Here is a 144,179-nt window from a genome sequence, read left to right on the forward strand (position 1 = left end):
TGTTTAATGGACTGTACCAGGGATGGGGACATCGGCGAACCTATGAGGCTGCAGGAGACCTCCTCTATTAGTGAGACAGCCAGATACTCCGTGTCCTCCAGGACTCATTCCAGTAAGGCCGTGTTCCCATTTGCATCAATATATTCTCTATAGTGCTGTATGCAAACCAACAGACCGTACTGTATGTCACTGGGATCAGATAGGTGGTGTCCATCAGCCAACAGATCCAGCATGGTTGTGGTTTCTGTTTACAATGGTAACCATCATGTACATATGAGCATAGCCCAATAATACACTCCCTTTGGTAAATACCGGTAATCCCTGTCATCGTCTCCTTGTGAGGATCTTGCCCCAAGAAACTGGCTTGACTTTGGACTAAGGCTTTAATTTTTTAAAATAGATAAATTTTAGATAAAATTTCAGCAGTGTTCGCAAAGGTCCCCAATGTGCTGCTCTTACGCCCTCAGCTTCCTTGTTATATATACTTAGCACTATAACAGATAGCAAAGGGCGCAATATGATATAATGCAGGTTGGGGCGTGATGTCATCGTGATGTCATTTTGAACAGGATCATGTGATCTTCTGCACTCTTCTCTATTAAAGGAGTTTTCCGGGCCATCATGTGATTGGTGGGGTTGGGGCCTGACACCTACATCTTGCACCAGACACTACAGAAACAAGAGTACATCTGTGCCTACACCCCAGCACCATTGCTATACACTGGACAGAGCCTGCAGCTCTGGTCCTATTACTAAAATAGGAGTAGCATTGCTTCCAATGCCTGGTGGCAGCCAGATCAGCTGATCAGTGTGGGGTCCAGGAGCCAGATCTTCACCAATTGGATACTAATCGATAAGAAAAAGCTGGGGCGTGTCAAAAATACCTTTAATTTGCAGCCCTTGTCCTGCTACAGGTTGACATAAAACATGGAAAAAAAACAAATGTATAGGCTACTATGGTCACATCTGTGTCAAGGCAGCCTGTGCCTGATCCATCATATGACAGACGGTGCCTGACCGAACGTTTTGTGTTGCACAAGGGTCCCATCGAGATCTGTTATTTCAATGGCATGAATGGCGACAAAGTTCTGAATGTGACCCCTGATGCAGATGTGAACAGAACCAATAGCCAACTTTACAAAAATCCCTACAATTCTTACACCAGTGCAAAGACCTACCTTTATTGTGTGTTTTCTTTGGTGACACTTGTTCCAAAATAGTCTGGAGCGGGAGTCCCCCCCTCCCCCCCACCAAGGAGGACAAGTCTCCTTGTACATGTCCATCTTAGGGCCCACACTTCATAGCAGGGGTGAGCCCGCGTACTCCACAGATAAAGTTTTGTAGTGTAAAAGTCAAGGACTCACAGTGTTGGCTTATATAAATAAAAATAGAGATAAGCATGAGTAAATGAAAATAGAATAAAAAGTTAAATCTTTAAAAAACCATTGTCCATTGAGGTAGTAATTGTGTGACGTCACTGTCTCTCGGCAGTCTTTACTAAACAGAACTCTCATCCAACTTTTCCACCAGTTGCGTGTGTTTCCTCTTCTCCAGGATCTTGCTGAGCTCCTCTGTGAAGGAGTTATACAGCGGAGAACTTGCCTCATCGTTTTGTCTTAAGAGCATGTAACTGTTCCCGTTCATTTTCCTTAGCATGTTGGGCAGGGTGCTGATCCCATTGGTGAACTCCGAGGGCAGAGGCGGTGGCGGCGGAGGAGGAGGAGGGTTCACTTTGCTCTGAGGACTAGTTGGCGCTTCACCGGGAATAATCTGAAGACAACCGTCCGAGTAATTGTTCATCTCCTCCGACTTGTCCTTGAAGTTGGATGAGACGGTCTGCAGTTCTACGGCATTCATCCTGGAGTTGGTGGTGCTGTATTTACCTTTTCTTTTCTGCTGGCAAGATACAGACACTAAGACAATCGACAGAACGAGGCAAAGTCCTCCGAGGATAGTAATGATGGAAATGTACACAAACTCCAACTTGGAATCGGCTTGTGGCGCCGCTGTTGGCAGCTGGACGATGGGAGTCGGTTCGGAGTAGATCTTCCCTTTTGGTAGCTCCAATAAAACACTGACATTATATGAAGTCACGATGGCTTGGAGGCCGCTTTCTTCAGAGTAACAACTGTAGTCAGCGCTGTCTTCTAGTAGAGCGTTGGTGATGAGGAGTCCATCGATACCCACTCGGAGATGAACATCGTCGCTATCCAGTGGGTCGGAGCCATTTACAAACCACTGCGGCTTAGCCAGATTAGAGCGCAGGTCACACTGCAGAAGAACGTCGTCTCCTTTTAATACCGTCCGCATTTTCTTCATAGGAGGAGCTGAAAAATAAAGGGTATGTATAATTACAGCCAAGGCCGCGATATAAGAGACACAAAATGTCATGATGTATTAATAGGCTTGGGATGGAAAAGAATCAATAAGAGGTCTGGCGAGCCTATATATATTTACTGCTCAATGGAGCACAGAGAATGTGTTTGGATTCTCCCTTCTGCTCTTATCCTCCCTTCTCCTCGGCCTAATATTGATTTGTCAGATTTGATTCAGAAAATCACAGTTGATAAATTCTGGGCGCCAGCTTTGTGCCATGAATACCAATACACAACACTTATACTGAAAGCATAATAAGCGAAGATGAATGCTCAATATAGCGGGGATCTCTGTGCCAAAGTAACCTAGAAGTCCCTGTTCTCAGAGGGATTTTAAGGTCTTAAGACAGCTTAGCTATTGCTTCTGACTGTCCTGTACACATGCACGATGTATACAAGGGATTGTCAGACAGATATCTCTCTGGGGAACAACAGATCAGATTGTGATACATGAGCCCAATCTTTGCCCAACACAATCTCTTTAGTATTGGGAAGCCCCATATTAGATAGTTGTCCAGTCCTGCCAAAATAGGTAGGCTTGTACCACTATCTTGTTATGTACATAGGGACACACATATACTATATATATATATATATATATATATATATATATCAGTCAGACAGTATGGAACATGTTTTTATATCATGTAGCTCCTTGAGCACAATGTAGCATTTGTTAGTCAGAACACCCCTATAATTGTGTCTTCCTATGAACTTGGGTTATCTGCATCCATTTTACATACTTTTTTTTTTTTAAAGAGGTTGTGGGATCTTAAAAGGGGGTTGCCCAGGATCTGATGGTAATTGATACTGATGACTTCTCCACAGGATAGGTCACCGGTATCAGATGGGTCCAGGGGTCTGGGTATCGAACCATCCTGATCATCTGTTTCACCCCCAGAAGTCATAATCTATGTATAAAGCTAAATGTAGCTCTGTATCTATTCAAGTAATTGGTAACAGAACTGCAGTTCCATGGAGCTCTGTACACTGTATACAGTGTCTGGTCCACACATTGTGGTGTTGGTCATTAGAACCGCAGTCCCACTCCCATTTACTTGAGTGACCTGGACTGCTTCTGGCCCTATACTTAGTATATGGCTTCCGGCATACACCCTGTACCTTTGTGCTGTGCCTAGATCTGTTAAATAACTATACATGGATGGCAGTGCCATGTTCATCATCATACAGTTAGGGACTTGGGCGCCATTAAAGAGGACCTTTCATCACTAACTCCGTCCTTCAACAGGTGTCCTGATTCTAGCACAGCTGGGATTTTTTCCCCTAGCCCCACTGTATGCTACGGCTTGGGACCACCAACCTGATAATAAGGAGCCTACTACATACTGGGTGCTGAAACTAACACCATTAGTGCTAGTGCAGGGGTAGGGAACCTTGGCTCTCCAGCTGCTGTGAAACTACAACTCCCAACATGCTCCATTCATTTCCATGGGAGTTCCCAGAACAGCAGAGCAAGTATGCATGCTGGGAGTTGTAGTTTTGCAACAGCTGAAGAGCCGTACGTTCCCTACCCCTGTGCTAGAGAAACAAAAAAACTCTGTGGGAATGAAAAAGATGAAAGCTGCAAAAATTGCAATTGGTGAAAGATCCTGTAAGTCTTCCTGAGACATAGCGTGTGTGACTGTCTTATACTTGATCTTCTAATGGATGGGTTACTTTAATAGTGAATGCAGAAATATAACAATGCTAAAAATATCTGAGATTTACTGCTCCTTTATACAATAAGCTGTAACTCCTACAGCCCTGTCTCTGCGGCTTAGTGGCGGGCTCATTACATCTCATTTTCTTGCTAGCATGCAATCCTGATGTTGTAAAATAAACAGAGCGTTTACCCTGGTCTGTGGCGTTTATACATCCTCTGTTACCATTCTGCATATCCTGCGTCATCTGTACCCTGCAAGCAGCCAAGAACAACAAGTCATACAGTGAAGTGTGATGACAATCGCAGGCCTAGAGTCAATGGGAGGCACAAAACGTAAGAAAATGAAGAGGAAAAAGCCAGAGAGGACAGAAGACTTGATGACATCAGGAGAGAGGAGAAGAATCGCTGCCGCAGGAGTTGTAGAGGGTTTTCTGCTCTACATGCCTCATTGCATTAGTTGCCTTTTATACTAGTTTCTACCTCCAGTGCAAACTGCAATTTCACTTTCTCTTTTAAAGCCCAGTCATTTCTGCTGCAGACTTATCGGGTACTCCCATTTGGGCATTTCTGGTTCTGGTTCCCACCTCTTGAGGATGGGGGACCTTTGACCCCTCATCTAACAAATAAGGGTATGTTCACATGGTGGAATTTGCATTCCATGTGTGAATATTCCGCGTGGCTAGCCGCGACAGGATGCCGATGCCGTGCACCAGAACCCCGTCGTAGCATTCTGCTCCGGATTAGGCCCGAACGAATGGGCCTAATCGGGAGGGAGCCTTGTACTGAGTATGCGGAATCAACGGCAAGATAGGGCAGCTCGCTTCTTTTTCCGCTACTAGCTAACAGAACAGAGAAGTGAGTGGCTCCCACTGAAGTCAATGGGAGCTGTTTTTGACAGTGGATTTTGAGGCAGAACAGACCCTAACCCATCTCTAGGTGTATCCATACTTATGGCCCACCTTGTACTTTACAGACAATTAAAGTTCCAATTCAGTTTTTCTCACTTTTTTAGTTTTTACATTTTATTCTGGTTTTTACTTATGATCCTTCTTTTTGTACTTTTGATCGTATTCCATGTAGATCTGAGGAAGGGGTGCATCCGTTTTGAACACTACCATACCCCGAAACACATTATCCGTTTATTAATAAATCCCGGTCTATCATATGCCAAGGCGTGTACATCGTGTTCTTGAAGAGGAGCGCATCATTCCTGGTGTAGGAGCTATATGCTCCAGTCTGTGCTTCAATAAAACTGTGTCCCTTTTTTCCATATTCCGACCAGCTTGCCACTTTTGAGAAAACAAGGCAGGGCAGGAGACTGGCGCTTTATATGGCAAGTCAAAACTTGCAAACTAAAGAGTTTTCTGGGCCGAAGATCTAGTGAACGGGAAATGATGTTTGGCAATGAATATATTATCTCTAACCACCAACAGAAGACATTAGGATAAAGCCAAATGAAGACATCAACTCTTGGAAAATCTAAAAATCCTTACCGATCTTGAGATGTAAGAGGTTGGCGACACGCGTTACCATCCCAACCACAATATGGATTCCTGGCCAGGATGCAGTCATAGCATGAAGCGTATCGATTACATCCAGACAGTGGGATCTGAAGGACTCCGCTCTGAGCGCCAATGTACAAACTATCCTGGAAAAAAAGAAAATCACCAAGTCTAAGCGATATGTTGTTTGGATCAACGTCTTATGAGATATAGATTAGAAGATAATTAGCCCTCACTCATCTTGAATGCGTATTGCATTGCAGAGATATACGGTGGACGTCTTAAGAATGGCTGCTCTAGTTTGAGAAGAGTTCACTTAGTTCAGACTACAATTCAATTAAAAGGATGCAGAGGTAGAAGAAAGAACTGTGTCCTGCCCAAAAACAGCTTGTTAGAGTGAATTATATGTGCGGTAAACAAGCCAAAGAGATTCTCAGAAATGAAGGCTTGATCCGAACCCAAAATAATGATGTAACCGGTAACCAGTTCTATGAATACATTAAAAGGGAAAACCGTAAGCAATACTGATACCTTAAAGCGCACCTCCAGTGTCAACCAGTGTCTCAAAAATGCATAGTGTAGGTGAATGGGAAAAATGCATTGTAATATATCTTAAGAAAAATGCTTCTTTCTCCATTTATCAGACCAATTTCCGCCCCCTCTTCATTCAGTCTATTATCACTTATGTAACCCATATCCCAAGAGGGGATAGAGAAGAGTTACTTCTAAGGCGAGGTTCACGCCTGCGCTTCTTCTATTAGTAATCTATTTGCATCTGTATCTAAAATAGAGGGCACAATTCTATTTTTTTATGTTTTTCTTTGGAAGCGCAATATGACTTGTACAAGCACAGCCAAGTGATAAGTAATGGCGTCTGACAACTGCCAAAGCTCTGCATTTGCAAATGAGGAGGAGATGCAAGGAACCATCAATATGTACAGCCCAAGAGCCAAGTTCTTGGTATAAACACATTTCTCATTTCAGAAGAGTTACACAACTCTGGTATCCTAAGATGCACTGCACTTTTTTTTTTTTTTTTTTTAATAGGATAGCATCCACTTTCAATGGAGAAATGACACAGGACTTTGGCATGGTGTAAGATATATACCGCTAGTCCTGTGTACAAAATCTATGGCGGAGGAAAAGTAAATCAAACTGTTGCAGCGGGACAGATGCTGTAAAGTAAGACTTGTAAACTTCACGCGAATCTCTCCTCTACTGCTGAGTGTGTTGCCTGTACACTGACTTACTGCAAGACCTTGAGTGTGAAGACAGAAGGACACGGAGTTATTTCTCTCTTTTACAACCCTTGCGCTTCATTCATTGCTTACAGTTACATTGCTTGCATTTTTCTTTAAAGGCTTGTCTGAAGTTGCCCATACACATTAGGTATATTATTGCTTATCCAACATGTTTGTATGGAACTCCCGACCGTCCCCAACAATAGTAGTCAAGAGAGATAAGGATCAGCCATGTTGGATCTGAACGCAACTAATGTTTGTACTGCAAGAAATGTTGCATAGTCCTGTCTCTGGCTATGTGGGGCCATGTTTATTGGGAGATTTGGGGGAACTTCTTAGGACTGGAATGTCCTTAATAAGGTCTCCAACTGGCAAAGGCGCTGGTGTTGAAATCTACACCAGTCAGGAAATGGCTATCTGACTTCAGTTATAATAAATTTGTCAGGTCGGGGAGGGGATGTTAAATTTTGCAAAAAGTGGTGGGCGAGGCACAGAAGAAAGTGGCTCATCCTTAATGCAAGGAAGAATCATGTGCCAAAGATGTGCCATATCTATGCCAAAATACTATGCCAGCATTGAGTGAGATCCATTATGTCACTTAGAGTCACACATCAGTAGGGGAGGCAGAGGAACAAGGCTTCTAGCCCACCATGGCGCTCTTCAAACTAATAATCGGGGTGCCAGAGGACCCTCATCTATACAGTAAGGGTGTTTGCTCGGTGCCATGTCATGTGAAAAGTTCTCCCCCCACTTAACCCCTTTAAATATTATAGAATGAACATGAACAAAACAAGGCATACTATAGAAAAATGATAATATCCTACCTGTTTTTTGGATAGAACTACATTTTCCACCGCTTCCTGCGTCTTGAGAACCTGTATTTCTTCTATGATGTGAACTTTGCTGTTGATCACTACGGCCTTGTGAATCCAGCCATTGTCTGCAGAGGTAAAACCAAGAGGCAGATTACAAGTCTGATTAAGATGGTATTTTTGTCGGCATCTGTAGAAGATATGGAAACTATGGCAATATGGTGTAAGCACTGGGGAGGAAAACTAAGAAGCCAGAAATAGCTGTACGCAGGTTGGAATAAATTGTCCTGTAATTTTATGATGTGTCTGTGCCAGGCTACAGCGGCTCCGGGGGCAGCCACGGGGAATCATTTGCATGGTTTTCCCAACTACTGAATGATAAATACACCCATTGTATTGGGGACTTGTAGTTCTATGGAAATATCTTCTGTTTGTAAAGTCAATGCTGTATCCATAGAAATATTTCCCGAGGTCTCATCACTTAAGTCCGGCACATCTGTAGTCATCAGTATGAAAATTTCTGCTGGCAATAGAGGGCACTGCAGCATCTAGAAGTTTGGTTTGCTCAAATATTCTTCCTTTCAGTGAATGGGCATCAATGTAATAGATAGACCAGGAGCTGCTGTCACTCCATGGCCCACTGGGAATGCTAAGCTTTCTTTTTGGTTGTCCACATTCCCAACTAAAATATATGGCCTGTGGTTCTCTTTCTGAGAAATCCCATTGTTACTAATTCATATACAATAATACACTACACACTTAGGGACCTAACCATATATTTGGGGCATTTGGGAGGAAATTGAACCAATAGGAGCAAAACTCATGGATGTTCTCCTAGAGAGATTGTCACGGAGCAAAGGTATACGTCTTCCTCCGGATGGTCTTTTGAATCAACACGGACGCAAGAGGTCGGGAGACAACAGCAATTTATTGTAATCCACAAAGTTAGTAGCCGGCGGCGGTCACATCAACCGTAATAACAATAAGTCCACAGAAGTCACAATCCAATGATAGCTTTGGTTCCTTGGTCCTGTAACTAAATTCTGGCTCTCTGCAGAGCTGTGCACAGGCCGGCTAACACATACTAACTGCTAGCTATATACTATATACTAAACTGTTACACCTATACCTGGGGGTGGGAAGGGCTGAGCCACAGATCCTTCCCCCCTCACCTATGCCAAGGAGAGCAGACTCCCTGTCTACTATGGACAATGCACCATCCAACATCTTCTTGGAGACACTGATCAGATTATCTCCACCCATTGTCCTCACTAGTTAGAGGTATTTGCATACAATGTGCTAACACACTAGACCCTAATCAGCCAACTACACACTGATGTTTACAACAGGTTAGAGAATACATTCCACATGAAATATATATTACACATTGCCTATAGTATAGACTCTAACCATCCCGTGACAACCCCTCCCCCTCTCAAAACATGTGCATGACACAATTGGCCTACACAGGTAAATTGGGGAATGCACATCAGTCTCTATAGCTCATATGTCCTCCTGCCGGGATAACCCATCCGCGTTCTGGTGTTGGTTCCCTCGGCGGTACTGAATGGTAAAGTTGTAGGGTTGAAGGGCTGGCATCTGTCAGAAAATCCGGTCGATCCATGTTGGCTTCTCCCTGAGCTTGGCTTCGGGTCACTGCTCCCACAAAGTGGCACTGTAGATTTCCAACATCGTTGCCTAACAGAACATCGGCCGGCAGCCCGCTCATCACACCAATTGTGCATCGTTTTGGTCCATAACCATAGTCGAGTTCCACGGTAGCTTTAGGAATACGTCTTTGAGTACCCCCTGCCAACTTGATAGAAATGCCAGGACCCTCCTCTAGGGCCTCGGGTCGCACAACTCGGGGGTCCGCTACCGTTAGGAAAGCTCCCGAGTCCCGGAATCCAACAACTGTTCGGCCATCCAGTAGGACCTCCTGCAAGTGCTTCCTCTGAAGGTTTGCGGGATGTGTGGCGGAAGGCTGAATCCCATAGACCCCTGGAGGTGGAACAGATGTGTCATTCATGGAGTCATCTGGAAATGGGGCCAAACTTTCTGTCCTAGGAGTGGTTCCCAGGTAGTGAATAGGCCGGGATGCCACGGTGGCCCGTGCCCCCATGTTAACAGGGCAACTAGCTTGCAAATGTCCAGGCCGCCCGCACCCAAAACATCTGCGCTCTAGCATTCTTCCAGTAGGTCGTTGTCTAGGGACAGGGTTGTTCATAGCTGGAGGCCGATGGGCTGGGGCAGGGGTAGAGGGGGAATTGTAATCCTGAGGCCGGGCACGAAAGGTGGTTGGCTGGCTGAAGGGTGTCTGGCGGACTGTGGTAGTTTTCCGCTCCTCTGCAAACAACCTCTTCCACTGCGGCTTGATGGTCAGGCCCTCATCTGCAAGAGAAGCAGCTTGCTCAACTGTGGCTGGGTTCCGTTCCAGCACCCACTCACGGATCTCAGCGGGGCACTGGGAAAAGAACTGTTCCTTAAGTATGACTTGGAGGATCTTATCGACTGTGACAGCCTCCTCTCCTTCTAGCCAGCGCTTGCATGCTTGCTTCAACTTGCGGGCGAACATGTGGAAGGAGCTTCCCCCATTGTAAGACAAAGAGCGGAACTGAACTCGGTAGGTCTCTGGAGTGACTGCATAATACTTCTGCACCGCTCTTTTAATGGCCTCATAGTCCCGCTGATCACTAGGGTCCATGGCTCTGAGAGCTTCCGCAGCCCCATCTCGTAGGTGCCCCACCAGATACCGGACCCAATCCTTCTCTGGGACTTCCATCAGGTGGCACTGGTGTTCGAAGTCCTGAAAATATCCATCAACATCCCCAGCCGCTTCCTCAAAGGTCTTGAAGTGTTTATGGGAGACATATGGTGGTTCTCTCACTGTTGGGCTGGGGGTCGACGTTTGATTATAATTCCTCATAGTTATCTCAGCCATTCGCATTTCATGCGCCATTCTTTCCTTTTCATGCGCCATTCTCTGTTCCTCCTTCTCCGTTTCCTGAGCCCTCTGTAATGCTCTACTCCTTTGCTCTGCAGTTGCTCCTAGCCCCAGCACTGCCAATTCCTCCTCATACAAAACAACCCATCTGCTCTTTTGGGTCTGTACCTGCCACTCCTGTATCTCTACTGTCTCCTGGGGGCAGCCCTCCTCATGGTCGCTTTGCAGGGTCATCTCCTCCAGTGCCTCGATCAGTTGCTCTTTCGTTCTTCCCTGGTAACTCAGGTTTAGTTCCCGGGCCCTTACTTGTAGACTTGCCATAGTCCAGTTCCTGTATTCTGAGGTTGTGGCTCCATTAATCGCTGGGCTGCTGTAGTCCATCTCGCTGTCCGCTGTTGATCCCACCGCTGCCAACCAGTTGTCACAGAGCAAAAGGTATACGTCTTCCTCCGGATGGTCTTTTGAATCAACACGGACGCAAGAGGTCGGGAGACAACAGCAATTTATTGTAATCCACAAAGTTAGTAGCCGGCGGCGGTCACATCAACCGTAATAACAATAAGTCCACAGAAGTCACAATCCAATGATAGCTTTGGTTCCTTGGTCCTGTAACTAAATTCTGGCTCTCTGCAGAGCTGTGCACAGGCCGGCTAACACATACTAACTGCTAGCTATATACTATATACTAAACTGTTACACCTATACCTGGGGGTGGGAAGGGCTGAGCCACAGATCCTTCCCCCCTCACCTATACCAAGGAGAGCAGACTCCCTGTCTACTATGGACAATGCACCATCCAACATCTTCTTGGAGACACTGATCAGATTATCTCCACCCATTGTCCTCACTAGTTAGAGGTATTTGCATACAATGTGCTAACACACTAGACCCGAATCAGCCAACTACACACTGATGTTTACAACAGGTTAGAGAATACATTCCACATGAAATATATATTACACATTGCCTATAGTATAGACTCTAACCATCCCGTGACAGAGATGATATAGCAAAGTTCACTGTATACAAATCTATATGTCCATCTGAATGGGTACATAATGGATCTATATACACAGCATTTCATAAATGTATGATCTAGCATCTCGTTGTACAGACCTGTCCCTAGAAACAGCACATCATACTGTTCTCTATCCAGGGCAGTGACTCTGTCTACAGCGATACGGGTATATACAATATTCTTCTTGGACAGAAGCTGTTGGTCTCCAATTGGCTTTACCACATCTGACACCAGAGGATGGAGTTTCACAAAGTCAAGGACATTATTTGGGAGATCCTGTGAAGAGTTGTAGCCACCGCTCCGAAAGTCATTTGTAATACACTGTCAGAAGAAGAAAATCCAGTTAGGCAATCTACCAAAATGCTCATATCAAGATTCCTGTAAGACATACTAATGTGGGCACTTGAAATAACACTGACCGAATACCATCCTACCCAATGTCCAGGCAGATTCTACCCAAACCTCCCACTGAAGGGAATGGGAGTAGGAAAGGTTTCTGTGGGAGATTTGTAATGGGGGGGGTCCTGTCCGAGAAACCAGTGGACATGTTTAGACCCCCCCCAAAACCTGGGTGAAAAAATATTAAATCACTGGTGATTAACTTATTTGCGGCAGGATCAGCAGAGTGGCTAGCACAGGGCACCAGGATGTCTTGTGTCATGTGATTTTAATATTTTCCAAACCCTATTTATATTACACTTTATTAGGAAGGTTGGCTTCCTATTATTAGTCTCTTACCGAGAAGAGTCTGTTCTGTACACACAGCCTATAGTGTTTACTATACACACTCGCCCAGATTTACTAATTGTCTGAACACGAGCCAGATTTATCACAGTGACAGATGTTCCACGATAAATGTGGTGGACCTATAGACAGTCTACTCTACGTTTATACCATCTAGTAGATGGATTACTGGTAGCCAGAGGTTTGGCACAGGGGCACACACTTTTGTATCCTAAGCCACATCCCCTCGTGTAGCTATTCAGAAAAACGGTGTCTGAGATGGACCTATACTAAGCCAGGGCTGTAGAGTCTGACTCAGGACCGATTTTGGGTGTAGTCCGAGTTGGAAAAAAGTTACCTAGTCTTCCTTCAAAGTAAAGGGATTAATTATTTTTAATGATATTATATAATTAATAATGGATGCCTAGCTCGTTACATATTTACTTTAATAGGAATTCAGTCACAGGCTTTTTATGGAATTAGACCAGTGGTTCTTAACCGAGGTTCGATCGAACCCTAGGCCCTATGCACGGTTCATTTTCTGTACCAGTAAAAAAAAAACATATACCTATGTCTTGAATTAGGAAAAAAATCATATTTGATTTATCACTAAAGGAGGATTCGGTGAATGTGCAAATGAGACTGGTGGGTTCGGTACCTCAAACAAGGTTAAGAACCACTGAATTAGAGGATCTTCACTGCTTCTGCCTGTCCATGGCCGTCAGCCATTTATGAAGGAGTTGGAATGGTTCTGTTGAAAATATAGTCAGGTATTTGGCCGACCAACTCCACAGCCCTGGCAGCCACTATAGTAGCTTTCCCCTGTTGTATATGGCCAGCACACAGGCAGGCTCCGCGGACTGCCTCTAGTGTCCTGCTATAAATATGGGGTGATAATTTATATTCTACCCATCTAGTGACTTATATCCCTCTCCTATACTGACACACTGCTGCCAGGGCAGAGCAATTATACCCCTGAGCAGTGCCAACGCTGTTCTTCCTTCCCAGTGCCGCTCACTATCTAGCCACTGGTGGGAAAGGAGATTGACGCAGGGGTGGTTCAGAGCGCTATACTGCAGCGATTCCGAGTAGGAGAGGTTACATGTGGCCATAAACAGTGGTTATAAAAAGGAAAAAATTGAATATGTATGTAAAGCAGTTTGGATGATATAACATAATACCACTAATATTGCAGTACAAGATCTACAAATGTTTTTGATTTCATAATTTCTCAGTTAATTTATTGAATTCAGCTCTCAATCACCAGTCAAAATTGACTTAGATCACATTGAACAGAAGAATGGGAATAAAGCGATTAACCTGGAAAGAGTGGCCCATTGTGAATCGCCAGTCTTTGCAGACAAGAAAGGGATCCTTCCACTCTTCAGCGAGTTTATAACCATTATCAAACCGTCTGTACCCAACAAAAGTCTACTGTAGCTATAACTCCTTACCGAGCCAGGCCTTGGTTTTGGAACCTCTCCATTATATTTGGTCCATTTTCTCGATGAATCTTGATATTCCATATACGATCCTTCAAATACTTTCTGAATATCAGGAAGACTATATCGACAGACGGCGGAGATCTTCATGTTCCCCCTAGGCACAAGAATGGGGACCAGATAACTAAAACCGTCCACTAGTGGGCGACACAAAGCTCTGAAATCGCTGAACAATAACGATGACAGCAGGACGCAAACAGACCGTGAAGAATTCACAGACGTAAACAGAGCAGAAAACACTCATTATGGGTTAAAAATAAAAGATCTGGTGCGGATACGCTGAAGGAGTTCTCGGCATTATATGGACGAGTGGTAACGTAACGGCAGGGTTAAAACCGAAATGTATCAGAAGCATGAGCGAGCAATAATTCTTTATTTCATTGCCAGAATTGGGCTGAAATGAAGTAATGTACATGAATTTGTCCTGATTAACCGAGAATGAAGCAAACAAGCAAATTATCTGGGGTGATTTCTGGGCGCTCCATCTCTAATTCCCATTTTATACAATTTCTGCAACGTGCGAGCAAGCAAGTGCCTGTACTGGGAGAGGAATGACAGAAAGAATTACAAAGGAAGGCTTGAAATTCTGAATCATTGTGTGACACTGCATGGACCAATAGCTCCTTGACAGACTAGAAAATTATTCTTATTATTTCGGACAGCTAGAGATTATTAACCCTCGCTCTATCCCAAAGCTGGCAGTCAGCCTTCATTTGGAAAAGGAATTGCAAAAATCAGTGTACCACGCGTGCTGGGTACCAATGTACGTGGTGGGACATGAGGAGTAATATTAGGAGATTACCATGGGGAGCGCTCTCCCGGAACAGCGGTCTGGGGGAAGTCTTGCCAGACTGATAAATCTATTACAAAGGTGCCATATAAGCACAGTTAAAGTCGTATGCCATTACTTTATGTTCGGTAAGGGTCCAACCTCCCACCAATAAAGGGGTGCCACAATGCAGGGGAAAAAATGGAGCATTCATCAGGAACAAACCATTATTTTACAAGATGGGCAGATCTCTTTCATTTGACCGGTAAGACCAATAACTAGAATAGCAATAATCTATAAGCTACCTGGAGAACGGAGGCCAAGGCCAGTTTGGCCGCAGAACTTATTTCAATAGGTAGCAAGAATCTGTCAAAGTCCTACAAGCAATACTGGGGCATGGGAAAACTGATATTTACCACCTGATAGCCAATACATTTCGGACCACTAGGGGGTAACTCTGGGAACCTACAGATAAATGGAATGGGGGTCCTTAGGCCATTCCCCCTCATTGTAGTCATGTTCTAATACAGTGGGGATGCCTTGCTCCATTCATTGTCTATGGAGCTAGCAGGAATAGTCGGGAGCTCTGCTCAGATATCTGTTAGTCCATGCCAACGATCCTGTAACATCCAGGAAACTTTTGAGAAAAGTGAGGACCTCCCAAACTCCTGTAGAGGGGCTAAATCTGCTGAGCTCGGAGCAATGTTCCCCCATCCAACAGGCTCTCTGTCATTGTACAGGTGACAAGGGAGGGAATGTCAGAAAAAGGGGCGTATTGTGCCACAAAAGTGGTGCGGTCATGACTATGGGTATGGCTCCACCCAAAAAAATGTTTACAATGTACTTCATGTGATGTTTTGCCAAGACCCTTCTACCAAATTTTGTCAAATAGGAGTTAGTCCAATTGACTTTAACTGGAGCAGCAGGACTCGGGCTCAACCGCTACTTGTGAAAACAGGAGAGGAGAGAAGGCAGAGCAATCCGGGGCTGGGGGCTGGTTCCAATCATGTACCCAAGGTCCGAAATAGCTCAGAACCCCCTGGTGCAGCTTAAAAAATTCCCTAGACAAACCCTTTAACATGGAAGAAAACAAGCACCAAGTAATGCCCCATATTATAGGTATGATCATGTTCACCACCACCAGAAGGGGGCAGCATTTTCACCTCTACCATGGAGCTACTCTCATCTAGACACCGCTAACAATACATAAAACACAACTTTTTTTTTTTTACAGCTTTGTGAACAGAGGCAGATGGATGATGCCAACCAAGAAGCAGAAACAGATTTCTATCAAGCTGGGCGTGGGTGGTAAAGAAGTCTACTCCATCAATATTTAGTTGATAATTCACAAGATATTAGCAAACAAACCCCCGTCTGGTTGGGTATTATTCTCTATAATCTTGGCTATATTTCACATCGCTTTCTTTTGGTGTAATTATGGGCATCTGTTACCAGAAAAAGCTTCTACTCCATCAATAGCCCCCTCTCTCCTCACTGTCACCACATGAAGGGCTGTCGTATGTAGTCAGTGCCAAGCGGCTCCAAACATAACAGGTGCTACGCTGGCATCCATCCAGATAAATGGGACCATTAGGATAAAAATAACTTGTCATTTGCTAATGATGGCTGATTATTCCACTTGTGTCATCACTCATGAGAGCTCATTGGTTTCAGTGGATGAACTAGACTTGACTTGGTGGCTAAAAATATGTTGAATTAATTTGTATAAGACAATGTGTCCCACACAATGCTGTGAATATGGTTACAGGGGTTGTCCCATAACTTATCTAACTTATTAGGTAACTCTCCCGTTTGGATATAGCAATGGCTGGGCATGTGCCACTTCAGTCTCAATGGCATAGTACAAAGCACAGGTATCTTTCACCAGTCCTACAGATGGTGTATAGCACAGCATTGGCCATGTATGACCATCATCTCATGTAAAGATTGAGAGTCCTCAGTATTTCTAGCCCACATCATCTCATGTGATGGTCATACTCTCCCAGCTATGCGATCCCCATGATTTACAACTTACGACTCATTATTTGGATTGGTGATAACTTGCGATTGTGGGATAACCTCTTTACTTTCTATAGTCAACACACAGGACCCCTCATTGACCAAATCTTTGGTCAGCGTAAACACATCCCAAGCAGACAACAAATGAGCAAATGCTTCTTTGTTGGCCAATCCAATCATTTATCCAATTGGCAACCTATCTGGAACTGTGTGATCTAGACCAAAATTCTCAAGTTCTCCTGAATGCTAAGCTTACATGATGTAAGACTAGAACATCTAAGCCACCTTGCAGACGACCGTGTGACTGGTCAGTGTTCTACCCAGGATAGCACACTGACTCATTCAGTACTATGGGCCCGTACACGACCATGAACGACAAGATCACGTGTGCGGGCCCAACAGTCCGGGCCGCAAAATATGGAACAGGTCCTATTCCTGTCCGATTTTGCAGCCCTATGCAATGAATAAAAGGGGCCGCAGAAGCAGGGCCGATGCATGGGCGGCATCCTCGAGTCCCCCATGTATCGTCCATTCACAGCCACCGATTAGCAAATGGTCGTGTGTAACCGGTTAAGGGTCTGACGGCTAAACAAGTGTTTGGCCGTCACCTATCGGACGTGTACGACAAGGCCTTTATGAACCTTTACTAATACGGTCTGGGATTTCTTTTCTCTCCGACACAAGCGTATAAAAATTACCATAATCCTCTTATGATTTTTTTCTTACACTATTAATTTTGTTGACCCCAAACAATTTACAATTCAATAGATTATTTTCTAGAGCGTCCGTGTGGATAGTACAGAGTGTAAAATAAAATAAATAAATAAAAAAATCCTTTTTCTTGGTTACAACCCTGAAAAGTAGATTTAAAGAGGACCTTTCACCATATCTGGGCACAGGCAGTTCTATATACTGCCAGAAAGCTGACAGTGCGCTGAATTCAGCGCACTGTCGGCTTTCCCGATCCGTGCCCGGTACCGTAGCGCTTTACAGTCAGAAGGGCGTTTCTGACCATTAGCCAGAGACGTCCTTCTGCCTCGCGGCGCCAATCGCGCTGTGCTGTGGAGCCGGGAGGAACTCCCCCCTCCCGCTCCTGATAATGCTCGTCTACGGACAAGCTGTGTGAGCAGAGGGAGGGGGCGTTCCTCCCCGCTCCACAGCACAGCGCGATTGGCGCCGCGAGGCAGAAGGACGTCTCTGGCTAATGGTCAGAAACGCCCTTCTGATCATAGAAGAGCTACGGTACCGGGCCGTAAGCTCTTCACACCGGGCACAGATCGGGAAAGCCGACAGTGTGCTGAATTCAGCGCACTGTCAGCTTTCTGGCAGTATATAGAACTGCCTGTGCCCGGACATGGTGAAAGGTCCTCTTTAAGAGTCACCATGAAAGAAACCTTCCGCAAGTCCTAGAAGAGAGCTAGGGGCAATCTATCTTGTAGCCCTCTTCTGCACTCGGCTCCATGGAGTTTGCCTAGTGTGAGGATGAGCATTTCTAGCCTCTGTCCCAGAACGTATTCTCTGTATGACAGGTCGCACATCTGGAATACTGAAAACTGGAAGCCAAGTATGGAGATTCACACAGAGAGAAGAACAGCATGCAAAAAACAATGCCTTCATAGTCAGGACCCGGTCACGGCCCACTGATTAGAGGAATATTTAGGACCCGCAGGCATTTAACCATTTCTGCAATTTGTTGACTAAATGTTACGGCATGTCATAAATTCCTGCAGAGACTTGGCGCATTACACAGCATCAGAATGAGGGGCGGCTCAGGCCTTATCAGTAACAATGTGCAGTCTACTAAACGCAGTGTTTGTGCTCCGACTTTTGGGACAGTCCAGACCACCGATTCCTCCTAACGCTATGGTGAATGGGGTCATGTAAATAATAGAGACCCCACAGACAGGAGAGCAACTATTTATAGCCTTAAAAGCACTGAAAAAGCCATTTAATGGACGTTAATGTACCAATCAGTTTGGTATTTTGATTAAATCTGGCACAAGGGCACTGAGACAGGACCAGGATCTACAAAGCCTTCTTTAAAAACAAAGTGTGCCACCTTGTGTATAATGGTTATGATTATACTGATACTTAGGTTTAATTCCCCGCAACACCAGAAACTCCTCCAACACAGATCCCATCAAACAGTTCTGCAACACTATTAATTCTGCCAAAATGGTACAACACCTTTGTGGCACCAATAGACTCTATTACAAGACAATGTCAATAATGAGAGAGTCAAAGTAATTGTTGAAAATGCCATGTGGTACAAGTAACATGTGCCCCAAAATCTCTTGGCTGCAGAGATCTCCACAATGGGTTACATGTGTCCCCTCCTCCTCTGCCAGTGCGTCATTGACACCTGGTTACAGTACCCAAAATAGGAATTGGCTGCAAGTTCCGAAAAGCCTTCTCGTGTGGCTCAGGATTTGGGGTTACCACGAAATCTCATTGGTGTACACAGTATACATGTGTATGAAATATACAACGGGGAGTCATTCATGGATCTGAAACTGAAGATGTATAATACGTACCATTGGAATAAGAAGGCTGCATAGAAGATTGTTGCGTCCCAGTCGCCCACATCCAAGGTGTAAGCGCTCTTTAAGGTTTCGTAGTAAGGACTGGAGCAGAATAATCTTGCTTTCAGGAACGTCGTCCATTTCCGTTGTAAAATCTTCTTGCCTCCTATATCACTCTGGAATTGTAAGGAAACTGAATCAATGTTGTGCAACAAAATAGTAAACAAGCAGGAGGTAAACCAGATTAAGATTATTTGGTAAATTTACCATAAGGAAGACGATAAATGATTCAGGTACCAAACAGAGGTCATCACAAAGAGGTGACAAATCTGTTGTTGGTGGGGACCCAAATTCTCTTGACAGGTTCCCGGATTTTTTATCATGGCCTATGACGTTCAACTGTCTTAAGGCCCCGCAATGGTTCTGGCAGCACTGCATCCCTCGGTATAATAGCGGCTGTGTAAGATATGGCAGCTTTAATGTAGACCCTACTCACTGGGTGGCGTCTTAGACGCCAGACAATATGTGTCTATAGGCTCCTGTAAATGCAGTGATATTCACATATATTTATACCATAAGGCTAATATATGTCATCTATTTATCATCAGTGGGGATCTGGCCTCTGTTACCTATTTTTCATTGCAAAGTCATATTTAAAGGGCTTTTTCCACCCCCTTAAGGGATGGTATATTGCTAGGATATACCAACACTTTGATTGGTAAGGGTCCAGTTTTTGGGATTCCCTCCCATCCTGAGAATGGAGGAAATGCATTGGATAGTGCGGTATCCCAACACTACACATAGGCCTCAGACCAGCCGGAAATGAATCCAATGACCAGGAGGGAATTACAAAGGTATAGAGAGTCACACCCAGGCTGTGTATACTCCATTCTTAGGATCTGGAGGGGGAGTTTCAAAGAAAGGACTGAAGTTTACAAATGTCAGGGACAAACATTACAATTTTTCAGAAGGATGCATCAAAGTGACAATATGGCATTCAGTGGTACATGGGAAATCCACCAAAAGCTGTAATGGAAGTGGTTGTGCTCCAGCTAACAGGTGAGGAGCCTACTAGAGACCCCTCTATTCCGGAAATAACCTTAAAGGAATATTTGTGTAAAATCAAGTTAAAAGAATTATAATGTGTTTCACGGGCTACGCCAGGGTTGTGTTGGTACATGCTTATCTGGAGGTCCTCTGCCCTTATCCATAGTGAGGATGGAGGCCATTCCAGTGACTCACTGACTATAACACCTACATTCCTGGGAAGGTAAACAGACTGTTATCTGGGAACCTTAAGACAAACTAGAAATAAAATTGTGAAATACCTCCTAAGTAGTGACTAGTATCTCTGCCTTGTCTGAGCCCGGCCATCTCCCCATACTGAAATATTTGCCTAAGTCAATGGCAAGATTAATAAGTAATAGCCAGGGAGCAGTTTTATCAATGTTTATCAGGCCGGGCTGCAATCTACATTCTTTACATGAAAACTCATGGGTACGTGCTCATGACCTGCCGTGCATTGTCGCACAATCACTATAGTGTGAACTGGACTTTATTCATTATTATTTTACAATTGTCTACTCTTTACGTGGTCAATAGAAAGCTATATCGAACCACAAATATCTTCACAGCCGTGTTTTTCTTTATCTCACCTATAATAAAAGATACCTTTCCATCGTTTTCATGTCCACAGCTCTTCCGTAGACTTACACATGAACACATTAAAAGACCTTGCTTTAAAACAATTACAAAATAAAATGAGAAGCACGAAAAGGCAGCCCGTAAACTAGTACTCACAACCAATACAACAGAACGCTGTAATTGTCTCCATTAAACTAATCTAATACCAAGATTCCAATGTGTAATCTGTTTGTTTGTACTGAAGGAATAATAAGACCCTTCAGAGCTCTCCAGGAGACAATAGCTAGTATTTGGGTTTCCTATCTTATCACAGGCTTCCTTTCCACAATAGTATTTGCACAGGTTTAGACATTGGAATTCATGTGATGGATTCTGACACTATGGCCATGTTGGATTGTTTTCCCCATTTAGCTTCCAGTTCATTTGTTTCAAGCCATGGAGTAAGAGTGACGGAGGTGATTGTCGCCACCTCTCTATAGATTTCTGCCTATGTGAAGAGTTAATTTGGGAAAATACAGACTCCATTAATAATGTGATGGACAGAAATAACTGAACATTGACTAGGCCCAAATAGGTCTATACACACTCGACATCTACCAGCTTATAGTGTATATATATATATATATATATATATATATATATATATATATATATATATATATAAAACGAAAGAACTCCCGTGCTACCACTTAAAGGGTTCATCCAGGACCTGAAGACATATCCACAGGGCAAGAGCACTACAGTGTACAGAGCCTCATACACTGTGTAAAGCTTCTTGTACATACAGTGTATTGGTGGTACTTGGAACTGCACCCCACATATACCTAAGTGTGTGGCTTCCAGTGGTCAAAACAGCGGATCAGCATGGGGTTCGCAATTAATGTTATATAGACTGAAACGAGTCACTACAGCTTAGCTCCCATTCCAGTAAATGGGAGCTGACTTGCAGTACTGGGTCTGGCCACTATACAGAACGGAGCTGTCTGCTTCCTCCTCCATTCTCTGTGTATCAGCTTGAGAATAGCTGACTAGTGGGGGTGCCAGGTGTTGGACTCCTACCCTTTTGATATTGATGCCCTATCTATCTATCTATCTATCTATCTAATTTTCTCAAAAAGCAAAAGGTTTGTATAAAATAAGAAAAACGTATGTTTTGTTCTAGAAACAGCACCAATCTTCTCCCTAGGCCATCTTTGGTACTGCAGCTCAACTGGGGCTGAGCTGTACTACCAAACACAGAAACGAGTGGACACGAGTGGTGCCATGTTTTCTCATCTCATACACCCCTTTAAGCTTTGATCTACAGTCACTGCTGTTCTCAGTCCTGCACAAACAAGACTATAATTCGGTACCGGCTCGGTCATTTGACAGTCACAGCAAAAGTTCAACATACAGATACACGTCCTAAATGCCTGTGCATTGTGAAATCTATTCCCAGCAAGAGGAAATGTTTTACAAATTGATAAGAAATAAAGCTATTTACCATCTGTCTGCGTTTTATCTGATGGCGTGGAACAAAACAGAGCTGAGATCACTGGGAAAACATGCTCCATACTGACTTTTTTTTCACAAACCACTTTATACATTCATGGCTTGCTTTTAAATTGGACAAACGAGAGCGATTTTGTGATGTTTTGGAGCAGCCGGGAAAAATACGTGTTTATTGCCTTCTGTTAACACGAGAAACATGCTTGATAAAGTGATCTGCGGAGACCGTTTGGCTTCATAGGCGAGACTGTGCCAGGAACGCAAATTGAAACAAATCACTGGTTTTCACTGGTGGGGCTGGAAGGATTATAGGACGCGGTTTCATGGCGTACAATGTATGTTCTTCCCAAAGGAATACTGTTAATGGTCACCCACGATGGTGGGCACCAAAGGCTGAGATTTATTATTAGCGCTCACTGGCTTGTGGGGATTGTATGATTAGAAGTCCATATTGTAGAAAAGAAAAAACATAACGGGTCAATTCCGTAGAGAAATCAAGGCTGATGCCATACAGACTGGTCCAGATGGATGAGGCTAAAATCTACATGGCCTTCCAAGGCATGTCAAAAAACATCCAAGCATTGCCTCGATTTATTTGGCCATTATCTGCCACCTTCACATACCCTTGGCAACTAGACTGACAGGAGAAACTTGGTAGTCAGTAATACTATACTACAGTCGATCTCAGAAGACGTTGTGTCTGAGGAGAATATTATGGGTTATTCTAGGTAAAGTTTTGTCAGAACCCATGGTGCACTTCCATCTTGTACCGTCTTGTCACCATCTGACACCTCATAACTAGAACAATATAAATCTATAATGGTATGGCCCACCGGCATGTTTGTGCCTGCATCGTGTATAATCCATTTTATACACTTACAAGGTAATGCGCTGTATTTTCTGGTTCAGCTATCACTAGCTATATACTTCAGATCAAAGTTTGCCATTCCCACCAATTTGGCTCCCAATTCTCCCCAAATGGCGAATGTTGGGGAGAAATGAAACGGGCAACTGGATTTCACCATGCCTAATCCTTTTGTTCAAGTCCTGAGGACTCCTAGTGATCACTTATTCTTCTCTTCCCATTCAATACATATGCACATATGCTCGGCGGAGAGTATTTGTGTTGGGGGGATCAAAGTATATGGACAGCTTTAGACCATGGAAACAAATATCGGAAAGCGTGATACGGGTAACGCCAGAAATCCTAAACACTCACAAACAGGTGCTGTTTACAGAGACCTGGCAGCTGGAACATCTCCGGATGAAACCAGGCTGAAATAATGAAGCAAATAGCAATTTTTGATTGACAAGAACATTTCTGCATTTGAGAAGGAAAAAAAAAATTCCTGCAGCTGCGGTAAGATAAATCAGGACTCATCGCCTCGTACATAGGTGTGTAACTATAAAACTACCTACACAAAGTCAGACAATGTCTAAAGCCTACACATATCCTTGCAGATATGGAGCTACTCCCACTCTTCATATACCGTGGTGCCAATAAAGATCTAAAAGTAATAAATGGAATCTATAGCCCAACAAGGACATCAGTGATATAAATACAAGCACAATATAACAGGTCGCGGAGATGGCGCTACGCCAGTTTGTCTTACCTTGCACACACGAGCCACTCTTGCTACTTTAGTCTTGTCTAGAAACTCAGAGGTTTCTTCCATGATGTTCTCATTGAAGAAGTAGTAGATTTTATCATCATCTCCTACGGCAGTGGTAAGACTTTCTCGAATTAATGTAGAGGTCACAAACTCGGCATCTAAAACAAGACGAGGCCTTGTGTTAATAATTTAACAGACTGTGAAACAAGTCATTGTCTACACTGGTTAACAAGTTAGGTCTTATCTAAGTAGGTCTAAATCATGGCCACCATTGGGTCAGTACATCTTTGGAGCTCGGTTTCAGAATTCTGAATCTTCTGCATCATAAGAAATAAATTATACTATGTCCTGGCTTTACGCCATCATTATCTGATGGGTGAGGTCTATGCGAGGATGGCGGTCAACCAGAAGGCGGATAGATACAATTACAGATATCATGAAAGTCTAGGATATAAGGATGTCACCTCTGGTTAGAAATGATGTCACAGCAAATAAAGAAATATCAGAGCTGGACTTGGAATCCAGTCACCATTACACAAAAGTCAATTACAAGCTGCTTGCCATCTTGTAAAATATCACACTGTCCCCGAATCCCCATGTTTACCAAATGTCATAACACAGAATGTCAGAGAATGAGCAGAAGCTTCCTCATATGTTCGACCATAAATTATTTACAGTTCTTACCCAAAATGTCACTGGAGCACAAATTCAGAAAACAGAAGAAAAAAAACAATTTACAAAAACAACCGAGGCAAGTTTAGATATACCGTACGCCCATGTCAGGTTTCTGCTGCCTAAGACAAGACTAATAACAGAATCATCCAAACACGAGATGAGACCAATGTTATTCAAGGTCAAAGGTGGCTGTATACACTCGGTGGATATAATACAAAGACTTTGCAGCTTCAGTCTGGTATACAGTACGATATAAACTGTGCCATAAGGAGGAACTTTATATATACATTGGAGACAACCAATACTTGATGGGCCAGTATGTTGTTATAACAAAAAGTGAGCTGGGATTACTAGGCCCGGCAGAGAGCCCACACTAAAACTTAGAACTTTCGGAACATTTACTATAAACTTTATACATGCAAACCGGATCATCAAAGTTATTTAGTTATTTAGGGCTTGAACCCTCAGAAATAGACGCTGGTGGCTTGAGAGTCTCCAAACTCAGATCCATATAAGACTGGCTTCTGCCAAGGTTTCAGGACTGCATCAAAGCCTGAGCCTACTAGAGGACCAAAGCCGAAATGGCATACTAAAGTATGGGGATCCTACAGAAGCCCAGGATCTAACACAATAAAGGTCCAGCAGAAGACACCTAAGTTTGAAGGGTATTTTGGTCTATTTCCCAGGGAATGCTGGAAGGTCGGCTCAGTCATACACTATGGAGGACCCTCTAGTCCGATATACCTTCGATAGCGGCTGGCCAAGTGCTTGTTTGGCTGACGTTATGCTTGTTCCCCATATACATATATGTGTTCAGAATAAGAAGAGTGGGGAAACCTATGCTAGAAACCTCTCATGGCAGCTTATCTAATCTCTATTCAACTAGCCATTATTCTTCTTTCCCCATCATCATCTATCGGGGATTGGTGGGAGGGCACCCATACACAAAAGATAGTTCGCCATTCCCATAAAAAAAATCAGTGGGTTTGGCCAACTTTGCATTGGTGTGTATGGGGGTCTATGGCTAATAAAAAGGGGTTATAGTGAGCAAGACAACAAAAATGTCATTAGCACTGGTGTCCTGGGTTCTAATCCAGCCAAGGACATCATCTGCGTGGAGTTAGTATGTTCTCGGCGTGTTTCCTCGAGGTGCTGTAGTATCCTCCCAAATGTCAGACATACTATACTGATAGGGAACTTAGATTGTGATCCCTACTTGGGGACAGTGAGTGATGAGAATACCTTTATGCTGGTGCTATGTAAGCAAGCACAATCACTAAATCTCTACTCTGATCATCAACCTAAAGATAACTACAAGAACATACGCAGGTGCCATATTCAGACTAAAGACAATGCAGTCGGCTATTGCGTCAACTGTGAGTTACAGAAAAACCCTTGCAATATCCTAAGGGAAAAAATTCAAGCTTGCAAATTCATCTATTTTTGCAAGGTCACGTAGACTCAATACTTTGCATAAATCACAGACAATCCCAGGGAGCCATAGCATGACATGACCACATGAGGAGTATTCTTGGTCAGATACCATCATACATAAAAAGCCAAACATCCCAACAACAAAAAAAAGCCTCTGGTGGTGCAGACTTATTTTTTATACACATGTAGCATTCAATACTTTATTATATCTTACCCATAAGCCAGTGTAGGGGGGACGCCTCAGTTTTTAGAGCATGTGGAACGATATTTCTTCTGATGTCTGGCACACTGTGGAAGCCATATCGAGAAGCAGTGTAGAGGCCGCCGTCTGCAATGGATAAGAAATTCACAAAGTATTAAGCAAAATGGGAAGAAGCCGCGGAACTGAATGTGTCATCTACTCGAGAGAGCAGAGCTGGGTCATCCATACCATAGCAGCTCTGCTACATTAGATCGGGTATGGAGCTACATCTACAGACTTCCCCAATCTCAATAAATGCCACATTATAGGGGGAGGTGATGTTTATTTTACAGTGAACTCTTAGTTGAATTCTTAATTCTTAGTCCTCATTACGGATCATTCGTGTGCCGGCTTCCTAATACGTACAAGATCTTACCTATTATAAGACCCGTGTAACCTATGACGGGATCATAAGGACACTTCTCTTTTCCGTCTTCAAAGACAGCAGGTAAAACGAAATTCTTCACATCCTAAACAAACAAGCAAATAAATAAGATTAAAGACACAGCTGGACGGCTGATCCTAGCAGATAAAAGCGCCCCGCTGAACTCAAGAGCCATAACCGGCTGGGCTAATGGATGACAAGAGTGCGCTTCCATCAATGAGCTCAGCCGCAACGCACAAGACTTCCCTTATTCTGCTCATTAAGGAGAACATTTTACAACACTACAAATTCCAATCTGTAAAGAAGGCTTAGGGGAAAGTCTTTGTTTCCTGCCAATACCAAAACATAAACTTTCCATCTTCATGGAAAAGGCTCTTTACAATAAGACTTCCAGGTAAAGGCCTATTCACACCCTACAATTGTAGGTATTCTGATGTGAGATCTGCAAACATTACCCCATTAGAAGCTAGAACATACATGTCTAGATGGTGAACAGGCGGGATGTTATAGAGTAGGAGGAGCGGAGTAACTTGATCAAGTTTTGTGGGGAAAAATTCAGTATAATCTTATTCATTTAAACACCTACTCATTCTGAGCTTAGGAGTCAAGTGGGCGGGTCTATTCCTTCATTGACAGACTTGCTTGTATAAGGGGAGACAGTCAGTGAGTAGGACCGCTCACTGGACCCACTGAAAACAATACAATTAGAGTATATCAATCTGAAAGACCCAAGAGGTTAAAAAAAGTGATGGGCTCCCATCACAGGATCCATAGAATTAGGACATATTATTGGCACATTCTACATTAGGAATATTCCTCAACTTTTTCTCAACCGCTTTCAGTTATAAAACAGTGGACGCTGTTAATGGTGTCAGTCGGTTTCAGAGTTTAACCATTGTTGTAGCAGCACCCTCAGGGAACCCGAACAATGGAGAGCACAGGCGCTAGTGTGACCCCAGCTCTTATTAATGTCCGTTACTGTCATCAGGCATAGGAGGACAGCAACAGACATTAACAGTAGTATAGTAACAGACAGACCTGTTCCCTTTAACTTGAACTTTGAAATATCTTTCATTTTCCATTAGAGAAGTAAAGGGAGAGGAGATCCATCTGCATCAGTCACTTAATGTCTGTTGCTCTCATCCTGTGATGGATGAGAGCAACAGACATTAACAAAGGTAGTCTGAATGTAGCCTATGATCCTGTTCACACAATATAATTTGTACAGGAATTTGAGTCTTCAGCCTTCAGCCTGGTGTAACCTATGGTGGAAAGCCAATTTACACCATGGTTTTACTTGCGGATTAGCCTCAGAAATAATGAGACCCATCAGCAGCACCATGGAAGTGTCTGCCACTGCAAACAATGCCTCAAAATCAGCTCCAAATTCCTGTGTGTGAACAGCCCCTAAGTATACCATGCTGTATAGCATCACAGAATTGGTTGTTAGTCCCTGGGCCAAAGTATAGTACATGTACCAGTTTCCTGGAAGTTGACGCTATCCCTCTGCTCCATCTATGGTTCTAATAGTGACTGGGTCGCCCTCGGTAAGCGTTCCTTATTATAATACATTACACCAAATCACCAGCTGTGATCAGTAAATTGAATTGCGAAGACACTTCCAGAAGTGTTAAAGACGTGTCGCTAAATACATCGCAGCTCAAAGAAGGGAAAAAAAAATAAATCACACAAAGACGATTTCCTCATGAGAAAATTAATAAGTCAGAACATATTCTTGGATTACGCTAATTGCGGGTTTTTATACAAATGATTTCCCAATCCCCCATGGGCCGACGCTTACAAGCAGGCGCAAGAATTCCAGGAATTTTTTTTTATTTTATTTTTAGAGCCGATGAAATGTTTTGCTCTTTGACCAGTTGACACATTAAGCAATGCTGGCAGGAATAATGGAGTTTGGAGGGTCTCAACAGGCTGGATGCTGCTGACATAGAGCAGAGCACGGGAGATGTTCTGTAGGGGTGTTACACAGGGACACACAAAACATTTTAGAAACCAAAGAATGAATGTAGAATCTCAACATCCCAAAGACTACGCAACTGGCAAAGATCTAATTATCCAGGCCAAACATGGTTTTCCTCAAAGTGACATCCTCCTTTAGGTTTCATACACTTTAGTGATTTATATCAACCGTAGATGTGTCTGATCATTGACTTAGCTGGCTGTACAGTGCGGGGTTAGTCACATATTACAAGGCGCAGAGGTACAAGGAATATTTTCGATGGGGTAAGTTTGGCATTCAAGTCCCGCACCTAGAAACAACCCAACTTGCCCATTAATGCCAACTTTTTGGGGCCAGGACAAGTCATATTTGCAGGGATTGTTTTATTAAATTCTGGACAATACTGGCAAAGGTGGGACTATTAGGAAGCATGGCGCCAAAGGGATCCACATGGTCCAAGCAGTAGGGATGCCTTGCCACCCCACTGGAATAGAGGCAGACACACCACGGCTCCATTCATGTCTATGGGCCTGCCAGAGATATACAAGCAGAATCTATACAGATGTTACCCCAGCAGTGCAAGGCAATGTGTTGACCATATGGTCCTCATGTGCGTGCAGACAAATATTTTGCATACGTTTAGATTATGGTTGGGCCTGGGTATTGCTTAATTGGTTACATTGTCATATAGAAACTAATGTCTGTATTTACTTCTGCAATTCCTGGCGTGAATGAGATCAGTGGGTCACAATACTCGCACAAGAATATTCACTGAGAATAAAAAAAGTCTAGTAAGTAACTCAGTCAAGACAAAAAAATCAAATAGAATACATTATTATGCCCTGTTAGTAGCCATTTAAGGATGTCGAGATGCCAAATAAAATTGAAGACCAAAGATTCAAGCTATCTGCTGCCTCCTGACCACTAAACAGATCACCAGATCTAAGATGCCCAATATGAATATAAGTAGTAGGGAAAGGACCAGAGATGGATCCGCCGGGAAACCAAGTCTCAGGAATTGCGCTTCCACCACAATGAAATTTGAATTTGCTTTATTTAGCAAAACACTACACGTTTCGGGCTTTGCACAGCCCTTTACCAGGTCAACGCAGCCTTGTGACCATCCGCGTGCTGGTCATGTGACATGGTGACGTCGTAAAGTGGCAGCTGAGGATCCGGTTCTACAAATGTGGGTTTCCAGTTATTAGACAACATAAAGAAACCCTATTAGAATGAGTACAAGTATAAAAGAGCGTGCAAATATACAAAAAACATCAGAACCTCTGGTACAATTGCAAAAGTAGTCCACCTATGGAGGCAAGTTTGCCAATGCACAAGGCTATGTACTGTACATGGAGTCAGTATGGGGGCACACAGGCTCTAGGGAAAACCCTCAGAATTCTGCAACTAAAATTAACATGCCGAAATTTTCTAATATAAGCAGCTTTTCTTCAAAGTGAGGATGAGATGAATGAAATCTCCTTCTACTGTAAGAGCCGGTGTCTCTTTCCGCTGCGTTTCCGCTATATGAGAAGTCATCCTGCAGGACGCCTAAACATCACTAGAAAGATCCATCCATAAACAGCGGGTCAGAAAAATCATTCTCAGATAAATACAATCAATCACTATAGGGTCAATGATCAATAATCTTCTGGTAATCAACTGCAAGCCATAAGAAAGATATGGTTATTTCTTGGTATACGCAACTATGGCACAACCAGCTATGGATTAAAGGGTTTTTGGTATACTAGAATTTTTGCATCATTCGGCAGTGTAATGCAGGTTGGGTGCTGGGTGTAAGACTGCCAGGATCTAAGGATAATGGGGTCCGGTCAGGAGAGGTCATCAATGTCCTAACTGTGGTAATCACCTAGCTACCTCCATGCTAGGACATAACCAGCAAAAAGCTAATATTTAAGTAACAGAGGCGCGATCAGGAATGTGTCACAGTCACACAAATCCTGACTACCCGACTGTGTTTATAGCTGAACAGGGACTATTCTTGAATGGGACTGAGCTGCAAACAGGCCACGGGACCAATGAACATGACGTCACATTGCCTGTGACGTGCAGGCCGCTTTCACAGTGTGGCGCTGTTGCTTCAAACAGTTGATGAGGGGTCAGACCATTATCAATCATGCAAGTTCCCTTTAAATGACATGAGGGAACCCCAAGGCAATGATAATGATATTAATAGTACGGCTTGAGTACGGACCTAGAGAACGGAAAAGTATACCTGAGGTACATGGTCAGTAGGTTCTAGACCCTCTGCAGAATATGTTAAGGAACGCAGACGAGAAATTCATCAATAGTGACGACCTATAAGGAAGGAACTCGGAGTTCCATAACACGTCAGTGTTTTTTTAGGGGGTTATTTTTGCATTTTTCTTTGTTTTATTATTATTTTTTACGTGTTGAATTAAAAGTTAAATTTTACTTTGGTGAGTTTTTGGTTAGTGAGTACCTGCAGGACGTGACGGTATACTATACAATGTGGACTCCCACGTGAAAATGAATTCCAACACAAGCGGGCGATTTCGCTCATCCTCTAGAAAGCAGATAGTATTTCAGGAGAAAAACCTGTTCAGGAGCAGGAACTTAAGCTTGTTTTATGGTCGGGGCTCATGAACACAGTCCGCCTTTCTACCTTTGAAGTGCTGAGCGAGCGGCAGATCAAATGTGGAAACCAGCAGAAGTTATGGATCTAAACTCTATTCCTCACTGGCGGGGTCCTGGCCGGGATGTTTCATCCTATGCACAGATCTGCTCTATTCGTGTTTACATACATGAGGGACACGTCTCCCATCATCCCGAGCTGTTTCCTGCTTTATACATGACAAATCACAGAAATCCCAGACATGAAACAAAAAAGGGAAGCAACAGACGCTACATCATCAAGAAACCGAGGGGTTAATGCGCCTTGTTATAAATACAAGATCTGCAATAAACCCCAAGCACACGGGAATTTCATTAAAGATGTAGCATTCTCTGTAAGGAGGCCATAGTGCGCACTTGTTTGGGCGCTATAGGACATCTGGTCGGAGTTTACTATGTGAAGCAAACAGGTCCGAAATGTAAACTCTTACATTTACAAAGTAGAACATCATCCTAAACATTTACTCTAGTTTACCTTTGACGCCTTGGAGCTATAGTGGTGAGGGGCTGCTGACCCACCCAGGAAGCCATAAAACCTCCCAGAAACACCAAGACATGGTAATTCTTCTCTACCATCAAGTATTCAGTTATTTGTAAGTCAAAAATGTCTCAAGAAAAGCTAAGGGGCAACCAATATGGCGGCCTTTGTATGTGCCAGAGGGGATGAATCATTTACAGCTGACCCTATAGCTTGTTGGGACAGCAGTTTCCCCCAAATCCCTTTCTGACTATCCCATATACACGCACACTAGGATAAGGGCACATCCATGTGTTTTTATTGGGAATAGGAGGATAACCCGCGGTCTGAGTATTTCAGAAACTGCTGATCTACTGGGATTTTCACGCACAACCATCTCTAGGGTTTACAGAGAATGGTCCGAAAAAGAAAAAACATCCAGTGAGTGGCAGTTCTGTGGGCGGAAATGCGTTGTTGATGCCAGAGGTCAGAGGAGAATGGCCAGACTGGTTCGAGCTGATAGAAAGGCAACAGTGACTCAAATAGCCACCCGTTACAACCAAGGTAGCCAGAAGAGCATCTCTGAACGCCGCACAGTACGTCAGAGGCAGATGGGCTACAGCAGCAGAAGACCACACCGGGTGCCACTCCTTTCAGCTAAGAACAGGAAACTGAGGCTACAATTTGCACAAGCTCATCGAAATTGGACAATTGAAGATTGGAAAAACGTTGCCTGGTCTGATGAGTCTCGATTTCTGCTGCGACATTCGGATGGTAGGGTCAGAATTTGGCGTCAACAACATGAAAGCATGGATCCATCCTGCCTTGTATCAACGGTTCAGGCTGGTGGTGGTGGTGTCATGGTGTGGGGAATATTTTCTTGGCACTCTTTGGGCCCCTTGGTACCAATTGAGCATCGTTGCAACGCCAAAGCCTACCTGAGTATTGTTGCTGACCATGTCCATCCCTTTATGACCACAATGTACCCAACATCTGATGGCTACTTTCAGCAGGATAATGCAATGCCATGTCATAAAGCTGGAATCATCTCAGACTGGTTTCTTGAACATGACAATGAGTTCACTGTTCTCCAATGGCCTCCACAGTCACCAGATCTCAATCCAATAGAGCATCTTTGGGATGTGGTGGAACGGGAGATTCGCATCATGGATGTGCAGCCGACAAATCTGCGGCAACTGTGTGATGCCATCATGTCAATATGGACCAAAATCTCTGAGGAATGCTTCCAGCACCTTGTTGTATCTATGCCACGAAGAATTGAGGCAGTTCTGAAGGCAAAAGGGGGTCCAACCCGTTACTAGCATGGTGTACCTAATAAAGTGGCCGGTGAGTGTAGTATATACACATATATATATATATATATATATATATATATATATATATATATATATACACACATACACACAGCTTTTGAAGACCACAGCCCCGACTGTCCACCACTTAACCAGTTATTCCGCATTCTTGACCTTTGCCATTATTCAAACGCCTGCTATCACAGACAATAGGCTTGGACTGCAATGAAAGGGTTAATGCGGTTAGCTACCCTACACAGCTATGAGCTGTACAAGACGCATTACATCATGGACGTACCTGTAGATCCTTCTCACTGACCCTTAGGCTCTTCCATTAAGCAGACACAACAAATATTTGGCAGAGTCTACAAGGTGCAGCGAGGTCGCCAGAGGGATTTTTAACACTTGTTAAGAAAACACGTTGAGATTCATCTCTTTCAATATTAGTAATAGCAAAAGGTTTTTTTTGTTTTGTTTTTTTAAGCCCTGCTTAAATTTTCTTCCTTTTACTATAAATCAGAATTTGGTGATATGGCAGGTCTGGGCCTCTTCTCTGTTTCCGTGCCATTTCAAGGGGTTATCTAGGACAGAGTATTTCCTGCACTGCATGAGCTTTATTTCTATAATATAACCAGGTCCACCCCCCCTCCCCCCCCCAGACGTCTAGCAGTGGCTTACTCTTCTTTCCCCATAGAGAAGGTCTACAGTAACACTGCATGTGTATGAGATGGTGTTAGGCATAGCTGTTGGCTAGACGAGTATGGCCAGCTTTAGTCGGCGTCCACATATTAGACAACAGTCCTTCAGAATAATATTGCCACCACATTAGCCCCTTACCATAATTATATCTGACTACATTGTCTCCAACTCTACTGGACTCCCTTTATAATAAAGTTGTTCGAGGGGTTGTCCACACAGTCACACTTTTCATACTGATGAGATGTAAGGACCAGAAGATATGAAGCAGACAGAGCCAATAGGAGAACAGAATAGAAGTAGAGTTGCAGTACTCCGTGCCACCATTACACAAAGGGTGGTGTCTTTTGCCTCCAGCTATCTATCTTCCACCACTAAAGGCAGACCAGTACAGCAGATCGGTGCGTGGACTGATGTGATATAGACCTATCCTGTCACAGAATCTCGACGATCATCGAGAGAGGTTGCCCATCTTTGCCAATAACTTTTTTTGTTAAATGGGAACCCTAACGGTAATCTGATAATCGGGTACACGGCTGTTGTGATCCCCAGCGATCAGCTCTAATGGGAGAACTGAACAGCAAGTGCTGTAACTACCTGCAGAACCACCGCAAGGGATACAAAGTATTATACAGTTCTCATTGACATTGTTAAACAAGCCTGGTCTAGGTTATCTTACTAACTGCAACTCTAAAACATAGCGCAATATGGAAAGAGATGATACGGCGAAAGCGACATTTTCTGCAAATCAGTGGAGAAGGACATTATAACGTTACTGCAAAAGGAAAGCCATTCTATTTCCAACCTGCTGTAGAAATCTGACTGGTTGATACTGCAATGCCAAGATCTTTCTTATATTCCATGCACCAGTCTGTATATACATAGGAGACTCCATGCTATTATATAGACACATCAGGCAACTTTACATCGTCTATATACCCGCACAATAGCTACAGTGATAAATGCAGTATCTGGTGCAGTATGGCAATATGTGGCCATGTTCTCTGGCGATCCTATAACAATTACTTACACAGTCCATTTATTTTCACATATAAACGTCACTTATAAGCTTTTATCTTAATAGAAGTTTACATGGCCGCGAAATTGGTTATTTTTAGCACAGTCGTATGCGATACTCAAGTTACAGAAATAAAAATAGTAAACTGAACTGCCGAGATATATCCTGTGAACTAACAGACTATCCTTGGGCTACGTTCACATGACATGTGAACTGGCCATGTGAAAGGAGTATATTTTGTGCTCCCCCCCCCCCCCCCCCGCTAGTTGTTATAAATGTACTCTATTCTACACCCGTTTCCCTACTAGATATAGTTGGACTTTAACAAGGGTATATTGGTCTTTGCTCTGCCCCCTAGTGATCATACCAGTCTCCCCAGTGGTCATTGTAGTCCTTAGCGGGGGGGTCATAGCAATGGCTGAACACCATCTAGTGCGGGCAGGAAACTACATGTGAACAGATACTAAATCCCCCAGGGATCAGCCGCTATTTCTCTAAAGGTTCTAGGTCAAGGGAACCTGTCAAGGGAATTTAGGACACTAAACCACGCATAGGTCCTTATAGCCCTGAGGTTTAGTGCCCCAAATGGTCATGTTCTAAAGCAATCCAAAACCCCACTAACAATAAAAAAACCTTTATACTTACCTAGAGATGAGTCTCATCGGACTCTTCTCTGGTGTTCCCCGTGCCAGTGAAGCCATAGCTGTACACCCCGGCTTTACTGAAGGTTCTGCACATGAGCACTGAAGCGGAGGTATACTGCCCTGGCGTGCGCAGTACAGCCCATAGGTGTGCATTGTGTTATAACAAGATGATTTGGGACACTAAACCCCTGATCCTTAAGAACCTATGGGTGATTTAGTGTCCCAAATCTTCCTGACAGGTTCCCTTTAACAGAACAAGGCTCAAATAAGATAAATGGAAAGGTTTATCCCGGTGCGACGTCCCCTTCAAATGTAATACAATCAATAGTCATCATATCAATTACTTTACTAGATCAATGAGAATTCAGGTCTTAAAGGAAACAGGATGGCAGATAACATAGAGAGTGCGAGTACTTACAATGTAGCAGCACTGGGGGGAGAAGGCGTGCGTCCCGCAGACATACAGGTGGGTTTCATTAAACCTCTGTAACAGCCTTATATGGTTGAAACACTCAGTCTGCAGGCAAAGGGGAAAAAAAGGAAATTATTGTATTGTAGCACCAGAGCACTAAATTCTGCTGGTAAGGAGACAGTAATCTTACATTACACAGGAACCGCTTCATAGAGCGACAGAATGGGAGCGCCTGGGATATATATTACACATGCAGAGACCAGAAAGAACTGGGGCAGACAATGCTTGTCATATGGATATTTAGTCGTACCCTGTATACAACTCCCTTATTCTAGAACAAACTCGGTGCCCATTACAACAACCTATTACTGAAATGCAAAGATTGCAATAGAAAAACATAGTTACATAGTAGATGACGTTGGATGAAGACATCAGTCCACCAAGTCCAACCTTTAACCCTACAATCCCTACAGTGCTGATCCAGGGGAAGGCAAAAACCCCCATGAGGCTCCATTCCCAGGCTACCATATACCACTGGGGCTTTGTCTACATTAGCATATATCCCAAAGGTACAGATTATGGACCACAAAGAGGAGGGGTATGCACAGTCTTACGGTGTTTTATGGGGTCTTACAGGTGTAAAATAGGCAGGTCTTAAAATATGCCTCAATTTGGGATTATAATGTCAGGGGTAAACAATAGGTCTAAATAACATTACACTCTTAGTGACATAACGTAGAATGTATGCAAGCCCCAAATCCTGCCATGGGATGTGGAGTCACTATGGGGGTTGTGTAGCTATGGGCATGTCACTGTATGTACTAAGGTCAAATGAGGACGGAGGTGCAGGGATGTTAAATATTAAAGGGAACCTACTATGATAGAAGTAGGAGGTAATAGATTGCTATATCATTTAGAGGATTGATGGCTGCCCCTGTGCTTTCAGGGCTTTGGTCTCACACAATGATCGGTAGCCTTTCCTGTATGATCATGCCTACAGTGAAGGCTACCAGTCACCAACATGGAAGCCGTATTATGACCAATAACCAGTCCCATTACTTTCACAAAGTCCATTTACCTGGTTGTTTCGGCCTTTGTCCTGGCACGCCTTGGTGTCATCAGCTTTAACTTCCCAGTGGATCTAGAATAAATATAGATATTACATAATGTTATCATGGCTAGTGGTAAATATTGGCACATGCCCCATCTTATAGACTAGTTACAGATATCACAGGCATCGCATAATCATGGTAAATCTGATGGACACAAATCAATAAGCGACTTCTGCTCTGACTAGAATCTAAAAATAAGTGGAGAGCCTTCCTAATATCCTGGCACCTACAGGACAGCCATGATCTGGTCAGGGGGCGCTGCCAGCTGTATGACAGTGGAGTAGAGTCCAGCTCTCGGTCTTTAGACTCCATTACTGGTCCTATGATCAGCGTCGCCCCTATTGCCCTATAAAGCTTTAGGTGTTGACCTGGGCACTCGCTGCCATCTCATACATCTAGAAGCACCATTTTCACAATTCCAAAAAAGCCGTTTTGGCAGAAGGAACATTGAAGGTCTGTTAGTAACCTCTACTCGCAGCTAATGGAGAGCAGATGAGTAAAGGGGTCATACAGATTATAATGAAATCGCTCCCCAAGGGATATAATCTGCACTCTTCCGGGATGTTTAACTATTTAATGGCAAGACACGTTTTAACATTTTTGCATACGTAACGGTTTAAATAGCCCGAACTTTATTAGTCTCGTAACACAAAGTGCTGCGCATTAACACCCTTTAAGGCCGAGGCCCCACATTGCGAAAAAACGCAAGGGAGCATTTCCTAAAGCATGGCAGGCAGGTACCAGACACTCCAGAAATGCATGGTGTTTCCAATAAGCCATTGCCAGACACATCTAGCAGAAGCTTATTCCCCTTGAGTTCATAGGATCGGGGATATTGAAACTCAACACTCCCGATCCCTTCATTCCCCAAGACATTTGTTAAAGGAAAGTCAGCCGAACATTGTTGGGAGTAGATGATCATCCAGTCCTGCCAAAATCAGCAGGATGACTGACGTGGTTGCAAATCTCGTTCGGTCACATTAACAAGGTTATTAAAGTCATTTTTAAAAGTGGCTGCTGTCTGGTCATAAATATCCACTCTTATAAGACAGCCGGCTCCTGAGATCCCCAGCATAGGGAGTCTGTGGCCATCCAAGATGGCGTAGAATAAAAATGAAGTACAACACGACGGACCCTCGAAAGAAAAAAAGAGAAATAAAAGCAGTTTTTCCCGTAGTGCTCATCACAGAAAGCCTGCAGAGCTTCCATAGGTATAACTTCACATGCTGCCATCTCTGTGGCGTTTCCACTGTGCGTAGTTTTCCGCAACGTGTGGATGGGTTTCGCTATAATCCCGTCCACTTTGCAGGGACTATAAAACGCTGCAGTTTTTTTTTTTTGCCGCGGTGTGTACACCACATGGTGCCGTGGCCTTCAAGGGGTTGTAATTCACCCTAATTCAAGTGACTAGAGCTCAACTACAATACCGCATGGATTAGAGTCACGCTCTTTTTCGAATTGTTCCTAATCCTTGCCAACCCCTTTAAATGCTCCATACCATAACGGATTCTATCTAAATTGAAATCGTTGCATTCTCGTGTTCCTACCTACAAGGAAACAACCCAGAGGCAAGTTCATAAGAAAACAAATGTCTCCCCTTTCGCCATTGCTTGTAGTAGTAAGTGACTAGATTACACAGCGCTCTACCCTGAGTCACACTGTATACAATTTGTAATGTTTATTTTCCCATCGCGGTTAGTAATGTGAAGGTCTATGGGCTTTCTAATACACGGAGGTAGAATAAATGGCTGCAATGCTACATATACAGGGGATGAGCCCGACTAATACTGTGACTCATCCAACTTGTGTAACTTGGCACAAGAAAATCAAAAGCTGTTTTACATCTGCCCTTGGGATACAAGGAGTGCCCTACTATCATCTGCTTAGTCACAAAGCTGTCGGCGGTCAGGGATCACATATGTCACCGTTCTTGCTGACAACAGCACTCATACCTGTTTACGTGTAGTCCTGACTCACGGACCTGCTGGAGGCTTCTACTCGCACAGGACCCAACCCACAATCTACAAGCAACTGCCTTAAATATAGCTGGAAGGAATTTAAAGGGGTTTCCTAAGAACAGAACCAGATTTAAAATCGTAGGTAAAAAAAATAATATTTTTACCCGTCCATTGCTTTAACCAGGAGTAATACATGTATGAAAGGAAAAGTTCCTTATATGAAATGTAGCCTAACATGGCGCCCACTGAAATAAACGGGAACTGTAGTGAAGAATAGAAAGCGTACTGTTCTCCGGGTCCTCTGAGAAATGTCACTGGAGTTGAGAGAGAAGATGGCGCCTCTTGCCCCAACGTACAGGATCCCATTTTCATCCTCCAGGAGTAAAGTGCTGTAATTCTTCACATTATTGCTGAACCATTTTGCATCGGTAAGTTCTGTGGAATAAAAATGGAACATATCAGGAACAGAGATCAAATGATAGATAGATAGATAGATAGATAGATAGATAGATAGATAGATAGATAGATAGAACATGAACAAGTTTCCATCAGATGTGTATGACCGATAAGGCCAACTCATTGTTAAAATACATAAGGAAATTACTGTATTACCAAAAGGAAAAAAGCAAACTAATAATAATAATAATAATAATAATAATAATAATAATAATAATAATAATAATAATGATGATGATATTTCATATATAGATATATTACATCATGTCAAAATTTTTGCGCAAAGGAAACTCCAACTTGCGACTTGAAGCCTCCGGCCACCCCGCATATACGTAACCACTGGTATTTCCAAGCTGGATGAACTTGTGTTACCAGTTCTTGGCCCTTTACGATGTGTCACGTTCCAGACTGAGATAACAAAGCTCTTTTCTCAAGGTGCCTTGTAATTGAAACTTTAGAAGTCTTTGTCCAGCCTTAAACCTGCAATTCGGGTCTCTAGGCTTTTCTCATTTACGCTCCGTTCACATGGCTGCGCCAATTCTCGGCTGTGTGGCATCTGGTTTATTTTTTATTGACCAATTCAGTTCCCTTTAAGGGGTGACCAGGTCAGTGAAACAGTCTAGATAGGAAGTGACATGAAATCCAATAAACGTGCGGCATGTAAATCTAACCTTAAAGGGATTGTTCAAGTCGGTTTTGTAACATTGGTGATAGGTGCAGACTCGGACAACCCCTTTAAGCCTACAGTCAGATGACCAATGGCCATAAAATACTTCCATTACTCATGGCCATTTTGCCCATTTTCATAGATCCCTCCTCCATTGCAGTGTATGGAGGGATCCGGATAAAACAGACAAAGTAGAGCATGAAGAATATTTTGACAGTCTGTCAAAATATCGGTCACGCCAATAGCCGCCATTCACATACGGTGAAAAAAATGCCTTGTGACGGCCATTAAAAACTAAAGTTTGTCCATCACAGGACCAGTGTTCACTACTGTGTGAATATTGGGTAAATGTTGCAGGAGCCACTTCGCAAAGAAGTTTGTCAGATGACTTTTGACCCCGAGAATGGAAAAAAAATAAAGTAAAACATTATCAATGGGCGCCATCACCGTGTAATATGTAATTTTTCCCATATGGTGGCGCTGCAGGTGATCACGGGAGGTGCGATCATTAGTTTACTCTTACTAAAAAGTGATTGTAAAAAGTATAGAAATAAGCAAGAAAGGTGATAAAGTGATGCAGATGACAACGTTACGACTGCAGCGCACCATGGCCGACACTGGAGAATAAAGGTAGCCGTATTATGGAATTAAAGGGGAGGTTTTCGCTTCATCGCTACGGCCTAAAGCTTGGCACAATAATGGCTGCTAAGCAAAGCCTTTATTGACAAGTAGCCAGAGGGGAATGAGCGCCGCGCTGTCTATGGCCTGCCAGTCACCATGGTGTGGCCTCAGGATACGAGGCGGCTCGTACACTCTGCTGACTCAGTACTGCAATCCTCAGGAGGGAATACAAGAATAGCTGGAGGCGGCTTCTCCACAGCGCAAGTAGCGGCCCCAAGAGACACGGCCTCAGCGTATAGCAAGAAAATACATCAGCACCGCAATGTGCAAAAGTATCTGCTCAGAGCCATAGGACAGACTGGAGATTCCTTTAATCTGGTATCCAATGGTTTGCAAATTGCAAGACCAGAATTCAATTATTGAGTAAGGGGAGGCCGCGTGGAGTAAGGGGAGGCCGCGTGGAGTGAGGGGAGGCCGCGTGGAGTGAGGGGAGGCCGCGTGGAGTGAGGGGAGGCCGCGGCGAGTGAGGGGAGGCCGCGGCGAGTGAGGGGAGGCCGCGGCGAGTGAGGGGAGGCCGCGGCGAGTGAGGGGAGGCCGCGGCGAGTGAGGGGACGCCGCGGCGAGTGAGGGGACGCCGCGGCGAGTGAGGGGAGGCCGCGGCGAGTGAGGGGAGGCCGCGTCGAGTGAGGGGAGGCCGCGTCGAGTGAGGGGAGGCCGCGTCGAGTGAGGGGACGCCGCGTCGAGTGAGGGGACGCCGCGTCGAGTGAGGGGACGCCGCGTCGAGTGAGGGGACGCCGCGTCGAGTGAGGGGACGCCGCGTCGAGTGAGGGGACGCCGCGTCGAGTGAGGGGACGCCGCGTCGAGTGAGGGGACGCCGCGTCGAGTGAGGGGACGCCGCGTCGAGTGAGGGGACGCCGCGTCGAGTGAGGGGACGCCGCGTCGAGTGAGGGGACGCCGCGTCGAGTGAGGGGACGCCGCGTCGAGTGAGGGGACGCCGCGTCGAGTGAGGGGACGCCGCGTCGAGTGAGGGGACGCCGCGTCGAGTGAGGGGACGCCGCGTCGAGTGAGGGGACGCCGCGTCGAGTGAGGGGACGCCGCGTCGAGTGAGGGGACGCCGCGTCGAGTGAGGGGACGCCGCGTCGAGTGAGGGGACGCCGCGTCGAGTGAGGGGACGCCGCGTCGAGTGAGGGGACGCCGCGTCGAGTGAGGGGACGCCGCGTCGAGTGAGGGGACGCCGCGTCGAGTGAGGGGACGCCGCGTCGAGTGAGGGGACGCCGCGTCCAGTGAGGGGACGCCGCGTCCAGTGAGGGGACGCCGCGTCCAGTGAGGGGACGCCGCGTCCAGTGAGGGGACGCCGCGTCCAGTGAGGGGACGCCGCGTCCAGTGAGGGGACGCCGCGTCGAGTGAGGGGACGCCGCGTCGAGTGAGGGGACGCCGCGTCCAGTGAGGGGACGCCGCGTCCAGTGAGGGGACGCCGCGTCCAGTGAGGGGACGCCGCGTCCAGTGAGGGGACGCCGCGTCCAGTGAGGGGACGCCGCGTCCAGTGAGGGGACGCCGCGTCCAGTGAGGGGACGCCGCGTCCAGTGAGGGGACGCCGCGTCCAGTGAGGGGACGCCGCGTCCAGTGAGGGGACGCCGCGTCCAGTGAGGGGACGCCGCGTCCAGTGAGGGGACGCCGCGTCCAGTGAGGGGACGCCGCGTCCAGTGAGGGGACGCCGCGTCCAGTGAGGGGACGCCGCGTCCAGTGAGGGGACGCCGCGTCCAGTGAGGGGACGCCGCGTCCAGTGAGGGGACGCCGCGTCCAGTGAGGGGACGCCGCGTCCAGTGAGGGGACGCCGCGTCCAGTGAGGGGACGCCGCGTCCAGTGAGGGGACGCCGCGTCCAGTGAGGGGACGCCGCGTCCAGTGAGGGGACGCCGCGTCCAGGGAGGGGACGCCACGTCGAGGAAGGGGACGCCACGTCGAGGAAGGGGACGCCACGTCGAGGAAGGGGACGCCACGTCGAGGAAGGGGGACGCCACGTCGAGGAAGGGGACGCCACGTCGAGGAAGGGGACGCCACGTCGAGGAAGGGGACGCCACGTCGAGAAGGGCGAGTAAGGCGATGCTACGTCAAGTGAGATGGACTTGTCTGATATTGCAGCTCAGTTCCATTACAGTAAAAGGGGCTGAGCTGTAGTACCACACACAACCTGCGGATACGTGTGGCGCTCCTTTTGAGATCACGCAGCCTTAACATTTAGTCAATTCCACTGAAGGTACCAGTGAAGCAATATTCGAAAGTCTGTAGAGAACTCTGCAGATCACTCTGATTTACGGCATTAGGACGAAACAATTATGATAATGTAAACACTTCCAAAGAGGGCGAATTATAGATTCATGAGGACTTTATTTCTCATTACCTCTGTAATCCACTAGAGTGTACTTGGATAAGAAGGAAATAAGCGGAGACTTCTGGAGCAACCATTCCAATTTATAACCGAGGATTCTTATTAGAGGAAACACAGCAGCGGGTTATTGACAAATGCCCCCGGAATCACTTAACTAATTGTCACAACGTGCCAGCGGGTTATTCTCCAATGTTATAGAAGAGGTGCCGGATATAGAAGCCTGGCGTCACTAGGTGACAGAACAAGAACATGAAGACTTATAGAATATCATAAAAACACAGAAAGAACCATATTCCCCTCAAATCCTAGGCTGCCCATACACAACACAAAGATGGAGGCGAAACACTTATTTGGCAGCCATTTCCCCAGAATCTCACAGACACATGCACCCTCAGTGAGGTATTATCAGTGGGGGGGAGGGGAAATTGTTCACGCCAGACACCTCCCTATGGCAGCAGCTCATCTTCCCTCAGGATCGGGCATATTGAAATCCTACTGCCCGATCTTTACTTCCTTCAGACATTTGATGTTTTTGGCCAGTGGCGTAACTAAAGTCTTGTGGCCCCCAACCAATCTTGTGGTCCAAAGTCTTGCGGTCGCAAAATTACGGGTGCAAAATAACGCGGCGTATACGCTCGTAACTCCCATTGAAATCAATGGGATCTTTTTGAGCGCGCAAAATGCTGACACGCGTATACGTGCCAGCTTGCGCTCCATTTTACATCGTGTGAACGCACCCTTAGACCTATTTACTTAAGTGGAGATGATCTACAATACCACAAGCAACCCAAGGACATGAATTGCGTCATACTTTGGAAGAAAGCAGCAATATTCTATGTTCATATCCGCATCTGAGCCTCCATTACAAGCGTCACTCAGTCTATAATTGAGAATAGAATAGTCCTGCATGCGTCACCCTGCAAAATAATGGACACCAAAACGGATACCCAATGTACCCCATAGTTGCTAAAGGTTTCCCCCAGAATCCATGGGTGTCATTACATGGATCCATTCCCATGACGGAGCAGAAGAATTTCAACACCAATCCTATACAACTCCTTTAAGATTGGCCTGCGTGCTTGCATCTACCAGAATTAAGCTGGTCATAATGTGGTACCATAGGGGAGACCGCACGGCCACAACCCCAAACTCCCACATTAAAATGGAATGGACATTTTATTTATGGAGGAAGGGAGATAAGAGACTGCCAGATACATCAGATGCCACTTATCTCAGAGGAAACAGAGCATTGGACGGGCACAAGACCAACCAGTCTAATCATTGTTTGCCCAGACATGAGACATTGGGGGACAATTGTGCTGGAATTTGGGTAACACTATATGGCAGTGTTGATATTCCATCTGATGTTTGCTTCCTCTGGGTATTAGAAGAATGTACTGCTAGGTAGTAGGCCATTTATATGAAGCTGGCACTTGACTGAACACAGAGATCAGATTGCGAGCTCCAAGGTATAGTGATGACGAGAGGTTCAGCAACGCAACGGGAACTGAATAATGGGCAGATATCGCATAGATAAGACAACCTCTCGGTGTGAGGATTTCACGCCCTGATGTCAAGGACTGGGCAGACAGAATAACTCACAGGGCAACATTAAACTTTCATTTGTGTCATCGCTCACCTTAATCTGCAATTCATGGATCAAAGACCCCGGAATAACAAGCACATAACTGCGTTCATGCATGTGACCTATTCCCTGACATTAGTAAGACAATAAGCACATTAGTAACAGATCTTCATCCACAGCTTGGGCCGGACTCGCTTCCTCAAGAGCCAAAAGTGACTGACGACCACAATGGTGAGGCCTCAAATCAAAGTTTTGTTGCACCCGTTTCCTTTAGTCTATCACCCGTGTATAACATACCCATCATCTTTATAGAACCCACATATACGCTATACAGAGAGTGGAGTCAAATGGTGACACCAAGTTATGAAGTGAGATTCAGTCCCGTAATCTAGTGTGACATCACAAGTAAATGTTGTGACATCATAACTAGCGAAGGTTTCATCCTGAAAGCATCATCGTGCGTTTCATTCAAGTAATCTACTATGACATCACAGTAATAACAGCAATAACTTAATGTATGATGGTAATGCTTTCATCACCTAAGCGGTGGTGACATCACAGCAGCTCTAACTAGTCACGTTGTTGTGACATCACAAGTGGTTTTTAGTAACTAAGCTGCTGTGACATCACTGATATGTTTCCATCCTGACACCATCACAGTTTGTTACATTCAAGTAAGCTGTGATATCACACATGCTACTGTGACATCACAGGTGGGTTTCCAACAGGTAAGCTTCTGTGACATCACAGCAGAAAAGCCGTTGTGACATCACAAATGGGCAGTTAAGCTACACTATGACATCACCAGCAGGTTTCCTATAGGCAACTTGCTGTAACGTCACAATAGTGTTTCCATTACACAAGTGACATCACAAAGATTACCTGCTGGGACATCACAAGAGTGTTTCTGTTAAATGAGCTATAGTGACATCATAGTAAGCCACAATGACATCACAAGTGGATATTAGTAAGCAAATTTCTATTATACCATAAGCCGTTTCAAAAGAAGACAAACCATACATACCATCAAATTGTGACCTGGAAATAAAACTGGGTGTCCCGTTTTTTCACACGGACGACCCCAGGAAAGGTCAAGATAGGATATCAGATTGGTGGAGGTCCAACATGGTCTACATGACGGTTATGTCATGACTATACAGACCAGGCCTGTAATACAGCAATGGTGGAACCCCTTAACATCCTTTCCTTCCGTTTCGAGAACAATACATTTATAGCCGTGACTTCTGTGCCGAAAACCACAAGAGAACAATGAAGATAAGGATCTGGAGACCAGTGTGGGGTCAGCGCTTGTCCCTACTAATCACCAGGGAGGAACCTTCTGCGAAAAGACTCCCCTACACGGAGGAGCTGGCCGCGCGCCTGCCAGATATTCCCTCAGAGCATATCAAAAAATTAGGTCAACTACTAGGTCAGAACAATGAAGCGCTCTTAGAAACCGTTTAGATTATTAAGATCATTTTAGCATAATAGCTTCTTTTTTTTTCCCGAGATTAAGAAAAAGTGCGCTCCCATTTTCTGTCCTCAATCATATTGGAGTTAACACTATCGGATTATACAAACCGCCCCATAAAACACATAAATACTAATCTGAATGAGACTTCTGCTTGTGGAACATTACATCTGGTCAAAAGGGACGTCTTGAAGGGGGTTATAAAGAAACATATTGTATAGTACGATAACATATCGAAGCTCTAACGTTCATAGGGTTGTCCTAAAGTGTATACATGTCTGACAGTTGAGGGATACAAGATTGGGACTATATTGGGAGAATAGGGGTCCCAGTGTTTAGGCATTCTCTATGCCACTCCGGTAAAGTCCATGAGACTGATGAACTTGGCCGACCACTGTACTCCATTATCGTCATCACTCCCATAGACTCTGAATGGAGCTGTTGTGCCCCAAACAGGGAACACGGTACCCCTATTATCAGTCAGGGCCCAAGGGACTGTGGATAGGTCAGCACTTGGGACAACCCCTTTAGGTAATGAAAGGATAGCACAACAACAAATACTCAGGTTATTTAGAAGTCTAAGCTTTACCAAGTCCCAAGGTGGAGTCTTTTCATGGACAACCCTTGTCCATATATCCTACCATGGCCATTATAAGAGGGGGGACCTGTGAAGACCCCCAGTATGAGCCAGAAAGGAAGGCTGCAAACATGCAAAAACTCATTGACCGACATGATCATCCACATATTAAATGGGTGACAACAAAGCCAAATAGCTGCCACAATCTCCTGGCAAAACCAACTATTTGCCTGGGGTTGTGAAAGCCGGATCCACATTGATCAGTTTAATGGCGGCACGTCAAATATTAGAAGGATGAGACACCCCCTTTAAAACCAACACAGCAAAAATTCATCTTTCAATACCCAATTTATGAAATTCATCTTTAAAATACCATTGCCACAATGGGGATAAATGAATATCTTGTAACTTGAGAATTTCCTTCTTAAAGCTTCATTACTCCTTAGCCTCTCCAAGTGTCCAGTAAGCGCAATAGGGAAATGCGTTAGTATTTGCTGATGTGTTCCCCAGCGCCGATCTCCTAGCAGCAGCCCAGATCGGAGCAGAGTAACCTTCGCTATTTATTACCATTAGCCAGAAGTCTCCTATTTTTATTCTTCCCCAGGAAACGTTTGACCTTGTCTGACATTGTATTTATTCTTCTATTAAAACACGTGCATATAAGACAAAGATGGATGACAAGTGTAGGGCACCGGAGTCTGTCGCTTTACAATTAGCTTTATATAGGATTCAACGGAAATGAGAGAAACGCTCAAGAGATTTACTGATCCTGTCCAAATGACGGTGTAAATTTATGAATTAAAAAAAAAAAAAAAAAAAATCTAAAATGTTATCACAGTGGCCGTTGCTGTATAATAAATCTGGTGCACTGTTAGACACAAGTCTAATTTTTTTTTTCCCTTCAATTTTTGGTGATACAGAGAGCAATCTAGGACAGAGTCTTGTATTCCCTCTGACAGCTAAGGCTAGGCTCACATCTGCGTTCAGGTTTCCATTTGGGGGGTCCGCAGCAAAATCTGCAACAACAAAAAAAGCTGTGTTTCCGCAACGTGGGGCTTCAGCCTTAAGGTAACTATCTGCAGCAGGAGTCTCTAGTTATTATTTCATTCATTGTAATAGTTATGTAGGTGTCTGTTGTAAGCCTGAATGTCTAATGTGCATAGTCATTACAATTCCCTACCACAGGTCAGGATGTAGGTCATTCATTAAATCAGGATGTTAATTCCGTGTACACAGCATACTAATTACCAAGTCTCTGTATGTTTGACTTGTAGACCAGACAACACAACTGCTTAGGCCAAAATTGTGATACTGAACAAAGGGACAAATATGACATCAAAGGCATGGGTGTCATAATCCATGTTTCATAACTATCTGGATATAGAGATATGGATGAGGAACCCAGGTGAATCTCTGGTATCAAGAATGGGGAGTGGTAACAGGTTTGTAGCCTAATGTGATAGGGGAGCGTGAAAGCGGGGCCCTCCTTTATGATCACACATGATTGTGGGGTGTTTGGAGCTCTTACAACCTCTATCCTGCCCTTGTATTCCACTGTCTTATACAAATCCCCTCACTTATACACAACACTTCTAGCTCTGTACTATGGCCTCTGACTTCCATAGGTGCTATTTTTACTACTGTACAATTCTGGGCTTCAATTTATTACAAGTACATTTGTAAACCCCAAGTCTGATAGAAATGTCACAAAGGAATTACACAAAGTAAAGCTGTGGATATATCGGGAGGGATTTTTTTTATAATACTCCTTTGTCACAATCCCAAATGAAGGACACTTTTGCCTCCTTGTTGCCAATAATGGATAACAATAGGCAGGATTCAGCAACCTTGCAAATGATATGCTATGGCAAGACAATGGAAAAAAAAAACCACTGCGGCAATATAGACAATGGTGCAGTTTTGCAGAGTTTTCATCATAGAGACTTGAGACTGTGATCAAGATAAAACTGAAGGACATGTTTCCAGGGGGAAGGGGGAGGCATACTTATTTCAGGAGGGTGACGAGACAAAATATCACGAGTGCTGAGTTTATTTCATACAAGGTTTGTGGAAAAGTATAATAGTCTAAACTCTAAGTAGAGGTCATCTATCTCCAATACTATGGGCAACACATTAGATGATCGGGAAATGGATCCAACAAAGGGCCGTCCAAAGACATGGTTAGAAATTAAGCGCTATGTGATTACAATACAATGGACCTGATCTGCAAGACATATGTTAGGGTGTAAATTATGACCCTAGCGGATAATAATGTAGAGAATATTCCCACATCCCATAGAAAAATCGTGTGCAAGTGCTCACCTTTAGATTTCCTTCATTAGATTTTTGGTGAATTATAGACTCGTTACTGCTTCTGTCTGACAATGGCCATCAGCCATTTAAGAAGTCGAAGTAGGGGTAAGATTATGGGAAATATAAGAGACTAAGTCAGTCGCCTTTAAGGATTGAGGGTAAAACCTTCATCAGGTATATTAGACAAAAAAAAAAAGGTATAAAAATTACTCATTGTGCAATAACTATATTGACAGGGATAAGACAGGGATCTGAAAATATATTCCTTGATTCGCCACTTTCACAAGGCAGCTTCCCGAATCACAACTTGTATGGCCTTACCTCTGGACCCATTGCCTAGTTTACAGTCAAGCAAGGCAATGGACTCAGATGGCATCTACCCCCAAATATTTAAAGAACTTTGATCTGTGGTTGTTGCTCTTATCACTGATTTGCTTACAAGTCTCCCTCCTAACAGGCGATGTTCTTGAAGACTTGAGAATGGCCAATGTTGTATCCATCCAGAAGTGCAGCTGAGAAGAAGCTGGAAACTACAGACCAGTGAGCCTGACCTCTGTAGCAATAAATATTGGAAACTCTCCTGAAAAACGATCATTGACCCCCTAAAAACAAACAACTTATTGGACCCAAAATGACATGACTTTACCGAGGCAGATCATGTCAAACTAACCTTTAACTGTCACAAAAGTGCTGTATGAAGGTGGTGCCATGACTATCACCTGTATTTCAGATGAACCTTGGACACAGTGCCACATAAAGAGCCAATATATAAGTGAGAAGGGGCAGAGCGAGCGAGAGTGAGTGAGAAGGGGCAGAGCGAGCGAGAGTGAGTGAGAAGGGGCAGAGCGAGCGAGAGTGAGTGAGAAGGGGCAGAGCGAGCGAGAGTGAGTGAGAAGGGGCAGAGCGAGCGAGAGTGAGTGAGAAGGGGCAGAGCGAGCGAGAGTGAGTGAGAAGGGCAGAGCGAGTGAGAGTGAGTGAGAAGGGGCAGAGCGCGAGTGAGTGAGAAGGGGCAGAGCGAGCGAGAGTGAGAAGGGGCAGAGCGAGCGAGAGTGAGAAAGGGCAGAGCGGGAGTGAGTGAGAAGGGGCAGAGCGAGCGAGAGTGAGAAGGGGCAGAGCGAGCGAGAGTGAGAAGGGGCAGAGCGAGCGAGAGTGAGAAGGGGCAGAGCGAGCGAGAGTGAGAAGGGGCAGAGCGAGCGAGAGTGAGAAGGGGCAGAGCGAGCGAGAGTGAGTGAGTGAGAAGGGGCAGAGCGATCGAGAGTGAGTGAGAAGGGCCAGAGCGGGAGTGAGTGAGAAGGGGCAGAGCGAGCGAGAGTGAGTGAGAAGGGCAGAGCGAGTGAGAGTGAGTGAGAAGGGGCAGAGCGGGAGTGAGTGAGAAGGGGCAGAGCGAGCGAGAGTGAGAAAGGGCAGAGCGGGAGTGAGTGAGAAGGGGCAGAGCGAGCGAGAGTGAGAAAGGGCAGAGCGGGAGTGAGTGAGAAGGGGCAGAGCGGGAGTGAGTGAGAAGGGGCAGAGCGAGCGAGAGTGAGAAGGGGCAGAGCGAGCGAGAGTGAGAAAGGGCAGAGCGAGCGAGAGTGAGTGAGAAGGGGCAGAGCGAGCGAGAGTGAGAAGGGGCAGAGCGAGCGAGAGTGAGAAGGGGCAGAGCGAGCGAGAGTGAGTGAGTGAGAAGGGGCAGAGCGATCGAGAGTGAGTGAGAAGGGCCAGAGCGAGCAAAAAAGTAAGAGAACAGACAAATGCAGACGTTAAATTCTTCCTTAAGCAAAACTCGATTCAGCTACATTATGCCGCCTCTTCTTAATATACCACTGTCAAGGACACATCCTACATTTACACAGACACCAGCAATATGCTGTATACTTCAGGGACCGCTCTATTGTCTATTGCATAATACCGGATAAGCGATTCCTGCATTCTCCTATATTAAATTGCCATTGGTAAGAATAAAGCTGATAAAAAGCGAGATATAAATAATGCATATCCCTCAGGGCCACACTAAATACTACACCTACAAGGACTGCCATACAGATGGCACAGTGATATTAGATGCCAAGCGACATGTACTTTCACTCACTTAATGCCATTTAAAAATGTATCATGTCTATTATCCCATCAGAGCGTTACTACAAGGAGCCGCTTGGGGACACGTTCTGGTTGTTGTAGTAGGAGACACATGAAGGTCAGGCATGAATAACCTGCAGTACAATACAGGCAGCTCTCCGACATCCGAGGCAAGGTGACATCTCCCATCAACAGCTGTATCCTCCTTACTCACAGAAAAGTCACCGTCCATAGCAGGCTGGGGATCGCTGAACCCATCAGAGGAAACAAATCTGAAAGACCCGACTTCTAGTTCATTGTAACGTTTGTCATCACTGCTCCAACCATACAAGGTCCTAAAGACGGCCCCACAAGCTTTACTTAAATGTCGACTGATCTCACCAATATCGGCAGTACTCTACCTAGAAGACTGATGGCAAGTAAATGAAGGATCAATGAGTTGGATTTCAACATGCCCAATTCTCATCTTCCCTAAATACTGTCCAAATTCTTAGCCCCCAACTGATTAGGAGGAAAGGGAACTTTGGTCCCCATTCTGAGTGAAGAGGCAGCGCCCATCCATTCATTCATTCATTCATTCCAATGGGAGCGCTGGAGATGGGCCAGTCTCCTGATCCTATACATACTGTACTTTCATGGGAAAACTCCTTAAATTGAATACTAGTATATTGTATGTTTATAACAGTCACCTAGCGTGCCCTTCCTTATTCACATGACTACTTTACTAGGGAGACAGCGGATTGTCTTGCTAGTATATTCTTTGTCTCTTTATAGTGTTGCGCTGTTACACCTTGGGTTTTATGTCCATGTAACCAGTGATGTTGACAGAGGTTTATTATCCCAGTTTCAGGCTGAAGTGTTGATCTCCATAGAGCACCACACCTTCTAGACACTCTTACAATGTTGACTTTTCCCACATCCTTAGCATGTCATCTGTATAACGATCCTACACGGATGACACGCTTTATATACCTCTTATGGAACCAGCAGCAACCACAGAGATTTCTTTATATTCTTGCCATTGGTACTTAAGGTCATATTTCTAGGAATCCCAGTCCAGCCAATAACACATCGGCCTCCATAGCTAAACTTTCCAAAAACTTGTGATTTTCCGGCAGGATTTATAACATTTATAAATCCATATTGTTTCCCATTTCTCTTTTGCTAACCAAGGCTGGATTCACACAAGCATTTTACTCTCCATATGAGACTCTACCTAAAATAGGAGGAGAGAAAAGTCCTGCAAGGAGGAAACCTGGAGACAAAAAATAGAGATATTGCAGCAATGGCGGCAAGGATTCACATGGGGGAAGTAATGTTTGATTTGGATGACCTGAATCTGGCTTAGGGTGCTATGCCGAGGGTGGCCGGCTCCCTTTAGGGGGCATTCACACGGAGTAAAGTGGCACCGACTCTGACACGATAACTCGCCGCACAATCAGCGCTGATAAAAAGACTCCCATTGACTTCAATGGGTTCCGTTTTCCACGCTGAACACATTGAAATCAATGGGAGGCTTTTTAACCAATTGATTTTTTTTTTAAATGTAGATTGTGAACCCCATATAGGGATCACAATGTACAATTTTTTTTCCTATCACAAACATGGAGAGAACATACAAACTCCTCGCAGATGTTGTTCCTGGCTGGATTCGAACCCAGGACTGCAACACTGCAAGGCTGCTGTGCTAACCACTGAGCCACCATATTGCCCCAAACCCATTAATTTCAAAGTGTTCCGTGCGGAAAATGGAACCCATTAAACTCAACGTGAGTCTTTTTATCAGCGCTGATTCTGCCGAGAGAATGGGGGCGCAGGGGGTGCAGTGGAGGTGTGGCCGGGGCAATGGGAAAGAGAGGGGGGGCCAGGGGCGTCGGGGCTGGAAGGGGCATGAGCGCAGGGAATAAGGGTGGCTGTGGGGAGCCAGGAGCAGCCGGTAGGTAAAGAGCCCGGGGGGACAGGCGAGGAGCAAATGGGACAGGGGCGCGCAGGAGTGGACGTGGTAGCACATGGCGGATCATAACCAACTGCGAATGCCAAAATATCAACGGCTCAGGGCCAACTCCAACCCGCAGATAAAGTCGCGGGCAGATGCTAGTATTCTATAAATATTTATAAGGGGAATTTTTATTTATTGCAACCTTCTAATATTTTTTTTTTTATTAGATCACCGCTTGCTGCCAGTGTGCAATGGGCAGGGCAGACGCGTGCCCCACCTTAGGTCCCAGATTTTCTGCAACACTGGCAGCCATCAACCCTGATTCACCACTAACTAGCACACACGGTTCTGCTGAGTATGCATGTTCTGTCCGCAGGCTTTATGATTCATTCATACAGCTGACTTGCAATTTTTTTTTTTTTAATTCAAAACTCTCACCCTCTTAATGGCGCGCTAGTCAATTGCCCACTCTACGTACCCCTTGAACCTGCTCTGATGTTGCAAACGGGTCTCCTGCCTTGACCACAATGCTTGATATTTGGGTTAATGTTCTTTTAACCATACCGATCACACGGTCTCTACACTGCAGCGTGAAATATCATGCGAGAAAAGCCCAGAGCGTAAGTGTAAGGCAAACATAAAACTTTTCTATTATCACTGTGAATGTCTAATCTGAAGCCAGAAGGCAACCGAAATGGCAGCTAAGCCCCTCCACCCATTGTAGAGCCGTCTAATCAGGCAGAATAAGCTACATTATTAAAATGAATTTACAGCTCCCCTTATAAGCTGCGAGGGGTGATGGAGCAGTAAAGCCTCGCAGCTGCTGATATCCTTCCATAACTAGGGAGGACTGAAGAATCACTCTCATTCCCTCTTCCCTACCAGCCCGAAATTGTCATTTATTACATCTCGATTAGGTTCTCGAAAACTGTTGGAAACGTTGACGTTCTGTTCCACAAAGCCAATCTCTAAGCAAATGACGAGGTCCTCATCGTCTCCTCCTGCCTTGGCTGGTGGCCAGGAGAACATTACTCCACATCGTGTTGGATGGTTGGTCTTCTAGGAGATGCTGACCATTCTCGATTTTACTAAAATGATAAGTCATCTCCCTCTAGCCCCCTCCTATAATGTAATGAGAAGTAGAATAGAAGATCACTTATCGCAGCAAGGAATAGATTTGTGTCTTTAATTACTAGAGAAGATGAATAGGACGGCGGCCACCTTTATGCCAGATACACAATATCCTTTTATTCCTTTTGTTCTTTAACTGCGGCAATTAAAATATTCTTTACAACTTAATTCATTTCTGTATTATCAGAGCAATTACTCATCGGGTATTAAAACCTTATAAAGGGGAAGCATTCTACCCGGGAACTAGAGAATTGCAGCAGCACATTCATCCCTAGTCCTTCACACATTGTTCATGGATGCGGAGATGTCTCCAGCGATGACGTTAGTTTCACAGAAGTAAACAGTAGTGGCCATGGATTTCACGACGGCTACCTTCATAAGGGGCCTATGTTGTCATGACCACTTGGGGTCAAAATTGATGGGGCTCAAGTGATTCCGTATTATCCTATGGATACAGGACAAGTGTTAGTACACACCGTGCAAGTCTTAATAATTTTGGCTCGGACCTTGTAATTCTGGTGCACAGCAGGAGGTCCAATGTGCCATGATTGAAAACTATAACAGGGAGAGATTGCTGTAGATTTTTTGGTGATTATTGGTGTGAATTATACCAAACCAGTTGGACCAAAGTGTTGCTGCCCAGGCTTGCTTTAATCCCTGCTCACTTTTCGGAAAAATGGTGAGCAAGTTGGAAAATAAATGATTGAGCACATGGCCTAGTGCCAATAAACTACATGGTAAATTTAATAAATTCCACTGGGTTTTACCTTGTGGAGGACTTAAGGGGGTGGAGTATATTGTAGAGATCAAAGAACATCCATGTCATACTATAGATCATTTGACCACCATGAACATGCACTCTCGACTAAACCACCACACTTATTTCAACTGGATGAGAGGAATACGCCATTACCAGACTCCTAGGATATGCATATATCTACCAAGTAAGAGCCTTCAAGAATGATTTAGGACATAACCACACACAGATAGTTGGTCAGTCCCAGTAAAACCAGGTTCAGACAACTTTCATTGAGTCCACCAATAACTATGCCGGGGAATACTACTCACTCATCTCTATGTAGCACCTTAACGCAACGCAGCAGATTTTTCCCAGATCGTTCCCTTAAGTTACTAAGTGACTCCGGGGATGTTCTCAGCTCCAGAACACAGCCGTTGAGTACAGTGATCCCGATACAATGACTACATCAGTTAGAAAGACTCCTTTCCACAGCGTTTTCTTGACGATTCAAGCATTCATGGATAATTAGAACAAAATCTTCTCGCTCGCTGGACAAAGCAGAATCATCATCAAATATCGCCGGGAAACTCATTAGGCAAGGATAAGACGACAAGAGTCATTAAAGGCATCGGCAAAGAAAATCTATTTATTTCTCTTTAGAATTGAAACGTTACATTCATTAGTCACTGAATTAATTTTGCTAAGGATGTGGAAATAAAGAATGAAATTTACACGTATGTATGTATATATGTATGTATGTTATGCATGTATGTATGGAAACACACAGACAGGCACACGTCGGCAGATATACAAAAACTTACACCCATATATAATTGCCTACAGTACATCACCGTGCGGTGTCTGGGAAAGCTGGATATGCTTGGGTTTAGGGATATGTAGGCTCGGAGATCACTTGGAGCCTCAATGTAGCAGTCAATAATAAAATAACATTAAATCAAACCTTTCACAATTAATATTATTCTACAAATACTTATAAAAAAGGATCCCTGTTTCAATCTTAAATATTTTTTTAATGTTTAACCTATAACCTTTGAAAATTGTTGTCCTATCTTATTAGGCCTAAGTCGTCCTACTCCCTGCAAGATATTCTGTATTGTTTCCTTCCTACAGGCAAGTGGAAAATTCCAGTCCGCCTCCATAATAATTAAAATGACACGGTGTAGATGAGGGAACAGGGCAAAAATGTCTCCCAATTATATAGAATTCTTCTAAGCAAGGACAGCTCCTTCAGTCACAGAGATGGAGGGAGGCTGCGGGAAACTCTAGAGACACAAGGTCATGAAGGACTAAACCTAAACACTTAGTAATGGGCATTTATAAGAACATCCGAGATCTCACAAATACAGTGTATGGGTATAGATGTATCCGGAGGTTCTCACAGATGTGGGCGATAAAGTCGTGGTCACTGAGGGTTTTATCTTGACAGCCTGTCAGTAACTCCCTTTAGAAGTAATATAGAGAACCTCTTCTCAGCCTAAAAATGGCTGCCTACAGGAAAGACCAGTACTCAACGGTATATAGCATGTACAGATATAGCCAAGCCGCATTCACATGGCGGCTTCTTTAAAGGGAATTTATCAACCAGTGGAGAACACAGAACTTTCTGGGGATGGGGGGGGACAGTGGAGCTACCAACACAGTATAATACTCCGTGCCCTAACAGTATATTGTGCCTACACATTATAATGACCCCCTCATATCCTCTGCCACACATAAGTATACTCACCGCTCACTGCACCCCATCAGAAATGATAAAAGCGCTCACTGGTTACCAGTAGGGTTTGGTAACCAATGAGCCATGGGATTGACAATGGCAACACAATCTGTGACCATTATCTTATATATACAAAACATTCCATTTTTTCTGGAGTGTGCCTTGGGCTTTGCAATACGGTCAATAAGGGTGAAAACATTACAAAACCATCTATAATCAGAATGATTACAAAAAAAAAAGAAGCAAAAAACATAGCAAAATTGTACAAAGCACCAGGCCAATGCAGGCAAAATACTGCAGAGGTAACACTGCTGCAAAGCCGCAGTCTGAAGAATCAATACGAGGAGGACTTATCTCCAGGACTTGCGGAGGCTAATGATTCTGACCCTAATCTAATGTGGGAAGAAAGCGCTACTCATTTTTGCAGATCTAGGAAATATTCCTGTCATGTGCCAAGCGGGTCTATAGACGGATATAAATTACATTTAACTACAGCAGGACACAGAAGCATTTGGCTCACCAATCCAAGACTCAAGAACTTTCAAGGTCATTCAACTGGAGGCCTATTTCTCCACGATTTCCATTGAATTCTGCTGTCTCCATTGGGGTTACAGGGTCTGATGGACTTCCTATTTGATCTTATGTCAGCAGCATCTACAAAGCAAAGCCTACTGTATACTTGTAGGGCCCGTGTATGGTGGGTTTAGAAGGTTTCAACACTGTAGGATCAAGACTGTTCAAGATGTTCCCAACAAAATTGTTTTTCTGATGACACTACAGCTAGTAACGTTGTAGGATATGGCCATCAACCCGATGGGTCAAATCTTATAGTTGGTTTAAAATGATCCTTAAAGTGGTATTTCCATTTTAGAAATGTATGGAATATCTGAAGGATAGGATTTTGCTATAATTATCTGATATTTCCAGAACAAGGTTCCCCCGATTCTCATCTCGCCTGGTAAAGCAGTTGCCACTATAAAGCAACTAATTCACCATTGCAAAGAAGTACAACTCTGATTTTCATCAGAATTTGAGAATTGGGAAATCATTTTTTTCCTTGTTTAGGTAAGCCCATGCAAACAAGAGACAACAAAAACTTCATGCATGTAAAGTTGGAATCAAAAGCCAGAACCCTAAAGATCCAAGGCAACAAAACTAACCACCAGACCCCATTTTTCCTTTTTCTTCTTTTACAGGAGACTAGAATTTACGCCACATCTATAAGATTATTTCCAGCTATTCATTTTAATCAAACAGGAAGTTGAACGACCTCTAGAGCCAATTATCAATGCTTTGGAGTAAGTCAGGGGTCAGTAACCTTCTCATACCAGCTGCTGTGAAACGACAACATTCAGCATTCTCCATTCACTTCAATGCAAGTTCCAAAATCGCATGCTGGGAGTTGTCAATTCACAACAGCTGAAGTGCCAAAAGTTGCTGACCCATGTGGTAGGGTCTCCCATCCCAGTAAATTGCATTAAAGAGAGTCCTCTAATGACCTCCATCAAGTCCAGGTCTTTACATGATTTAATAGTTGCTTCTCCACTGATTCTGGCACAGATGCAAATTTTTCTCTAGCCCCCACCATTCCCCAGCAATCAAGGCTGTTAACTTTAGAGCCTGATATGCTATTTAGACTATGTACTGTCAGGTGGACAGTGTCAAACAGGAGCAGGTAAGGGGCGGGGTACTGTTTGCTCTGAATGGAGCTCAGAACCACACCCCATGCTGCCTGACACCGCCCATCTGACAGTAAAGAGTCTAAGTAGCAAATCGGGCACCAAAAATAATTGCAGCGATTGCTCAGGAAAGGTGGGAGCTAGAGGAAAAAATTCCGACTGTGCCAGAATCAGATGCTAAGAACTGTAGTCAGTGGAGGTGGTGAAGCCCTATAAGCTACATTCAGACAAGGGAGGTGCGTTTTCTGCAAATTAAAAAAAAAATGCAAAATAGATCTACACACTACCCCTAATAGACTAGAATACACTTTGGATCATCCTTACAGAGAAACATCCCTTTCATAAATTGCTTGAATCAGAAGAAACATTGCGGTACTTTATCAATTACAGGGTTAAAGCGGAGTCATGTGACCGTGCTTTGTACTTGTGTAAACCCTGACGTGTGGCTTTGAGGTTGTGTTGCCCTTGCTCATCAATGACATTTTGTTAAGCTTCTTGCATATCAGGAAGAACAAGTTAAAGCTTGTGGTTGTCACGTCTCTGCGGTTCTCGGTACTACACGGATATACATAATTGTCATCTATTTGCTCCAATTATATGGACTGATAAATGTTAGGTCTTACTTACTGTAAGGCTCCTTTTACACCTGCCGACCCAGGGGGCAATGATCATTCCTAGGAACGCTCATTCCTGATCACTGTCCTGCCTGTTGTCTCTCTACACGCAACGATTACTGCAAGGCTATAACTCCCAGCATACCACAATGGCTACCGGGCCAGCTTTGCATTAGTTGGAAAGCAACTTGTTGGCGAACACAGCTTAGTCCTAAATATAGTATTTGGTGGGGCCATTGGTAACTCTCCGGCCAATGTCTGCAACTGTAGGCCTACAAGGTGGGGCCAACATAGGCCAAAAAGGGCACATGACCTGGCTATGAACTCCTTACAAGAAACGCAATTACGGGAGAAGCTCCGATTATTTGCACAAGTTTATAACAAGTTATGCTCACGCATTTCTACAGATATTATACAAAGTTATACACATTCCAGCTTTGTATTGCATGTGACATTGTATTGCAGCAAGACACTACGCCCACATTACACACTACAATCACCACTTGTTAAATACAAAAAAAACCTAAAAAATAAAACACACGGTTCTGTAACACAGTAAGAAATTTTTTTCACAACATGAGGGCTGACTAGTATTAACTGGTATATTTGTATACAATAGAGTGTAAGACTTTGTGCAGCAAACATTGTCTGCAAAAACAGACCTTTGTATTAGTTTATTAATAAATTGAAGTCTGTCTTGGAATACATGAAGAGGCAGAAGGATTGGAGCAAGCCTAAATCTACAGAAGATCTGGGCTTAGTCCTCCAAGATGGAGGGAACAACCTCCCTGCCGAGATCCTACAAAAACTGTCTGCAAGGGTTGGAGAATATAGGATGGAAGGCAAAGGGCAAAGGTCACACCAAATCACTGAATTTTGATTCTCTAGGTTCAAACCCAAGCAGGGATAGCATGTGCACGGAGTATGTATGTTCATCCTGTGTTTGCTTTCACGTCATACAAGAGTAATATACTGTATAAAGTGAAATAAACTATTGTCCCATTGACTATCATGAGGTCCCCATTTATGTCCCCTGATTTTTGGAGGTTTCTGACATCATGTCTCTCGCTAACTAAGCCCCGGTTCACATCTGCATTCAGGGAGTCCATTTGGGGACCCCTGGAACGGATACCTAATCCGCATAAAAAAGTGGTTAACTAAGGAAACCCATAGACTATAATGGAGTCCGTGGGGTTTTCACTCTGTTTCTGCACAAAAAAATGCGGAGAGTAAAGTGCTGCTTGCAGGACTTTTCTCTCCTCACTTTTCACGCGGAGAGGGGAACAGAATGGCCCGAACGCAGATGTGAACCGGTGCTAACATGACCTGTTCAAGTCAATTCACAATGTACACGCGAGTCATGGCAGCTCCATGCTCCCCTTATCTCCTATAGGCTGAGGCCCCACATTGCGGAAACGCAGCTTTTTTTGTTGCAGATTTTGTTGCGTTTTTTTTGAGCCAAAGCCGAGAATGGCTACAAAAGGAATGGGAAATGTATTAGAAGATCTTATACTTCTACCTTCTGCTCAATCCACTCCTGGCTTTGGCTCAAAAAACTGCAACAAAAAAAGTTTCCGCACCATGGGGCCTGAGCCATAGACCGCGAAATAAGCCAAAACTAGACATGCAAATAATATATGTAATAGAAGATGGTTCCCAATTCACAGAGGGTGATGAAATGGGTGAAACTGACATTCATATATCCCTTTGGGGCCATTGGACAGGAATAGTTTCCATCCCCCCCACTAACCACTTATGGCACCTTTACCCTGAAAAAAGAACAAACTCCCCTAAGCATGGAAGACGGAGTTGGATGTGACTAGCTGTATAATAATGTTCTCCTATATCCGCGCAGTATTTCTGGCCTCCCCGGGCCGCTCTGATTAGAAAGCATTTCCTATAACTGGCGTTACAGTGAAACAAGTCATTGTATTACACGGGGTCCGGGCTTTCCAGCTCTAATCACAGTACACCTTCTTCTTCCTTCCTTGCACAATTCTGGAAGCCGTGGTGTTTTACTTAATATCCCCCATTGTTTGGGTTAAGAAATTGGCACTTTTCGTCTGGCACTCATATAATACCTGTTTATACAGTCATCTGGAAACTTCTCAAAAAGTGAAATTGCCAATCCATCTTAAGACCGACAGACCTCGTATTTCTATTGTAAGATCTAATACAGTGTTCCTAGGCAACTTATTAGGGAATGGATTGTGAGGAAAACCGAAAAAGGGGCTCTACGCCCATCCATACCAATCCATGAACTGAAAAGGGGGACTGGGCTGAATTAAGAGAAGTCTGGGGGACAAGGGGACATATAGTCATCTACGCCCGCTCCTCTGTTCAGGACCCTGTACCCTCTGGTCCACAGACTGGTGTCAAAGAGTCAGGTGACTGCTGTGGCCAATCAGTGGACTCAGTTGTATACTGGATAGTGGTGACATCATCAGTACCCAACATATAATCATTTAGGTCTGACATACTGAACTTGAAACCCCAGCAGTTTTTGGGCTGGAGGAAATTGGGGACACACTGGCTGAGCAGAGGAGCGGGGGTAGCGTACAGCAGGCCAACAATAACCCGAGCCTCTTCCACCAGTCTTTCCCTTTGATGGCCGCAGCTAGTTATTAATGTTAATGGAGCGGCCTACCCACTGTTTATAGACGGAGCGCCTGATGTCAGACTGGAGAGCCCTTGGCTTTGATCTTGGTATGACTAGTGACACACGTTCCATTCATTATTTCTTTCCTTGCTTTTGCTTATTCACTGAGTCATAACCCACTGTACAGCTAAAAGGGGATTCATACAGGTTATTAGCTTGGGATTCTGCCTTAAGACAGGCTATACGGTCAGGGGTCGTCCCCCCCCCCCCTATTGTATACTGCATTGAGCATACAATGGTGAAAGGTCCTTTTTAAAGAGTTTCCTTTTTTTTGGGGGGGGGGGGGGGTAACAACATAAAAAGTTAAAAAGTCTCCAATTGTTTCTTTTTCTTGTATTCATGAGTTCACTTTGCTGTAAAAAGGCTTATTGGTTTGGCGGGTATTTTGGACCTAACAAATGCCCTTTAAATGAAGTTTTTATGCTAATGGTGTGGGCTGAAATCAGATATGGATTACCTATCCTTAGGACAGGTTATCAATGTGAGATTGCTGGGGGTCCAACACCCAGCACCTTCATGATAACTGCTACATTTAGTACCAAGGACAAAAATCTCCATTCTCATGATGAGTGGGGGGTCTCTAGATTATGGATAACTCAATAAGATTTACCTAAGTGAATGGGAGTAGGAAATCTTCGTGCCAATAGCAGAAAAATTTCCACTGCCAATTATACATGACAGGTCCAGCCTGAAAACTCACCATGTAAACGTAACTGGCTTTGTAGGATAGCGATCCATATAGACATGTAGGTGTCTGGGACAGGAAAACTAGATAAGGAGTCCCAATGGGAACAGGGACTGAACAGCACTGCAGAATATGATGGTGAAATAAGAAGCTGGGAAATAAGTTTATTCTTTTTGGAGTTGATATAGAACCAACAATATAACGTACAAAGGTATGTGACACCGTACACCAGAGATACCAAACTATTGTTAAAAAACTAAAATTATTTTGCAAAATTTTCTAACACTTAGAGATAAACACCTTATTTTGGATTTAGACTTTCCAAGTCCCTGCCGGCTCCAAGGACAGAATGAATTGTTGCCTTTCTCTGTTCCAAATGAGCTCAGTTTCTCCCCCCCCCCCTCCCCCCGCCTTGTTTAACAGCCTAATTTTGTAGAAACAACACAGTAAGTGTTATGCCCAGAGAGACAGCAAGTCGACAATGTCTTACAAGTATATACTGGTGGCCAGGCCACTTAGGCGATAAAAAACGACAAGATGTACGTTTGGCAAGCCCGAGGTGCCGGGGTCTGTGCCGCAATAACCACAGTACAAGAGGCGATGATGCAGCTGCTGTAGGTCTACCATCTGTATATCTTCAGGACTAGGAAGTATATGGATTTTTCATTCATAGATGCAGCAACTATAAAACCAGCAGTTCCCGTTCAAAGGCAAAACAGCTACAAAGGATATAAATACAGAATACTGCGTACGGCCTACGCTCGGCTTTATTCGTAAGAAGCCAGACAGTAAACAGACAAAATGGTTAAACAGACGTCAGATTTGTCGGACTCTGGCAAAAAGCTCCGATGTTCTCACTACAATGTACTTAAAATATAGAGAAATATTAGCATGTCAATGAAAGAAGAACAAAACAAAAAAACCAAACATCTGGGCTTTGAGGATTAGTGAATATGATCTATTGTTCTCAGTTATCAGTCATTTAAGGCTAGTTGGATAGTTGGAGGACTCCGCGAGGAATGTCTTGTAAGACTGTGGAGGAAAAAGTCGCGTCCGGAGGATTTTTATCTCTGTTAGTTTTAGTTTAAAAACAACGGACACCTGGTGCACCCCATTATAGACAACGGGGTCGGCCAGGTTGTGTGTGTTACTACCATTTTAGTGATGTGCCTCTCCATTCTTCATGTTCCCCATGTGCTCACGATTCCTCACTATGCACTTCTACAGTCAATGAAGCAGGTTCTCAGGGCTGTTGACTGATCAAGAGAGCTAGACGAGAGGCATGGTACTTTACCGTATCCTTATGTGGATAAATAATAATATAATATACACACATTAATATAGCCACTTCACAGTATCCCAGTGTAGCAGCCTGGTACCGATATACCTTTGTGCCTGCTGCTATGCTGACTCAGCACATCGAATTGGTCTCCGCAGTGTCAGAGTGTTCACCCGTCCCGTCCCCTCACCATTAAAATCAATGTATCTTTGTACTCTGCTCCGAGACACAACCGGCTGCTGATTGCATTTAGGATTCTAAGAACTGGAGGGTACAGAGACGTGCGGCATGCGCAGTCCTAAAAAATTATTAACTCTCCCAGTGAAAAGTCAATGAACTAAAAGTCTCAAGTCTAGAACAAGCCAATGTGATTAGGCCGAATGGGGGCTATTTAGGCAGGATTGGAGGCTTGTAAATGATTTTTAATTAGATTATATAATTATTGATATTGTATAATTAGATACAGTTTGTTACCTATTTACATGTATAGGAATAGAATCATTGGCTTTCTTATGAATTAGAGGATTTTTTACTGCTTCTGACCATTGATGAAGGAGCCGGACTGAGAAAAACGAGAGGAGTTGGACCGCTCGACAGTCTTGACTCCCTACTTCCCAATCCCCACCTTTTCCATCACCCCCGCCATCTCTCGGCTGCTTTGCTTGCAGTAACCCTATAAATATAGATCACCCCCCTTATTGATGCTAATATAATACTGGAAGATAGATTAGACGTCACCGAATATATGAAAGGACCATAAAAGCACCTGAATGGTATATATTAGAAACGTCTTCCATCCACAATAACCTTGGACACGACCTTCACACATTCTACCAGGGAAACTAATGATATTCCCCATACATACATACATGCCTTTGGCGGTTTTCCTCCCTGAAATATAATTTTCCAGTGCGCGGAGGACTCCGGTATATTTGTGCAATGCTCTGCTTGGTTATATTTAGTTTGTTGTTGAGACGTTATATTACAGCTATTGGGAGATCTGGGGGCTTTGTAACCCCCGACCATATACACAGTATGGAATAGAGAGCAGGACACTGGATATATCTAGTAAGAGTATCTGCGGCATCAATTCACCCTCATAAAATCAACGCGAGTCCGATAATTGACTCTTCATTAGACGTCTCAAGGAGGAGCAGATTAGGCGATTGACAGCAAAAATCACTGCCCTCATTAGCGCCCTCATTAATTGTCCCATCTGCTCCATCTCCGCTACCCTTACGTTCTCTGTCAAGGTGTTTGGATAGGCTTATTATATTCTTCATACACTATTTGGGTAACTTACAGCATGGCTCGCATGGAGATAAGGAATGGTAAGAAGGTCAAAACCGGATATGGAGACTACACTACAGCATCAGTAAGGGCTAGTTCACACTGAGGCAAATGGGCTGGATTTTGACGCGGAATACTTGTCAAAATCCGGCTCAAGAAAACTGCCTTCCATTGAAATCAATGGGAGCCGGTCATTTCCTTTTTTCCGCAAGCGGTTTGCTCCCACTTGCGGAAAAAAGAAGCGAGCTGTCATTTCTTCAGGCTGATTCTGTGGCTGATTCAGCTGCAGACATCCGCCTCGCGACACCTCCCTCCCGACCAGGCCCATTCATTCGGGCCTAATCCGGAGCAGAAATCCGTGACAGTTGCGGCTAGCCATGGCAGGTGCATTTTGGTCCGGATTCTGACGTGGCTTCCTGTGTCAAAATCCGGACCATTTTACTCTGTGTGAACTAGCCCTAATACAACCACTATAACACAGACTTTAGTTATGGAGGAGCCCTCAAATGACATGTCTGTTTTAGCAAGGATTTATATTACCCACATGACAGCAAGGATCCCCTTTTCTAACGAGTGTGTTGTGCCTTTCCTCTGTTACCCTGCCTGGAAATTTGCAAACATACTGAGAACTGGGTGTTAAGTTCAAGTACAATACTAAGGCCCAGTTCACATGTGTGTTCAGGTTTCCGTTTAGAACAGAAACCTAAACACATTAAAAACCGGTTACCTAAAAGAACCTGTGGACCCCATAGACTATTAAGGGGTCCGTGTGGTTTCCGCGCAAAACATGCGGAGAGAAGAATGCTGCTTGCAGGACTTTTTCATGCAGAAACCACATGGACCCCATTACAGGCTATGGGATCCGCGGGTTTCCTTCCCAGAACGGAAACCCAAATGCAGATGTGAACCAGGCTGAACAGTGGAATAGGAAACCATTTCCATACGGACACTTGCATGAGCTGCGCTTGCAGAAATTACTTGATTGCATATATAAAACTTTAATGGAAACATTTCCTCTTTTGGGAACATTTCTCGATCCTAGAGGGACTGATTATTAATATATTGCCCCCTCCCTCCCATTACATGGTCCTCCATTATAATTACACTTGAAAGGTCCAACCACTCATTGGTATTGAGCTGTCTGGATTCAGGCCAAACACCACATCCCGATGTACCCAAATATGCAAATCATTCCTTCGCTTTAGAGGGGCCCAGTCCATAATCGGTTTGTGTTACCTCCCTCGGAATAGCTGGAATTTACCGTCCGCTTCCCCCGTTCCCAGATTTTTTTCAGAACAAGCCCTACTTCTAATTTTCCACGTTTTCTGTAGTTTATTAACCTTCTGTACCAAGATAAAACGGCTTCTAAAATGGTTCATAAAGCTCCGTATTGAAAAAGAACAGGAACAAACATATTTTATGAGATCAAACAAGCAGCTGATCAAGCAGTTCGTCCTGTCATACCGGCATCTGACGGAGGAAAATTCCATCTACTAGCAGCGCTCATCTTCCCATTCCACGTGATAACCTGGACGGTGACTGAGCGCTTGGTGCCGGCCTCTGCCAACAACTTTCAGGTTCCAGCAGGTAGTGAAAAAACTTCTGCATAGGATGATTTATTTAAAGGAAAAAAACACTAGACAAAGACATAATAACTATGACATTATATGGGTATGATATGCACCATGTTGCAATACACATTATTACACTGTATTACTGATTGGTGGTTACGGTCAAGGCTCACTTATAACAAGCCTCCTCCCCTATAAAAACGGGAAGATACAAAAAGTTCCATAAAATTATAATGTCATTATTTTGAATGTCATCTTCCATTATTTGCCAAGACAGAAAGCTGCTATATTATTGGATGAAAAATTTATATATATATATATGGGACGTCATATAAAGGAGCGTGTTTTTGATGATCTGCCTACTCCGGCATTTCGGCTGCTCTAAGAGCCACTTGACGCCTAGCTTGCTCAATCCTCCTCAGCTCCGCTTGAGGAGAACTCTGTGACTTCTGGCTTCCTTCATAGCTCTCGTTGTTTTAGAATTTTGCCACAAATTAGATTTTCTGTTTTCCCGGCATGTTTAAAATTGGAAAACTGCCCATTTGGATTAAAGGTAGTTTTCCCATGTCAGTGTCTCAGCACTGGAGCAGATCAGATAATATGTAAATGCTTGTACACAATGGACTCAGTGTTATCTATGTGTTTACATAGAGAGATACCAGACCAGGCTTTTATCAGAAAACTCCAATTAGCTGATTCTCCTGCTGGCAAGAGCAGTTTAATATAGGACATGAACATAAGTTCATAACAGTCGTGAAGCCATATCATTTACCGGGATAAAAAGTATCCTATGTGTTAATCCAAGTTACAAACTATCTACTGTATGTGTCAAATTTCATCCAAATCCGTTCAGCCCTTTTTGCGGGATTGAGTAAAAAACATACAAACTTTCACATTTATAATATTAGTACGATACGATACAATTAGTACGATACGATAATATTAGTACGATACGATACGATACGATAAGATAGGATAGGATAGGATAATCCAAAATTGCCTGTGTATTCCAACTTCCCAGCAATGCACACAGATAAAAATAAGTCTCCCATTGGTACAGGTTGTTCTACTTGCCACAAACCTCACAATGCTAAGGATATAGGTTACAACGTACTATATACTCCCTTTACTTAAAATAGGAGCACCGCTACTCGTAATGCCCGTCCACCATCGGCTTCCAGCAACCAGATGCTGCTAAAACAGATGATCTGAGCAGGGTCTGAGTGTCAGACCAGACAGGTTCACATCTGCGCTAGAGAGTCCACCACAAAAAATGCTAAAAATTAAGCAGAGAGAACAGTTCGGTCTCTGTCGTTCGTGTCCCCCAGCGGACTCAAAACAATAGAAAGACCGGGGCAGATGTGAACTTTGCCGCAAACGGAGTCTGTCAGCAGGAAAAGCAGTATCAGACAAATGACAATATCTTGTAGGGCGGCTTCTACACTTTCCAAAGATGTTTTCCTTATTCTGCATTGTAGATCCGTTTTCATGAGCATTTTATGGGCCTTTGCTCACTGCTCTACATAACCAGCCCTGACAGGAGAAGAAACGTCCCTAAAGCCTTTTCAGCTAGCTTGCAAACAAATAAAACAGAGTTTCATGAAAATGGAGCTGCAATGTATGATAAGAAAGACATCTTTGGAAAGTGCAGAAGTCGCCCTATAAAAAGGTACTGTGATTAGTCTGATACTGCTTTTCCTACTGAAGGACCTAGCCCTGGTTAGATCAACAGTATGAAAATTTGATTTTGGGCCCTTTAACAGCAGCTTGGCCAAGACGTCTGCTACCATCATCTTGTACAGAATATAGCGGCACATCTCCTTTGACCTATACATTTGCTTGACTAGTAGACCCTGTGTATGTGACCACTATCACAGAGATTACATTCTCATGGATGGATTACAAGTGACCAGCCATTTGGCACCAGGCTGCTGTATGCCTGAGAGAGATGTCACATCGCATTCCCGGAGCTGGGGAGATCTTCACCCGTGTTTGTTTAGGCCCTTGGCAACAAAACCAGCAGCGAGATGCCCCTATCTCTTATTCTGTATGGAGTGGAGTTGCTGTCTATGTCTGATCTCTGAAGGAGTACATAGAAAATAATTCAGATCTTGAAAACCCAACGCATTTCACGCAGAACTAGATCTTTCCCTATTGTTTCCCCAATGTCAAATAACCTTTTTGGGAGAAGAGCTTGAAGTCAATTTCCTCTATGGCAGAAGTTGTTCTGTGTCTTAGAACTTTTGCATGTATTAATATAGTTATACAACAGTCCTCCAAATACCCGAGCCTATCAGTTCTCTGCTTTCTAATAGTCTTCCTGTCGCCCGGATGTGGAGTACAGATTAGAGACGCACTACCTGTCATATATACTAAAACCGGAGATGTATCCATTGCAGTGAAAGCCATTAACCATGAGGAGGCAGCGCGTTACAGAAGCATCCAAAAAAAAGTCGTCACAATATTGTAACTCACCCTGACAGCTTTATACTGGAAGATAATTATACCGCCGAGGAGTCTGATATCTGCGACAAGACAGTCGTGGGCTTCACATGCATGCTATCACTATGCAGAATGGCGGCAGTATAGAAGATTCAGCATTTATTCACAATGACAACTCCTTTCCAAATGTCACAATATTACAGCAAAGACTCGTGTAAATGGAGCATTTCTCCACTTAGAAGTAATTGCAACTTTTAGCGGTATTATTATGACCGCACAGTCTAGCTTTAGCAAACAGATGTATTGTAGATGCAAAACAAAATTGTGCAATGTAAGAACGTGGGGCCATATAGCAAAAATTGGTCCCAAGTTTTGCCACCCAGTACCGAAGAGCCTTTGGTTGGTTTCAATACGTTCCATAACCTTAGTACAAATCCACTACAGCTTTGCCTGCTAGTTCCTCTGGAAAGGGGAGTCTTGTACAGGGACTTGCCACCTAATAACAATATGGGTGGAATCAACCAGGACTCCCTTTTGCCCAGTGGCGTAACAAGGAACGGCGGGGCCACAAGGTGAACATTTGACATGGGGACCTCCAGCCCCCTAACCAACCTCCCACACACACACAAAACACATTTCAGCATGCCCCATAATGGTCCTACACACACAGTATTATGTGCAATAGTGGCCCCTGCATGCAGTATTATGTGCAATAGTGGCCCCTGCACGCAGTATTATGTGCAATAGTGGCCCCTGCACGCAGTATTATGTGCAATAGTGGCCCCTGCACGCAGTATTATGTGCAATAGTGGCCCCTGCACACAGTATTATCCCCCATAGTGGCCCCTGCACGCAGTATTATGTGCAATAGTGGCCCCTGCACGCAGTATTATGCCCCATAGTAGCCCCTGCACACAGTATTATGCCCCATAGTAGCCCCTGCACACAGTATTATGCCCCATTGTGGACCACCCATGAATAATTATTATACTCTATGGTCTTTTCAGATACCAGAGTATAACAATCGGACCGAGGTAAGGATACAAACATAAAAAACAATGTTACTTATCTCTCCCTGGCTCTGCCGCACTCCATGCAGATCTCGTCAACATTAGACTAGACGTCACCTGACCCAGGCCGGCGTCGCAACACAATGATGCTGGCCTGGGTCACGTGACATTTGTAACATCACCAAACAGACCTGAAGCCTTCCGGAGCACTGGGGATGTAAGGAACAGTGTTTTTTTTTATGTTCCCTCACCTCACCTGGGCCTCCGATCATCATAATCTGGGGTCTTTTCAGACCCGGACTGTAATGATAGCAGTGTTTGAGAGGTTCGTGGGCCCACATTCTCACTTACCAATCCTTGGTCCTGTTCACAGCCGCCTCCACATCCACCGAAGGGGAAGCACAATCAGCCATAAGCAGGCAGTGGCTACCCTGGTAGTTATACTCCTGCTCTTTCCAAAGGTAGCATGCCTTGCTTCTATTAAATGTTCACCCTTGACTACATTACTTTGTGCATGAACCAGGTTTCCAGTTGTTTAGGGAAATGAAACAAGTCTGTGCACTATGGTCAGGCAGGCTACTGTATAGACTCAACATGGAATGGACAGACCAAGGCTAAATATGCACAAAACAACTCCTAATTTCTATTATTCTTGGTTAAGCCCTCTGCGTTATATTCTATTATACAATATTGCTAACACAATTCTCCCTATGCATCTTTCCCCTACTGCTACCTAATATACATTTGGTAGGTGGGTAACAAATAGGGGACAGATCAATAGTAATAGGACTGCAGGATCCGACTACACAAGGTTCTTTTTTGTAGTCTATTGCCAAGGAGACACCTAGTTACAGAGACGTCTCCAATGATGGGGAGCCCGGCACAGATGTGATGACACCATAGCCCTTTGAAGTCGAGAGAATGATTACTGTATGTTGGACGTAATAACACAAGACTATACCGAACAAGGCTTCTTAGCTCCATTCTTAATCGCACTATGCAGCTGCTGCCACCAAATAGTTTCGGCAATTATTTACCAAAAAAATAAAAAATTCTTCCAAAGAGCTGGAAAGTGCTCAAAGTCTGCAAAGTGGGTCGATAAGGAGGATGAAAGCATTTGGCGAGGAGTAAAGGTTAGATACAGCAGTTTTGTTTACATGAAAAAGAAATCCTGCAAAAGCAAAAGATAAACTAACGATCTGTATATTCTCAAGGACGGTCCGAGGATCTCGGGGGAATTTTCCATGCTGCAATCTGTGCAGGTGACAGGAGATCATCCCTTCATTACAATGAAGACACGACAGACACTGCCAAGAACATTCAACAATTACTTTGTTAGAATGGAAACGCGTAAGGCCAGACTATAAAGCAACCTGTAGTCGTAGTCAAAAAAATCCAGAATGGTCGGAGTTCTTATGATCATAGACATGGTCATCTGTGGTCATGATTGTCCTCATAGTTTTACACGTGGTGATATGCTGCAGATAAAGGATGATTTGGTACATCAGAATATCCATCACTGGACAAAAATCAAGAATTAGCGTTTATGCCTGTTCCTGACAACTGGTCTAGGACTAGGCGGCAACTTTGGCCACGTCTCCCCATGTGCAACCAAAGACTGACGTTTTGTCCTGTGATTCCCTCATTAATGCAAGTGAATGGAGATGAACTGTGACCCAGAGGGTGTTGCAAATGCAAGTTTTAGTTATAAAAATAAAAAAATCTATATTTGTCACAGCAATCACGACTAGAAGTCACAATTGCAGGACCCTTTTGCAATAAGACTCCACTGTTACATTACCAAAGGAGTCAAAGGACAACCTTTGGTCACGTTACAGGTGACACAGCCAAAGCCACTGTGTACCCCTAGCCTACGTAATAGGGCATTTTTTCCAATTTTTTTTTTTTTTAGATCTCCATTTCTGTGAACGTCATGTGGTCCAACACTGATATATTGCCGTACAACTAAGGCGGTTCATGAAGAGTCTGAAAACTTGGGTGCCTACTCTAGCAGAGACGTGTACGGGTGTTACACTACAGCCTTCTAGGTTTGAGAAGAATCAGATATTACTGAAAAATAACTTGACAAACCAGGAGAAGGAGTTGTCAGGGTTTCGGTCCGGGGACTGTGATCGATGTTGCAGCTCATCCCCAGTGAAGTGAATAAAGCCGACTTCCAAAACCAGACACGGCCTATAGACACAGCTGCGGCTTTGTTCCACACAATACGTATTATTGGCTTTTGTCTCGTTTCGCAAAGAATAAATAGGTCCTGCTCTTTCTTTTTTGTAGGTACAGTTCTTAAAATTTTAACCTATGGTGAGATCAGCAAGATCAAAATTATTATTCCAATGTATCCAAAATGAAAAACGAACCAGTATAGGCTACAATTGGTTTCTTTGTACATTTTTTGGGGGGAGACGCATAATTTTCCATAGGATCTGTATACAAAAAACATTGAGAATTTTATAATATTTATATATTACATATGTTATTTAAAAAGATGTCGGGCCCCAAATAAGAGTTTTCATACATATGATCAAGCCAAAGGATAGGTCACCGGTATATGATCTGTGGGGGTGCCACATCTGGACCACATACAGATCAGCTGTTCCACCAGATTATAGGCAATGGAAGTTATTACAGTGGACAAGGTACAAGTACAGGCTCTTCGATTCAAGTAATAGGATCGGCGATGCACTTTGCCAAAACCACCACAGAGCAGTGGATAGGGCTTCTATTACTTAAATAGAAGAGACTGTGTGTGCTCCCCATCTACTGTTATAGCTTCCAGCGCCTATACACTGATGGGATAGCTGATCCGTACATGGTCCAGGTGTGGGCCCCCACAGATCGGATACTGGTGACCTGTCCTGTGGATAGATCATCAGTATGAAAACTGTATTTGGGGCAGAACCACCCTTAAATAAAACAAGGGTTGTCCGTGCTCTTGATCCATTGTTCTAGCTTCTGTTGTCAAGACTCCGCCCAAGTCTATACGGGGTCCCGGTGTTGGGGTCCCTCAGATGACGACCTATCCTGTGGATATGATATCAATACAAAAAATTTATTTGGGTCCAGAAACCCCCCTTTAAGGCTATTTGCAACACTACAAAGGGTGAAATGGTACACACTGGCCTAGTATTCTTAAAGGAGCGCATAACCTTTAGAAACAATTATAGAACCTTCCTTAAAGCTCTAACCTGCTTCTAGATTTATCAGTAACAATAATTATACGTCTCCCAAAGGAGAAGAGGAAGCCAAGTCTTTAACACATCATTAGCATGGTGGTAGCTCGCGAGAAATGATGTGCGCGCTTTGCATCGCAGTATCATCACCATCAGGGCTCCTTTCTGCCCGAGTCATCTACATAAAGATGCTAATCATCATTAACAGCAACAATTCATTCCCCCGTAAACACAAAGTGCTGTCACAAGCAAGTGCCACCGCTCCATCGCTCATTACCCAGTCAATAGTGTCTGATGGATGAGCCCGATAGAAGCCCATGTATTACCAGCACATCGCCGGCGGGCCAGGATTTCACCGGGTGAATGATTCTTAAAACACCTCAAGAGAAGTTTAATAAACATGGCATTACCGTTATAGGTCACCGTGATCCGGGGAGTCGCGTCCAAATCTGCAGTTGACCTCGTTGACAGATATCCAATAGTTATTGCACAAAATACCACAAAGTAACAACCCGCTCGCTTCTTCATCTTCTCTTCGAAAATCCCTGTATTCAGTGTTCAAAGCTGGAAAGATTGCCGCGGAGTGCCGGTAATTTCATCCTGAAAAGACAAGGACATCTGTATGAGATTCTCAGTTATTGGGATGGTTTTTACTCTAGTGAAATGGACTTGGAAAATAAGAACATAAGAGAAGAATAAACCACTAAAGTGGCAACATCAATATCTAGAATAGTAGCCATCACTTTCTAGAATGGAAAAACATACACATACATTTAACACACAAATACTGGGGGAATTTACTAACCCATTGGCACCAGTTTCTATCATAGATGGGTGTAAATGTGATATACAGCCCTTTCTTGTACAAAAGATGTGTGCCCTGCTCAAAATAAAGACGGGCAGTGTGGAGACGGGTGCCCTGGCACACTAAGGCCCGACAAATTTACCCTAACTCACACAGAAAGCTGGACTGAGCTATACCTAATCTACACCAGCTGTTGACTGACAGACTTCGATTTTGGTGCAGGGAAGGAGGGAGCACCAGAGATAACAGTTAGTGTTAGTGTCCAGCAGAAAATGGTAACAATGGACATGAACATACTCATCAAAAATCCAATTGATTTCAATGGGATTTGTTCTGTCATCCTTATCCTTTATCCGTGGTGTGTCATGCCGTAACCGAGGTCCGCAAAGTCACAGCACGAACTGTCCCATAGAACTCTATGGGCGCGTGCGGATAGACACGGACATCTGCGGAATGACTTTTTGGAGTGAAATTTAATGTTGCAGATTGCAGACTGCAAAACCCACTACAGTCGTGTAAGACCAGCTTAAACCTCGGTTTTCATCAAATCCAGGTCCGTCATTTTGACATAGATAAGACTTTTGTTTTTTGTTTTTGTCTTAACAGACCCCATCATAATGGACTTCCAACGGTAGTGTGATCCTACCCTAAGAAGACTTTGCAAGATTCGTATTGTAGATTAATTCCATGGGGCAGTACATATAAAAAGAGATTACTCTAGGCTCACACCTGTGTTCAAGTTTCCGTTCTTCAAGTCAACTTGAGGACCCCCCAAAAAACGGAAACCCAATCCGCTTAAAAACTGGTTACCCGTGGAAGCCCACAGACCCCCATAGACTATAGTAAGGTCAGCTCAGTATCCACCCGAAAAAATGAGGAAAGAAAAGTCCTGTCTAATCATCTTTTTTCTCCACATTTTTGACACAGATTCGGGAACGGAATCACTGAACAGAGAAACATGCAGAGAACTGTGCAGGTTTACAAGGGAAGGAGACAAGATGTAAGGCTATGTTTACACCTGTGCCAGGTGTCGATTTGGGAATCCCAAGCGGAGCCGAAGAACGGAAACGTCGAATGCAGGTGTGAACCTAGCGCAAGTGTAGAAGCTGCTGCTAAGGTAGTATAATGGCAACAGTTCCTTTAGGTTGTAGACTTTCCTGCAGCTGAATTTCCAGCTTAAGGGTTGCAGGCGGACTGTCTGATGGTTCGGGATTAGCGTTCCAGAGTATGGGGTACATGCAAGAGAAATCTTGGAAGAAGAAGAAGAAAAAAAAAGAGGATTGGAGGAAATATTGTGCAGGAAGCAGAAATTGCCTTTGGGGTTAATACAGCAAATAGCTGGCTATACAAAAACACAATTCCAGGAACACAAATGATATGTAGACTTCATACCAATGATCCAAAATTCTAACTATTTATCAGACATGGTTAAAAGGGAAAGTATCACCTTATTTTTTAATACAATAAATACATAACGCAATCTTAACCCCCTTAAATTCTTTTATTAAAGGGGTTGTCCAGGATCTAAAGAAAATGGATACTGAAGACCGATCCATAGTAAGCACAAGGAATATTGTCATCTTCACGTGTGCGCCTCTAAACACGCGTGCGCACGGTACGATTAACACAGACACAAAACCACGCGACATATTAACGTATTGCTCGGAGACTTCGGTCATACAGAAGACTCAGCGCAGCTCATCTGCATTCTGGAAGTCTCTACAAGTCATCATCAACTGCTCCGCTATCATTTCTAGGAAAATGTCAAGCATCTTCTTAATGGAGATATATCAAGTTTTAGATTTCCCTGCTCCGAACTAATCTATAAGCTACCAAGTGCCTATGTGGAGTGCCGCCATCTGCTTAAAATCGTCATCTGACTGCTTTTAATATGCCGGGAGATAAATCTACTGTTTGTAGAGATAATACTTAATTCTGAACATACAAGTATAAGTCAGGAGCAGAGAGGGCTTGTTCGGGTTTGGATGAATTCTTCTCATTCTGTAAGTCAAGGGTGTTCTCATCCTCATCCTAAGATATGTTTGGTAGGAAAATGGCCGACGGACATGCGTAGTCGGCGCTTTGGGTCCAAGAGAAGAGGAGCGTGAGAGGAGAGGTGGAGAAGAAAACAGAGGCCGTCACTGGAAACTCATTTACATAAGGAAGAAAGAAGAAATTCCTCAGGAATGGCGGTGTGCATCAGAATAATGAAGGTGAGAGAAGAACAGCCTTTCTTAAGGCTATTCCTAGCTGTATTTATTGTACAAAGGGTACTCAAATGATAGAACCCCTTTAATCCTGGCAGAAGTACAAATAATGAAACCAGTAGTAGTAATAATGGAAAGCGGAGGCTGATCTTTATAGTACATACCCTCTCCCACACAGACACGCAAAATGTGCTGCACTATTAGGGGTACAAAAACGGGGTTTTTATGGACCGGATTTTGACGCGGAATCCGGCTCCAAAAACACCTCCCACTGACTTCAATGGGAGCCATTCACTTCTTTTTTCAGGTAGCGTTTTTTGCCACCCTTGGAAAAAAAGAATAGAGCTGCCCTTTCTTGCTGTGGATTCCGAGGCGGAATTCGCTGCAGCATTTGTGGCGCGACACTCCCTCCCGACTAGGCCCAATCATTTGGGCCTAATCTGGAGCGGAATGCCGTGATTAGATGCTGGTGCACTTCAACGGCATTCAGTCGCAGCTAGCCATTTTTTGGACCAGATTCTGAAACGGATTCCGCGTCAAAATACGGTCCAAAAAACCCTGTGTGAACTTAAACAGCCAGGGAACAGATGGTCCAGGAAGATCCTGTAGATATTTTGACTTTTGATGAAAACTCAGGTACCTGAGTAGCTGCCCTGGTGGATAAAAACTAAAAAGCGGCGACTCTTTAGACTGCGCTGTGCACCTGGAGTTGGCTTACTTGGAGACAGAATTTTACGACACAATTTTAATGCATTTTTGGCACTTCTTGGTGCATTTCAGCCTTGCCTACGTTTCTCAGAATTAACACCCACGTGTCTGGCAAATTTTAGCTCCAAGTTACAGCTATTTATGCACATTGATGCCAGAATCTCGTTCTAACCAAAGTAGGAAATCTGGGCGAATATGTTTTGCGCAGTCAGAAATTTATTGGAGTGTTTGTCTACCCAGAATATGTTATCTGAAAGTAAATGGCTGTTTTGCTTCATTTTCATAAACCTTATTCACATGTTGTAATACAACCAGCAAAATAATGAATAAGAATGACTTAGAAGGGCTCGCCTTTGCGCTGGCAGGTAGCTTTCTGTAACGCGTTATGTATTTAGTTTACCGCTGATGAAAACAAAGAGCTCTCCAGCGTATCATTACCATATTACTTATTAATACACCAAACAGTTATTATTGTACCGTGTGCGCCGCTACCGAATATGACAATCTGCCTCAATGCTGCGGTAATTATACGGTTGGGTATGAGCGATATATAATAGATATTCTTTTTATGTTAATGGAATAATGATAGGCCCCATCATTTCTATACACAAAGCATCATACACATACAATAGTGGCTGCCATTCTGGAAGACGTCAGACCTCCAGGAGTAATACCAGGTGCAAATACTAGAATGGTAAACCTAACTAAAAGTGGTCATACACGGAAACAGGTTTCTGTGCCCAATGAGAAAAATTATATAGCGCCCCCTATGAGTTCTACAATGGATACACTGAAGAACAAAAAGACAGTTTGAGCTGTAGGTCAGTGATGTCGAACCTTTAAGAGACCGAGTGCCCAAACTGCGACCCAAAACCCACTAATTTATCAAAGTGCCAACACGGCAATAATGTGCTGATCTACAATTGCACACAATTACGGACCTGCAAAATATGGTCATACGAATGGGGCTTTATAGAGCCTTCTACTCCACTGTGACCCTCACACCGTACAATCTGCTCCACTGTGACCCCCACACAGTCCAATCTGCTTCACAGTGACTCCCACACAGTATAATGTGCTGCACAGTGGTCCCCACACAGTATAATGTGCTGCACAGTGGTCCCCACACAGTATGTGCTGCACAGTGGTCCCCACACAGTATAATGTGCTGCACAGTGGTCCCCACACAGTATAATGTGCTGCACAGTGGTCCTCACACAGTATAATGTGTTCCACGGATGGGTGCCCAAAGAGAGGGCTCTGAGTGCCAGTTCTGGCACCAGTGCCATAGGTTCGCCATCACGGCTCTAGGTAATGAAACTAATCCAACTCCTTGCATCCTTTAGCAGGTGCCATTCCATCGTGGTCGGGCAGTACAATGGAATAGTGAACGTCGTCTGTCTCTGGCATCCCATTGAAACGAAGGGAGCATGTATGTGGTTCCCGACCACCGCTCCATTCTCTGGTTCTCAGGGGTCAGCCCCCCATTAATCTGTAGATTATCCCCTCTCCTATATTTAATGCAGTAGTATTCTAGCTTCAGCAAGAAGATCACCCGATGCAAACTTACACAGTTATGACATATACTTTATGTATGAATTCTTCACGGTTTACAAAAGCTAAAAGTCTACCCTGGTCATGTGCATCAGTCCCCGTGACTGTAGACTTCCCTCAACAGGTCCCATCGATGCTTTCGTCAATCAGACCTCTGCTGAAACCCTGCATGATGCAATTCCTAGGAGAGGTACATAGATCTTCACATCGGCATTGGATTACCAGCTATAATTTGGTCATATATCAACTATGTCAATAAACACTATATCAATGTGAAGATTGCAGCAATAAAATTTCATCATCGTGTCCGGTTTCATTCCAAGAGCAAGCAATTCCAAACTAGTGCAAAGGTTTCTCCTATAACACAATATACAGTATGTTGGGGAGACAATTATCAGACTTTGTGCTTTGAAATTATTACAAGTTTTCTTGGCCTGCAGGTCAGGATCCTTCCTGGGAACATCCTAATACGTAATTCTCAGATTAGTGTAACACGTACGTTGCAGCTTTTCACACATGACTCACACTATGTTAATAAAGCGCGATGTACAGGAGTTTACACAGCATGAAGAAAGACATTAACTAATTATAACAGTGGTGTTAGACAGCGATATTCACATAGACATATGGTAGATACACACAAGGAAAATCCTAGAAGGAAGAAAGAAAGACCACTTTTTGAAACGCAGCGAAAGAGCATGAACAATCGTGATACATAAGAGAGCATGCATGGAAGAAAAAAAAAGAAAAAGCGTGGGCTACGCAAGTAGAGAGAAAAAGCCTGCGCTCAAGCGGAGAAGGTAAACCTGCGCGCAAGTAGAGAGAAAGCCTGCGCACAAGTAGAGAGAAAGCCTGCGCGCAAGTAGAGAGAAAGCCTGCGCGCAAGTAGAGAGAAAGCCTGTGCTCAAGTGGAGAAGGTAAGCCTGCGCGTAAGTAGAGAGAAAGCCTGCGCCCAAGTAGAGAGAAAGCCTGCGCGCAAGCAGAGAGCCTGCACGCAAGGAGAGAGTATGCGCAAAAGTAGAGAGCAAGCCTGTGCAAAAGTAGAGAGAAAGCCTGCGCAAAAGTAGAGAGTAAGCCTGCGCAAAAGTAGAGAGCAAGCCTGCGCGCAAGTAGAGAGCAAGCCTGCGCGCAAGTAAAGAGAAAGCCTGCGCAAAAGTAGAGAGAAAGCCTGCGCAAAAGTAGAGAGAAAGCCTGCGCAAAAGTAGAGAGAAAGCCTGCGCAAAAGTAGAGAGAAAGCCTGCGCAAAAGTAGAGAGAAAGCCTGCGCAAAAGTAGAGAGAAAGCCTGCGCAAAAGTAGAGAGAAAGCCTGCGCAAAAGTAGAGAGAAAGCCTGCGCAAAAGTAGAGAGAAAGCCTGCGCAAAAGTAGAGAGAAAGCCTGCGCAAAAGTAGAGAGAAAGCCTGCGCAAAAGTAGAGAGCAAGCCTGCGCAAAAGTAGAGAGCAAGCCTGCGCAAAAGTAGAGAGAAAGCCTGCGTGCAACTATAAAGCCTGCACACAAGTAGAGAGAAAGCATGCACACAAGTAGAGAGAGAGTATGTACAAAAGTAGAGAGAGAAAGCATGCACACAAGAAAAAGAGGAGAGGAAAATTGAATGCAAGAGAATGAGAGAAACTGAAGGAAAGCTAGAGAAAAGAAAGAGGGAAAGGAGAAAAAGAGGGAGAAGAGAGAAACAGGCTGAAGAGAGAAAAAGAATGAAAGAAATAGAGATAGTGAGAAAGTGAAGGAGAGAGAAGAGAGAGAAGGGGGCTAAAGAGGGGAGGGGGAGAGTAACAACATACAGAGGTGCAGAGAGAAAGGCGTAAGAAATCCTCTCTGTAATAATTTAGGACACGACAGGGTAGGAATCCAGACACAACACTTAGAACTTTTCCCATAACACTTGTCGGTTCAGATAAGACGCGCAGACATTATCCGTGGCCGGAGCGCAGCGCGATGTACATTGCTAGATACGGATCTGGACGGCCGCAGGGAGTCATTCTGCCGCGGTGACAAAGCACTTCCCATTTTAGAGAATAAAACTAAAACATCCATTTTATTTAACTACATATTAATGACAACTTGAGGGCCTGCAATCTCAGGAGAGAAAGTGACTGGTGTGCAAAATCCCTAAAAATAGGCCTGCGCTGATGTCATCCATAGGATGCAGGCTGCCATGGTAACAGCACGCAGCCCCTGGTACTTCGCGATGCCCCCGAGCCGCATCTGCAGGCTATATACGCAGGCCTTCTGGCTGCCCCTACACATGTCCCTTTATACCTCCCCCCACCGTATCATATAATGCAGAGCCAGGAGACGCCACCGCCAAGCGTACAGCATTACCTTTATACAAGACGCTTTATCGCCTGGCACAGTCTCAGCATTGGTTGCACAAGACGTGCTAAGGGCCGCAGGCATTGACTACAACAGGATATTATTTTACATGCAGACAATAGAGAGCCTATAGTAAGAGCTTATTTTTTCTGCGCTCATAAAAACAGATTATAACAATATAATTTCCCAACCCACAGACATCTCCAACAATGGGAACAGGCGCTCGATCAATGTTTTGCAGGCTGGAAGGCGAGCATTGCTGGGGTTAGCGGTGACATAGGACATAACGTTGCATCAATAATCCATGCACTGCACTACAATGTCAGAGCTGCGTGCGCTTGTATTCACTACAGACCAGGGCCTAATAAGCTTGCGGCCTCCAGCTGACACATCAGTAACCCTTTCAGGGCTAAGAAACCATCTCGGTAAAACGGATAGCAAAATAAAAACAGGGTGCGCTCATATGCGGCAGATTGTGTTGCAGTCATTTTTGCAGCTAAAAATCAGTTCCTTTCATCTGACCAGTGTGGTTTGGAGGTTAAAATATGAATTTGTGCAAGCTGCATTAAGATACATGTAAAGTAATGTAATGTTTGGGAGCCGGGCTGTACAATGCGTTGCTTGGCTTTATGTACTGCAGCATTGTCCCATAGACTTCAGTGGGGGAGCACTACAAATCGGACGGGACATGTAAGCATTACTAGAGCAGCTAATATGTTGGCTTGCAGATCTTATATTGCTGATCTATCCTAAGGATAGGCTATCAATATTAGAAAGTGGGCAACCCCCTATATTACCCAGAGAATCAAACAATTGGGAAAGTTGAAATCCAATATCTTGATCCTCATCTGTCCAAAGTAGTAACAGGAAGACCCCCCTGGACTACAGATGGGTGGTCAGTCTCGACAGCTCAGTCAACAATCATATGGGGTCAGGGGTTCCCCCAACACACAAAGCTTGGGAGGGGGGCATATAGGTCATATAGTGTCAGTCACAGACCCATATAAGGCTCACAATCTAAATTCCCTATCAGGATGTCTTTGGAGTGTGGGAGGAAACTGGAGTACCCCAAGAAACCCCACGCAAACATGGGGAGAACATACAAACTCCTTGTGGATTTTGGCCTTGCTTGGATTGGAACCCAGGACTCCAGCGCTGCAAGGCTACATGGCTAACCACTCAATATTATCATAATAAACCCTGATCAATTCCTATTACCCCCATCTTGTGTTCTTATTTCTCTGTCTGTCTGTGATTTAGATAAGATTTTGGACTTGTGCTTCTATACAAGTTTCCCGCTTTTAGCCAATTCCTTTACGTAAAATAAAGTAATATAACATAAGTGTCAGGAAGATAAACATATAGCACAAGACTGGCTCTAAGGCTTACTTGGCAGAGCTGGATGAAGTCAATCAACTACCTACAAGGGAATCAATACCAGAGACCTGGAAACTGCTGAGGCGAACGCTGGTCCTTCCTTCAAGAACTGCTTATTCACTCATTAAAATAGCAGAGGAATAAGACACCCTTGTTCTGTAAGGAAAGCATGACACGGCTCGTGGTGCAGACCTGAAGACTCTCTAAGACTGGTTTATAGCGTACACCCTGCAGATGGAACGCAGGAGTACGGAGACACGGCGCAGGGCCACGGTTGCCACAACACTGTAATGGGTTATTGTAAGACCTCGGCTTTGATCGTGAACATTTTCCAGTTCATTCTTAATAACCCGCGTCTGTTCTAGGTCACTCGTCACAAGAAAAGTCACAGGGAGAAACATTTCCGACATTACGTAGTAGATATATAAACACTGGACGGAAACATAGATGGTGGAGGGGACCGTGCAAAGAAAGAGCTAGCAGCAATGTGTCGGTAATGCTTTTAGGGAGAATATCCAATATAATGGAGCAATCTAAAACGTACACTTACTACGAACAAAAAAAGTAGGAACCGCTATGGGTGCTACACTCAACCTTGCCGACAGTTTCGCCTGTAAAAACCGTGTTGACGTTAACAGCATTTGACAGTCAAGTGAATCTGCCGTAAAAACACATGTCAACGTGATTTCTGACCACGTCATTCTTGTATTCTGTAAGTGGCAGCTGTAACCTATGTACTTATACGGTTATTACAGGATGAGAACAACGGACATTAATATAGTAGAGTAATAGACACAAAGAGCCCCTTCCTTCTGTGTCCGTACTCATTGACTATAATGTAAAAAAAAAAAACAAGACGGATACTTTCTTCCGCCATTTTTTTTTTTTTTTACTATCAATCTAATTTCCATTACTGTCATCCTTTGACGGATGAGAGCAACGGACATTAACATTAGTGATCCCTCGCTTACTATAAGGCGGTCACAAACTACACTTTCACACCCATATTTCATTCATTAACCCAATAACATTCACTGCAGACGGTTCTCTTAGAGAATATTAAGCTTTTTATTATTAAGCCAACGTAGCGGAGGAGAGGATCTAATTTATGAAAGCCATGTCAGTATTTCCAGTCTTGTGACTGCACTTACTGGAAGATTCTTAAGAACATAAGACTGGACACATTTTAATTTAATTTCCAGTAATATCCGCCATCCAAAAAAAAATTTGAGAAAAAGACATGAAAACGAGAATTACGAGATTACAACACTGTAAAAGAAATTGCAACATAAAATGAATAATGAGATCTAAAAAGTAGCAATTGGCATGAGAGAAACGCATGGTCCTGGTTTACAAGGAAATCTAGATCACAAAAAAGTTAAAAAATAAAATTATACAAAAAAATTTAATAAAAATGTAATACATTAGAATTTTCTAAGAAGTGTTGAAACCTGCACACACTGGTTGCAGTATTTGTTGTAGACCTGTGTGTGGCATATACATACAGTATGGTTGTATATAAAGGTATACTCTACCTACCTGAAAAATCTACCGGGGATTCGGCTGGTCTATGGGCTACAAATCCCAAATCTTCATTCAGGATAAGTTTGAAAGAATTGTTCTTAAATCTTGTTGAAAAACTTTAAGGTGTCCAGACACACAAGGCGGATGCGATCGTGACGAGAAGTAACCAAGTAATCCCAATGTTCCACATGACCCCCATATTCACGTGCGACACTATATAGAAAAGCCATAAATAACAGGAATGAGAGTCGAACGTGACAAAAGTGTGGAGTGTGAGCCCAAATAGACAGAAAATGAGGCACGGCAGTCCCTTTCTCTGCTGGGATGACAATTCTCAGATCTCCATCCCATAGACATGGCCGCACTGACAGAGGATTAGCTGAGGAATGTCCTGATGAAGGGATTCGAGCATGAAGCGTTCCCGTACGAGGGTGCACAGCAAGGGAAGAAGAAACAGGGCTGCAATATATGGAACTAAATACTGGTCACAATAAAGAGAGGTTTATCATAGGAAGGGAAATATAAGATTACAAGTCACTTTGCCTCCGTCACTAGTGAACAACACAATTTGGGCTGTGAGTAGGGACCCCAAAGAGAACTGCTTAATTCATGACAGAGAGAGAAAGGGATAAGACGCTTTGGAAGCTGCCAGTCAACTTTCCCCTTGTCTTTTACTAGCACATCACCTCTTTACCCCTCCATTCCTGGGACCCCTACTCTCCACCCCACGCCTCTACCTTTGCCGTGGAACAGCTTAGAACAGAGCACTGTAGGGTGTAGACAGGAATGGGAGCAGGGGTGTATCTGTAACCACCAGTAGTGCTGCGGCTGCATTAGTAATAGGGGTAAAAATACACCCCACCGTTCTCAGGGTCAGACCCCCAATCAGCAATGTATCCGTCATCCCATATAAACCCTTTACCAATGACATACAAAGCTGTCTGCAACCCATCCTCTTCATACACCGCTGACCTAACCTCCTGATACTTTGCCACACAATCTCTGACTCTCACAAGACGTCCTCCTCTGCTTTTCTCATAACTATCTCCAAGTTTCCTCTTGTGCTTCCCCCAGATTCTGGCACGAACTACCTCAAAACATGAGATGGTCCTTCACAATCGCAGCCTTCAAGAGAAACCTGATAATCCACCACTTGAGAAAAGCCTACCGTCACTATGAGCATCTTGTTATACCCACTTCTGTCTCCTTCCCTTGCGGAATATGAGCCCTAGCAGGCAGGGACAAGTCAGTCAGAACCAACTTCAAGGGTTCCCAAAACTTCTTAGAAAAATACTTCTCCATATGAGATCACTGGGGGTCCAACATTGGGCCATTAATATGACGTCTTAGAGAACACCTATGAGTTGTACAACCTTTTTTGTGCTCAGAATGCCGTGACACCGAATACACAACCTTACTGAACTTTTCTTGGCCATAATACACTATTACCTATGAATGGGTACAAGCTATGCTATATTATTATGGCATGCACATGACCTATGCTGGTACAGCTAAGCTACATACGTGTATAAACATGACATATGGAAACACCCTAGAAGCGCCAATAAAAGCTGAACATCCTCGTTCATGACTTTTCCGTGCCAAACATATTGCATTGTGAAGCCTCTAAAAAGGGTCAATGTGACCTTACACTGGAGAGGAATTGTCCGGGTGCCAGCTATCAACCATGACCATCACACCGATAAAGCTGACTTATTGCAATGTTACCGTTTTGTTCACAAGGGTATCACATAACATTAATATACAGCGACCAGCCTGTATACATAAAAGACCGCACAATGCCTGCTTTCTCTATGTGAAGACAAAGGTAGTCGCACAAAGACGCGCACCCTTCATGTCCTAATATTCCTATCGCTTTAGGGACGAGATCTATAAACGGATTATAGATCTGTGGATCGGATCCAGCATTCACTTTATTGATTTTTTATGGATCCAATGGATTGTAAATGATCGCTGTGCCAAGTGATGGGTATCAAGTCAGACAGCTCAATAAACAGGGTTGGCATTACATGACTTGTCAAGGGTTACAGTGTATTATCATGGGGTCTCTACACCCATACACAAAGTGTTGTGGAGTCTCACCACACAAGCAACACCCGAATATTCAGTTTTGCTACAAAAACAAATTGCTAGGTATAAAGTATACGTGCCTCCAATCTGATGGAAAGTACCCAAGTCCACAGTATGGATGAAGAAAATCCCTAATAATCCAAATATACCTTTGTACTGCTATCACGATATGCTCCAGAGAACACAAGGAAAGCTAGATAAAGTGGGGCGAGATTTGTGTAGTCAAACAATTACTATGGACGCCTTCCAGAAACAGTATCGGGTCCTTTTACGCACTATATCTGAAGGAACAAGTCTAGCTTAGACTTAGGGCTCGTTCACACGGGGCAAGAGGGGGCGGATTTTGAAGCGGAATCCACCTCAAAATCCGCCCCCTCACAATAGAGGTCTATGTAGTCCGCTAGTGTTCCTTTCTGCGCTAGAGGTGTGTTGCCGAAAAGAAGCGAGCTGCCCTTTCTTCAGCTGCAGCGTCCGCCTTGCGACACCTCCCTCCCGACTAGGCCCATTCATTTGGGCCTAACCCGGAGTGGAAAACTGCACTGCATCGGCATCCCGTCGTGGCAGCCGTGACGGAATATGTTCACGTGGAACCCCATGTGTACTAGCCCTTAGAAACGTCTTCTTCCATACGCAGCGTCACACTTGTCCATAACTAAAGCTTCACATGCATGTCAATGACGCCGAGTTTAATACCAAATATAAGATGTGGAGTATTTGGTTTGGATGGCGGCATCTTTTTTTAATCCTGGACAGCCCCTTTAAGTTCCTACAGAACACGAACACTAAAGTCTTCAACTGGGAGACACTGCCAATTTTTTTTTATTTTTTTTTTTGTCGAGTGTCGAGCTGAAAGTATTATTGCGCACCTTCAATGTTCAATGTCATTTTGGTTCTAGGTCCAAAATTTAGATAATCTCATAATATCTTTATAGATGAATGTATACGCTTACACGATTTACTGTTACCAAGCTCTAAATCCAGTTTCCATTCAAAGTCCGAAGGCAAATTTATTATTAATTTCATTTAGACATCATTTGGCACATCTTGGACATGACGGACACTCTTACGAAGGTCACTTTTTGGATGGCTTACTCTAGACCATTTTTTGTGGCAAAGTTTTGGCAAAGACCAGCAATAAATTTCCCACCTTCTAGAACTGCCTTAGATACTTTTTTGGGTACCATTTGCAACAGAATTCTGGAATATTTTGCTTAATATATGCGACCCATAACAAAAACCCAAATTTCTTCGAGTCCAGGGGAATTCATTTAGATGGAACGATTATGGGAAACCTTATTTTTAGGCTACATGTGACACATTCATTAATCCTGTCCCCACTCTTAAAATATCATTCCATGGCTGGAGGGAGGACAAATTCCAAGAACTATGTAGCTAATGTACTTAAAATTTGGTCCTTGCACGCAACCTTATTGAGTCATTCTGTAATGCAGATATAAAACCTATTTCTGGGTCACCAGGAAAACGAGACTCTTGGAGAGACGCGATAATCCAGGTTTTGGTACGGCTGGCCATACGTGAGATTTTTGGCATACAATGGTCAGCTACGCAATCTTTTGTTGGATCGCAAACAAAAACTAAATCTTAAAAGGTGGTTGTCCAAGGACCCCAAAAAGGTACGCCATCGTCTGGTGAAAATAGAATGATGTAAAGGATATGTGCCAAAACAAATACACATTGCCAGTCACATATCCTACACATGTACATAGGAGCTCCAATACCCAACGGTCTGCCACTTACACAATATTATAGCCAACTGGCGGCCAAAAAAATCCAACAATCCGATTCAATTGTTTGCCAGTCAATGATGGCTGCCCCAATTATTAAAATTAGTCAGGTCAGCAGACAAAGATCTTACATGTATGGTGACCTCTTAGCATCTGCTGGACCAGATTAGATCTGTAAGGAACATATTGAGATGTAGTAATGGCGAGGTCTACCAGATCACATCTACAAAACAAGATAATTTCAGTAGAACATTCTTAAGCATTAATTTATCCTTATAATCCAATTAGTTTCTACACGTTCTTTCTGGTCCATCAGCCATCTCTAATTGGAAGTTTACCGGAGTGGAATGTGTTAGACGTGTTAAAGGTGTTTTCTAATCTACAAAGCAATCTGGGCTATACATCACATGGTCGCTCTACTGGAACCCAAGGTCCAAGGCTTCAGAGCTAGCCAGTGCATGTGCTCAAAAACCTGAGGCTTCTAGTCCCTGTTCACATATAAAGGGTTTATGTTACCTAAGGCCAGCCCCGAAAATAGATAGATTAGGGTGAACTAAGTGGCTAAGAGGTTTTTGCTAATATGTAAATGAGCTCTTTGGAGTAACAAGGCTATTGCTGCTTAACCCCACTTGGCAAAATGACATTGCTCTTGTTGGCTACAGCTGGCATATATGTGACTAGTGTTAAAGGGAACCTGTCACCAAACCTGACAACCCCAGTGCTGTCAGCCCGTTTTCAGAAGCTTGAGTCCACCATAGAAGAGCCAAATGTCTCATCCTCAGGCCCAGGGCATTTTCCATGCTCTGATAAAGCCAATAAGCGTACACCTCACTTTATTACATAATGAAATATGGTGGGGTTTGTTTTTTTCGGGTTTTTTGACAGCTGATATTTGGAAAAGGAAGCAAACAGCGCTGTTCTCTGTGTAGTGGTAGAACTGAGCAACTGCAGCTTAGGTCTTATTCTAATAAATGGGAGCTGATCTGCAGTACCTGATCTGGCCACTACACAGAACGGAGCTGTCCGCTTCCTGTTTCGGATATTGATTCTTAGGATAGGTTATCAATATTTTTAGTCTGGGAAACCCCTTTAATTGAGCACTGGGAAATACCATTCACCATCAGAATAAAACATCTAACAATGGTTGAACTGAGACACAGATAACACGGGGGTGAGCTGAGTAGGTGTAGGGCCTTGTACCCCAGCAGCATAAGGCATGCTCTAGATTTAGAAGCCACAAACCTAGTGACCGGTTTCCTTTAAAGAAGGGATATTAAGCTAAGTCTTGGCTAAAACCTTTACAGTTCAGCAATCACAAAATCTTAAATTCTCAACTTAACACAAGTCGCTGCACTCGCTGGGGTAGCTGAACACAAGTGTCAGAGAAATTTTATCAGGCTCCATTCATCCTGAAGATCTACGGGCTGCAGCAACAGGAATAAAGCAGAGGAAAAGATACCAAGAAATAATTCTCGCCCTTAAAGTGACAGTAACCTTAAAGGCTTCTTTATGTAAAGAGAACATATAGATTAGATGCGGACAGGTATATACCATGACAGTATTCCTACATAAAGGCTGCTCATAAACCTAAAATTCACAGACCTGATTTTGATTCTTCTGCTTGAAAAGCTGGCCACATACTCGATAGCTTGCCCAAGTCTCCCATACACATGCATGCTCGGCTCAACTACTAGGTCAGTACAGGAATAACTGTGCGATCCCTACACACGGATCCTAAAAACAGTAATGTCACAGAAGACATGGGAAGGGAAAGTACAGAGACTTACTGGAAAGTAGTTAGAGACTTACTGATGTGATTAAAGCTCTGTGGGTGAGAGAGAAAACTTACTAGTAGCTGCAGGGCAGTAGGGTGAGAGAAAAAACAACAACTTACTAACATAAGGGTACATGCACAAAAACGGCTAACGTAAAAAAAATAGAATATGCCATTTCCCAGCCGTTAGATCTCTCAATAGATAAAATCTATGAGGGATCTATGAAGACGGGTTACCCTCGGGTGTACACGAGTGCACAGCATGGTCATGTTATTAAGCACTTACATCTGCAGAGAAATTATAGTCAATGGGGTCCGCCAGTGCCCGTGTGTTACCGCTGTTGTATTAGTCCGGTTCTCCATTGTTCAGCCCTGCCCAAGCAAACAACCAAAACAACAACGCTAACAAAGCTGTTCAAGATTGATCATCCGCTATAATAAATCCGGTGCATTGTAAGCATATCTTGCACCAACTATTGGACATGATCAGTAAATCTGCCTCGGTTTCACTTGGTGCAACATAACTAATCCAAAAAAGAAATATACCCCTCTCTGTGAGCTTAATGGAGGAAAAATACAAATACGTACATAACACATTCACCTCGCACCTCAATTACATGATAGAGGAAGAAGAATTGGAAAATAAGTGACCAAAGCCTAATCTACCAGGGGAACATACAAAGCGGCTTCATACCTGATGTTCCTAATAAACTGTTCTAGTCTCTGCGGCACCTATAGAGCCCGGCACATGGCATAACATGCCCATCAAACATTTATACTGTGCTAATCTTCTTACTACCCAACCCAGGAACTCATAGTCATCAGACAATATAATATGCTATAATAGTTACATGCTGACGGAAGGGGAAAAAAAAAAAATCATTGGGAAATAAGGAAGGTATGTAAATTATTAATAATAGTTTCTCAGTTTAGGAAGTAAGGCACATTAATCCTTTGCAGATTACTAGTATGTAAAATTCTGTATGTTTAATATATGCTGCAAGAGAGAAAGGAGCCCAGCAGAGTAATAGGAATAGCATTGCAAATCCCTGGAGTCACCACTATGCAGTGGTGGTGCTGCACGCGCTCCCCATCCACAGCTGGAACATCTGATCTGTGCAGGACCCCGATGTCCTACTATGACAGATCACTGATCACATATCCACGGGATCAAAAATCTATTTGGGGCCGGGCAAATCTTTTAAAGCATTAAGAGCATGACCATGCTGGAGATTCAGATGGGTAGCCCTTGGCGGTGAAGCCAGTTCCTAGGCAGTTAATCTACCTTATTTAGATGCATAGGCACCGATTACTGAAAACACCCTAAGGGACAAGTACAATAACAGCTTTGCGTCTTCATCACAGAACTTATTAGGCAACACATAAGTCCATTGTAGTCGCATGGTGATTACATGGTCTAACCTTTCAACTAACTTTGAATAAATAAAAAGTACAAGTGAATAGAAGAACGTTTGTAATAGCAAAATGCTTCTTTCTCCACTGATCAGGCTCATTCACTGTGAAATCTTATGAATCCTCCTTGCTTTACCCAAGATGAATTGCCAGCTCAATGAAGAATCAAGTTACAGATGCCCAAACACAAAAAAAACTGATTGTGCTGCAGCTACTAGTAAGTTTTCTCTCCCCCCCCCCATTGTGCTGCAGCTACTAGTAAGTTTTATCTCTCACCCACAGAGCTTTAATCACATCAGTAAGTCTCTAACTACTAGTTCAGAGACATCTCAAACTGGACACATAGCCTGTAGAGGGGGCAAAGGTGCTCTATCACTTGCCATATAATGTCTAGAAGTAATGTTACTCCTTATGCAAAATATAACAGCCAATGCCAACCTAAACTTGGAATCAGTCTGGTCCACCAGAGAAACAGTAGGTCCTTCAGCGAGCCCAGACTGTGATACATAATGGGCCTCAAAAAAACAAGCTCATGTGAAGAGGAGATTGAAGCAATGACTTCACGCTAGGGGCTTTTTCTTAAGGAAGATTCACAAATACTACAATACTATATAGATGGCGAGTGGGCCTTCAACCGTCAATCATGATGAGCCTAAGGTACCCCAGTCTGACAATGCCTAAACTAAATCCAGAAAACAAAAGAACCATATGAGATGAGGGTGGGCCACCAGCACAAGCGTCTCTATATCCAAAACATTCTTTATAAAGGAAAACTATAACATCTGTTTGCCATTTTTGCAAATAAACAATTCTTACATATAACCGTCAGTATGTGCTCATGTATAATACATCCTACACCCCTCTTCTTATAGCCTGCAGTTATTTCTGCTAATAAGAACCCCTGTCAGCCCTCCTGATCCTTAGCCAGACACCCATGACAAGCACCAAGCCCATTCAGATCAACTAACATGTTCAGATCATTCGCTCGGGCTGCAAATCCGTTATCCCTCCCACAGAGAGCGGAGTCAGACGCCACACTCAGCAAGAGGTGACAGTACTGGCAGCATGCATTTGAGAGGGGGAGGGAGAGGGGGCTATTTATCCTGTTTTTACCATTTCTTTGCAAGAAGAAAACCAACAGGTTAGACAAACATTTACAAAAATTCACATACCGTGACGTGCAAAAGTTGAATTAAAACATTTCGAGTCGTGATCCTGAAGTTAATAAAAGTTTTCATGGAAATAACAAACATATACATATATATATATATATATATATATATATATATATATATATATATATATATATATATATATATATAAATAATAGTGCAATTGAGCCGCAGTTACGAGAAACAAAAATTAGCATCTACAGCATCAAAGACAACTTGTGTATATACACTTAGAAACCGTACCTCACTGCTCTGTATACAATGGAGACCAAGCAAATCCAATGCCAGTCACTGCAGCAGAATACAGGGTTAAAGGGTTGTCCAGAAAGAAAATTTGACCAGGTGACCCGAATCCGGAAAAAAAAACAAAAACAAAAAAACACCACATGCAGACGAGAAAAGTAATAATCAACCTCACTGTTCCCCTGACACTCACCAGGTCCCTGCTGGTCTCTACTTCCTGCTCCACTCCCAGCACAATCAGCCAATCACTGCTTAAGGTGGGTAACCTCTGCAGTCTATGATTGGCTGGAGGTAAAAGGACCCACAAGAAGATGAAGGACCAACTTTTTTATTCTGCAAAATATTTACGTGACTGTATTAGAAGCTTTCAGACTGAAAACACTCATTTTCTTTCTACTCAAATATGTGTGTCCCGCTTTAGGCTCTGCATTTCCATTTCTGATGTCTGACAAAAAAAAGTATAAGTGGGTTACATCAGGAGTTACTCTTTGTTCAGCATTGGCAAATACCACTTGCTCCAGAATTTTCAGCCTATCAGCACCCAGGAGACATCCTCCACCCTACAGAAAGTTCAATAAGCGAGGTCACACTTTACACAACAGGTGATCATTTCACAACAGGGACACAAACTTCTAGTTAAGATCATTGATTTTTACTTTGCACTTAAGTGCAGATTAAAAGGGAACCATACATATTAAACCAGGGGTCCTCAAACTACAGCCCACCAAGTACATTTCTCCAGCATGCCGGCAGGGGCGCACCTGTAATAAAGCTCCTAGGGCTAATGTGGAGCATTTACTACTGTGTGGGGAGGAATTTGTTCATAGTTTTTTTTATAAACTATATTTCGGCCCTCCAATGGTCTGAAGGACAGTGAACTGGCCCCTGTTAAAGTTGGAGGACCCCTGCATTAAACCAATGGTAGCCAGACATGCCAATTTCAGTGGGACCATCTTACATGTGTGGTGCTCCGGCTTTTTTCCAACTCTAGATGTTGGACAGTAAAGCATGTCTAATTCCAACAAACATATTCAATCCTTTTACTCTCGAGGGTGATATGCCCCTTCCTCTATCTGGAACATAGTGTGTGTATAGGACAGGTCTGATCACCAAATGATGGTAAATCTACACCCATTGGATGCAGAGTGTCAAATGCACTGCAGATGGACCATATCAGATCCTTAGGCCAACCAAAGAGAATGTATGGCTCCAGCCTAGTTGCATTGTTATTATTGAAATGTAAGGTGTGCCCGGGACAAGTGTATATACAGTATATTGTGCACTGTTTAATACGGTTTGCGTCACAGGTCATGTGGGAGAGGTAGCACTGCAAAGCTCCTATGAGAGATAAGGAATGCCAGTGTTTTTTGATGCCTCTGGGGGGTGAAGGGCATGCCAGCTCATGGAGAGTTCACATCAGGTGAGCGAGGCAGGAGAAGCTGTAACCTGTACGAAACAATGGCAGAGGCAGCCGGATGCGGGTGTCAGGCCCCACCGATTTCCCATACCGATGGCCTACCCTATTAAATGAACGTACGCAAGCTTCCATTATATGCAGCCAAATACACTGAAAAAAAAGGGGGCGCCAAACAAGGCTGGCGGGGGCATATGGCATATTCAGAGTGAGTCGTGCCACAGTGTACAGTCTTCTTGTATTACTCCAACGCTGCACAACTATATTCCGAGCCAGGACACAAAAATTCCTTCAGGCCAGGGAAACATTGAAACTTATTTTCCCCCTAGCGCTACTTATCGATATGAACTATCAGGTCACAGTCTACATTACTGCAAGCAACTTAGACTGAACACAATGCCAGAGAGGTTTCCAAACTAGCTCAAAGAGGAGACGTTGTTTACAGGACCCAATCCAACCTCATATTTCACAAAACCCTTGAAAGGATTAAGCAATGACCTGTTGGTTACCATGGCCGGCATCTCCAATTTTTGCTGGCGCAAGTCTTGATTCATTGAACCAAGGTCAGCAGATTTGTTGTATTCTATCACAGCAAAGTAGAAGCCCCAACAAAATGGCTAAAGCTCCATTCACATCTGCGCGGAGCCCCCTGAAAATCAGCAGATGAAGATATCGTGCATGGAGGACTTTCCTCCGCCAGTTTCAGTTTAAAAGCGACAGACACCTAATAGACCCCATTGACTATAATGGGGCTCCACTGGGCTCCATGTGTAAGCGGTTTTGATTCCAGCACTGCAAAGTTGCATTGAAATAAAAAGTTGTTAGTGAAGACACTGTCATTAAGGGTGAACCCTTTGTATCCAGGAGCCCCAAAATTATCAATTTAGGAATTAATGTCACCCCTCTCATTATCACAGTATTCTTGCACAGGCTGGACTAAGAATCTTACTGTAACTAGCTGTAGCTTCAGAAAGGTTTGCTCGGAGCTACGCAACATCAGATCTGTCACTGTGAAATATGAGGCTCCATACAATACCATCATGATGGCTTTTACAGGAAGGTCAAGTGGCAAATGAAGAAGGAAAAAAAAAAGAAAAACATACCTAGACTTCCTTCAAGGGAAGAAAGTAAAATCAAATACTGCAAAAACCAAAATACCCTGAAACTGCAGCTCTAATAGAACAAGAAATAGAATAAAATAAATGGTCCAGCTTAAGGAGAGCGCCCCTAGTGGCTGCAACCCCTTTATAGCAGTGGCTTCCAACCTGTGGCTCTAGAGCTGTTGAACCCATTGAAGTCAATGGGAGGCTTTTTTTTCAGCACTGAAATTCCACACCAAATTCCTCACCATTTTCCTCCATGGGAATGCCCCCTTAAAGGAACTGGCATAGAGGACCTGCATAACAGATGCCAAAAAACTGGGGAAAGTGATAATAAATATGTGGGCTGAGGCATCCCCAGCTCAACCCATCCTGCTCCACCAAATTTGTGGAAAGTGGTGAATAAGGCAAGAACAGTGGATGTGGGACTTCTTTAATGCAAGAATAGGCCTTGCGCCAAAGATGCGGCACCTTAGCCCATATCTACGCCAATGCTTTTATCGATCTATCTACGCGCCTGTTCATGTCTCACGTGTCAATCTTCTACATATATTAGGCCTTTTTAAATTAGGTTTATGACAACAGAGGTGTATTGCAACTATAACAAGTGACAATAAAGAATGAGGCTATGTTTGGTGGGGTCGATGGGGGAAGAATTAGTCGCAGGGACCTGCAATGATCACACAAACAAACAGGCCTTCTTGGTGTACAGCACAACACCCATCCATGCTGCAGGCTGGCGCTGATGGTTTTGTATAATCCATTCATATCGCCGCTACCGTAGACCCCACCAGATTGGCCACAAGTAATTTTGCGGTGCTCACTGTGCCAAAACTTTATTTTCAATGAGATTTGCCACTTTTCACTTACTGATCCTAGATTGAGTTTTTTTTTATTTATATTCTTCCCACACCTGCTTAAAACTTTTGCACCACGCAGTGTGAATACTGATAACAGATTAGATTAAAGTACCCGCAGTGATATTGAAGCCACAGAAAAATTAACAAGTTATCTCATAATGAGCTGTGCCGAAAGACAAACTCCCCTCTGCGCCATCTAAATCATCCTACAGTCATTACACGGCTACTTGTACAAAGGGAGATGAATTTTGGCAATGTGGCGTCAGGCACAGATTTGTTTTCTTGACTAATATCCCTAAATTAAGCGGGATCTAAACAGCAAACAAAGGGATCAATTGTGTTATTGCACAAGGAGTTAAATCCATTGACATACAACCAATTATTCCACATTATCGTCTCCCAGTGAGCAGGAAACGGACTGCGGAGTTTGATGCCCAGGGGCCGGTTCTGTCGACTCTACACCATCATCTATTTCCAGAATCTTGGCCAGCAGAAGATGAAGTGTATGTGCCCTGCCCCCCTTATCAGATTTGGACATTACAGAACTTTAGCGCTACGAGTATCACATATGTTTGAAACACTATTATATAGGAATACTACTATGGGATATTATTGTATGGTTTCTAAGCGGTTTATTTAATTTGTATTGGGATATTTTGTATTTGTGAGATCCATCTACATTGTTGATGTTTAGGTTACATAATGTTACATATACTGCAATAACAACAGCGTATCAAGGGTTTAGAAGAGCTTTCAGTGATGGGGGGGGTAGTCCCATTTCAAAGTCCCATTTCCCACCACCATTTTGCTGGATGGAAAAATCCTGCCGACCCGACTATTTCACTGTTCCGTGTTAACGTCCCAACGCAGATGTGAATTTAGCCTTACAGGGGTATAGAGATTAGGGAAAACCCCGTATAAACGTACAGGAACTATTAACAACCTGAGGGAAACGCTAAGTAATTAAATGGAAGTCTGGAACAGAACGCAAGAACTATAATCCGGGCTATATGTGCTGTGCCAGGATTAACAGATGAAGAAATGTGGAATTTCCAGATTGTCATTGCTTAATGTAACTGGATTAAAAAACAATATTACTTAGTAAAACTGAAGCCTGGCCCAAACAAGTTCAGAAATGTGTTAGGGGGCGATTCCAGGAAGCCTTGTTTTACCTGCTTTGCATACTCTGTCCTGCTCCTCTATAGGGGCCAGATCTACTAACATGTTCAATCTGAGCTTCCTGGTTCACGAATACAATCCCAGCAGTAGTGAGCACTGGCACAAGCCCAATACAGATAAGCATTAAAAGTAAATGTATCTGTATAACAAAGATGATTTGTAGGCTACACGGAAAAGTGAGAGACCTGGCTCCCGGGATTTGCTACCACTTTAGAAGACCAAGTAAGATAACAGAGACTTGGATCTCCAAGACCTTGATTCATTTTAGAGGGAACTGCTGTGTAACAAATGATCGTATAGCAGAAATTTGCAAAGTATACAAGGCTTTTTTTAAGATGGCTTAGAAATAATGAGTAAAGTTGAAGTGTGGTATAACAAGTCAGTGAAGAAACATGTGTCTGCCTACAAGATAAGAAAACCAATGTCTGGGTATCTACAGAAACCTCCTATATTCTGCACCACATCATAAGACTTATCTGTCTGTTGTAAGACATTTCATACACGTCTTGCAAACTGAGTAAAAGTAAAGTCTACAGGGCAGATTTACTAATACAGCTCAAATCTACACCGGAGTCTCCGCCACAGAAATCTGCAAAGGAGGACTCTTCGCTCTGCCCCTTTCAGTATGTAAACGGTGTACCACATTATAGTCTTTTCAGACCCCGTCAAACTGTCCAGTCCCCCCTACCCAAATATAATGATTGGAGGGCTAGGAGAGGTGATTTGGGCTTGCGCCATAATGTGTGGCAATGAAGGCCCGGCTCAAGTGACGTCTCTTCCATCATTGAAGATGGCCGACATCAGCAGGGAGTGCGCCAAAGACAGAGAGGTAAATAACAGTGTTTTTTTATGTTTGTATCCTCCCCTGGGTCTCCCAGAGTATAATTATTGTTCATGCTTGGTCCACAATGGGGTGTAATACTGTACACAGGGTCCACTATGGGGCATAAAACCGAGCACAGGGTCCACTATGGGGCATAAAACCGAGCACAGGGTCCACTATGGGGCATAAAACCGAGCACAGGGTCCACTATGGGGCATAAAACCGAGCGCAGGGTCCACTATGGGGCATAAAACCGAGCGCAGGGTCCACTATGGGGCATAAAACCGAGCGCAGGGTCCACTATGGGGCATAAAACCGAGCGCAGGGTCCACTATGGGGCATAAAACCGAGCGCAGGGTCCACTATGGGGCATAAAACCGAGCGCAGGGTCCACTATGGGGCATAAAACCGAGCGCAGGGTCCACTATGGGGCATAAAACCGAGCGCAGGGTCCACTATGGGGCATAAAACCGAGCGCAGGGTCCACTATGGGGCATAAAACCGAGCGCAGGGTCCACTATGGGGCATAAAACCGAGCGCAGGGGCCACTATGGGGCATAAAACCGAGCGCAGGGGCCACTATGGGGCATAAAACCGTGCGCAGGGGCCACTATGGGGCATAAAACCGTGCGCAGGGGCCACTATGGGGCATAAAACCGTGCGCAGGGGCCACTATGGGGCATAAAACCGTGCGCAGGGGCCACTATGGGGCATAAAACCGTGCGCAGGGGCCACTATGGGGCATAAAACCGTGCGCAGGGGCCACTATGGGGCATAAAACCGTGCGCAGGGGCCACTATGGGGCATAAAACCGTGCGCAGGGGCCACTATGGGGCATAAAACCGTGCGCAGGGGCCACTATGGGGCATAAAACCGTGCGCAGGGGCCACTATGGGGCATAAAACCGTGCGCAGGGGCCACTATGGGGCATAAAACCGTGCGCAGGGGCCACTATGGGGCATAAAACCGTGCGCAGGGGCCACTATGGGGCATAAAACCGTGCGCAGGGGCCACTATGGGGCATAAAACCGTGCGCAGGGGCCACTATGGGGCATAAAACCGTGCGCAGGGGCCACTATGGGGCATAAAACCGTGCGCAGGGGCCACTATGGGGCATAAAACCGTGCGCAGGGGCCACTATGGGGCATAAAACCGTGCGCAGGGGCCACTATGGGGCATAAAACCGTGCGCAGGGGCCACTATGGGGCATAAAACCGTGCGCAGGGGCCACTATGGGGCATAAAACCGTGCGCAGGGGCCACTATGGGGCATAAAACCGTGCGCAGGGGCCACTATGGGGCATAAAACCGTGCGCAGGGGCCACTATGGGGCATAAAACCGTGCGCAGGGGCCACTATGGGGCATAAAACCGTGCGCAGGGGCCACTATGGGGCATAAAACCGTGCGCAGGGGCCACTATGGGGCATAAAACCGTGCGCAGGGGCCACTATGGGGCATAAAACCGTGCGCAGGGGCCACTATGGGGCATAAAACCGTGCGCAGGGGCCACTATGGGGCATAAAACCGTGCGCAGGGGCCACTATGGGGCATAAAACCGTGCGCAGGGGCCACTATGGGGCATAAAACCGTGCGCAGGGGCCACTATGGGGCATAAAACCGTGCGCAGGGGCCACTATGGGGCATAAAACCGTGCGCAGGGGCCACTATGGGGCATAAAACCGTGCGCAGGGGCCACTATGGGGCATAAAACCGTGCGCAGGGGCCACTATGGGGCATAAAACCGTGCGCAGGGGCCACTATGGGGCATAAAACCGTGCGCAGGGGCCACTATGGGGCATAAAACCGTGCGCAGGGGCCACTATGGGGCATAAAACCGTGCGCAGGGGCCACTATGGGGCATAAAACCGTGCGCAGGGGCCACTATGGGGCATAAAACCGTGCGCAGGGGCCACTATGGGGCATAAAACCGTGCGCAGGGGCCACTATGGGGCATAAAACCGTGCGCAGGGGCCACTATGGGGCATAAAACCGTGCGCAGGGGCCACTATGGGGCATAAAACCGTGCGCAGGGGCCACTATGGGGCATAAAACCGTGCGCAGGGGCCACTATGGGGCATAAAACCGTGCGCAGGGGCCACTATGGGGCATAAAACCGTGCGCAGGGGCCACTATGGGGCATAAAACCGTGCGCAGGGGCCACTATGGGGCATAAAACCGTGCGCAGGGGCCACTATGGGGCATAAAACCGTGCGCAGGGGCCACTATGGGGCATAAAACCGTGCGCAGGGGCCACTATGGGGCATAAAACCGTGCGCAGGGGCCACTATGGGGCATAAAACCGTGCGCAGGGGCCACTATGGGGCATAAAACCGTGCGCAGGGGCCACTATGGGGCATAAAACCGTGCGCAGGGGCCACTATGGGGCATAAAACCGTGCGCAGGGGCCACTATGGGGCATAAAACCGTGCGCAGGGGCCACTATGGGGCATAAAACCGTGCGCAGGGGCCACTATGGGGCATAAAACCGTGCGCAGGGGCCACTATGGGGCATAAAACCGTGCGCAGGGGCCACTATGGGGCATAAAACCGTGCGCAGGGGCCACTATGGGGCATAAAACCGTGCGCAGGGGCCACTATGGGGCATAAAACTGTGCGCAGGGGCCACTATGGGGCATAAAACTGTGCGCAGGGGCCACTATGGGGCATAAAACTGTGCGCAGGGGCCACTATGGGGCATAAAACTGTGCGCAGGGGCCACTATGGGGCATATTACTGTATGCAGGAACGCAGTTTGGGGATTGGTCGGTCGGGGTGGGCCTCCATATCAAATGTTCGCCTTGGGGCCCCCATTCCTAGTTACGCCACTGTGTGATGATGTCATGATATTAGCCATAACACCCCCTAATAGTTATTGTGCCCCTGTACAATGCAGTTCCTTGCCATTTTCAGATCCCTGCTTGCTGTCTGTGAAGGTAAACCTTCTTAATTGTATCCAGATATTAGAGGGGTTATATACATTTTCAAAATTGATTTTAAAGGCCATCAGTTTTGAAAATATGGATAATCCCTTTAAGTACTTCTAAGCAGACACATTATATCACAGTTGAATGAACCTGGAAACGGTCAACGCTCTCACGTGTGGATGACGTCCTCCTGACTCTACAGCAAATGTCAGGTCAAAGGAGAATCAGACACGTTAGACTTCAACATGTACAATAGTATGCTGCGGGGGAAGATAAGGAGGTGTCTTGCTTCTTGCCATCCCCTTAGTGAAAAACCATGCATGCTCAGCGTAATGTACTAGCCATTAAGGCTAGGACTGCACAAGACTGAAAAGCACTGAGCCACATAACCCTAAATCTGCAGTTTTCATGGTGTGGGGATCAATTCCTGTCTAATCGAAACAACAGTGCTATATATTTACCTATGTATCCACTAATAGGGAACTAGTGGGACTGGATCCAATTGCAGCAAAACCTCAGCTATGTTATGACAGATTTTTAGTGTTCATTGCCTGCTGCAGGAAATGTGAGATTATATGAAGCCACTTGACTGCACACCCAACCATCTGAGCTCGCTTGAGGACCCGCTCCCGTCCCCATCTATGATGCCTATATAGTCCCCTTTATGATGCCGTACATTGCACACACTTTGCATTTCCTGCTGTGATTGCCAATTTCTGTCCTGGTAACCCTGATACATGAGCCCTGTGTGTCTGTGACGTAGGTTGAACAGAAGACCCTGCGTGTGCCGTGTGCGTGCTCTTGGGGTATCTGGACACTCTCATCTGTACAGAACATATACACCCAAGCATAAGATGACCCTGTAATTGGAAAGAATAACATCCAAGCCCATTGTAATTTGCTTTGTAAAGAATATTTGACCCCTTAGAACAAAATTCCATTAATATCCTCTAAACTAATTACAGCTAGGAAATAATTAAAAGGTCAATGGAGGAGGAAGGTCGCTGATGTAACCCTTTTACTGCTGGATTAGGACAATAAGATCTAGATACCACCCAGCTTTGCAGTGACCTGGAGTTTGACATCTACAGATCAGTTCTCAGGTCTTGTCCTTGAGGTTATGGGAGATTTTTCACAACCCCTATATCTGCCTTTGGATGGGTTAAAGCTCAAGGTGTCCATATAGGTTAGACAAATGTCAGCCAAACCAGATCTTCCAGCTACCTAGTGTGAACAGTGAGCTACTGAATCTCCCCTGGCAGATAATGTCAGGTCATAGAAGAAGTGCCCAATCTGTTCTCCCTGGGGATAAGATGCGGACAGAGGTGCGACACTGACTCACTCACCTCCCCCTATCAAAAAAACTTCCAACCTCGGTCAAAATGAGCCTGTATGTGTATTGGAAATTGGTAGAAATAGATATTGGCAGAACCAGCGTTTGGTCCAGGGCTGCGGACCCTGTAGGCCAAACCACCAACTCCGACGACTCCTTCATAAATGGCTGCCAAGATAGGTCAGAATCCGTAAATCTCCTCTCATGATTGATTCCTATAAGAGTAAACATGTGACAAACTCTATGTCTGATTATACAATATCAATCATTGTAGAATAGAATTAACTCAGGCCAAAATATGCCCCAACTCTGACTCCACCGCCCAACAATTGAAGGTGTATGGGCACCAATACTTACCAGCTCTCTATTCTATGGCTAATGGGGGGGACTGAGGGGGTACCTATGGCCTCCACAGTCTTTGAGACATGAAGGATCTATTATAGCACCAAGGTGAAGTATCTCCAATATAGTACCAGCCACAGTGGATACCACATCCCTCCTTCAGAATGGGATATACAGCTAGTAGAAGAATTGGTGGTCCGGCAATAGTACATTAAGCAACAGCTTATGCGAATAGAAACCTCGTATGGGTACATAGTGTCTAAGGGTCCATATTGTGCTGCCTCCAAGATACATGGCTCCTTGGGAAGACTCTGTAATACAACATGCAGTGAAGTATATCATACCATCTTATATCTATATGGGTCCATATTAGACCGTAACCCTTTCACATCCAGGTCTGTATGGCAATCTAGAGATATGACATGGGCCCTGCCACCTGGCACACACAACACAATCTGAAGACATCTTAAATGCCAGAGTTCCCCTTTAACACTACAGTCACCAGGTATGGCACACTATTACACGTACGCCGCACGCACACATATATATACACACATATATAGATGTAAGCGTTGCCATCAGTGGGTGCTGAAATATCAGTTTATAGTGCGATATACACACAGATCACCGGCGTGAACCATTACGTTGCAGGTAACACATTGTGTAATGTACGGTGTGAATTGTACAATTCTGTAATGAAAATGAAGTGTGAATAAAAGCAACGACCGGACTACAAAGTGATCCACCACAGGTTTACAGCACGGCCATTCATCTTACTTTACCACATGACTGTTTAACCCATTCTCCGCCAACAAAAAGGACCCATTCACAAAAAAGTGACCACCGAGTCAGCCATCTTGTCACAATATGGATTGCGGTATTGTAAAGATTTCCCTACCACCGGCCTGGTCATCATTTACATTTTTACGCAAATCAATTCACCAATCAATAACAATCGTATTTTGCGGATATCGGCGAGTTATTGTGTCCTATGATCAGGATGGGGGTCAATGTCTAGTGGAACACAACTTGCTATGGAATAGGAAAATCGGAACACAACTTGCTATGGAATAGGAAAATCCTGCGTAATTGCTTTACATTCAGGGGTTAATAAGCGATCAGCAGTGCGTGTCCTGCAGGGTAACTTACATTGCTGGGGACCTATAGCATATAGTATTGCAGTCCTATAGGGAGTCCATTAGGAAATTCAGCCATAGAATGGATGCTATGCAGGATATCACACCTGTGTAATAATGGAGGGCAAGACACAAGAGCACATTGGGTTCAGCCCCCTTGGAGGTGACAGGGGGGAGCATTGCACAGGTTAGGCACTGAAAGGGTTACACGCTGGTTGCATGAGGTAAATGTATAGGGCTAGGCAGGAGTGAGGGCAGTATACACAGTGCAGGGCACGGCACTAAACCCTGCTCCACCTGTACAGCTCCTACCGTGTCCGTGCAGGCTGTGCTCACACCACCGGCTCCCAGTCACATAAATCCCGGGTAAATCCTCTGTCACAGCCCGGCTGGCTCCGGCTTCCTCTTCCCTGCTCGGCTATAAGACATACGCAGCTTTCTGAGGACTCACAAAGACAGCAGCGCGGCTGGGAAGTGCAGATCACACATTAGCAGACAGGTAGCGATGCCTCACACACGCCCCCTAGTGGCGGCCGGGGAACTACAAGCTCAGTGCCCAGACTTCTGAGGAGATTGTCAGCACTGTATATATGGAGTATATAGCCCGTATATACAAGCATGTCATACACAGTATCATAGAAGATGGAAGAGTTCTCTTATGTTACACTATACAATGAATAGAATACAGATTACAGACTAGAGGAAGCTTCTTCCAGTCACAGTTATTGTCAATGATATATACAGGACAGGGCTGCACTTAAAGGGGCATGCGCACACAGGGAACCCAATTTTGGGCATAAGTGTTGACACACCTCAATCAGATATTATTGGTAAACCATACACCCCAATTTATGAAGAGCAGAAAGAGGGACAAAATGTGCGGCGCATGGCTAATTTAGCTCCGCCCTCTTATGTTGACTCCACCCATTCTCATTCATTGATTCATGTGACCCCACCCAGTATAATCCTCCTACAGTCACCCATAAATTATATGTCCCCCTCCATCTCTGCCCCCAGATTCATGTACCCCCATCTCTTCCCCCAGATTCATGTCCCCCCTCCATCTCTTCCCCCAGATTCATGTCCCCCCTCCATCTCTGCCCCCAGATTCATGTCCCCCCTCCATCTCTGCCCCCCAGATTCATGTCCCCCCCCCCCCATCATCTGCTCACAGTTTCATGGCCCCCTTTATGTTCCCCTGAATGTTTAACACAAAAAAAACACTTATACTCACCTTCCAACACTCCCCCGCTGCTCTCTCCGCGGTCACTCACATAGTTGTAGCCGCGATGTGACGTCATCATATCGCGTCTACACATGCAGAAGCCGGAGCGCAGCAGTAAGGCAGGAGCTGAGCTGTGACAGCTCCTGCTTTACTCGCTTATGTGTTCAACTTATCGCCGTCCAGACACCGATGAGTTGAAACCGGGACATACCTCCCAAAAACCGGGACCGCGGGACAGAACGCCGAATTTGTGAATGTCCCCCGGAAATCGGGACGGTTGGGAGGTATATCAATGGTCTGTATACAATGCATAAAACCCAGGTACACTAAATCTAGAGTAAAGCTCATTGTAAGAGGGGAAGAATTTTCACATGATCATTTTCTGTAACCTTAGTGCCAGAGTGCCCCCTAAAGATTAGAGTACCCCTAAAGAAGATTAAAGTGCTCCCATAAAGATTAGCGTGCCCCTAAAGAATATTAGAGTGTCCCATAAAGAAGATTACAGTGCCCCGATGAAGAAGATTACAGTGTCCCCATAAAGAAGAGTAGAGTGCCCCAATAACCATTGTCCGAGCCCTTTCAAATGATTGTTTTTTTATAGACACCCAGGAACATGTATTACACATATATTCTTTCCATACATATTAGTAGTAACACTTTCTATAATATTGGACTATGGGCACGGCCGGCCCTCACACAGCGGTCACTTCTTCCCCATCTACTAATAATGCAGCACTAGAAGTTGCCATAAAGGTCTCTCCCAATATTCAGGACACTGGACTGTCCCACATGATGCCAACTCCACAGTGTATGTGTCAGTGCAGGGCAATGGAACAATGTCAGGCAGGAGCTACCTGTGGGTCTCACGGCCATGACATCACGTCACCTGCGCACGGCCAACTGACATTCAGAACTTAACTGTCGACGGCGGAGAGAAGACTTTCTACGGATTGCTTCAGATTTTATTGAGACTTTTGGACATTTTTTGATTGTGAGAGACGACCAGAATGGCGTCCATTGGAAGAGGAGAGGAGAAGAAGAGGAAGAGGGAAGAGGAGAGTGATGAAGAGGAGAAGAAGATAGAAGAAAAGAGGAAGAAGGAAGAGGAGAGTGACGGAGAGGAGAAGAAGAAAGAAGAGAAGAGAAAGAGAGAAGAGAGTGACGATGGATTAAAGAAGAACAAGAAAAGAAGAAGATCCCAGGATAAAGAATCGGAGGACCTGGAGCTGACCCCTGGCAGCAGTCAAGACGCTGGACCATCAGGCCCCTACCCCGGCCGTACCAACAGCCGCTTCATCCTCCACAAGGAGTTGGGTAGGGGCAGCTTTGGCAAAGTAAGTTTTATCACTTCTTATTCATTTTGACCCCCATATTATTTTCTTTTGTCAACATTGCGGGCTGGGTAGATATTAACCCCTTAACTACTTCAGTACTGGGCCAATTTGTGGTTTATTTTGTATGTGCGGTTTTGAGGGCTGTAACATTTTTCCCGTATGTCTCACTCAACTAATTTTTGCATCTTTTTTCTGGGACACATAGGGCTTTATTTTGTTTTTATTTTCGAAAGTATTTTAATTTTTTTTATATCCAGGAAAATATAAACATAATAGGTGGGAAATTGTGTCTGGTTTTCAATGTATTATTATTTTTTTTATTTAATAACACAAAGTGTCACTGAAAAACTTTATAAAATAGTTTTTCCTCTCCATTATGGTAATTTTTATTTTGCATGGTGTCGTCGGGGGTGGGGCTATAACCTTTAATAATGGCGTTTTATTAGCGTATTGTTTTTTTTATATTATTATTTTATTTACATTTTTTAAAAACTTTGTATTATATTTTTATTTTATTTTTTTCAGATTGTGTCCCCATAAGGTGATAAGAGACCTTTGGGGACATCTGATCACTTTTTTTGTATTGGAAGCCGATTTCCCCTGCAACTGGGGCTGGTACATTTAGCCTCAGTTGCAGAAGGAATACAGCCTCCTGCATGCTGTATACAGTATACAGAGCTGATCTGGGTCCTGTAGGATCCAGCAGTTCTTGCAAGACGCTCCCAGCGGATCACGTAACTGCCAGGTCAGAGGGTGGCCGCATCATGATGGCACCCATAGCCGTGTATATAGTGCTCATTGAGCGCTGTATACACAGCGATCGAGATGGCAGGGAAGGGAATAAACCTTCCCTGCCATCTCTCTGGGAGCTCCGGCAGAAGTTACAGTCGGCTCCCAGCTTCAGTAGCTGCATGATCTCCGTGCAGCTGTTGTGTTCTGACTGGACGTAACGGTACGTCCTGTCAGAACTAGGCAAACACTATCCGGACGTTTATAGCCTATGGGCGGTCCGCAGTGGTGAACCTAGCCTCTCTGCTGCCTGAGGCGGACGATCAAAAGATGCCCCCCCCCAATTGCGTTCATGGGGGGAGTGGGGCTTGTTCATCTTTTGATCGTCCGCCTCAGACAGCGGGGGAGATTGGGGGTGCTAGCAGTACCATTACAATGAATTACAACATTACAATAAATATAATGCGATATTTTGTGCAGTAATACTCACAGGAGACGTCTTCCCACATTTCCCGTCTCTTCCCTTTGGACCGCCATCACCACTTCTTCCAGCTGTGACTTGACTCTGTAAAGTTTGAAACACAGACATCTTTGACTCCTCACTTCTCCACACATCCAACCCCTATAGAGATATAGATATATATATATATATATATATATATATATATATATATATATATATATATATATATCTCACAGCAGCCCCTGCAGCCTATATTATGCCCCACAGTGGCACAATAGACTGTGGGGCTTAATAGAGGTTGCAGGGGGGACCGCTGTGGGGCATAATAGAGGTTACAGGGGCCACAGTGGACCCTTCAAGTTCTATTATGCGCCACAGTTGCACACCCATGAACTATTATTATACTCGGGTGTCTTTTCAGACCCTGAGTATAATAATCGGTGCCCCAGGGGAGGTAAGGGAACATAATAAACACTGTTACTCACCTCTCCGGGATCTGATGTTACTCCTAGCAGGCTTCGGGCCTATATGGTAATGTGTCAGACGTCACGTGGTCTGGGATATTACCATATAGGCCCAAAGCCTGTGCTAGCAGTAACATATAGGCCCAAAGCCTGTGGTAGCAGTAACAGCCTGTTACCATACAGGCCCAAAGCCAGTACTAGCAGTAACAGGCTATTACTACTAGCACAGGCTTCGGGCCTATATGGTAGTATCCCAGACCACGTGATGTCTGACACATTACCATATAGCCCCGAAGCCTGTTTGGATTAACACCGGATCCCGGAGAGGTGAGTATCAGTGTTTATTATGTTCCCTCACCTCCCCTGGGGCTCCGATTATTATACTCGGGGGTCTGAAAAGACCTCCGAATATAATAATAGCGGCAGTGGGATCGCGGCCTGGCCCGGGCCTATTCACTACCGCCCGCCGCGGCCTAAAGTACAAGGGGAAGCGAGGGCGGCAGTGAGCAGGTCCGGGTTGGTAAATAGGCCGCTGCCTGCTGGTAGATACTCCAGCAGGCAGCGACCTATTATAAACCAAAAAAACTTACCGACCGACTGCGCACTGCTGCTCCCGCTGCCGCATCCTCTTCTCTCACAGGACGTCTGTGTATTAGCGTAGGCGGCATGATGACGCCGCCTACGCTGATACGTAGATGTCTGAACCAGCGCAAGGAGAGCGTCAGCTCTCCTTGCGCTGGTTGTGAGGGGGAAAAAAAATACGCCCGGGCTGCCGCCCCCTCAGGACCGCCACCCGAAGCGGGCGCTTCACATCGCCTCATTAGAGGTGCGGCCCTGGCGGTCCGGAAGTGGTTAACCCCTTAAGGACGCAGGGTACTTTGGGCCGTAAGGCTCAGACCCTGTTTTTCAAATATGACATCTTTTACTTTATGTGAGGATAGCTTCATAATGCATTTACCTATGCAGGTGATTCCACGACTGTTTTTTCGTGACACATTGTAGTTTATGTTGGTGGTAAATTTTGGTCATTATACTTTGCGTTTGTTTGTTAAAAAAAAGGACAATATACTGAAAATGTAATAAAATTATCAATTTTGAAAGTTTCCGTTATTCTTGTGAAAACACAGACAGTCATAACACACAAAATTCTTCCTAATTACCATTTCCCATATGTTTACTTTATATCGGCATTGTTTCTTCAATGTCCTTTTACTTTTCTAGGATGTTAGAAAGCTTATAACTAGGGTTGAGCCGATCTTGATTTTTCAGGATCGATTTTAAAATCCGATTTCCGATCATTTTTCATTCGAACTCGATCTCGATCCCAATTCCGATCCCAATGCAAGTGAATGGGATTTTTTAATTAATCGGAGATGGGATTTTAAAAGCAATCCTATTCACTATACAGCATGGAATCTAACAATTGTTAGAATCCACGCTGTGTAGTGAATCACTAAAGTAGCCAGAGGATTTTTTTTTAATTCTCTGGCTACTTAGTCCCCCCTGGTGTCCACTTACCTCCAGAGATGGCTGGTCCGGTGCCTTCCTTCTTCTTTGCCGATGCATGCTGCTCTTCTCCCTTCACTGCCCCCTCCCTGCCAGGTTAGGAGAGTGTGGGCGGGTACTGGGAGGGGAGACGTCACGTCTCCCCGCCCTGTACCCACCCACACTCTCCTAAGCCACAAGCCTCTGCCTACCTAGCGCTTTAAACACTAACCTTGGGGGCGGGGCAGCGAGGCAAGAAGAAGGAGGGCACCGGAGCAGCCATCTCTAGAGGTAAGTAGCTGCTAGAGATGTTTAGTTTAGCCTACCATTCGAATGAATAGAGGCAGCCGGCGCATAGAGGATTAAGGCTGTGTGCTGGCTGCTTCCATTCATTCCTATGGAACTGCAGCGGAGCTTTCACACTGAGTATACAGCGTATACTCAGTGTGAAGGCTAAGCAAAGCATTGTGGTCGGAATTCCGATGGCGATCTTGAAATTTTCTCGATCGCCGATCGGAATCCGATCTTTTCCGAACACGATCGCTCAACCCTACTTATAACGTTAGTAGCAAATTGTCAGATTTTCAAGAAAATTTCAAGATTTTGTTTTCTAGGGACCTATTTAGCTGTGAAGTGACTTTGAGGGGCCTATATAATAGAAAACTCCAATAAATGACCCCATTTTTGAAACGGTAGTCTTCAAACTATTCAGAATTGTATATAGGAACTTTATTAACCCTTTAGGTGTTCCACAGGAATTAATGCAAAGTGAAGGTGAAATTTCCAAATGTCACTTTTTTATGCACATTTTCCATTTCAAACCACATTTTTCTGTAACAAAGAAGGGGTTAACAGCAAAACATACCATAATATTTATTTCTCTGATTCTGCAGTTTGTAGAAATATCCCATATGTGTCCCTACTGTGCAACGTGACTCAATACATGTCCTCAGAAATCAAAGAGCACCTTTAGGGATTTCGGGCAGCAGTTTCATTAGGATGGATTTTAGATACCATGTTGCATTTACAGAGCCCTAGAAGTACCACAATAGTGGGAAACCCCCACAAGTGACCCCATTTTGGAAACTGCACCCCTCAAAGAATTTATCAGGGGGTGTAGTGAGTGTTAGTATCCCAGTCGTGAATGCACAGCAGATGGTGAAGAAGTAATATGTAAGCTGTGCGGAGGACAGTAGTTCCTATGATTGGGGGATCACTTTGGGGGTCTCTTCTATTGTTTTTTCTCTTGTACGCTGCAAAACTGGTCTGTACCCTGATATACACTCGCACCGCTTATATATTCCCCTCCTGACGCATTTGACGATTTTGGGGGTTTTTTTGTCTTCACATTATTCAAGCTATAGTTTTTTTTATTTTTGTGGTGACGTGGCCATATGAGTGCTTGTATTTTTTCGGGATATGATGCATTTTGTAATCACACCATTTCTAGGTGCCTATAACTTATTGACTATTTTTTATTAAGGGTCCATCCACACGGAGTAACGTGCCGCGTGACCTGGCACGTATACGGCGTGTGAGATTTTGAGCACTGTAAAAGCTCCCACTGATTTCAATGGGAGCCTGGATCGTATACGCCACGTTATTTTGCAGCCATGATTTTGCGGCCTCAAAATCAAGGCCGCAAAATAACACGGTGTAGACGATCCAAGCTCCCATTGAAATCAATGGGAGCGTATACGTGCCACATCACGCGGCACGTTACTCTGTGTGAATGCACCCTAACTCTTTTTTTGCTGGATAAAAAAAGTATGGTAGATTACCCTTCTGTGTAGAAAATGGATCCATTTTGTTTTTAAACATTGACCTCTATGTATACGGACGACCATCTGTTGGCATTCATTAAACGGATCAGAAAAACAGATGAAAAAACAAAAAAACGTGATCTAAATTGAGCCAAATGCTGATCCCAAACCGATCCATCCCGCCAACTTGTGCCTATTCTGTTAATCCCCATATGGTAATAGTAGAGACCCCTTTATGGCCTTTCCATACACAATCCCAGAGCTGACACTACATGATGCGTATGAGCCCCTTTTCCTTTTCGATGTAACAACCATTTTCTATTTGTCTCCTTCAGGTTTTCCTGGCATCAGTCCCTGGCCGAAAGACCTTCATGGCCATCAAGACCATCGAGAAAGGAGAGGACGACATGGAGACCATCCTGAGAGAGCAGCAGATACTCGCCGCTGCCAGAGAATGCCCCTTCATCTGCCACCTCTATGCCGCACACCACTCTGAGCAGCGGGCATACATCATCACCGAGTATCTGTCTGGAGGCAGCCTGGCGGATTTGATAAAGATGTGCGGCAGCCTGAACATCGGCAACGTAAGGTAAGAAAAAGGGGTAAATACCCGGGGGAGTGAAGGGGGAGAAGGTAAAAGCTGAGGTGGAGGGTTGTAGTCAGGGCTTTGCTAACACTGAGATTTCTCTTTGTTCTTTCCATGAGATTCTACACGGCAGAGATCATTTGCGGACTTCAGTTCCTCCATGGACACGGCATCGTCCATCGGTAAGAACTTTCTTCCTTCTATGTCTCTCCTTTACGTTCTGGATTTCATGCACCCAGCTTTCCTAGGGTCTTGCCTGGCTATTCTCCCTGGTCTTGTATTTTCCCATCCCCCTTCTCCATTGTCATTGGGCAGATCCTCATTTTCTTCTTTTATTTCATTACAGTGACATCAAACCAGCGAACATTATGTTGGATGCAGAAGGGCACACCCGAATCATCGACCTGGGGCTGGCCCGAGATGGAATCACCGCCACCACCAAAATCTGTGGCGTGACGGGCACCTTCAATTATATGGCCCCAGAGGTGCATTTCAAGCAAGGATACGGCATAGCAGTGGACTGGTGGAGCTTAGGCATCGTGGTGTCCCAGATGTCAACAGGACGCCACCCGTTGTATGAAGGTTCCATCCGACGGGAAGGCTTCATAGCCAAGCTCACCAGACAGCCCGAATTTCCACCTGACATCGATGCGGACTTGAAACAACTCATCTTAAACCTGCTATGCAAGAATCCGAGGCAGCGCATGGGTTTGTGCAGGAACATCAAGGAACATCCATTCTTCTCTACCATCAGCTGGGAGGAACTGGAGCAGAGGAGAGCACGGCCACCTTTTACACCATTTCAGCCAGTTCTGGAGAAGGAACATCTACAGTGGCCTGAGGATTGGAGCGCCCTTCACCCAGCGGAACATCAGGACTATACATCACCAAGCTGGGATGACTTGCAGAACGCACCGGCGCCCACAGCCCAGAACTTGTCTCCTCCATGTCTCTGCTGCTCTGTACGACCACGGCTGCAATGAAACACCGACTCTCTCCTCCATCATGTCACACTTGCCAGGCCAGCGTGAAGATCGTCTACGTCACCAGGAGCGGCCTGTGCTCAGCCGAGCACAGGCCTGGTAAGTATGACGCACAACACACATCACATACACTACATGATAGGTATAGGCACCACACACACTACATGATAGGTATAGGCACCACACGTAGACACATAGAGATAGCGGCCATTGATCCTGGGATTTATTCCGATTGCCAGATTTGGGGTCAGGAAGGAATTTTCCCCTATGCTGAGGATAATTGGCCCATTCCTCACAGGGTTTTCGCCTTCCTTAGGATCAAAACACGGCCTTAAATAGGATTAGATGAGAAGTAAGTAGTAGTAATAGTAAGCTAAAAATAGGAATTAATAGGAAAAAAATGTAGTTACAAAACTCTAAAGATTAGATAAATGTATAAGAAACATAAATAGAATAGAAATCTAGGAAAAAAACTAAAAAAAACCTAAAAAAAAAATAAGATATAGCTTATAGTTCTCACATAAACACGCACACACACATATAGAATATATACATATATACACTAGCTTAGTATCAAAAATAGGATAATATGTACCGGTAGTTCTAATATTATAGTACGAAAAAAAAAAAAAATGGAAAAAAAAATTAAATAAAATATAATTTATAGATCTCATACACATATACACTAGGTTAGTAGACGTAGCTAGAAATAAAACTTAATACATAGTTTTAAGATTATAGATTGGAGGGAAATATAGAAAAATTAAAATAAAATATGTTAGAACACACACACACACACACATATATATATATATATATATATATATATATATATATATATATATATAGTGGCTCAGTAAGGAAAAAAATAGCATAATATATTGTTATACTGCAGAGTAATAAATAGTACAATATAATATAATATCATACACATACATATAGACATAATATAATAGTAATATAATAATATAATATGACCCCTCCCCCATCTATAAATAAGATTAGTATCATACACATACATATATACATAGTATAATAGTAATATAATATGACCCCTCCCCATCTATAAATAAGATTATCATACACATACATATAGACATAATATAATAGCACTATAGTAATATAATATGACCCCCTCCCCCATCTATAAATAAGATTATTATCATACATATACATATAGACATAATATAATAGTAATATAGTAACATAATATGACCCCTCCCCATCTATAAATAAGATTAGTATCATACACATACATATAGACATAAGATATATATAATAGTAATATAATAATATAATATGACCCCACCCCCATCTATAAATAAAATTCTCCCCTTTACCTCTTACATCTTTGTCCGTGTCTTTATTCTCATTGGATGTCCTTGTAGTAAATCTTGTACAGGCCTCAATGTCCTTTCCCCAGCACTCGGGATCTTCAGGGGTTTCATATCCCCCTTCATCTGCCCCATTTCATGTTCCCCCTCCATCTGCCCCCAGTTACATCTCCCCTCTTCATTTCTCCCCATTCTGCTTAAAGAACAGTGAGACAAACGGGTTTCCGTTTTTTAAATAATTGGGTTTCTGGTTTTCAAGTCCAGAAGTGGACCCAAAGAACGGAAACCCGATCACAGGTGTGTAGCTAGTGTCCCTTGTACACCACATCCATACATCTAATTCCCCTACCTTTCACCTGCCTATACACATACTCCAATGTAAGGGGGCATTCACACGGAGTAAAGTGGCGCTGATACTGCCATGATAACTCGTGGCAGAATCAGCACTGATAAAAAGACTCCCATTGACATTGTTCTTCCCTCAGCACTTTTGACAGAAAGTTCACAGAGGTTTCCTTTGTGGACTTTCTGCTTCAATTATACCACAACGATTTTGGAAATCGCCACCTGTCCGCACTGTGTATTTTAACACAAAGTGGGGATGGAATACACTAGAATCCCATGCAATTTGCAGTGGTTATAAACTTTTTCTTTCCATGGCTTTTCCGTCACAGGCAGATCGCGACGTTTATGCCACATGGGGCAACGCCAAAGGCTAAAAGCCAACATTGTAGAAAGGCAGAAGAAAAAAAAACGCGGCGTTTTACAATGAACATCCATATTACAGCTACAAGATCTGGACCACTCTGTACTGAACTACTGAGATCTCTATAGGGATCTATGTGAACATGTTAGGTTTAGCAGAAGCCTTGGTTGACCAGATGTCTTACCCCTCGTTCACATCTGCGTTGGTATTTCATCCAGGGGAGTCCGCATGGGGACCCCCGAACGGAATACCAAACGCAAGTGCAAGCGCTGGTGCAGTAAAAGTACACGGACCCCATAGACTATAATGGGGTCCATGTGCTTACCGCTATATCTCCGCATGGAACATGCAGACAGGAAAGTAGTTCACCATCTACTTTCCTGTCTGCATGATTTGTGTGGGCAGGGCGCGGCAAACACACGGACCCCATTATAGTCTATGGGGTCCGTGTGCTTTTACTGCACCAGCCCTTGCATTTGCATTCCGTTCAGGGGGTCCCTATGTCGACTTCCCCGGACAGAAAACCAACGCAGATGTGAACGAGGGCTTAGACTAGCCTTACCCACAATGCATCAAGGTTTTTGGCTTTATTATATTTCCAATGAACTACGACTCAATCTGTAGAGGTTTCCATACTGTGTAAGTGTCACCCTATTAGATTTGCACGGTTATCTAGCATGTGACCTCCTGCCTACATGTAATGTTTAACAATCTCCTGCTGGCTTAGGAGTTTTTTGTGCAAACAAACCAGACATGGACACGGAATGATACTGAGTAGGCGTCTGCACAGAGGTGACATAAGAAATGTGGTTATAGTGCTGACACCACGACATAACCTCCTCAGATCAGCCATATCTTTACATAGCAATACAGTAACTTTACAGTAAGTAGTCAATGTGGCCCCAACCTCACCTACGCTACAACCCCCGTGTATCAGGCGGTATATGCAGATGTATCATATAGTTCCAGTAGGGGATAATTCCCAGTGACACTATTGGCAGACACTCAGACCATCGGCTCGCACATCGCTTGTATACTACTCCAATGACGGGCTACTGAATATTCATGCGGCTTATTTTCTACACCGCAGCACTTTCTGGGTTTCATTATATTGGTAAACAAAGTATTGGATGGATTTAGATGATTCAGAAACAGATTATCTCAGCAAATGTCAATCTCAATTTATGGAAAATAAATTAATAAACAAGAAAAAAATAAATAAAAAACAAGCCTAAAATTGTTACAGTAGAATAAATTTCCTCTGACTTCTATAGGTGTTGCCGAATTCCAATGAACCTTTACAATGTACTTACAGCACTGGGGATTGTTCAGGGACAGTTTGGCAACAAGTGAGATTCTATCCGAAAAGGGAAAATACGGACCATTGTACTTTATATGATTTCCACGCAGAATTTCTCAGAAAGGAACCAAAATCTGTAAATAAAGTATACGACAATACTTCTTAATGTCACAAATGCTATAAAAGTCAGAGGCTGGTAGAAGGTTTATTATGCTTTAACGAGGACCTTTCACCACCTCCAATGAGTCCAATTCTTTACATCATTTAATAGCTGTTGCTTCACTGATTCTGGCAGTTTTTCTCTAGCCCCCACCATTCCTGAGCTATCCTGTGCTGTTAGTTTTGGTGGCTGATATGCTATTTAGACTCTGCACAGTCAGGGGCAGTGTCAGGCAGGAGCAGACAAGGGGTGTGATCCTGAGCACTGACACTGGCTGCCTCTGATTGGTGCTCTGAATCACGACCCCTGCCTGACACCGCCCCCTGATATTACAGAGCTTAAATAGCACATAAGGCAGCCAAACTAACTGCACTTGTTACTCAGGAATGGTGGGGACTAGAAAGAAAATTCCAACTGTGCTGGAATCAGTGGAGCAGCGTCTATTAACAGATGCTTAGAGCTTGAATTTCTGGAGGTGGTGAAGGGTCCCCTTTAAGTCTGCCATACACGTAAGATATCTGTTGCCTGAACCATCATACCCATCATCCCCTTTAAACTCTACACGTGACTATATCGAAATTGGCACAGCAAATCTTCTGTACCTGCAGAAACACTGAGCTCCTACCTGTATTATTACTGCTATTATATTTAGAAGTATTGTCCGACCTCAAGGCCAACCCCTAATGGCGTAAAATGGCGAATTTTACAACGTCTTTCGTGTTGGTACATTTAGCTGTGCACTGAAGCACTCGACGGTAACTCCTGGTCAGAACTACAAAGGGCTGTGGCTCAGGTCCGCCGTGCACTTGTGTAGCAGATAATGGAAGGTGTACGTATTTCTTAGATGACATTATCCGAAACGAAGATCACTGCGAGTGAAATAATTTGTTAATGGCTTTTAATATTAGCAGTGACACAACTAAAGTTTTGCCAGGAAAATGAGTAATGAGTCAGCGAGGAAATCTATTCTGTATGTGGATAAATTACCTGTCACACCAGTGACTCAGGGAAGGAAAAGCCTCCCAATTACATTGTACGGTCCTGAATGAATTAAAATGGGGATAATCTGGTCACTTTGTGTCTCTCATTTACAAAATTAATCATCCTCTTCTTCTAAGACACAACAGATCGGAAGTGGTGCCGGGCTGCAGAAAACTGGCCTACTAGTCATGGCGTGGCTGAAATTGGTAGCAAAACATTAGGAAACCAGTAAGGGTACACTTCACTCCACGGGTCACAGTGGTGGTGTAGGGTGGGAAGCCAAAACTATACCTCCAAATCTGGTAAGACCATCCATTTTTGGGTGTTTTGGTAAGCCATATCTTTCTTATGGCCTGGAGTATGGTTGAATGTGTTGGAATTGTTTCTGAATATTTGGGACAGTCCTGGCAAATATTTGAGATAGTTGGCCACTATGAACAGTGGCATAAAAGAGAGGGAGCCCCATGGCACAGACCAAAATGGACACCTTCATGACCCTTGGGTCAATTTTCATCATTGCTAAAATGGATCATTCTCATGATGGTTAACAACTTATCCCAAGGGACCCCATGGGGTCTATTAGTTGTCCATTGCTTTTTAGGTCAAATAGACCTGCATGCAAGACTTTTTCATCTGTGATTTTAGGTGGGCTCTGGACGGACCCCCCAACACAGATCAGAACATAGCTTAAATGGATCCACTAAGTGCATGGTATAAACACAATGTGAATTCCCCCATTAATGTTGATGTCAGATATGGGGGCTTCAAGAAGATAGTAATACGGTAAATTATACGAATCCCACACTGTTATAGTGGAGAAGGACTAATCTCTACAGCCTGGATATAGGGTGGGTGGTCTCAGTAGACTACTAGTTTAAACATTTTGACATACAGTAAACCTATTACCTCTAGGCTCCATTACTATGTCTTTGAGGATAACTGACCTTACCAAAAAAGGGGGTGTATTGTAAAGAGAAGCAAGATGGATAGATTGTGATGGCTGGAGACAAAGAAAGATACATTTCAAAGATGGAAACTCGTGCTTTTCAAGGAACCTTTAGCCAAGTACTGCAGGCAAGGGTGAGCCATGAGGGGTGCAAAGATAGTGGTCACCTTGGACAGTCTTGTGGGCCCCGGTGCAATCTTTTGTCCGGGACCCCCTACCTCATCCCTACAGCAAATTCTTGATAGTGATGGTTACTGGTGTTAAGGAGTTTAATCAGCCTTAGTGTGGTTAGTGTAATCTGTGGGTCTCCTTGGTTTATGGGCCAGATGGAAGCTGCAATCTCAATACTGATGCCAGTGCTTATGGGCCCCCTAAGGCTCCAGGGCCCCGATGCGACTGCACCCTCTGCACCCCTCAACTTTGGCCCATGGCCCTGTAGCTTCAAGTGACACCTCTGACTGCATGTATCCAGGATGTCTCCATACAGAGCAGATACCTGGGGCAAAGACGTAAGGTAAATATCCAAGGTGGCTCAGACGTAGCCGTCATGGATAGTGGACATCCTGCCTATCTATACACATGGCATCTGCTCTCCTGGATGTTATATATTTGTCCTCCCCTATACAAACAGACCAGGCACAAAGGAAACCTTTATCAAATCCAGCATGTATATGGTTTAACTTGCAGAGTATAGCATCAATATGGGAGTAAGATGACCACCCTCTGATATGTAACATGCTGGGGAATATTTTGGTCCTATATACACATTCATTTGATAACACAACATTATGAAAGATAGTAACACTAACAGCACAAGAGCCAAAAGTAAGTGAACCCTTTAGCTGCTGAGCTCCATGGCAAATCAGCTTTTCAATTTCCAACTAGACATGTGATCTGGTAAGCACAATGGAGCCCTTCGACCCCGCAGTGTACAAGTTGCCCTACAACTGCCAGGGCGATGTCAAGGCTGTTCGCCAGGGAATGATTTTACAGTCACTTTCATTTCCATGCTGCTCGGTTACCTTGGTACTTATGTTTGCATATCATTTGGATGCATTTATGGGGATTAGGGGGAAAGTACAAAGAAGCATTTAATTAAATGCACCACAGCAGATGTTTTTTAGGCTGTTTTTCTGCCACTCTAAACAAAGAGATTTTGTTGTGGCTGTTCCTTAAATTAAACCAGCAGTCTACCATTGAGGCCTCATTAAATTCCCCTCCCACCAAGCTCCAACGCTGCCCGCTTTTACAGAATATCACTTCAGCACTTTCTTGGAACACTTCATATGAGCACATTATGATCATTTCAAGTACAGCAATCCCCCCACTTCTCCGCATGGGGTCTACTATCATTTCCACCTCATAACTTTTATGGTCCCGAGAGCAAGGCAACATAGAGCACATATAAAGACAACATTGCTAAAACAAGATATGACTATCACAGGATCGTAGCAGAATAAAAGAAACTTTCACATCATTGCTTACCTCATTTTGTTCTGGCTTTTGTACTTGATCCCAAAAGATTGGGGCTGAGACATAAAGCTTATACAGATGATCTGTTGTAATAAGAGGTATTTCTGTGATGATAAATGATGGTATAGTGTTAGGATATGGCATCATCTCCTACTGATCTGCGGGGGTCCTGGCAGGCACCACTAGTTAATGGGGTCGTCCAGGCCCCAAATGTTTTACTGCACTTTTCCCAGGAACCACCTCTATGCTGCGCCCCTCCTGTTAATAGATGTGAGAGCCTGCATGCGTTGCCCGTCCACTGCTAAAGCTTCCGATGCCCAGATGCTGCCAGAACAGATGATACATGCGGGGTCCAGGTCCAGATCCCTCACAGATCACAGACTGATGACCTATCCTGGGCATAAGGAATCGATTTGGGGCTGGACAACCCTTTTAAAGTGGATGTCCAGGGTATACATTTGCAAAGAGGTTGTGTAAGGTGAAGAAAAACAGTCCCCACTGCCCACCCTGATGCCAGTCAGCATCCTAAGTAAAGGAACAGGGACATTACCTGAGACACCCCGTGTCTTTTCTTTAGGGTTAGTTGGTGGGAACTTGTGCCACAACAAGACCCCAGGGCAGCAGGACTGCACCGCGGTGGAAGACACTGGAGCACCAGAGTATGGGTCGTTGGTTTTTTTTCATCTTCCCCAGTTTCCTTGCAAAAAAAAAAAAAGGTTATTTTGAATAATCCCTTTAAGTATTACTGCTCCATCACCTACTATGTAGAGACTTCACTTCTATGGTGTTGTGTTGCAGTTCCTCACATAATGGGTGGTCGGTTGCACTGCTGAGCAAAGAATAAGCCAAAGTGACCACCATGTGTTCTCAGAGCTCAGATTGCCAAAACATTACAAATTGGGGATACAACTTCAGTAGTCACGAAGAAGACAGACATTTAAGGCTGAGGTCACACAGGCAGTAATTGCAGTTCAGCAAACTGATGATAATTTTACAGACGTGAATCAATGTGATCTATAGTAGTACCATAGGGGATGAGATTAATGGCATCATCAGTCCAAGATCGATGGGGGTCCAACACTTGAGACCCCTGCCGATCAGCTGTTTGAAGAGACCATAGTGGTCAGTTGAGGGCTGTGATCTCTTTATAGAAAGCCAAGGACAGTGCCATGCACCTGAATGAGACTGAGCTGCAGACAGGTCATGTGACCAATGAACGTGACATCACATGGCCCCTGAAGCGGAATCGGCAATCAGGGAGCACTGCTGCCCTTTCAAACAGGTAAATTACATTGTCCTTGGTGTCAGACCACTGATGATTTTCAAATGTCATGAATTAATAATCCCCACATTGCTTGTTTGGTTGCAATTCTTGCTGCATTGTTTTGAGCTAATGCCAAAAAAAGCTGCGTTTCCACCATGTGGGGCCAATTCACATGTCCATGTTAGGATGCCATCGATGATGCCAGGGCTGTGGAGATGGAGTCGGAGTGAGAGTAGGAGAAGAGTTAACGACTCTTATTCTGATTATTTTTAGTTATATCATACAATTATTAATATAATGTAATTAATTGGATGCATAGATTGTTACATATTTACTTTCATAGGAAGTCAATCACTAGTTTTTTAATGAATTAGAGCTTCTGTCTGCCCATAGCTGCCAGCCATGAAGGAGTCAGAGTTGGAGCTGGAGTCGGGTTATGGAAAATAAGAGGAGTAAGTAATTTGGCCTACCAACTCCACAGCCCTGGATGGAGCTCAGGACACAGAGATTGTCAGGGGACCAGTAAACTGAAGAATAGATGCGGCAGAGGATCGGTGAAGGAAAGCTTTCTTTTAATATTCTATAATATTTTAAGCAATTTTAAAATGGTCCCATTATATTTAATATCTCTGGACATAAAATTTAGTTGGAAGCAAGAGACCTCTTGTACTAGTCATACTTCTATGTCAAAGGCTGTAATAATAATGGCCCCATGTTTAATGCTCCTCACAATCTTTCATGAATCCTGGAATGAAATTCCTAATACGTTCCCCGACTTTTACAGGCAGACTTCCATCTCCATCAGTCCTGGACATCTTCTCATTCATTTCTACAATGTTATCAAAATCCCATTCTCCTCGGACCACTGCCTCAGCAGTATTAGATGTGTGTGCTAAGTCTTCTTTCATCAATTTTCACTTGAAGGACCTTCTAGATTTTTACTTTACAATATTATAACAATGTATATTACTCTGGTCTCCTGCCATCAGGGCAATCCATTCAGATTGCCCAGCACTGGTGATATTCAGTTCAGGGCCATGAGTACACGTGAGCTCTTCTTTTTGTTTTAGAAAATCGTAGCATGCCAATTATAGCGCCTATTTTCTGGCGGACAATGCGATGAAATCTGAAATGCAGACTATGGCGCAGATGTGAATGTAGAATTACGTTTCATATTGCAATTAAAGTAGACATATATAAAAGGATCGTCTTGATTAGAGATGAGCGAACAGTGTTCTATCGAACTCATGTTCGATCGGATATTAGGCTGTTCGGCATGTTCGAATCGAATTGAACACCGCGTGGTAAAGTGCGCCATTACTCGATTCCCCTCCCACCTTCCCTGGCGCCTTTTTTGCTCCAATAACAGCGCAGGGTAGGTGGGACAGGAACTACGACACCGGTGACGTTGAAAAAAGTAGGCAAAACCCATTGGCTGCCGAAAACATGTGACCTCTAATTTAAAAGAACAGCGCCGCCCAGCTTCGCGTCATTCTGAGCTTGCAATTCACTGAGGATGGAGGTTTCCGTCCAGTTAGCTAGGGGTTAGATTCTGGGTAGGCAGGGACAGGCTAGGATAGGAAGGAGAAGACAACCACAACAGCTCTTGTAAGAGCTAAATTCCAGGGAGAAGCTTGTCAGTGTAACGTGGCACTGACGGGCTCAATCGCCGCAACCCAGCTTTCCCAGGATCCTGAATGGAATACACTGTCAGTGTATTCCCGTATACCCGATATATACCCCCGATACCCGTTCCAACGGTGTGCCCCCCCACCTTCACCCCAGAAATACCCTGCAAGTCCCCTAGCAATAGGATTGGGGCTATATACACCCACTATTTTTGCTACTGCCATATAGTGCCATTGTCTCACTGGGAATTCAAAGAATATATTGGGCTTACATATAACTTCAATTCCAGGGAGAAGCTTGTCAGTGTAACGTGGCACTGACGGGCTCAATCGCCGCAACCCAGCTTTCCCAGGATCCTGAATGGAATACACTGTCAGTGTATTCCCGTATACCCGATATATACCCCGATACCCGTTCCAACGGTGTGCCCCCCCACCTTCACCCCAGAAATACCCTGCAAGTCCCCTAGCAATAGAATTGGGGCTATATACACCCACAATTTTTACTACTGGTATACAGTGCCATTGTCTGACTGGGAATTCAAAGAATATATTGGGAATACAAATACCCTCATTTCTTGCTACTGCCATATAGTGCCAGTGTCTGACTGGGAATTCAAAGAATATATTGGGGTTACGTGCACCCACAATTTTTACTACTGGTATACAGTGCCATTGTCTGACTGGGAATTCAAAGAATATATTGGGGTTATAAATACCCTCATTTCTTGCTACTGCCATATAGTGCCAGTGTCTGACTGGGAATTCAAAGAATATATTGGGGTTACGTGCACCCACAATTTTTACTACTGGTATACAGTGCCATTGTCTGACTGGGAATTCAAAGAATATATTGGGAATACAAATACCCTCATTTCTTGCTACTGCCATATAGTGCCAGTTTCTGACTGATAATTCAAAGAATATATTGGGGTTACGTGCACCCACAATTTTTACTACTGGTATACAGTGCCATTGTCTGACTGGGAATTCAAAGAATATATTGGGAATACAAATACCCTCATTTCTTGCTACTGCCATATAGTGCCAGTGTCTGACTGGGAATTCAAAGAATATATTGGGGTTACGTGCACCCACAATTTTTACTACTGGTATACAGTGCCATTGTCTGACTGGGAATTCAAAGAGTATATTGGGGTTATAAATACCCTCATTTCTTGCTACTGCCATATAGTGCCAGTTTCTGACTGATAATTCAAAGAATATATTGGGGTTACGTGCACCCACAATTTTTACTACTGGTATACAGTGCCATTGTCTGACTGGGAATTCAAAGAATATATTGGGAATACAAATACCCTCATTTCTTGCTACTGCCATATAGTGCCAGTTTCTGACTGGTAATTCAAAGAATATATTGTGGTTACGTGCACCCACAATTTTTACTACTGGTATACAGTGCCATTGTCTGACTGGGAATTCAAAGAATATATTGGGAATACAAATACCCTCATTTCTTGCTACTGCCATATAGTGCCAGTTTCTGACTGGTAATTCAAAGAATATATTGGGGTTACGTGCACCCACAATTTTTACTACTGGTATACAGTGCCATTGTCTGACTGGGAATTCAAAGAATATATTGGGAATACAAATACCCTCATTTCTTGCTACTGCCATATAGTGCCAGTGTCTGACTGGGAATTCAAAGAATATATTGTGGTTACGTGCACCCACAATTTTTACTACTGGTATACAGTGCCATTGTCTGACTGGGAATTCAAAGAATATATTGGGAATACAAATACCCTCATTTCTTGCTACTGCCATATAGTGCCAGTGTCTGACTGGGAATTCAAAGAATATATTGGGGTTACGTGCACCCACAATTTTTACTACTGGTATACAGTGCCATTGTCTGACTGGGAATTCAAAGAATATATTGGGGTTATAAATACCCTCATTTCTTGCTACTGCCATATAGTGCCAGTTTCTGACTGGTAATTCAAAGAATATATTGGGGTTACGTGCACCCACAATTTTTACTACTGGTATACAGTGCCATTGTCTGACTGGGAATTCAAAGAATATATTGGGAATACAAATACCCTCATTTCTTGCTACTGCCATATAGTGCCAGTTTCTGACTGGTAATTCAAAGAATATATTGGGGTTACGTGCACCCACAATTTTTACTACTGGTATACAGTGCCATTGTCTGACTGGGAATTCAAAGAATATATTGGGAATACAAATACCCTCATTTCTTGCTACTGCCATATAGTGCCAGTTTCTGACTGGTAATTCAAAGAATATATTGTGGTTACGTGCACCCACAATTTTTACTACTGGTATACAGTGCCATTGTCTGACTGGGAATTCAAAGAATATATTGGGAATACAAATACCCTCATTTTTTGCTACTGCCATATAGTGCCAGTTTCTGACTGGTAATTCAAAGAATATATTGGGGTTACGTGCACCCACAATTTTTACTACTGGTATACAGTGCCATTGTCTGACTGGGAATTCAAAGAATATATTGGGAATACAAATACCCTCATTTCTTGCTACTGCCATATAGTGCCAGTGTCTGACTGGGAATTCAAAGAATATATTGTGGTTACGTGCACCCACAATTTTTACTACTGGTATACAGTGCCATTGTCTGACTGGGAATTCAAAGAATATATTGGGAATACAAATACCCTCATTTCTTGCTACTGCCATATAGTGCCAGTGTCTGACTGGGAATTCAAAGAATATATTGGGGTTACGTGCACCCACAATTTTTACTACTGGTATACAGTGCCATTGTCTGACTGGGAATTCAAAGAATATATTGGGAATACAAATACCCTCATTTCTTGCTACTGCCATATAGTGCCAGTGTCTGACTGGGAATTCAAAGAATATATTGGGGTTACGTGCACCCACAATTTTTACTACTGGTATACAGTGCCAATTTCTAACTAGGAATTCAAAATGCGCAAGGCTCCCGGAAAGGGACGTGGACGAGGCCGTGGGCGAGGTCGGGGGAATGGTTCTGGGGAGCAAGGTAGCAGTGAAGCCACAGGGCGTCCCGTGCCTACTCCTGTGGGGCAGCAAGCATTGCGCCACTCCACAGTGCCAGGGTTGCTTGCCACATTAACTAAACTGCAGGGTACAAACCTTAGTAGGCCCGAGAACCAGGAACAGGTCTTGCAATGGCTGTCAGAGAACGCTTACAGCACATTGTCCAGCAGCCAGTCAGACTCTGCCTCCTCTCCTCCTATTACCCAACAGTCTTGTCTTCCTTCCTCCCAAAATTCCGAAGCTTTACAGAACAATAACCCAAACTGTCCCTGCTCCCCAGAGCTGTTCTCCGCTCCTTTCATTGTCCCTCAACCTGCCTCTCCACGTCACGATTCCACGAACCTAACAGAGGAGCATCTGTGTCCAGATGCTCAAACACTAGAGTCTCCTCCATCTCCGTTCGATTTGGTGGTGGATGACCAGCAACCCACCCTCATCGACGATGATGTGACGCAGTTGCCGTCAGGGCATCCAGTTGACCGGCGCATTGTGCGGGAGGAGGAGATGAGACAGGAGTTGGAAGAGGAAGTGGTGGATGATGAGGACACTGACCCGACCTGGACAGGGGGGATGTCAAGCGGGGAAAGTAGTGTGGATGTTGAGGCAGGTGCAGCACCAAAAAGGGTAGCTAGAGGCAGAGGCAGAGGTCAGCAGCTTAGGCGAAGCCAGGCCACACCCGGAATCTCCCAAGATGTTCCAGTTCGTACCCAGCCCCGAAAAACTCCCACCTCGAGGGCACGTTTCTCGAAGGTGTGGAGTTTTTTCAAGGAATGCGCCGAGGACAGATATAGTGTTGTCTGCACAATTTGCCTCTCGAAATTGATTAGGGGCTCTGAGAAGAGCAACCTGTCCACCACTTCAATGCGCCGTCATTTGGAATCCAAGCACTGGAATCAGTGGCAGGCAGCAACGGCAGGACAAAGGCCGCCTGCCGTTCACGCCACTGCCACTGCCTCTGCCACTGCCTCTGCCTCTGCCACTACCACTGCTGACTGTGCTGGCGATGCACTCCAGAGGACGAGCCAGGACACCACTTCATCTGCCTCCGCCACTTTGTTGACTTCTACCTCATCCTCCCCTGGTCCTGTCTTATCTCCTTCTCCTGCACCATCAAAGGCACCATCAGGCGTTTCTTTACAACAACCCACCATCTCTCAGACATTGGAGCGGCGGCAGAAATACACTGCTAACCACCCACACGCGCAAGCCTTGAACGCCAACATCGCTAAACTGCTGGCCCAGGAGATGTTGGCGTTCCGGCTTGTTGAAACTCCCGCCTTCCTGGACCTGATGGCAACTGCGGCACCTCGCTATGCCGTCCCTAGCCGTCACTACTTCTCCCGGTGTGCCGTCCCCGCCTTGCACCAGCACGTGTCACTCAACATCAGGCGGGCCCTTAGTTCCGCGCTTTGCACAAAGGTCCACTTGACCACCGACGCGTGGACAAGTGCATGCGGACAGGGACGCTACATTTCACTGACGGCACACTGGGTGAATGTAGTTGAGGCTGGGACTGCTTCCCAAACTGGCCCGGTGTACCTCGTCTCCCCGCCTAACATTCCTGGCAGGGACACGAGAAGAACACCCCCCTCCTCCTCCTCCTCTACCGCCTCCTCCTCCGCCACCGCCTCCTCCTCCGCCACCGCCTCCTCCTCCGCTGTTAGATTGACCCCAGCTACGAGTTGGAAACGTTGCAGCACTGGCGTTGGTAGACGTCAGCAGGCTGTGCTGAAGCTGATCAGCTTGGGGGACAGACAGCACACTGCCTCCGAGGTGAGGGATGCCCTCCTCGATGAGATGGCAATATGGTTTGAGCCGCTGCACCTGGGCCCAGGCATGGTCGTTTGTGATAACGGCCGGAACCTGGTAGCAGCTCTGGAGCTTGCCGGACTCCAACATGTTCCATGCCTGGCCCACGTCTTCAACCTAGTGGTGCAACGTTTCCTAAAGAGCTACCCCAATGTTCCAGAGCTACTGGTGAAAGTGCGGCGCATGTGCGCCCACTTTCGCAAGTCGACAGTAGCCGCTGCTAGCTTAAAATCTCTCCAGCAACGCCTGCATGTGCCACAACACCGGCTTTTGTGCGACGTCCCCACACGCTGGAACTCAACGTTTCAGATGTTGAATAGAGTGGTTGAGCAGCAGAGACCTTTGATGGAATACCAGCTACAAAACCCTAGGGTGCCACAAAGTCAGCTGCCTCAGTTTCACATCCATGAGTGGCCATGGATGAGAGACCTTTGTGACATCCTACGGGTCTTTGAGGAGTCCACAAGGAGGGTGAGCTCTGAGGATGCGATGGTGAGCCTTACAATCCCGCTCTTGTGTGTTCTGAGAGAATCCCTGATTGACATCAGGGATAACTCAGATCACACAGAGGAGTTAGGGATAGCATCCGATCCGTCACAGCTGGAGAGTAGGTCCACACATCTGTCCGCTTCACTGCGTTTAATGGAGGAGGAGGAGGAGGAGGAGGAGGAAGAAGAGTTGTCCGATGATGTGATGGTGATACAGGAGGCTTCCGGGCAACTTCGAATCGTCCCATTGTTGCAGCGCGGATGGGTAGACATGGAGGATGAGGAGGAAATGGAGATTGAACTTTCCGGTGGGGCCAGAGGAGTCATGCCAACTAACACTGTGGCAGACATGGCTGAGTTCATGTTGGGGTGCTTTACAACCGACAAGCGTATTGTCAAAATCATGGAGGACAACCAGTACTGGATCTTTGCTATCCTTGACCCCCGGTATAAAAACAACATCTCGTCTTTTATTCCGGTAGAGGGGAGGGCCAATCGCATCAATGCTTGCCACAGGCAATTGGTGCAGAATATGATGGAGATGTTTCCAGCATGTGACGTTGGCGGCAGGGAGGGCAGTTCCTCCAGTAGGCAACCAAGTTCTCACCGGTCCACACAAACGAGGGGCACACTGTCTAAGGTCTGGGACACCTTGATGGCACCCCCTCGCCAAAGTGCCGCCACGGAGGGTCCTAGTGTCACCAGGCGTGAGAAGTATAGGCGCATGTTGCGGGAATACCTTTCCGACCACAGCCCTGTCCTCTCCGACCCCTCTGCGCCCTACACGTATTGGGTGTCGAAGTTGGACCTGTGGCTTGAACTTGCCCTATATGCCTTGGAGGTGCTGTCCTGTCCTGCCGCCAGCGTCCTATCTGAGAGGGTGTTCAGTGCAGCCGGTGGCATCATCACTGACAAGCGCACCCGTCTGTCAGCTGAGAGTGCCGACCGGCTCACTTTGATAAAAATGAACCACCACTGGGTAGAGCCGTCATTTTTGTGCCCACCTGTGTAAAGCACCCCAACATGAAACTCCATGTCTGTACTCAACCTCTCCAATTCCTCCGCATCCTCATACTCATCCACCATAAGCGTTGCACAATTCTGCTAATACTAGGCTCCCTCCACCCTGATTTCCCCCAACTCTGCTGGTTAGAGGCTCCCTCCACCCTGATTTCCACCAACTCTGCTGGTTAGAGGCTCCCTCCACCATGAATTTGCCCAAACTGGGCTGTTTAGAGGCTCCCTCCACCATGAATTGGTCCAAACTGGGGTTTTTAGAGGCTCCCTCCACCATGAATTGGTCCAAACTGGGCTGTTTAGCGGCTCCCTCCACCATTAATTGGTCCAAACTTGGCTGTTTAGAGGCTCCCTCCACCATTAATTGGTCCAAACTGGGCTGGTTAGAGGCTCCCTCCACCATGAATTGGTCCAAACTGGGTTTTTTAGAGGCTCCCTCCACCATGAATTGGTCCAAACTGGGGTTTTTAGAGGCTCCCTCCACCATGAATTGGTCCAAACTGGGCTGTTTAGCGGCTCCCTCCACCATTAATTGGTCCAAACTGGGCTGGTTAGAGGCTCCCTCCACCATGAATTTGCCCAAACTGGGCTGTTTAGAGGCTCCCTCCACCATGAATTTGCCCAAACTGGGCTGGTTAGAGGCTCCCTCCACCATGAATTGGTCCAAACTGGGGTTTTTAGAGGCTCCCTCCACCATGAATTGGTCCAAACTTGGCTGTTTAGAGGCTCCCTCCACCATGAATTGGTCCAAACTGGGCTGGTTAGAGGCTCCCTCCACCATGAATTGGTCCAAACTGGGTTTTTTAGAGGCTCCCTCCACCATGAATTGGTCCAAACTGGGGTTTTTAGAGGCTCCCTCCACCATGAATTGGTCCAAACTGGGCTGTTTAGCGGCTCCCTCCACCATTAATTGGTCCAAACTGGGCTGGTTAGAGGCTCCCTCCACCATGAATGTGCCCAAACTGGGCTGTTTAGAGGCTCCCTCCACCATGAATTTGCCCAAACTGGGCTGGTTAGAGGCTCCCTCCACCATGAATTGGTCCAAACTGGGGTTTTTAGAGGCTCCCTCCACCATGAATTGGTCCAAACTTGGCTGTTTAGAGGCTCCCTCCACCATTAATTGGTCCAAACTGGGCTGGTTAGAGGCTCCCTCCACCATGAATTGGTCCAAACTGGGTTTTTTAGAGGCTCCCTCCACCATGAATTGGTCCAAACTGGGGTTTTTAGAGGCTCCCTCCACCATGAATTGGTCCAAACTGGGCTGTTTAGCGGCTCCCTCCACCATTAATTGGTCCAAACTGGGCTGGTTAGAGGCTCCCTCCACCATGAATGTGCCCAAACTGGGCTGGTTAGAGGCTCCCTCCACCATGAATTTGCCCAAACTGGGCTGGTTAGAGGCTCCCTCCACCATGAATTGGTCCAAACTGGGGTTTTTAGAGGCTCCCTCCACCATGAATTGGTCCAAACTTGGCTGTTTAGAGGCTCCCTCCACCATTAATTGGTCCAAACTGGGCTGGTTAGAGGCTCCCTCCACCATGAATTGGTCCAAACTGGGGTTTTTAGAGGCTCCCTCCACCATGAATTGGTCCAAACTTGGCTGTTTAGAGGCTCCCTCCACCATTAATTGGTCCAAACTGGGCTGGTTAGAGGCTCCCTCCACCATGAATTGGTCCAAACTGGGTTTTTTAGAGGCTCCCTCCACCATGAATTTGCCCAAACTGGGATGTTTAGAGGCTCCCTCCACCATGAATTGGTCCAAACTGGGCTGGTTAGAGGCTCCCTCCACCATGAATTTCCCAAAACTTGGCTGTTTAGAGGCTCCCTCCACCATTAATTGGTCCAAACTGGGCTGGTTAGAGGCTCCCTCCACCATGAATTTGCCCAAACTGGGCTGTTTAGAGGCTCCCTCCACCATGAATTGGTCCAAACTGGGTTTTTTAGAGGCTCCCTCCACCATGAATTGGTCCAAACTGGGCTGGTTAGAGGCTCCCTCCACCATGAATTGGTCCAAACTGGGCTGGTTAGAGGCTCCCTCCACCATGAATTTGCCCAAACTGGGCTGTTTAGAGGCTCCCTCCACCATGAATTGGTCCAAACTGGGTTTTTTAGAGGCTCCCTCCACCATGAATTGGTCCAAACTGGGCTGTTTAGAGGCTCCCTCCACCATGAATTGGTCCAAACTGGGCTGGTTAGAGGCTCCCTCCACCATGAATTTGCCCAAACTGGGCTGTTTAGAGGCTCCCTCCACCATGAATTTGCCCAAACTGGGCTGTTTAGAGGCTCCCTCCACGATGAATTTGCCCAAACTGGGCTGGTTAGAGGCTCCCTCCACCATGAATTGGTCCAAACTGGGTTTTTTAGAGGCTCCCTCCACCATGAATTTGCCCAAACTGGGCTGTTTAGAGGCTCCCTCCACCATGAATTTGCCCAAACTGGGCTGTTTAGAGGCTCCCTCCACCATGAATTTGCCCAAACTGGGCTGGTTAGAGGCTCCCTCCACCATGAATTGGTCCAAACTGGGTTTTTTAGAGGCTCCCTCCACCATGAATTTGCCCAAACTGGGCTGGTTAGAGGCTCCCTCCACCATGAATTGGTCCAAACTGGGTTTTTTAGAGGCTCCCTCCACCATGAATTTGCCCAAACTGGGCTGGTTAGAGGCTCCCTCCACCATGAATTGGTCCAAACTGGGGTTTTTAGAGGCTCCCTCCACCATGAATTTGCCCAAACTGGGGTGTTTAGAGGCTCCCTCCACCATGAATTTGCCCAAACTCTGCTGGTTAGAGGCTCAATCCACCCTGATTTTCAAAACAAATGTTGGTGCCAACCTCAACTTACTACAAGGGCCAAATTCACTGCTGGTGACAAGCTCTCCTCACTGCAAGTGCCAAATACACATGTTTCAAGGTGTTTTCCTACTGTCAGAGAGGTGGTATTGAGTGTGTAAAGTGTGTAGTTGTTAGGCTGTGATGTTGGGGTAATAGAGGGTCTTTGGTGTGTTAGATGCCCCCAGACATGCTTCTCCTGCTGTCCCAGTGTCATTCCAGAGGTGTTGGCATCATTTCCTGGGGTGTCATAGTGGACTTGGTGACCCTCCAGACACGGATTTGGGTTTCCCCCTTAACGAGTATCTGTTCCCCATAGACTATAATGGGGTTCGAAACCCGTTCGAACACACGAACATTGAGAGGCTGTTCGAATCGAATTTCGAACCTCGAACATTTTAGTGTTCGCTCATCTCTAGTCTTGATGTGTCCCTGATGTGTCATGTCTCTCCCTCTCCTTCCTTGTAAGACAACTGGCTGTAACAGAAGCCTCCCCCATCTGTCCTGTCTCCAGTAGGATACTAAGATGGTTATGATCCAACTCTTGGTTAAACCTTGCCCTCTCAGTCAAATAATAGTAGATTACTAGCTAAATATACACAGCACAAAATAATCCCCTGTGCAGAATTTCTACAAGACTGCTTCTGGAATATGTAGAAAATCCAGCAGCCTGAGAAACATTGAGCTTATCTTTGTTTGATTTTCCCTTTATTTTCTAGTTTTAGTATTCCTTTAAACCTGTTTTCATTGATGAGATGACTCTGCTCATCTATCCAAGTCTACACAGCAAAGCTAAAAAGTTAATGTACAGTGCAAGATTATTTGGAGGAATTGATCTAGCCCACTACACCAGTTTGCTGGCACAGATGGATGTTATTGTGAAGCACATGTGGAGCAAGTCCCTTGCTTGCACCAAACATGGGACACAACCAGCGCCGCACCTCCCATGAGGTGACCTGAAGCGACCGCTTCAGGCGGCACTATGCCGGGCCCCCCGGGGGGCGGCATTTTTGCTGACCTAGGCCAGTTCAGGACAAGCTGTCCTGGACTGGCTTAGCGTCACAGTCTCGGCAGCCCGGCACGGGAAGCGAGCGGTGGATTGGGGAGGCCCTGTGGACGCAGCACTGCTCCATCGGCCTCCCCTCACGCTCAGGCAGAGAGCAGGACTTCTCCCTGCCTGCTCTCTGCCTGCTAACACCGCCCCGCTCCACCCCCCTTCGCTTTGCCCTGTCCCCTCCGCCCCCTCCTCCAGGGGGGGGAGGGGCGGCTTTCTGTCGTCTGCCTCAGGCGGCATAAAAGCTAGGTTCACCCCTGGACACAACCCCTGTTCTGTTCCTCGCTCACCAGATTGTGTGGAGCAGGGATGTCTTAGCCTGATATGTTTATTATAACTCAAGCCAGTTTTCTGGCATGACATGAGTTATGACATAACTCTACACTAGTCCCTTACTGGAATAGTTTCCCATTACGGCCCGAAGCCTCTTCATGACTGAGCCATGCCTGCACCTATCTGGGCCTTTATAAAGACAGGCGTATGAAAGGCTAATCCGCTGTTGACATCAATGGCTTTCCCAATGTGGCCAATGCAGTCAATCATTGGCCTCAGCAGTCACATGTCATAGTAAGAGATAGTAATACCTGCGGTGATTATATATGTATGTATATATATATATATATATATATATATATATATATATTTTGTGGCCCAGGGATCCCCTTTAACTATTACTGTAATTTTCTGAAGACATATTCCCTTCAAAGCTGCTATGTACTTACATTAGTATTTGCTCTATACACTTATTACTTACAATCTTCATGTTTGGATTTCCAATTTGTCTATAGAAAATTTGGTCTAAGTGCAGTTTTTGGCTCAGCAGTCCCGAACCTCGGAGTTAAAACCCTCAGTGTAGCGTTTAGAAGGTATAAACCAGTTAAGGGGCTATACAAACCCAAACAATAAAATATAGTATGCATGCCAATTTATACAACCCAGGAGCTAGATGACTGTTGTCTGCGCTTATACTCTAGACGCCGCCAATGAAAGAAAATAGTAGTTAATTTCCCATTAAAAGCTGTCAAGTGTGGCTGGTGTTGAAGTAAGAGGTACAATTACCGGCTCCGTCGTCTATAGGCCATACATGTTAAAAATAAATAAAGCCATAAAAATGAGATCAGATTTTATATTCCTCAATGTTTCATTCAATGTCTTGGAGATCAACCTTGAATTCTACATCCTCCTAATGAGTCGACAGAATGTGACCTAGTGGTTTATTTTACTCTTTGTCAGTGGTTTTTTCCTTGTATTTAATACAAAGCCATAGTGAGGCAGTGAAACTCTTTCAAGCATGCAATAAAAAGACAGAACAAATGGAGAATAAGCTTCATTTGGAACACCCGTCCTTGACGTATCATGTTTTTTTCCGCCTGTATAACGTGTTTGTGACTCATAAACTCCAAAAGGAACGGCTAATGCATTCAATTTTTTCGCTCAATCCCTCTTCAAAGCCATATATGGATAGCAAACTTCCTTCTTGCACAGAACACAATAGAAAGTAACGACTATTTGACACTCTGTACCATAGGAAACAAAGGAATGTGGGTAAAACGTTTCCAAACATAAGTTTTAACACTTTCATGTCTGCAAGCCAAGAGAATATTTACAAACTTGTTATGACAAACCCAAACCCCTGTATGGTGTTCAGTAGAGATGAGTGAACACTGTTCGGATCAGCTGTTCCGAACAGCACGCTCCCATAGAAATGAATGGAAGCACATGGCACGTACACTTTGCCGGTGGCCGGTCACCGTCACAGGTGCTTCCATTCATTTCTATGGGAGCGTGCTGTTCGGAACGGCTGATCCGAACAGTGTTCGCTCATCTCTAGTGTTCAGTGTTTAATCCCTATAGTAATAGAGATGCAATGGTGCAACTTTATCAATAAAATACACTTTCTCAAGTGAAAGTATCAACAGTTGCAGTTTTGATACGGCACCACCCATAATGCATACTTACCAACTTTCAAAGGACAGAGAGGTGTGTGGTGCGTTCATACTCACCTCTCTTCGCTGCCCTGCTGCTCTGTCTCTTATACTGGACTGTTCAGGGAACTGCAGGCGCGATGGGAGTGATGTCATCACAATGCGCCTACAGTTCTTGGGGCCGGAGCATAGGGAGGGGGACAGTAGTGAAGCAAGAGTTGTCCGCTCCTGCTTCACCATTGTATTAAACTCATTTGCGTCTTCTCTGGATGCAGATGAGTTGAATCCGGGACATACCTCCCACCGACCATGACGAAGGGACAGGATCTGAAATCTGGGACAGTTGGGAGGTATGCATAATGCAACATGACAAATCAAGTAGACCAAAATTGTTGTCTATTAGGCATTTGCAACAAAAATTTTAGTCATTTAATAATCAGTAGTCAAACTTTACAGTTGCTTCTATTTAGGGAGTAGGACTATATGATAATGATCCCAATCGATTACTACATGGATAATAATTACTTCTATGCATACTGTAGATGCTCAAAATAGACAACTCCCCCGAAAGCCTGTGATAGGTGAAGGTTCTTAAAATAGAATATTTTGCTATCTCTTAGATCCTTGATCTACTTTCCCATGGACTATTTTAGAACATACTAAATGCCTTATCTTTTGGTTTCCTTCCTCCGATAAGACAGAGAAATAATGTACTAAATAACCCGTTGTATGTTTCTATGTATATAGGTCATGACACGGAGGAGAGTTGGTTTCTCATGAGATGGACAAATTTCTAATATAATTTGGGTTTATATTTCTCACCATTTTCAAGACCTCTTTTCGCAGTCAATGAATCAAAGTATTCTTCTTTACATCCAGAGACTGAAAATCCATACAGACCTAGTCCTGTCTATATAAGTGACAGAAAACAAAGGGGTTAATAGATGACCAAGAAGCTTACGGGCACAGAGATACGTATCAAGCATCTGACTCCCCAGATCCAAAGCAGATGAGGATAGGGCGAAAAGTACAAGACATAACTTCACTGTCAACTGAGATAAACAGACCTTATATAGTCTTGGCTGTGCCTGGTAGCTGATCGCAACGCGGCAGATCAGGGCAGAGCGTGCAGTTAACAATATACATAAATAGCAGCCACTTTTACAATATTGTATGGGCTAAAATTGGATTAAAAGTAAATTCCAGGGATATATAATAACAGGTTTTATAACGGAGCGCCAGACATGCTCTTAACGTCTAATAATATATTGGATGCTAAAAATTATATGCAATTTGCATTGATCGCGGGCACTGCGAGAGCGGCAGGGGTTCACATACGTCCATAGGGATGGAATATTATATTAAATCCTATGGATTGATGATACTCCCCCTGATGACCCCTAGTATTCTCCATCAGCAACATCTGCTGTTTTAAGTATGTCATATACTCAATTATTTAGAGCAGATATTTCAGGTAATTTTTGCTGCCCTATCTGAGAGCAGAGTATGGCAGAGGGAGGAAAGCAGAACTCTGTGATATAAGATAAGATAAGATAATCCTTTAATAGTCCCACATTGGGGAAATTTCATATGTAGGTTTTGGCATTTTCACCTGAAGTCTAGCTGCGACGGGATGCCAATGCAGTGCATCAATATTGCGTCATGGCATCCCGCTCCTGATAAGGCCTAAGAAGGAGGGAGTCTCAAGCTGCGGAATCCATGGTAAGATCGAGCGTGACGCTTCTATTTTTCCGCGTCCTGCTGCAATCTCTGCTTCCCATTGAAAACAATGGCAGGTGGAGTCCGGGAGGAATCTGTTCCAGATTCAGAGACAAAATCCTGCAGCAAATTCCTCCATGTGAACAGACCCTTAACCATGAATCCACAAGAAGTAAAGTGTAGCATATATTGCCTATGTCTTTCCTTCTTATATGATTTGATCTAGTCCATACTCTGTATACAAGCAGAATAGATTACAATACAGTCTATGGAGTAGGGAGGAGGAGGAGGAGAGAGACACAGACATGAAGCGGTCTTGAGCTTTAAAGTAGTCATTTCTATCAGGCCAAATAGTAATTCTTGATAACCCATCTCTGTTGTGAAAGATCACTGTCTCTCTGTAATGTAGATATCTCTGAGCTTTGAAGAGCTCTCCCTCCCCTCTCCATAGACATCTATTGATCAGTGGCATATATTATATTACAAACTCTGTTCCCTTCACATACACTATAAATTTATGAAGGAATAAATACAAGTGTGCTTCTACTTACAAGCGATGCAAGGATTGGAGTTGTGTATACTAAGACAATCTGGTAAGCAGGTATGACCATGATGAGAAATATCTTGTACCTATTACAGTTTCTTCCATTACATATTTGTAAGAAGAGTTGGCTTTGATATCTTGTCATGCAGTCAGCCAGGCAGAGCGATTCACCAGAAGGAATATGTAAAGTATTACTCCCCCCAGAGAAGCCGCCTATTATTATCTGACTTATACATGTTCTAGGAATACTGCGCACGCCTCACAACCTTTCCTTTCCTCTTGTATTTTCTGCATTCTTGCCATTCACTTCACAGGCAGGATGTGATTCACCCCTTCATTGCTTAAAATGACATTGTTCTACCTAAAGTCGTTTTCACAAAATATCCTGAATGTGAATAAAATGTCAAAAGATTTTATCAGCTGTGAATTTAGAGAAGACATTAGACGTGATCTAAAAGGAGGAATAGCAGTGAGAAGGATGAAGCACCACTGCTGGGACCCCCACTCCTCAGAATGAATGTAGCCGAGTCCCTGCAACGTACCGCACCCATCCACCCACTGGGGGTGCCACTTGTACGAAGCAATGGCATATTGGTAGACTATGGAATCACTTCCTCATTGTTGGAGTTCCGATTCCGAGACCCCCACAGTCTTCATAATGAATGTAGCCGAGTCCCTGCACAGTACTGCACCCATCCACCCACTTGTAAGAAATAAAGCCATCACTTCCTGATTGTTGGGGGTCCAACACCAGGGACCCCCACAACCCTCAGAATAAATATAGCTGGGTGGCAGTTCCCATCATAGTGGTGCACTCATCCACTTACTTTTGCTAATACTTACTATTCTACTTTTGCCCCTTAGTTTAGGGGTCTTGAAGGTTGGACCCCACTGATTATAAAGTGGTGGCATACCTAAGCACCACACTTGTCCATGGGTTGTGTCTAGTATGGCAGCTCCTCTACATTGAAGTGAATTTGGTGAGCTGTAATACCATACACAACCTGTGTACAGGTGGGGGTGCTGTTTTAGGAAGAATATAGCCATATCTACCTAGTTAGTATCTTAAACAAATACAGATTCTGTTGTACTGGATTATGTCGGCCTAATAGGAGCACACTTGTTAATATACATACTGGCCCCAGTCACATCGATTCATGCAAGGGGTCCGAAGTCTCCACAATCTGCCGCTGACAATCCATCCATCATGTGATGATAGATAGATAGATAGATAGATAGATAGATAGATATTGTTCAAAGTGGTGATGGTTTCATTTCACAACAATATCCACATGACCAGTTTACAAGGGTCAAATGTCCTTGTGATGCTTCCCGAAGATGAATTGAAAATATTTTCCAGTTCCGGTTTCAATATCATAATATTTATATGCACAGTGACATCAATCCAGCAGAAGAATCATGTGTCTATTGAAAATAGTATTGTTTCAGCTCAACGTTGGAACGTTATATATCAGCTTTGTTGATGCCCGAGGCTTTAAATAGTTCAGAGCTATGGGCATCACATGGTCACCAATAAGGCTCAAACTCAGTTTACAATCACGGTACACAACAACATGTTTACTGGGATGGAATTCTGTTTATCAAATCATAAATGGCTAAAATTGTTAAAAAGTAAGTTTTGTAGTTTGTCACCCCCCCCCCCCCTCCCGCCAAGTCCTTAGACTTCTCATATAACATTACTATGATAGCTATGAGTGCTCCGAATGGGATCCCCATGATCCTGAGAATGACAGTGCCATCACTTCATGACTTGGGAATAAACTTTTAGGGTTTACGCCACAATGGCTGCATGATCCATCCATCTATAAAGATAGAGACCCTCTTTAAAGAAAATGGGAATGATTGTGACATTGATGACCATGAGAGCCTCAATATCTCACAGTCACAGCATGTTAGAACCTGAAAGACTTTGCAGTCATTGTCCATTCCCGTCACCTTCCACTATTGGCACCGCCATCTTTCTTAGCAGGAAGTCACTAACTCCGATGCTCTCCGCACCTGTAAATAGTCACAGCAAACCCAACCCGCTGTCCACCTGCCTGCTTGTGGCTGGTCCATCCCAAGTACTGGGCATACAGTATAGTCCGAGACACTCCTCACTCTAGACAGAGCAGTCTAAAGCAGAAGGGAGTGTCTCAGACTACCAAATCACAGTATACATGGAGTAGTCTGAATGGCTGATTGCCATCTTCCTCTAGATTCACTCCTGTGCTTGCGTTGCCACTCTTTGGGTCCACTTGGAGACTCAAAAAACGGAAACATAAAGCAGTTACCTGCCGAAAAAAACTCATAGGCTATTATGAGGTCCACCCTTGGATTCTGCCCAAAAAATGCAGAGAGAAAAGTCCTGCTTGCTTTGGAATCCCTGAACGAAAACAAAGCACTGGTGTGAAAACGGCCTTACATAAAGGTATAGGGGACCGGGAATCAGGGGAACTGCACCCCAAGTGAAAAGTAGGGTACCTGGTATTATAACCATGTATTTAATCTACATTTTTTATTGTAGACCAGATGGTCACTTCAGTTTTACCAGATTTGATCTATTAGCCCTTTAAACCGCAGATACAAAACGGAAAACCTTTTTACTATTACCTGTTGTATCTTATTTTATGTAATAAATATATTTGTCACATTTGCCTAGATTTCTACTTTCATCACTATCGGATTACCGGAAAACCTTCTGTTCCACGTGACTATGGCGCCACCTCTAATGAATGAAATAGTAGAGCTGGGTGTTTATCAGGATTAACAATATGAATGTACTGTATGTTTTCTTTTCACTAGGAAACCATACCACTCATACTAAAGAAGACTAGATTCTATTAAAGAGAATACAATGTACAACAAAGCCTGTGTTTGTAGAGACACTCAAACTGTATGTAACATAAAAGAAAGGAACGCACATGACTAGCCATACAAAAGCCGAAAACCAGGGCGTAACAAAAGGAGATGCAGAGGTGATGTTGCACCCAGGATCTGAGGTGAAGGTCCTGCTGCCTAATGAGATCAATATTAGAAATGATACATTACAGTTTAAATTGGGCCCTTGAATTCCAGGTTCTGGCTGAGAGACTCTCTACAATCTCCTATTATATTCCCTGTTTCTTCAAGCCGCACTTTCCTCTCCGCATGATTCATGCAGACACTGTGTGGAAAAAACACGGACCCCATTATAGTCTATGGGGTCCGTGTGGTTGTATTGTTCACCGCTTTTTACTGCATTTGGTATTCCATGCCGGGGTCCCCATGCGTACTCCCCAAATGGAATACCAAACACAGATGTGAACCAGGCCTTATATATAGAGATGAGCGAGTAGTATTCGATCGAGTAGGTATTCGATCAAATATTACGGTATTCAAAATACTCATACTCGATCGAGTACCACTCGCTGTCCAAATGTAAAAGTTCGATGCAGAACCAGCATTGATTGGCTGAGTACTATACAGTCGGCCAATCAACGCTGGTTCTTCTCCTACCTTTAGGAGTCTTCTCCGTGCAGGTTCCCCGCGGCGTCTTCACTACATTTTCTTGTAGTGCGGGCATGCGCAGTCGGCTCTGCCCAGGCCCGATGCCTGGCAGAGTGAATTTAGAGCTGGAAGATGCCGCGGGGACACTGCACGTAGAAGACTTCTCGGAGGATCCAGCCCGACCCTCACTCGTGGACTTGGTAAGTATAATTTGATCGAACGTTGCCTACCCCTGAAACGAGCATTTTCCCCCCATAGACTATAATAGGGTTCAATATTCGATTCGAGTAGTCGAATATTGAGGGGGCTACTCGAAACGAATCTCGAACATTTTACTGTTCAATCATCTCTACTTATATACTCAGTGAGCACGGTGTCTACAAAGGCTGAGAAGACAGAAGTGACCACTTCTCCATAGACTTAAGCAGGGTAGAAGGACCCAATGCTTTTCTGAATTCTCTGTTTAGATTTTCGTTTCTCTAAAATGATGCAATAAGATTTTTTTTTCAGTTCCTTACAGTTACATCACCATAGCCTAAACCACAGAAAGATCAAGGGAACAAACCACAAGCACCCGTCCGTCCTAGAAGATGAATGAACCTACATGGACTACTTGGGTTTTCCTCCTACAGAAGTTCATAGGTGTTCTTCATCATCTAAACAGACTTGACCCCGAGTCTTTACCACCCTAAAAGTTTATGAATGTCAGTCTGTGAATAAAGGAAGACCTTTGTAAGTAAATATTTATGTCTTCAGAAAGGAAATGAGTGACAGCACTTCTTAAGGCAGACACTAGGATGTGTCTAGACTGATAAAGACGGTTATTAGGAAGGATTCAGACCTTTTTTGTGTTTGTATAGTGAGTTTTATACCTTATTGTAGGAATCCAAAACCGATTGACGTGTACATACCCAGACAGGTCATTGCTGTTTTCATGACTTGCATATGAACTTTGCATCTTGGCTCATGACAAAAGGTCACTACAACTAGTATTCAATTTGGTAAAATACCATCTATATGAAATGTATTATTATGGAAAAATATGTAAATGTCGCTTTAATTTGTACTTCACATTTGAGATGAGCGAACTGATCCTACATGTCTGCAGACATTCAGCTTTCGCCTCCCGCAGCTCTTTTCAGCATCCTCACTTCTCTATGTTACTTTATAGAGACCTGGAAAAAGAATATGGAAATGAGGAACTTGCTCTAGTGCCACCAATTGAACGTTACCTCCCTATAGATCAATGCTTGATTTTCCTGAAACCTTTTAGAATAATCTGAGAATAAAGCCTAGTCAGCCAACCCTACTGCCCCTGTCTATTAGAAAGACCCTCACCAATAAGGTCCTTCCAGTTTCTCTATTGTGCTAAGGTGCAGGTCTATTCTGTTTAAACCAACAACTACCCACAGTGGCAACCATATGCCAAGAGAGCCAACAAGTCCCCATCACCACATTAAGACTGATTGTACTTCTTTGATCTCGGAAATCCTTTGATGGCTGGCAGTCTGTCTTTACATCTTTCTCCCCTGGTCTCTGATGTATTGAGATGTGTTTCTGGAGGAGGCAGGGGAAGATGATTTAGGATACACAACCTTTCCCTGTAAGAAGGTAGAAAATTAATCTTTTAATACCAGAAGTAGCCGTCGATCAGCATACAGTCAAGCTGTGGCACAAAATGGCATGTGGGGGGCATGGACAGGAGATGGGAAATGTCTTCACAGACAAGTCAAGGTCAGGATAAGTCTTCATGGCCGCCTTGGACTGGACAAGCAAGGAAAGAGGAAACAAATGACTCTAATCTGGAGTACGGTTATATGACCTGTATTTGGTGACCCCCAGTGATGTTTCTAGAAGGAATGGATGGACAGTGACAGTCAGGCATGGGGATGGTTGGAAGCCATCAATACTGTGAGCTTTACTCTACACCATTGCCTACTCACATTCTTTTCCGATACCTGCCTTGACCTTCTACAATATTGCGAGAAGGCCACCAGCCCCGACTTCTATCCCCCCGACTATGACTATTGCCTACTAATTCAAGACTGAGCCCGATGTAACCAACTAGTGTCAGGTCAGAGATTATGTTCATGACCTCTGGATTTTCTCCAAGGGTTAAAATGTGAAGATCAGGGAATTTCTTAGACCTCTCTCTTACGTTCTGTCCCAAGCCCAATCCTTTGCTCGTCCTCCACAAAATGGCCATATGATTTCTTTATACGCCCATGATAATGCTCCGGAATATTTCCGGATTATAAATAACAGTGTTGTATAAATAACAAGTTATATGTAATCGCTTCTAAAAATCCTTACCTGAACTACGTGGCCCAAGTTATTATATTAAGGTTTTATAGGCACGCTGAAAACCAGACGGTGTCATATTTTCTCATTAATGCGCACCGTGTACGAAAAGGAAAGAAGGAATCACGTGACCTGGCCGGGGTTCTTTAATGTGTTTCCAGGAATGGAAGTAAATTGTATGGTACCTGATTATTAAAGACTTAGGAGAGCTTAGCGGGCAGAAAATTTCAAGTAAGAGATGTTATAGCAAGCCAAATCTATGGCGAGGATTTCACTTCACAGACTGGGAAAAAACACTTTAGTTTAGTTATTGCAGTAAAATACCGCACAGAGCATCGCCCCAGGCCGAGGAGAGATCTCATGATACCTTCACCTAGGTTATGTCTTACACTAATCACATGATAAAGCGTAAGGCACTAGTCTGTCTCAGTTTAAGAGACGTCATAGAGGTAATTCGCTGCTTTCAGTGATCTCTGGGCAGCAGGCAGGGACCTGTTCTTCATTAATGTGCAGCAATGTCTAAGCTGTTTGGGTGCATTAGAAGGGGGTCTAATAAGTCATGGAAAATCTGTCCTAAGATCACTTCTGAAAACTTCTAGATGGAGTACCAGATAGGAATTCTAATTTTAGGCCCTAACATTATTACCCAGATGGGACTCCAGGGTTGACTCTAGAATGGAGTGGATTAAATCAAGTGTGTTGTGGATCCAGAGGGCGGCGCTGTCTTGGCCTCGGCATTTTAGAATATTGCATTGTTGAAGTAGAGGATAACTATGCCTCTCTTATATGCAACGCTAACCCGCCTGGTTAGAAAACAGTCATAGGAGACAGTGCCACCTACTGGATCCACAGAATACCAGGCAGCACCTGATTTTACCCACTCAGTTCTAGCTATCTATTATAACTCACTCAGACATGATTTTTTCTAAGTACCACGTCGGAATAGCATTAAGAAAGGCTATTCGTCTCCCACCTTTCGTCGTCTTCTCTGCACCGCCGTTCGCCTACAATCCCTCTGCTCGGTATGCAAATTAGCTCTCTCGCAGCATTGGGGGTGGGCCCCAGAGCTCAGACAGCACTGGGGGCGTCCCCAATACTGCGAGAGAACTCTCTCCAGTTCCACCTCCATCAGCAGCGTCCTCTCCAGCGTCTTCTTCCAGCAGTGGCTTGTAACTTCTAGGCCTCGGGCAGAGCAGACTGCGCGTGTCCACAGGCCACGGGAAAATGGTCGCTTGCACAGTATAGTCACTGTACTATGGGTTTGGTGTCAGGTGCCACCTTGGCTCGCTCCCACAGATCCCTCTCTGAGTGTTTAGAGATTAAGAGAGCCAGTAAATTTAAGACCCACTGTCCCTGCACCATCAATTGTGAATGTAGGGCTACTAAACCTAACCATTTTCCAAGATTCATCCAGAGCGAATCAGAAAAGATTCTGGTGCCTAAAAAATAAGACCTTCCACAACAAGAAACCCTAGACCTTTTTTCGGAGAAAAAAAACTATTATAAGACTTAATAAGATTATCTTATTTTTGGAGAAACATGATAGTACACCAAGATCCAGATAGTTTTGTTTTCATTGCACACAGCAGAACATCAGATTTCTTCCCCCGTCACTCCCATAGTGAGGTCATAGCAGCGTCTTGGACTCCTGTTTATTCCGGCTTTTGGGTAAAGTTAAGGCCACACTTTAATAATTTGCTATGGAAACATCATCTTCACTCCCGCCTTTCTAGTTAAGGACACCTATTCATTTCTTAAAAGTTTACTGATCCCGTGATATTTCTTAACTGCTTACGATGATTTCTGAAGATGGTGATCAGCTGCTTCTCCTCACAAGACGACACTGTTCACACGCCTCAGGAGATTAACCCTGTAATGCAACGTAATGGGTCAGCTCACATTGTAATGGTCAGTAGGCTTGCAAGCCTTTAATAGTTTCTTTTTCTTCTTCCATGACTGGAGACGTATCCAGAAGGGCTAGGATAGCTAAAGACAAAGAAGGCACAAAGGCTTCCTTAAGGGTGTATTCAGACATGGTTGAGGTATAGCTAAAGCCACATTGGAACATTGCGGTTTTACTATGGTATTTCATGTGGTTGCAATTTTTTCAGGCAAAATATGTCAAAAGGGGTTATCCAGGGACTGTAACTCACTTCCCTCCTCTTTTTAAGCCAAATTTCACATTTCCTAGCTGGTTCCGTATGACGTGATAAGAGGCAGCGCCCAGATCACT

At 44.4% G+C, this 144,179-nt stretch overlaps 1 protein-coding gene across 1 annotated transcript; it reads right to left on the bottom strand.

Annotated features, from left to right (window-relative positions):
- Positions 1–1,245: 1,245 nt before the first annotated feature.
- On the bottom strand, positions 1,246–103,356 carry SEMA4G (semaphorin 4G). Its single transcript, XM_075257502.1, has 15 exons — positions 103,231–103,356; positions 73,296–73,485; positions 39,082–39,230; positions 36,804–36,866; positions 35,732–35,830; positions 26,562–26,655; positions 26,159–26,272; positions 23,836–23,993; positions 19,103–19,266; positions 13,733–13,877; positions 11,654–11,876; positions 7,606–7,721; positions 5,532–5,686; positions 4,229–4,290; positions 1,246–2,327 (listed from the first exon to the last, which is right to left on the bottom strand). The coding sequence occupies exons 2-15, from the start codon at positions 73,411–73,413 to the stop codon at positions 1,498–1,500; spliced, it is 2,490 nt and encodes an 829-aa protein (XP_075113603.1). The 5' UTR covers positions 73,414–73,485; positions 103,231–103,356; the 3' UTR covers positions 1,246–1,497.
- Positions 103,357–144,179: the final 40,823 nt, after the last annotated feature.

Source organism: Leptodactylus fuscus, chromosome 10 (genome assembly GCF_031893055.1).
Source record: "Leptodactylus fuscus isolate aLepFus1 chromosome 10, aLepFus1.hap2, whole genome shotgun sequence".
NCBI lineage: Eukaryota > Metazoa > Chordata > Amphibia > Anura > Leptodactylidae > Leptodactylus > Leptodactylus fuscus.

Bases quoted from the DNA above. Each gene is read 5' to 3' on its own strand.
- SEMA4G (XM_075257502.1), bottom strand. From the start codon at position 73,413: ATGAAGAAGCGAGCGGGTTGTTACTTTGTGGTATTTTGTGCAATAACT. The intron at 36,867-39,081 runs GTACGCTTTCTA...TATTTATTCTAG, and splicing joins CTCAGAGGACCCGGAGAACA to ATCCACTGGGAAGTTAAAGC. The intron at 19,267-23,835 runs GTAAGACAAACT...TTACAATTCCAG, and splicing joins GAGTGGCTCGTGTGTGCAAG to AGTGATATAGGAGGCAAGAA.